The sequence below is a fragment of the Lithobates pipiens genome, unplaced genomic scaffold, assembly GCF_037356315.1.
Source record: "Lithobates pipiens isolate NorthernLeopardFrog02 unplaced genomic scaffold, aLitPip1_a1.2 Scaffold_16, whole genome shotgun sequence".
NCBI classification, from domain to species: Eukaryota; Metazoa; Chordata; class Amphibia; order Anura; family Ranidae; genus Lithobates; species Lithobates pipiens.
The window spans coordinates 40,754,932-40,899,110 of record NW_027507748.1 but is presented as its reverse complement, the minus strand read 5'-3'; the positions used below and the strand labels follow the sequence as shown (position 1 = coordinate 40,899,110).

Sequence of the window (144,179 nt, the reverse complement as noted above, 5' to 3'; positions counted from 1 at the left end):
ACTAGTCACTACAGTGCTGCTGAGACCTGTAGTCTCACGGAACAGTTCCTTCCAATTAGACTGTGTTCAATCAGGCCTCAAAGCCGGTACTTTACTAGGAACTGACTGATGGTCGGGGTACATTTAGAAGAAAAGGAAGGTATAAGTGCATTGCATAATCAAAGTTGCTCATATTCACTATTTTATGTTGCATTACCATCCGCAAACCCTATGGTATAAAAATACTTCAGTATAATGGCTAGCTGAAGAAAGAAGACAAGAGACTATACCATTCATTGTAAGGCCTTACAGTTTGGCTGCTACATACAAAGGATTGCATTTCATCAAAGGGGGAGCTCTTAAGTAATTACATTGTGTTACCTTGTTTGCTAGCGCTTTATAGTGTATTGCGGGTTCTAGAGAGTCTGCACAGCCATTGATGGAAGTGGGAGGGTGCTCAGTGTCAAGGCATTACCACCCTGAGCATTAGTCCCACTTGAAGATGCGTCTGCATATTTCAGTTGTTTAGAGTGTGTTTATATTAACCTTTGACAATATCTTCACTGTATTTATTTGTTGTATGACTAAATCAGAGAGGTGTTCCTCTAGACAACTAAATCTTTTCCAGTAAACTTATTACATTATTTAATTACAATAGAGTGTGATCTTTTTACTGGGGGAATGGAGCTAAGGGATAGCCAGTGGGAAATAGAACAACTCAGCAGCCTGGGGGTACCACTACATATATATATATATATATATATATATATATATATATATATATTTATATTTATATATATAGGGACACCCCTCCAAATCATTGGATTCAGGTGTTCCAATCACCTCCATGGCCACAGGTGTATAAAATCAATCACCTAGGCATGCAGACTGCTTCTACTAACGTTTGTGAAAGAATGGGTTGCTCTCAGGAGCTCAGTGAATTCAGGCTTGGTACTGTGATAGTTTGCCACCTCTGCGATAAGTCCATCTGTGAAATTTCCTTGCTACTAAATATACCACAGTCAGCTGTTAGTGGTATTATAACAAAGTCGCCAACTGTCTGCAGAGTTGATAGCTACAGACCTCCAATCTTCATGTGGCCTTCAGTTTAGCACAACAACAGTGCATAGAATGGGTTTCAATGGCCGGGCAGCTGCATCCAAGCCTTACATCACCAAGTGTAATGCAAAGCGTTGGATGCAGTGGTGGACTCTAGAGCAGTAGATACGTGTTCTCTGGAGTGGCGAATCACGCCTCTCTGTCTGGCAATCCGATGAACGCGTTTGGTGGTTGCCAGGAGAACGGTACTTGTCTTCCTTCATTGTGCCAAGTGTAAAGTTTGGTGGAGGGGGGATTATGGTGTGGGGTTGTTTTTCAGGGGTTGGGCTGGGCCCCTTAGTTCCAGTGAAGGGAACTCTTGCGGCATCAGCATACCAAAATGGATAATTGAATGCTCCCAACTTTGTGGGAACAGTTTGGAGATGGCCACTTCCTGTTCCAACATGACTGCAGACCAGTGCACAAAGCAAGGTCTATAAAAACATGGATGAGCAAGTTTGGGGTGGAGGAACTTGAGTTGCCTGTTCTCGACTGACCTCACAAATATGCTTCTGGAAGAATGGTCAAACATTCCCATGGATACACTCCTAAGCCTTGTGGCCAGCCTTTGCAGAAGGAGCTGTTATAGCGACAAAGGGTGTGCCAACTCAATATTGAACTCTATGGACTAACACTGGGAGACCATTAACCACTTCCCACCCACAGTACGTCATATGACGTCCTGGGCTTTGAGTGAGGATATCTGAATGATGTGAAAGGGAAATGTGTAGCACTAGTGATATGTTATACAAAGCGTCACAAATAAAACTTAGTATGTAAGTGATGCAATTAAAAAAGATATAGCATCAAGAGATATAGTGATTACATGTAATTTAAAGTATGAGCAAGGGCATGTAATACAAATGTGAAAGTGTATACTGGGACTCTGAAATATTAGTCCAAAGTGTATCCTTATAAATAGTGCCCCAAACAGCTATACAATCTCACTGCGGAATAACGATTAGCAGTAATTAAAACTGCACTGACATATATTGAAGACAATGAATGGGGTTCACATAGCATACAATAAAATCACTATGAAAAACAATTGCAATTATGTGAAATAAAGTGCAAAGTGCAGTGGTGAATGATAATTAAAATCAACAATAGCATACAGTGGTGTGAAAAAGTGTTTGCCCCCTTCCTCATTTCCTGTTCCTTTGCATGTTTATCACACTTAAGTGTTTCGGAACATCAAACCAATTTAAACGATAGTCAAGGACAACACAAGTAAACACAAAATGCAATTTGTAAATTAAGGTGTTTATTATTAAAGGTGAAAAAAAATCCAAACCATCATGGCCCTGTGTGAAAAAGTGATTGCCCCCTAAACCTAATAACTGGTTGGGCCACCCTTAGCAGCAACAACTGCAACCAAGCGTTTGCGATAACGTGCAATGAGGCTTTTACAGCATCCTGGAGGAATTTTGGCCCACTCATCTTTGCAGAATTGTCCTAATTCAGTTACATTAGAGGGTTTTCGAGCATGAACGGCCTTTTTAAGGTCATACCACAACATCTCAATAGGATTCAGGTCAGGACTTTGGCTAGGCCACTCCAAAGTCTTCATTTTGTTTTTCTTCAGCCATTCGGTGGTGGACTTGCTGGTGTGTTTAGGATCATTGTCCTGCTGCAGAACCCAAGTTCGTTTCAGCTTGAGTACACGAACAGATGGTCGGACATTCTCCTTCAGGATCTCTTGGTAGACAGCAGAATTCATAGTTCCTTTTATCACGGCAAGTCTTCCAGGTCCTGAAGCAGCAAAACAGCCCCAGACCATCACACTACCACCACCATATTTTACTGTTGGTATAATGTTCTTTTTATGAAATGCAGTGTTCCTTCTACGCCAGATATACTTGGACACACACCTTCCAAAGAGTTCCACTTTTGTCTCATCGGTCCACAGAATGTTGTCCCAAAAGTCTTGGGGATCATCAAGATGTGTTGTGGAGAAATTGAGACGAGCTTTGATGTTCTTTTTGCTCAGCAGTGGTTTTCTCCTTGGAACTCTGCCATGCAGGCCATTTTTGCCCAGTCTTTTCCTGATGGTGGAGGCATGAACGCTGACCTTAACTGAGGCAAGTGAGGCCTGCAGTTCCTTGGACGTTGTTGTGGGGTCTTTTGTGACCTCTTGGATGAGTCGTCGCTGCGCTCTTGGGGTAATTTTGGGCGGCCGGCCACTCCTGGGAAGGTTCACCACTGTTCCATGTCTTCGCCATTTGTGGATAATGGCTCTCACTGTGGTTCGCTGGATTCCCAAAGCTTTGGAAATGGCTTTATAACCCTTTCCAGACTGATAGATCTCAATTACTTTCTTTCTCAATTGTTCCTGAATTTCTTTGGGTCTCGGCATGATGTGTAGCTTTTAAGGATCTTCTGGTGGACCTTACTGTGTCAAGCAGCTCCTATTTAAGTGATGCCTTGATTGTGAACAGGTGTGGCAATAATCAGGCCTGGGTGTGGCTAGAGAAATTGAACTCAGGTGTGGACAACCACAGTTATAGTATGTTTTAACAAGGGGGGCAATCACTTTTTCACACAGGGCCATGATGGTTTGGATTTTTTTTCACCTTTAATAATAAACACCTTCATTTACAAATTGCATTTTGTGTTTACTTGTGTTGTCCTTGACTATTGTTTAAATTGGTTTGATGTTCCGAAACACTTAAGTGTGACAAACATGCAAAGGAACAGGAAATGAGGAAGGGGGCAAACACTTTTTCACACCACTGTATATCCAAATGTAACAAAAACTAAAATGCCAAACAAAGACAACAAGAGAAAAACTCTCTTATTAATGAGTAAAATCTATAGTTCTTAAAGTGCTGTAATCTGCCAACAAACAACAACCGGCCAATCTTTCCTGCTATCTTCTATGCACTGTGTGCACATCAATCCGTGTGTGATAACACACCTTCAGAAGGAAACGGGGATGGGGTACTCTTACCCTGTATGGTGGATCCACTTGCCAGCAGCGGTGGATCAGTCAGGCATAAACCGAAAATACGGTAAACGAGTTCCAGTGAAGGGGATGTCTTCTTATGTCCATCAGCTGTAAACCACAGACTTGGCTCATTCCAAAGATGTAGCAGACACAGCAGACAGGCTTCCCGTTTAGAGGTTGTAAAAAGCTAATTTCTCCTCTGATGGGTCAGATGGATAATCCACCATGCACATACCAGGACTATTACAAGGGTAGTTTTAAAATATAAAAAAAGAAATAGGGAGAGAAACTTCCACATAGTGTAAATCTGATGGTCTTGAAATTTATTTTAAAAAAATTCAAAATTTTAAAAATGGATACAAGTAGTGTAAAAAAAGGTTTGGTATGGACAGATATTAAAAAGTGCACAGTAACAAGTGGCTATTATTATCGTAATTATCGTAATAATTTTTGATTCCATTTTTTTCCCCCCCAAAAAAAAGCGTTTGAAAAATTGCTGCACAATTACCGTGTCACATAAAAAGTTGCAACAACTGCCATTTTATTCCCTAGGGCCTCTACTAAAAAAATATATATATTTTTTGGGGATTCTGAGTAATTTTCTAGCAAAAAAAAATTATGATTTTTACATGTAGGAGCGGAGTGTCAGAATTGGCCCGGATGGGAAGTGGTTAAAGGCCATGTGCGTGTAAAGGCAGGTGTCCCAATACTTTTGGTAATATAGTGTATATGTAAGATTTTAAACTCTTTAAAGAAAATAAACCAAAAACCACTACGCATTTAAACATGGGTGCAATTACACCCCAGGACCATTAGAAGATTGCCCTGTTTTTCTTCTAAAGGGTCTAGATGCTAAATTCAAATTCAAGTACTTGCCTTGGGTGTGATTCATTTGCCTTCTTCCACCAGAGTGGCAGGCATGTGAAGGCAACAAAAATAGGCCAGCAATGCAACCTACATATTTCTCCGTATAGGTTTCCTTTAAGTTGTGTTTTATCTTTGTTTGCTTGTCACGTAAAGTTTCCTGTGTGGCACGGCTGGGTAAAGTACGAGTTGTGGAGTACTGACTCATTCATTACAGTGGGATTCCCCAGCTGTAGGTTGTGAAGTTATTGCTTCATCACAGTATATTTGATCCCTATATTTGTCTTCCACCTGTGTTTAATGGTTGTTTTTTTAATTTTGCTTTTTGTTTTATGACAGACTCTACAGAAGACATATATTTGCATGTAGTACAGAAACACCATTGGCCCTCTTAGTGAAAAAAAACATCTGATAGCATTTTGTGCTGCCAGTGCCAACAAATTTATTAAGAATATTTTCACTTTTTGAGTGGCAGCCAGGATCTTGTTCACCAAACACCAAACACCCAGGGACATCTGTCAGGCCCATGTCATACATGCATTCTTGAAGCTAGTGACAAATTACAAGCATCAGAATCACTATGACACTTCCTGTGCGTATCTATGGAAAGTTCCCCACGCTGTGCTGGACAGTTAACTAAGACATCCACCATAAAAGTGCTATAATGGACAGACCACTGAAATACAACCTCACCAGAGTTGAGCAGGATGCAATTCTGGGATCAAAGCATTGTTATCCACCCTGCCAACAAAGGGGGTTCTATTGTCTTACAAAACTTATCTGATGACCATCAAGAATTACTTACGCAACTCTAGGTCAAACATACCTATTCTGTACACCCAAATGACCCAACTTGGCGATTCAAATCGCAAGTGACGAAACGCGTCAGTTACGTGATCGCCACGATAGCTGGAAGTGATGTTTGCGGGTCACCGACAGCTGGGAACACCAGTACGTATAACCTGTAAGGGGGTCTATTTGGCTTCAATAAAGTAAATCAAACGGGATTACGCTATGTGATTTTTTTTTTTATCTTCTCACATGATCCTGGTGTATTGGAGCTGCCCATACTTAATAGGAATATTAGCAGAGTCAGTGGATGTTCCAAAGAAGTAACAACAAAAAGATATACTTGTGATACTTTATTTTATCAGATTTCTGGTGAGTTTCACCCCAAATGGGTGAGTTTCTTCTTACGTGGTGACAACCCTGGGTGTGTGGTGTACGAATTTATGAACTTTCATCGCCTATAAAAAAATCAGATTCATTCATTTCTTTTACTTGTATGAGGAATTGTATAAGATTGTGTCATAAGTATATAGATTGACATGAGCGCTGCTATGGTGGTTTAAATTCGCATGATATTTTGGACTGTTTTAATTGCCATTTGTTTTAGATTCAAGCTTATAGTCGATGACAAGCTCAGTGAATGCTTCTTTCAAGGCTGGCTCTCTAATGACGCGTACACACGATCGGACTATCCGCCCATGTGTGGGCTCTGGCAGACTTAGAAAGTCTGGCGGATTTAGAAAGAAGTTTTGACTCAAAATTTTCCGGTCGTCTGTGTGCTAGTCTACCAGACTTTTGAAATGAATGGACTTGCTCACACGGAGAAGACTTAAAGGGGAAGCCCTATGCCAAAAAATGGCGTGGGGGTCCCCCCAAAGTCCATATAAGACCTTTATCCGAGCACACAGCCCGGCCGGTCAGGAAAGGGGGTGGGGACGAGCGAGCGCCGCCCCCTCCTGAGCCGTACCAGGCCACTTGCCCTCAACATGGGGCACGCGGCCCCCCCACCCCAAAGCACCTTGTCCCCATGTTGAAGAGGACAAGGGCCTCTTCCCGACAACCCTGGCCGTTGGCTGTCGGGGTCTGCGGGCGGGGGGCTTATCAGAATCCGGGAGCCCCCTTTAATAAGGGGGCCCCCAGATACCGGCGCCCAACCCTATGTGAATGAGTATTGGGGTACCATGTACCCCTACCCATTCACCTGGTGAAAAAAAGTGTAAAGAAAAAAACACAACACATGTTTTTAAAATAATTTATTGCACAGCTCCGGTGGTCGTCTTGGGGGGTCTTCTCGCCAGACTCCTCCGCTATCTTCTGCTAGCTCTTTTACTAGCGGAGGAGCCCGGCTTTCTTCTTCTTCGCCATCCGCGGTCTTCTTCCGACTTCGGGGGTCTTGTCCCCCACTTCGGTTCTTCTTTCCGGGCCTCCGCTATCGTCCTATAGCTCTTTTACTAGCGGTGGCCCGGTCTTCTGTCACCGTCGCTTTCTCTTCTTCTTCCTTGAGATGTTGACTCAATGCTCTCTCTGGCCGCAATGACAGGGATGCGTTGTGCGGCGACTTATATAGGGACAAGGGGTGGGGTCACCGGGTGATGTCACATGGTGACCCCGCCCCCTTATGATGTCACAGCCCCAGCATCATTCAGGACTGTGACATCATAAGGGGCGGGGATATCACCCGGTGACCCCGCCCCTTGTCCCTATATAAGTTGCCAGGATTCCCCTTTAAGTCCATAACAGGTGACGAGGCCAGCGAGGTGTCAATCTCGCCCATGGAGGCTGTGACATTGACCTCCTTCGCTAGTTCCGTCTACCTGGAGCCGTGTTCAAAATGAACAGACTTTCCACCATGTGTGGGCAAGTCTGTTCATTTCAAAAGTCCGGCGGACTCCTGCCATAGTCCGGTGGTTTGTCCGCCGGAAAAGTCTGGTCGTATGTGGGCAGGTCCGCTCATTCGGAAAGTCCGGCTGACCTCAGCTGCAAAGTCTGGTGGGTGTGGTGGGTGTTCCGCCGGACTAGGATCACCGTACTAAGTCCGCCAGATAGTCCGATCGTGTGTATGTGGCATAAGGGAACATTTACACTTGTTTCAAAATGTGGCATTGGACACGATTTTTTTTTAAAGCCCTTTGAATGCTAATCAAAGTGCCTGTCACTAAATAAAGTGTTTACCTTACAGTCCTGTTCATAAGTTATGTTTGCTTTGCCTCAAAAATGATACCCCATGTCGCTTTCTTGGTTCTTCAAAGTGTCTCCAAGGCCTCCTTAGAAGTCACACAGCACTTGCTTACATCACCTGAAACTTTTGAGAGGCTTTTATTCAACGTTAGCTTTGCTTTATTTTGGAGTTATTGCAGGTATGAGATATCCCACTGGGAAACCAACAAGTGAACCAGAAAAACATAATCAGCAGTCACTTCTGGTTCATGTTTATAGATTCTGGGAGTGTCTGGTGCAAACGTCACATCTGGTGTGCAGCATGGGGCCACAGGAAGGTGTGCAGGGTCCAGACTGGAGCAGAGCAACTAGCAGACAGCACACATGGTGTGCAGCATGAGAACACTAAATCAGAAGGTCCGCGGACCAGAGAGAGAGGGGACTGATTAGTAGAGTTGGGGTACCAGAGCAGGAGAAACTAGCAGATGTCACATAAGATGAGCAGTGTAGTAGCAATATAGTGAGAGGTGAGCAGGGACCAGAGAGAAAGGAGGATCAGTAAACCAGAGGATCAGTTGATCTGAGGGTTACTACTGAGTGGGGGATCAGCAGAGCTTAGGGTACTACTGAGCAGGGGATCTGCTGAACCAGAGTACTAATAAGCTGGTAATCTGCTGAATAAGAGTACTAATAATTTGGTGATCTGCTAAATGAGGGTACTAATAAACAGGGATCTTCTGAACAGGGTTACTAATGAGCTGGGGATCTGCTAAATAGGGGTACTTCTGAACTGGTGTCCTACTAGGCCTAGAAAATCAACACACACAGGACAGTTACCAAGCTTCAAAAAGCAGCACTGAAGCATCAAAAACACATAAAAAAACACACTGAAGAGGTAGGCGCTTTAATGTGTGTGTCAAAGCAAGTGTCAATTTTCCCTGATACCCCTTTATGTACACCTTACCAAAAATACACAAAGACCTAGCTCATCCAACTGAATGGGGGAAAGTGTGGGTGGGTGGGGATACAAAGATATTGAACTCTTTGCATAGAAATATGGAAAGGTCTTATATTTTATTTCCAAACTAATCTTCCCTAAGCAGTCCACTTGGTGAAATTTTAGACACGATTTGGAAAATTTCTGTGATAGCAGCTTCATTTTGTAGCAAAATCTGTTTTTCTGAAATATAATTTTTGTTTTACTCTTTCTAAAGCTAAAAAAATATAAAAAATTTGGAATATACATGCACTTTTTATTTTATTTTAATGTTGACATGAGAATGTAGTGAACAATAAATTGGCCACAACATTTGGCCAATATATTGATGGAACAATAACTGTATTCTCTCTGATAGTACAGTTTGAAATTGAGCTAGTGGTACTGACTTCAGTATTTGACACAAAGCCGCGAGTGTTGGGTGGATGGCGGTTGGTCTATTATCAAGTCATAGGAGGAAGGGGGGGGGGGGAGGAAAGCCTTGACTAATAGATCATAAAATATTGTTTAGGTGAGGGGTGGTAGATACGTTGAAGGGTTATTAGTTAATAGTATAGTGTGACACCATTGAGTATATTGGATGCATTGTACTATAGTTTTTTGTATATTAGTTGGCAAAGTTTGAATAAAGGATTTCCAGACATCAAAAAAGTTGTGAAACATTGTGTAGGGAGGCCTCCACCCATTCCATGTAAAAAACATAAGACATTTTATCTACAAACAATGATAGTAGGGGGATTTGGGGTAAAACCTTTCATTTTCAGCTGGAATGAGGCGAAAGGGAGTTCCACCACCTCTGGCGCATACCCTGTACATGATGCTCACTACTGCCATTCGTAAACTTAGAAGCCCGGCTTCTGTGTTTACATGTGACAATGCTCCCCTCCTGGTGGTAGCACAGAACCTATCCTGCCCTGCATGTTCTTATGAGAAGGAATAGCATATAATAAATGCATGGGTATGTTTTAAAATACTGTAAAATTGCCCATAAAAGAGATGCATGTAAAAAAAAAAAAGTATGAAAATTTAGCTGTCCTGTGCCTGTGCTACTGCATGCCATGCCAATCCAGAGAAATCTCTGGCTGAAGTCTTCTTCTGGGGAAGTGTTGATCTCCTGGATCTCCTCGTCCTTGGCTCATTATTTCATTCTACCTATCTCCCCTTCACTACTGGACATAAGGGAAGGGGGTTGTAGATGGACTCTCATCTTCGCCTTCAGTGCCAGTGCCTCCGTATTATCACATAAGCCTCTATAACATAAAATGTTTCAGGAATTCGCTCAGCTGTCACAAATAATATCTGTATTTTGACTAATACATTTATGTTCTATGATCGCCAGTTCCATCTAGTGGTCATGATGCAGTATTTTCCTGATTGAAATATTTCTGTAAAATACTGCATTATGGCCACTAGCTGGCCATCATAAAAAAATAAACTTATTAGACAAATACAAGATTATTCAAGACAGCTCAGTGAATTCTTCAGATGTTCACACAGAAATTTTTTTATGAGGGCCCTTTCACACCTAACGCAGTGGGATGCAGTTAGCTGCAGTTGGCTGCATTTCAGACTGCATTCCAACTGCATAGACAGTTCAAGATGATCCTAATGCCATGTACACACGATCGGACTATCCAGCGGACTTAGTCCACCGGATAGTTCGAAGAAAAGAAGGCGACGGCGGCAGCGACAGAAGACCGGGCCAACACTAGTAAAAGAGCTAGCAGAAGATAGCGGAGGCCCGGCAGAAGAACTGAAGAGAGGGACAAGACCCCCGAAGAGCGGGACAAGACCCTGAAGTCGGAAGAAGACCCCGGACGGCGGCAACGACAAAGAAGAATGCTGGGCTCCTCCGTTAGTAAAAGAGCTAGCAGAAGACGGAAGAAGAGAAGACCACCGGAGCTGTCCAATAAATTAATATAAAAACTTGTGTTGTGTTTTTTTATTTACACGTTTTTTTACCAGGTGAATGGTACATCGTACCCCATACTCATTCACATTGGGTGGGGGGCCGGTATCTGAATCGGAATCCAATAAGCCCCCCACCTGCAGACCCCGACAACCAACGGCCAGGGTTGTCGGGAAGAGGCCCTTGTCCTCATCAACATGGGGACAAGGTGCTTTGGGGTGGGGGGCCCCCTTCCCCAAAGCACCCCCCCATGTTGAGGGTACGTGGCCTGGTACGGCGCAGGAGGGGGGCGCTTGGAGAGGGGGCACGCGCTCGTCCCCATCCCCTTTCCTGACCGGCCGGGCTGCAAGCTCGGACAAGGGTCTGATATGGACCTTGGGGGGACCCCCATGCCATTTTTTCGGCGTAGGGATTCCCCTTTAAGTCCATACCATGTGACGGGGCCAGCGACTTGTCAATCTCGCCAATGAACTGACTTTTCTCCGTGTGTGGGCAAGTCCGTTCATTTCAAAAGTCCGTATGACTCCCGCCATAGTCCGGCGGATTGTCTGCCGGACCTAATCCGCCGGAAAAGTCCGGTCGTGTGTGGGCAGGTCCGCTCATTCGGAAAGTGCGGTGGACCTCCGCTGCAAAGTCTGGTGGTTTGTTCGCCAGACTAAGTCTGACGGATAGTCCACGGCATAATTGATACTGCTCTTTACTTTTCAATAAAATCGTTCTTATTAAAAAAAAAAAATCCTTTTTTTTTTATTTTTTTTTATTGATCTTATGTAATATTCAAATTTTCTGAGATACTTAATTTTGGGTTTTCACTAGCTGTAAGCCATATTCATCAAAATGAAAAGAAAGAAATGCTTAAAATATATCACTCTATGTGTAACACATCTATATAAAATATACGAGTTTCACTTTTTTTAATTGATTTATGGAAATAAATAAACTTTTTGATGATATTCAAATTTTATGAGATGCACCTGTATTCATTTTTGACTTTTGGGTTTGGATGCGTTTTATTACACTTTACACCCACTGTACTCCCACTTTTAGGCTGATTACATCATATCACGACTGTTGTCCTCCCACCACTTACAGTGTAAAAATCAAGTCATGTTTTGAACATACCAGCTAAACATGCATTGGTGATTTCCCGGGAACAAGCAGAAATCTCATTCTCATACAAAAACCCTCTTAAGGTGTTGTAATCTCGTAACAAAATATCAGTGCACCGATAGTGATGATAACAAATATATTTTCTGGTGATAAAGGAACAAAATCCTTTGCAGTGGGGCAAAAAAATATTCATTGGATCTTGAGGCTAGCTGTGTGAGTTTGGGGCCCTGCATTTGCACCCGTATGGATGTCAAATTGGGAGCAGCGTCTGTGGCTGTGCATCAGTCCTGTCCCAAGTGACTTGGATGGGACTGCTTGGATGGAACACCCGAGCATCCCTGTGTGGGTAAACGCGGTTTTTGCACTGGACTATGCTGTAGGATGTCCCATGTAAATGAGATCTAAGTCAAGCCTAAAACATTTCGTTTTGGATAGAACAGGAAAGGGTTACAACCCCTGGTAGGTTTCTGCTGCTATCTGTGGCTCCCTTATGCCGAGTACACACGATCGAATTGTCCGGCAGACTTAGTCCGGCATAAAATCCGCCGGACTTTCTAACGAACAAACTTGGCCACACACGGACACTCCAAAAGTCCGGCGATTTCTAATGCGATGACGTAGAGCATGTACGACGGGACTAAAAAAAGGAAATTCAATAGCCAGTAGCCAATAGCTTCCTTCTCGTACTTGCTTCTGAGCATGTGTCATTCTTAGTCCGCCGGACTAGCACACTGACGAACGGATTGTCCGCTGAAAGCCAAGTCCGGCGGACAAATTTTGAGTCAAAACTACTTTCTAATGCCGCGTACACACGATCGGAATTCCGGCCAGAAAAAGACAGATGAGAGCTTTTCATCGGAAAAAAATGCGACCGTGTGTATGCTCCATCGGAATTTAGCTGTCCGAATTTCCGCCAGCCAAAAATTTATAGCATGTTCTCAATTTTCCCGACAGAAAAACTTTCTATCGGTAATTCCGATAGAAAGATGGAAGACCCCCGGAGCTGTGCAATAAAATATTTTATCTCGTGTGTTGTGTTTTTTTTGGGTACTTTTATTTTACAGGTGAATGGGTAGGGGTACATTGTACCCCATACTCATTCACATAGGGTGGGGGGCCGGTATCCGGGGGCCCCCTTATTAAAGGGGGCTCCCGGATTCCGATAAGTCCCCCGCCCGCAGACCCCGACAACCAACGGCCAGGGTTGTCGGGAAGAGGCCCTTGTCCTCATCAACATGGGGACAAGGTGCTTTGGGGTGGGGGGGCCGCGCGGCCCCCCCTTTCTCAAGGCACCCCCCATGTTGAGGGCACGCGGCCTGGTACGGCTCGGGAGGGGGGGCGCGCTCGCTCGCCCCCCTTTCCTGGCCGGCCGGGTAGCGTGCTCGGACAAGGGTCTGTTGTGGACTTTGGGGGGACCCCCACGCCGATTTTTTTCGGCGTTGGGGTTTCCCTTTAAGTCCATACCAGGCGGTGGGGCCCGCAACGTCTCCTTCGCGGGCCCCGCCTACCTGGAGACGCGCTCGAAATGAGCAGACTTTCCTCCGAGCGGGAACAGTTTGCTCATTTCGAAAGTGGCCTACACACGGGCGGACTGTCCGCTCAAACCAAGTTTCAGCGAACAGTTTTTCGGAATTTCCGAAAAACTTTGTTCGTCAAACTGTCCGCTGAAACTGTCTGCTGAAGCCCCACACACGAGCGGACTGTCCGCTGAAACACTGTTCAGCGGACAAAGTTGAGCGAACAGTCCGCCCGTGTGTACGCGGCCTTACACAGACAGAATAAAATACATACCAAAAAAATAACGGTAACTTTTAAGATACACGAAATTCTATTACATAAAATAGGTAATTTAATATTTGAATTTGGTGGCACAGTGGGGTAGTGGTTAGCACTTTCGCCTAGCAGCACTAGGATAGTTGGTATGAATCGCAACCGCTACACTACCTGCCTGGAGTTTGCATGTTCCCTGTGGCTGTGTGGGTTTCCCTAGTGTACTCATGTTTCCTCCCACACTCCAAAGACATGCTGATAGGTTAATTGGCTCCTATCTAAATTGTCCCTAGTATGTAGATGAATGTGAGTTAGGGACCTTTGATTGTAAGCCCCTGGAGGGCAGGGACTGATATGAATGTACAATATGTATGTAAAGCTGCGTAAATTGACAGTGCTATATAAGTACCTGTAATAAATAAAAGTCATCCATATACAGTAAAACATAAATCCTATACACTAACTGCTTGCCGACTGCCTCGCGCCGATATACGTCAACAGAAGGGCTCTTACAGGCAAACTAACGTACCTGAACGTGGCCTTTTAAGAGGTGGCCAGTGGGCACGTGCACCACCGGCGGCACGCTCGCGCACCAACGGCAAGCTCTGTGAGTCGGGTCGCAGGTCCCACAGACTCGATCGCCACGGGGATACCCATGATCACCTCCTGGGGAGGAAGAACAGGGAGATGCTTGTTTACATTCTGCCTAGTGACAGTGTCACTGATATCTGCTCCCTGCGATCAGGAGCAGAGATCAGTGATGTGTCACACGTAGCCACGCCCTACCCACAGTTAGAAACACTCCCCCAGGGCACACTTAACCCTTACCCTGCCCCCTTCTGGTTAACCCCTTCACTGCCAGTGTCATTTGCACAGTGCATTTGTATAGCACTGATTGCTGTATAATTGACAATGGTCCCAAAAATGTGTCAAAAATGTCCGATGTGTCTGCCATAATGGTGCAGTCACGATAACAATCGATGATCGCTGCCATTACTAGTAATAAAAAAATTATAAAATGAATAAAAATGCCATAAAACTTATCTATCTATTTTTGTAAACGCTATAACTTTTGCACAAACCAATCAATAAACGCTTATTGCGATATGTAGAAGAATATGTATCGACCTAAACTGAGGAAAAAAAAAATTTTTTATATGTTTTTGGGGGATATTAATTATAGCAAAATGTCGCTCTTTTTTTGTTTATAGTACAAAAAATAAAAACCGCAAGGGGTGATCATATACCACCAAAAGAAAGCTCTATTTGTGTGGAAAAAAAATGACATCAATTTTGTTTGGGAGCCACGTTGCACAACCACGCAATTGTCAGTTAAAACAACACAGTGCTGAATTGCAAAAAGTGCTCTGGTCAGGAAGGGGGTAAATTCTTCCGGGGCTGAAGTGGTTAAAAGGCTGATATTATTTGTCACAAAGAGTGCACTACATACATTCTACCTACTACATACTGATAACATTGAATTTATTGCATCATTTTTTAATAGATTAAAAAGTGTAGCAACCCTCTACGTGTTTCACAGGCCTCTTCAGGAGAATATAAGTACACTTTCTTTTTCAGGAGAGTAAAAGGACATGGCGGGTATACAGACAACCAGCCACAGTGTTAAAAAAACAAACTAATATCCAAACATAACTCCACCCTCTCCTTCGTACATAACCCTTCCTTCTACCCAGCCTGGTCCTTCCCAAATTCTTTTTCAACATGGTCAAATGTAGGTTTGTTAAGTTCATAATTTTTTCAAATCCCAAAGTATCATACCTTTTCCAGACTTATGCAAAACATATTCTCTTCCATCCACAGAAACCTTTTGATATCTCCAAATGAAAACATTTTTGGAGCACAACAAACCCACTGACATACAAACCCCAGACTTCTCGGTCTTTCAAAATGTTTGAAAATCTGACCCCCCACAGATGTGGACTTATTTCTGCCATTTATGAACAAATACTCTCTAACGTAACCTCTTCTCCTCCAACCTACACAAATTGGAAACTGATCTTCATCTTCAACCAAACGTACTGGACTGGATTCAAATCTGGCAAGCAACTAAATCAGCCATACCAAATATAGTGCCTCTTAAAACTAATTATAAGGTACTAACCAGATGGTATCTGGTCCCATCCAGAATATGTAAATTTCCCCCCCAACATCCCTCTCACTGTCTTCGAGGCTATAGTACCCTGGGCTCACATCTACATACTGTATCTGGTGGGAATGTCTCATAGTACGCTCCTTTTGGTCAGAAATCTTCAAAATTCTTTCTACCAGGTTCCACATAACCTTAACACAGTAGCACTTCTGAACAGTAAACCACAAATCATAACACACCGTCAATTCAAATTACTACTTTTTATTACCAAGGCAGCTAAACAAACTATAGCAAAAGCGTGGAAATCATATTCACTGTGCATAGTGTCAGTCAAACAAACAGTATAGCCCCATACACACTATCAGATCTTCTGCTTATTTTTGTCTTCAGATTTACCAAAACCATGTAGTGTAAGGGCCTGCCTGATTGCATACACATTGAAACTCCTAAGGTTTGACCTCATATTATATGGTTTTGGTAAATCTAAAGGAAAAAAATCAGCAGAAAATTTGATAGTGTGTATGGGGCTTTACATAATCCATAACTCATGCAAAAACCGAAGCAATCCTCCTAGACAAAGTTTCTAAATTGGAATCCTTATGGAGACCTTGGGTTAAACATTATTTACCCCCTGGTCTTAACTGTTCCCTTATTCTTCTGAGAGTATATGGTACACAACCCACTACTATTATTACCTTCCCCTGATTCTCTAAACCATTGGTTCCCCTTGGCATTTCCTACCGTCTCCCTCCCATGCCCTATTCCCCCCCCCCCCCCCCCACTTGGTATATTCCATTTTATTTACCTGATCTACTAAGTGTGACCGAATATGTTTTGAATGGCTGGGATTCTTGACTTACACACAAGATAAAGCCAAACCAAAAGTAGGAACTTGGCCATAGTATAGCCTAATTTATTCCCCCAGCTATCCTATAAAACCTAAACTTTATATTTCTTTATAGGCTCACTCGCTTCTATTCTCTTCATTGATAACCTGATCATATTACCTCAATTAACTTAATTTCTCAATGTTAACTGTGGTCAAATAGCTGTCATGATGCTATGATTATGATACTTCATATTATATAATCTTATCCTACAACCCAATGTATTAACTATTTTCATTTACCTTTATAGGAGAAGCTTTCCTGAATGTGTATGCATATTTTCCTACTATATTATTGTACCTGCTCTGTTAATTGACTGTCTATTCCTATTATATTATTGTACATGCTCTGTTAATGAAACTTTCTTGTAAATGATAATATTCAATAAAACATCTGAAACAGAAAAAAACTAAGTGTAACCTGATACACAAACACCAACCCCCAATGATGGGTGGGTGACCCCGCCCCCTCTGATGTAACGGAAACCTGGTTACATCAGAGGGGGGTGGGGTCACCCACACGTCATTGGGGAAGCCAGGCTTCCCCACTTGCGTCAGAGGGGGCGGGGTCAGGTTACGGGTGGCCCCGCCTTCCTCATAAAAGAAAAGTCAGGCTGCCGAGATCCCTGCAGTGTCTCCGCCAATGGAGACAGAGGATGGATGTATTCACTGTGCTGGACGGAGAGATCACCCGTCGCTGGATCAGATCAGCCATCGCGGGATCCCGCAGGGTTGATCATCCGTCGATGGATAGCAAGAGTGGATTACCACCGCTGGAATCTTTTTTTAATAACATTTTTAATAAAGGTCTTCTTCAAAAGCGTGTTTGTCTTTTTTAACATTCTTTTACACTTTCTTTGTGAAATGGTAGGGGTACTTTTGTACCCCCTTACCATTTCAAACGGGGGGCGGGATCTAGGGGTCCCCTTGTTAAAGGGGGCTGCCAGATTCTGATAAGCCCCCTGCCCGCAGACCCCCACAACCACCGGCCAGCGTTGTGGGGATGAGGCCCTTGTCCTCATCAACATGGGGACAAGGTGCTTTGAGGGGTCACAGACCCCCAAAGCATCCTCCCAATGTTGAGGACATGTGGCCTGGTATGGTTCAGGAGGGGGGGCGCTCTCTCGTCCCCTCTCTTTTCCTGCAGCCTGCCAGGTTGCGTGCTCGGATAAAGGGTCTGGTATGGATTTTTAGGGGGAACTCCACGCCATTTTTTAAAAAATTTGGTGTGGAGTTGACCTTAAAATCCATACCAGACCCAGGTCTGGTATGGATATTTAGGGGGAACCCCACGTCATTTTTTTAAAAAAAATTTGAAGTGGCAGTGAAGTGAAGGGCCTGGTAATTGAATTTGGGGGAACCCCACTTTTGTTTTGTTTTGTTTTTTATCAATGACTTTCAATGAGTGTTCTCTGTATTACAGGAGCCGACAATTCATAATAGCCGTGAGTGACTTTAAATTACTTTTTTTTCCTGCAGAAATGACACTTTGTGCAGGGACAGTTCTAAGCACGGGAAACATGCGCCCCTTCACAGGCATACTATAGACACCCCCCAGGTACGAAATTTAAAGGAATATTACACTTGTATTGTTTCACTTTAAGCATTATTAAAATCACTTCTCCAGAAAAAGTGAGTTTTAGAAGGGCAGTTTTTGAGAAATGTTGTTGACAAAAACCAGATATATTAGTCTGTCCTAACCTCTATAACACCAGAAAATAGGCAAAAAGTAGATCTGCCAACATAATAAGCTAGTAAGGCTGTATTGCATTGCACAGTGCTGTCCTTCTAATATATTTCAAGCTTTGGGGCTGTAAAGAAACAGGTTAAGTAGACATACAGGAAAAAAAAAACAGAGAAGAACATACAGTACTCAGTCCTTTAGGCTGGCCAGGGTAGAGGAAGTGACTCAAAAAAATAAAAAATGTTAACTTTTTATATTGCCCAAACCTTTTTAGGTTTTGTAAAGTTTTGCTGTCTGTGTCGAGGGAAGTGGCATGTGGGCAGGGCAAGAAAAGAGAGGAAATCTCTCCAAAGTGAAAGGAATTCATGCCCTATGCAGCTGCTACTGAAATACTAGTCCCATTGAATAATTTCCCTCTGGAGAGAGCTCTAAACTTGGATTTTCACAGCAGTTCCTGTCTCTGTGACAATATACTGTATAGAGAATATATAAAAAAGGGTGACTCTACAAATAGAAAGAGTGACAGATGGCAATAAGCAAGGCTGTACAGCACCCACCAGGCCACATAGCAGCAAAGATCTCAAAGGGTCAACAACAGGTAAGTTTAACTCTTGGAAGGAAGCTGGACAGGGGTGGACTTATAAAGGATATTTCTACAAAAAGGTGGAGACATTTGAAAATGGGAAGGTGAAGGTGAAGGAAAATCAGTTGAATACTTATTTTCCTTCTAACTCAATGTTGATACGATCATGTCAAGAAAGAATGTTCTGATGAGATATGAGCTCAAGGGTGTTCGGACAAGAGTCCGGACCCCCCTGAGCTATCCTGATGGAAAGCTGTTGATGCCAACAGTTACGTAATCATAGGCTGTAAAGACATTCCCAACCATGCAATGGGTATGTATACATGCAGCTTCAGGACAGAGAATGCCTCTACTGCCAATGATTGACTGTCGGCTTTGCCAGCTTTATGACAGGACAGCTTAGACCAGTTCATACATGTGTCCAAACACACCTGATAGTCACAGATGCACATACAATATCTATCTACCAGGGATTTAAAGAGGAAGTAAACCCTGATGGGTTTACTTCTTCTTTGTCTCCCTGCAAAGGTAAAGCATAATGGACTACTATGCATCGCATTAAGCAGAGGTCCAATTTAGACAAATATACCCAAAACAAACTGCAGTTTAGGTAAAGTTTAACTTTGAAAAACGCTTAGCGCATGCTCTTCAGGAGCCCGCCGCTACATTAATATTATTTATGAGGCCTAAGGCCGCGTACACACGGGCGGACTGTTCGCCCAACCTTGTCCGCTGAACAGTGTTTGGGCGGACAGTCCGCTCGTGTGTGGGCTTTCAGCGGACAGTTTCAGCGGACAGTTGGACGGACAAAGTCTTTCGGAAATTCCGAAAAACTGTCCGCTGAAACTGTGTTTGAGCGAACAGTCCGCCCGTGTGTGGGCCTGTCCGCTGTACTTTCGAAATGAGCGGACTGTTCCCGCTCGGAAAGTCCGCCCATTTCGAGCGCGTGTACAGGTAGGCGGGGCCCGCGAAGGAGACGTCGCGGGCTCCGCCGCCTGGAATGGGCTTAAAGGGGAACCCCAACGCCGAAAAAATCGGCGTGGGGGTTCCCCCAAAGTCCACACCAGACCCTTGTCCGAGCACGCTACCCGGCCGGCCAGGAAAGGGGGGCGAGCGAGCGTGCCCCCCCTCCTGAGCCGTACCAGGCCGCGTGCCCTCAACATGGGGGGGTGCCTTGGGGAAGGGGGGGCCGCGCGGCCCCCCCACCCCAAAGCACCTTGTCCCCATGTTGATGAGGACAAGGGCCTCTTCCCGACAACCCTGGCCGTTGGTTGTTGGGGTCTGCGGGCAGGGGGCTTATCGGAATCCGGGAGCCCCCTTTAAGAAGGGGGCCCCCGGATACCGGCCCCCCACCCTATGTGAATGAGTATGGGGTACAATGTACCCCTACCCATTCACCTGTGAAATAAAGTACAAAAAAAAACACAACACAGGGAAAAAATATTTTATTGCACAGCTCCGGGGGTCTTCCGTCTTCGGGGGTCTTCTCGCCGGACTCCTCCGCTATCTGTGTGTAGCTCTTTTACTAGCGGAGGAGTCCGGCTTTCTTCCTCCCCGCCGCCGGCCTCTTCTCCCGACTTCGGGGGTCTTGTCCCCCTCTTCGGTTCTTCTGCCGGGCCACCGCGCCTTCTTGTAGCTCTTTTGCAGGCGGTGGCCCGGTCTTCTGTCGCCGCTGCCTTCCGTTCTGTCGCCGCCTTCGGTTCTTCTGCCGGGCCACCGCACCTTCTTGTAGCTCTTTTACAGGCGGTGGCCCGGTCTTCTGTCGCCGCCTTCCGTTCTTGTTCTTCTTCTTCTTCTCCTGGAGATGTTGACTCGACGAGCTCTCCGGCCGGAATGCCAGAGCCGCGCTGTGCGGTCACTTATATAGTGACAATGGGGCGGTGTCACATGGTATATGTCACATGGGTTGGTCACATGGTGACCCCGCCCCCTTACGATGTCATAGTCCCCATGTGACATCAACCCATGTGACCAACCCATGTGACATATACCATGTGACACCGCCCCATTGTCACTATATAAGTGACCGCACAGCGCGGCTCTGGCATTCCGGCCGGAGAGCTCGTCGAGTCAACATCTCCAGGAGAAGAAGAAGAAGAACAAGAAGAAGAACAAGAACGGAAGGCGGCGGCGGCGGCGGCGGCGACGACGACAGCGGCGACAGAAGACCGGGCCACCGCCTGTAAAAGAGCTACAAGAAGGCGCTGTGGCCCGGCAGAAGAACCGAAGAGGGGGACAAGACCCCCGAAGTCGGGAGAAGAGGCCGGCGGCGGGGGGGAAGAAAGCCGGACTCCTCCGCTAGTAAAAGAGCTACACACAGATAGCGGAGGAGTCCGGCGAGAAGACCCCCGAAGACGGAAGACCCCCGGAGCTGTGCAATAAAATATTTTTTCCCTGTGTTGTGTTTTTTTTTTGTACTTTATTTCACAGGTGAATGGGTAGGGGTACATTGTACCCCATACTCATTCACATAGGGTGGGGGGCCGGTATCCGGGGGCCCCCTTCTTAAAGGGGGCTCCCGGATTCCGATAAGCCCCCCGCCCGCAGACCCCGACAACCAACGGCCAGGGTTGTCGGGAAGAGGCCCTTGTCCTCATCAACATGGGGACAAGGTGCTTTGGGGTGGGGGGGCCGCGCGGCCCCCCCTTCCCCAAGGCACCCCCCCATGTTGAGGGCACGCGGCCTGGTACGGCTCAGGAGGGGGGGCGCGCTCGCTCGCCCCCCTTTCCTGGCCGGCCGGGTAGCGTGCTCGGACAAGGGTCTGGTGTGGACTTTGGGGGAACCCCCACGCCGATTTTTTCGGCGTTGGGGTTCCCCTTTAAGCCCATTCCAGGCGGCGGAGCCCGCGACGTCTCCTTCGCGGGCCCCGCCTACCTGTACACGCGCTCGAAATGGGCGGATTTGCCTCCTCCTTACGTGGGCGAGTCCGTTCATTTCAAAAGTTGAGCGAACTGTTTGGCAAACAGTTCGCTGAAACAGTCCGCTCGTGTGTGGGCAAGTCCGCTCATGCAAATTTTGAGCGGACTGTTTGCCGAAACTGTTTGACGAACAAGGTTGGGCAAACAGTCCGCGCGTGTGTACGCGGCCTAAGCTTAATTGCTACAATAAGGCTTGGTGATTATTTTTAGGAGAGCACTGTTTTCAGTGTTTTGGCCACTTTTCTCTGTGTTTGAAGATTCAAGCATTTTGTCATTTTTTCATGCATATAAATTGGGGACGCAAATACCTATTAAGATTTTTTTTTTTTTTAATTATCCAGCACAATCTGTTTAAAGTCATTTAGTCACTTGTACGAACTGTTATAACTGACATGGGAAACACATATATGGATACTTTTGGTGAATTTGTACGATATAGGCTTATAGCAATATTACTTTTTTGTACACTTTTTTTATGCTTTTGGATAATAGATTTTTTTTTATTATTATTATAGCGCTGCACTTTATATATTATATTTCTCATTTGGTATCAAAGTGTGTGCTTGCTGCTCTTGTTTGTACTGTACCTGAGCATGGTCATTTTTCACATATATCATATGGATTGCATTACTTTACAATCTAAAGACAAAAAAATTAATTCAATGAAAATAAATTACTTTTTTTCTAGTTTGAAGAGTGTTAATTTTAAAACAACTAACCTTACTGTAAATAAAAATTACAGATTTGTCACCTTTATATTGACACTAAAACTTACTCCCCGGTACAAAGCATAGAGAAGTTATTTACAAAAAATTTTTTTTTTTAATTTTGTGAATTTTTAAAATTGTAACTGAACAAGAAAAAAAACAAAAACTGGTAAAAGTTAATATGTAAATGATAACAAACAATCATCAAATAACAGAATAAAGGATTGTATTAGGGCTGGTCAAGAAGACTTACTTTTAAAAAGAAAAAAAAAAAAAAGTGATTTTTTTTTTGTTTAATTGACATTGGCTGCAGATCACAGGACAATCCTTTGATCTGCACATAAAAGAACTAATATGCTTTAACTATAATGTTGTATTTAATTATCAGAGAAGCCTGTAAAAATATACTGAGAACAAATCATGGTCATTTTTCTGCATAGAGCAGCAATGGAAAGGGAGAAAGCTTTGGACATGCCCAAAGTACTTACTGTAGATTAATGCCCTATAAGCATGATCAAAAATTCTGCCAGAAAAAGTCGGATGTAAGCCTCTGGAAATTCCGACCGTGTGTATGCTCCATCGGACTTTTGCTGGCAGAATTCCAGCCAGCAAAAGATTGAGAGCAGGTTCTCTACTTTTCGGTCGGAAAAAGTTCCAATCGGAAATTCCGATCATCTGTATAAATTCCGATTCACAAAATTCCGTAGTAATTCCATAGTAATTTTCGTAGTGTTGTACGTAACTGCATTGAAAGTTCAGAAAACTTTTGTGTGACCGTGTGTATGCAAGCCAAGCTTGAGCGGAAAAACCATTGGACGGAAAATCTGCTCGTGTGTACGGGGCATAAGTTATTTTGACTGTGCCTCATTCAATTTACTGGTTAAAAAAAAAAAAAACGATGTGGATGGAAAGAGGCACTGATAGTCTGCTTTTAAAAATATCACCTTTTGAGCTGTCACCTTCAATTCTTGCTTCGCCACCTAGTGTGTTGCCTTTTTTTTTTACAATGTCACCATTTAGTTAACCAAAATAGCAAAGCTGAAACACAACTTACAGTTTGGATTTATTTAAAAGTATCCTGCAGTAGGTCACATAAGGTGCCTTAATTGGATTCACATGGTAAATGTGGGATATTTAGGACATCTCCTTTTACGAGTTTGGTGTGGAGGAACTTCGGTGGCATGCACAGAGCCTTGACCTCAACCCTAATGAACTCTACTCTCTCTCTAGTCCAACATCAGTCCCCAACCTTACAAATGCTCTTTTGGTTGAATGAGCACAAATTCCAACAGACACACATTAGTATATATATTTTTTTCATTAAAAAGAAAAACACCAATGAAGGTAAACACAACAAGCAACAAGCAAATAAACACTGTATTCATGTACAATATATGGCAAAAGTTTTGGGCACCTGACCATCACAACTACTGTTTGTCACTCTTTAAAATGTAGGTTCACCTTTACAGAAAAATCTGTAAGGTGAACTTACACGGGACCCCTCCTGACCTGGACCGCAGCAGCAATCTCCCATTCTGAGTCCCAGTATATCCTCATCAAGGGCCCGGGGCTTAGAAATCCCATTGACATCCATGCGTCTTCTTGCCAGCGGACAGGACGGGCTATGCAGCTTCTGATTGGTTAGCGCTGCCCATGTGATGGCGCTGACCAATTAGAATGCTCTGTAATGCCCCTCCCGATCAGGTAAATTTTGGACATTCAGCTGAGGGGATTTCTAAGCCCGAAACTCCTGACGTGGATATACCGGGGCTCAGAATGGGAGATCATTGCAGTCCAAGTCAGCGGGACTGGGGGGGGGGGCGAGGAGGGGGTCCTGTGTGAGCCGCACAGATTTCTCAGGTGGCCTTCACAAAGCCTTGACCTAAGCTCTTCTGCACACCATCCATAAAGACATGGTTTGATGAGTTTGGTGTCAAGGAACTTGGGTGGCCTTCACAGAGCCCTGACCTCAACCATATTGAACTCTTTGAACTCTCATCGAACAACAGTACCTGACTTCACAAATGCTCTAATGGCTAAATGGGTAAAAAAAGTTCCATAAGCAAAAAATCTTGCATAAAGTTATTTCAGAAGGGTGGAGGATGCTGTAGCTTCAAAAGAGGAGGGGGAAAGGCTCCATATTAATGTCTATGGTTTTGGAACAACATGTCCAACAAGCACATATAGGTGTGATGGTGAGCTGTCCACATACTTTTTGCCATTTAGAGTTTGTGCTTTTTATCTACCATAAACGTTCCAGAAGTACTTTTTGCAACAGTTAAAAAAAAAAAGCTATGTGAATTAAAATATTAAGTCAAGCCCATCATTATAATGAATTACAGAACACAGCGTACAACATCTAGAAAAGACAGGTTAGATAAGGTTTTAAGAAGATACAAAAAGAAAAGAATAAAAATAAGATACAACTGGGAGGAAATAAAAAAGTAAAAGCATAACCAACCTTTTTTTTTTAAACCAAAACCTATGTTTTGCATTAGTGGCTGTAACAGATGCTTATATAGCTGTGGTCCAAGGGTCTCGTTGCAGAAAGTGAAAGCAGCTTACCTGATCTCACCTTGTGAAAGCCAACAGCAACGACGAGCAGGAACACAATTTGTATTTCTTGCAGAAATTTCATATTGAGTTTATCAGTTTTCATGTAGAAAGTTCTTCACTTTGAGAAGCTCCCAGCAAGTGTTGGTCATCGTGAACATCAACTCAACTCAAGTCTCATCAGAAATTGTCTACTTTCTGCTCCATATAGATAAGGATGTGATGTTGCCAGGGACTCTCTCTTTTTTAGGTCTTTTCACCACCAGACAATTTCCTGTGTCTTAACTTCAAATGACATAAAGGAAATAAACTGGGGGATAGACTTTATTTTCAGAAGCTTGTGACGTAGAGCGGTGGGATGATACGTTTTGACAGACTGTCAAACCCAAATGAGTATCATTTTCTATTATAGCAGTTAGGTTACAGTTTTTTACATATTTTTAGTGCGAAAAAAAGGTTTAACTGGAAATTCCCTCTGTAGGATTGATTCGTGTAGTAGTGTCGTTCTGCTCTACCAATAACATCTTTAGGGTTTCACAACGGAGCATTACATTTATAAATCTCCATGAATACATTTCCGACACAATACAATGTACAATACAAAAACTATATATATATATATATATATATATATATATATATATATATATATATATATATATATATATATATATATATTCTATTTATTTTTTAAACTGTAGCTCTATCATAAAAAGTAATCATAGGCCCTTAAAGTGGGAGTTGACTCCCATGGTTGATTTTTACCTATAGGAATACATATAATTAGGCTTACCTATAGGTACAGTAAATACCTCCCAAATGTGCACCATTATGACGATATTTACTTGTGAAGCCGCCGGTGACGTCACCGGTCCATGTGCTCTACAGAGCCCTGTGCTGTGAACAGTAGCTCCAGCATGCATGCGTGGGAGAGACATCATTTTAGCTTGTCCAATCAAAGACCATCCAACACGAAGGAAGATCGGGTAAAGATGGATGCCCTGTCAGTGGTGACTTTCACATAATGTGCTAGTATGCGATGCACACTCACGCTTCCTGATGACGTTAGATTACGAAACGTACATCGAGGTGCCTTCCAGTCACGTCACATCCGGGTCCCAGCTGCCGTTTGTCTCCCAGCATCAGTGGAGCACATGCGGACTATCCAGCGTGAGCTGAATGGTCGGGCTTCCACAAACGTTCATTGCTGGCTACTCCTAGTTCCGGGAAGGCACCATCTAATGTAAGCAGGCAATTGTTATTTATCTTTGGCTTTTTTAAATAAAAACAATATTATAATATTGGTCCTCCTCTTGTCTTCTATCCCCCATGGGCAACCGTGCTGGAGAGGAGAGCAAAACACAGAAGTTATCAGACCTATTGTCAGAGGATCAACAGACTTCAGCGTCAGTGCTTCCCTGTGCGCCTGCGGGGTAGATCAGCGCAGAGGCGCACACGGGTGCGCGATACGGCGGGTTTGCACATCACCTGATCACTCTGGCAGGCCTATAAAAGGCAACCATTTGCTCTGTGTCTTTGCTGGTTTGTCTCCTCAGCTCACCTGTGTTCCTCTGCTTCCTGTTCCTGTTTACCACTTCCTGTTGTGACCCGGATTGCCTGAAGACTACACTGATTCTCTCCTGACCTGACCCCTGGCTTGTTTAACGGACTTCCTGCTCTTAGCCTTGCTGGCTCCCAGACTGATACCTGTGTTTGACCCTCGGCCTGCCTCTGGAATATCCTCTGTCTTCCACACTTAGCCTTGCTGGCTCCTGGACTGATACCTGTGTTTGACCCTCGACCTACCTCTGGATTATCCTCTGTCCTCTGCCCTTAGCTTTGCTGGCTTCTGGACTGATACCTGTGTTTGACCCTCAGCCTGCCTCTAGATTATCTTGTGCACTCAGCCTTGCTGGCTCCTGGACTGATTACTTGTGTTGGACCCTTGGCCTGTTTCTGCACTTTTCTTACCTGTTTTACAGACTGGCTTGCTACTTACCTTCTGGTCCGTTCCACCCTGCATGAGCCCTCTTCCAGACCTTCACACAAGTCAGGTGTTAGAACCTCTGCCGGGCGTTCTCTTCAAGTATATCCCAAGACCGTCTGCACGGGCATCTCTTCCTTCAGAAGACTTCCTGCATACCAGTCACCTGCTGGCAACCCGTGCCCCTTCGTGCCCTGTACCCGCTGTTCCACCTCAGGGGTACTGTGCACCCAGTTGCAAGGGAAGCTGCTCTCAGCACTTCGGCCACTGGTGAGTACCTGACACCCATCTTCAGTCCACTTGTTCCAGTTACTCCTATCTTGCGATCCCAGACCTTCTTTTTAGGTAAAGAGGTCATGGAAATCTTTTGAGCAGGTTTTCCATTAGAGCACATTGGGTGATCAGCATTGTTACCAAGTGGTGAAGGATTGTCTGTACACTTCTGATGTGATTTGAATCTCCAAGTTGTTGTTCAATCTATGGACTTTTTTTTCACTTTTTTTCTTTGACACTTTTGCATACATTTTAATTTAGTCTATCTCCATTCTTTGTTGATTATTGGACTGATATTATGCAAATGTTTCACCAATGTTGCCACTTTATTTGATTCATTACTCATGCTATATGGATTGATATTGATGTTGGTAGCACATATTATGTAGTGGTGTATATAGCGCCCCCTACCTAAATATTTTACATTGCTTAGTAGTTTATCTACGTTGTTAGGGGAGCAGCTTTTTTAGTTTTAATTTTCATAGATTTGGCGCAAGGTTTATTCATATACTTATTCACATTTTAACTTTCCCTTGCAGATTTAGAAAGAAAAAAAATGTTGGTTTACTACCGCTTTAAATCCCAGTGAAGAGAGTGCGCCTAGGAATAAGAGAAACATCTTATGCATTAATTCCTCATTTAATCAGTTTGCTGCAGACAGGAGAAGCATTTCCTCAGTCTCCCCTTAGCCAATAATCACTCACTTAGACTGTTCATGGAAACTTTCTGGAAGCTTCAGGTTGGGAGGCAGCTGAACTCTGAAAGATAACATTTGTACACACAACTATTATGCAATTATTGGCATTTACAGTGTTGTGTTATCTTTTGGCAAGCATATTAGTCTACGTCTACGAAGTAGAGAGCTCCCTGATCAAAGATGGCTCCACCCATCTGGAGTGAAAAGCAGAAGATGGCATGGTTATGGAGAGTATTGTGATTTTTGCAAGAGGTAATACATATCTAGAAGTGTTATACATTACTCAGCATGCATCCTCATCCATCTTGAATACAGCTTTGGCACAGCCAACTCATACTAAAGTTTATTTTTGAAATTACATTCATTAAGACCCCTTTCACACTGAAGTGCTTTACAGGCACTATAGCGTTAAAAGTAGCGCCTGTAAAGCACCTCTCCTGTCACTTCAATGTGAAAGCCCTAGTGCTTTCACACTGGAGCGGTGTACTGGCAGAATGACAAAAAAAAGTCCTGCAAGAAGCTTTTTTGAGGCGCTTTAGTAGCAGTGTATAGCGCCCCTGCCCCCTAAGGCACTCCTGCCCATTGAAATCAATGGGCAGTGCCGCTGAAGCACCGGTAAAGCGCGTTTAACCGTTTTTGCGCCGCTAGCGGGAGGTTAAATGCGCCCGCTAGCATCCAAAATGTGCAGCTGAAATTACAGTAAAGCACCGCTAAAAATAGTGGCACTTTACCATCGATGCCCCCAATGCCCCAATGTGAAAGGTTTCTAAAGCTGTAGTAAACTGTGGCATTTAAAAAAAAACCCTGCAAGGCAATGGCCTACCATGCTAGTAAGACACATAATGTGTGGCTTGGTCCTGTCCCAGTTCCCTCCTCACTGGTTCACATTGCTGTGTCTCAGCCAATAAGGAGGGAGAGACCTGGGGTAGCCGATGCTCTTGTGCACATCACTAGATTGAGAGGGGGCTTGTGTAAGTATTAGGGTGGGCTGAGGGGAAAGCTGCACACTGAAAGTTTTTCACCTTCATGCATAGAATACATGAAGGTGAAAAACTTTCAGCCTTTAGAGCCACTTTCACCTTGTTATGTACAGTATTTCACAAAAGTTAGTACTCCCATTTTTGTAAATATTTTATTCTATCTTTTCATCGGACAACACTGAAGAAATCACACTTTGCTACAATGTAAAGTAGTGAGTGTACAGCTTGTATAACAGTGTAAATTTGCTGTCCCCTCAAAATAAGTCAACACACAACCAAATAGGTCAACACACAGCTATGTCTAAACCGCTGGCAACAAAAGTGAGCACACCCCTAAGTGAAAATGTCAAAATTGAGCCCAATTAACAATTTTTCCTACTGGTGTAATGTGACTAGTTAATGTTACAAGGTCTCAGGTGTGAATGGGGAGCAGGTGTGTTAAATTTGGTGTTATTGCTCTCACTCTGTCATACTGGTCACTGGAAGCTCAACATGGCACCTCATGGCAAAGAACCATGAATGCCAACATGTACTGTGACATACTGAAGCAGAGCATGATCCCCTCCCTTCGAAGACTATGGCACTATTCCCTATATACAGGGCAGTATTCCAACATGGTAACAACCTCAAACACACCTCCAAGACGACCACTGCCTTGCTAAAGAAGCTGAGGGTAAAGGTGATGGATTGGCTAAGCATGTCTCCAGACGTAAACCCTATTGAGCATCTGTGGGGCATCCTCAAATGGAAGATGGAAGAGTGCAAGGTCTGTAACATCCACCAGCTTTGTGATGTCATCATGGAGGAAAGGAAGAGGACTACAGGGGCAACCTGTGAAGCTCTGGTGAACTCCATGCCCAAGAGGTTTAAGGCAGTGCTGGAAAATAATGGTGGTCACACAAAATATTGACATGTTGGGCCCAATTTGGACATTTTCACTTAGGGGTGTACTCACTTTTGTTGCGTGTTGAGTTATTTTGAGGGGCATGTAAAGTAGTGAGTGTACAGCAAATTTACACTGTTATACAAGCTGTACACTCACTACTTTACATTGTAGCAAAGTGTAATTTCTTCAGTGTTGTCACATGAAAAGATAGACTAAAATATTTAGACAAATGTGAGGGGTGTACTCACTTTTGTGAGATACTGTACGTGGTAAGGGTGAGCATATGACCATGGCTGAGGGTGGCTTAGAGAGGGGGCTATGGGGGCACTGCTGGAGTGTAGAATAGGGATGAGTCGAACACCCCCCCCCCCCCCCCCCCCGGTTTGGTTCGCATCCAGAACATGCGAACAGACCAAAAGTTTGCGCAAACTGTTGAACACTGTTGAGGCTACTGCCCCAGGAGACATGTATCAATGCAAAATAAAGTTTTAAAAACGTCAGTTTTTTCAGGAGCAGTGATTTTAATGATGCTTAAAGTGAAAAAATAAAAGCGAAATATTCCTTTAAATATCATACCTGGGGGGTGTCTATAGTATGCTTGTAAAGTGGTGTGTGTTTCCCATGTTTAGAACAGTCCCTGCACAAAATAACATTTCTAAAGGAATAAAAGTAATTTAAACTGCTTGCGGCTGTAATGTAATGTCGGGTCCCGAATATGGATGAAAATTATTGAGAAAAATGGCATGGGTAACCCCCCAGCCCATTACAAGGCCCTTTGGGTCTTGTATGGATATTAAAGCGAACCCCACACCCAAATTAGAAAAAGAAAAGGTGTGGGGCCCCCAGGCCCTGTATACTCTGAACAGCAGTATACAGGCGGTCCCAAGAAAGACAGGGACTGTAGGTTTGTTCTTAAATTTAATCTGTTTTTAATTTGGAACAGGTACATTTTGTAAGTGTAGCTCAAGCCAAAAAATCTATTTTTAAGATTTTTGGAAAACATAGGGAAGGGTTATCACCCCTGTAACATTAGTTTTGCTGTCTGTGTCCCTATTCAGAAGATTTCACCTTACTTTCTGTCCCAATGACAATTGGATTTTGAAAATATGGGGTTTTTAGGGAAACAAGGATTGGTGATAAAGCATCAGTGGAGGAGACACCTTTTTCCCATATTAACTCTTACAGGAGAGAATTTCCCTTCCTAGGGGTAGATTTCCTCTCACTTCCTGTTATCTCCCTCCATTTGTAAGTAGGAGTCATTTTTAAGTCAGATGTTTGAAAGTAGGGTCCTGCCCTATATACTCTGCAGATATTTGGGCCTTAGGTGTTGGTGGTACCAGAAAACTGTAAGCCCTCACAGTTACTCTGGGTGGGCACTGGAATGGGCCTTGCTGTGAAATATTATATCAAGAATTGTAATTACATGCCTCGGTTGAATAGGGTCAGAAAAATTTGGTGGTGGTGTGGTGGTGTTGCCACAACAGTGTAAGCCCTCACAGTTACTCTTGGTGGGCGCAGGAACGGACCCTGCTGTGAAATATTAGCTCAAAAATTGTAATTACACACCCCTGTTAAACAGGGGCAGAAAAATTGGGCTTTATGCACTGGTGCTGGTGCCACAACACTGAAAATCCTCACAGCTACTCTAGTTGAGTGAACAAGCCCTGCTGCAAAATAATACAGCAAAAATTGTAATTACATGCCCCTGTTAAACAGGGCCAGAAAATTTGGGCCTTAGCCACTGGTGGTGGTGCCCAGAACCAAAAATGTTTTACAAGCAATCAACATGAACATTGAGGAGGAATAGAATAGTCACTCAGCATAACAGGATAGTCACTCAGCATCAGCATAGGCAGTGTTTATGGGACATCACATTCATAAAAAAATCATTTGGTTACGTCAGCATCAGTTGCTTGGTAGCTGGTGATCCAAGACTGAGTCATTTTTATGAAGATGAGCCGATCGACCGAGTTGGTGGACAGGCACACTCTGTGGTCGGTTACAAAGCCTCCAGCAGCACTGAATGTGCATTCTGAAAGAACGCTGGATACAGGAAGGCCAGTAGCTCAATTGCATACTGTGCAAGCTCTGGCCAGTGATCCATCCTCAAGACCCAGTAACCCAGAGGATTTTCGGTTGGAAAGGTCTCCAAGTCTGATCTTGCCCCTAGGTATAGCTGCACCATGTAAATCAGACCCTGGCGATGGTTGCTGGAACCAATCAGACCTTGGGGTTGCAGACTAAAAAATTGTCTGAACGCATCGGTAAGATGGCCACCTTTTCCACCGCTCCTTCTGTGACTGACCGAAGCCTCGGCAAAACGTTGTCCAGGACCAGGAACTTGAAACCTCCCAGGCTCTGGAAACGTGTTGCATAAACCTTTCTGCAAGGCCTCCCAAAGAAGTTTCATCCTCTTCTCCCTCTGCGATGGCTGGATAAGTTCTGAAACCTTACCCTTGTAACGTGGATCAAGGAGGGTTTCCAGCCAGTACTGATCCCTCTCCTTCATACCACAAATCCTTTTGCAGGTTTGCAGGATTAGGGAGGCTATGCAGCGTAGGTTTGCTGAGGCATCCGGAGTCCTCTGGGTCACTAAGGATGACCTGATCCGCAGCCACATCCTCCCATGTACAAGTCCATGGGTTTCTGGGGACTGTAAAAGATCCCTTGAAGACTGCTGCTGATGCTGAGTGCTAGGCTCCACCTCCATGCTGACACAATCCTCCTCCTCCTCTTCCTGTGTGATTGATGGGGCCCGCAGGAACACTGTCTGAATAAAGGGGGCCTTGAGAGGTAAGTCCTCCTCTTCCTCCTTCTGTTCTGCCTCAATGACCTGTCCATTATTCTCCAGTGTGCTCCAACAGGTAGACAAGAGGGACAGTATCACTGATGCATGCACTGTCACTGCTCACCATCCTCGTGGCTTCCTCAAATTGTGACAGGACAGTGTATGCATTATTGATCCTGAGCCACTGGCGTAGCGAAAAAAAGCCAAACTCCCCTGACCCTGTCCTGGTGTCATAGTCACACAGGTACTCATAGATGGCCCTGTGCTGCGTGTGCAGCCGCTGCAGCATGGCCAACGTTGAGTTCCATCTAGTGGGCATGTCACAGATCAGGCGGTTCTTGGGCAGGTTGTATTCCTTTTGGAGGTAAGCCAGCCGAGCACTGGCATTATATGACTGGCAGAAATGAACACAGACTTTCCTGGCCTGCCTCAGGAGATCCTGTAAGTCAGGGTACCTGCACAAGAACCGCTGCACCACCAAATAAAGGACGTGAGTCAAACAAGCAACATAGGTGAAGTGTCCCTGTCGGAGGGCGGAGAGGAGGTTGGTGCCATTGTTGCAAACCACCATTCCTGTCTGAAGCTGGCATGGCCTCAACCACCTCTGATCCTGCCCCTTCAGAGTTGACAGAATCTCTGCCCCAGTGTGGCTCCTATCCCCTAAGCACACCAGCTCAAGCACCGCATGGCGTCTTTTTGCCTGAGTGCTTGCGTAGCCCCTTGAACGCCTACGGAGCACCGCTCCGTAGGCGGACAAATCTATAGAGTGAGAGGAAGAGGAGGGGGTGGAGGAGAGAGGTGTGTCAGAATCACCACTAGTAGCATTTTGGAGGCGTGGTGGCGGAACAAGCTCCAACAATACTGCACCCTGTCCTGCATCCTTCCCAGCTGCCAGCAGGGTCACCCAGTGTGCCGTGAAAGATAGGTAACGTCCCTGTCCATGCCTGCTAGACCATGAGTCAGCGGTAATATGCACCTTACCACAGACCACTCTGTCCAGTGGCGAAACCAAGCCATTGCCTTCCACATGCTAGTAGAGAGCCCGAAATACCTCCAGTGAAAAAAAGTGGTGTTTGGAAACCTGCCACTGAGGTACCGCACATTCCACAAATTCACGAAAAGAGGCAGTCTACCAGCTGAAAAGGCAGCAGTTGGAGTGCTAGCAATTTAGCCAAGCTAGCATTCAGCCGCTGGGCATGTGGATGGCTGGGACCGAATTTCTTTCGCCGGTTTAGCAGCTGGGGCAGGGAAATTTGCCTGCTACAATCGGACGTAGGTGTAGCGATAGCAGATTGCCCACAAGTACTTGGCACACCTAATTCGACACCTTCATTCATCAGTGAGGGTTTCTGAGAGAACTGAAGGTATAGTGGGATTGGAGATTAAGCCTTTTAAGTACACTTGCCAATGGACTGCATGGGAGTTCGACATATGTCTGGTCAAGCATGTGGTGCCCAAGCGGCTGCTGTTTTACCCACGCTTCAGACATATGTTGCAAACAGCAACTGTGTGATCTGCTGCACACATCTCAAAAAGGCCCACACCAAAGAAGTTTTTTCGAAAAGTGGACGGAGTCAGCAGCGCCCTCCACATATGGTGCTCTGCGGTTTGATGCAGTCGGTTGGCTGCCCTTAAGCTGGCCCCCGGAGGGCATCCTGCCTCATTGGAGATGTGCCTCCTCCTCTCTCCTATCAGGCACCCACGTAGAGTCAGTGACCTCATCATCCCCTCCCTCCTCGTCACTGGAGCAAACCTGGCAGTATGCTGCAGCTGGGGGAAAATGACTGTCAGTTTTTTGTCCTTCTTGGGCACCCCCTCTCTCTGGGCTCACGTTACTGCCTTCCTCAATCTGGGTACCATCATCGGAGCCTTCAAAACGCTGTGCATCCTCCTGCAGTATGTTCCCAACACTGTGGAAGAACAGTTCGGGGGACTCCTCAGGGCATTATGGTGGGGCTAGGGAAGGAGTGACAGATGACATTGAGCCAATGGAAGAGGCCGCTTTGGCAACTGCATTGGCAGCCAAAGTGAGTCTGGGTGACAGAGGATGAGGAGGATGAGGACGGATTGGTCATCCACTCTACCAACTCTTCTGCATGCTGTGGCTCAACACAGCCAGCTGCCAAAAAAAGGACAGGCGTGCCCCACAGCCACGTGCTAAGGATGCACCGTGTCCACAACCAGCAATGTTGGCTGTAGACACAGAGCCTGCTTGCCCTCTTTTAGTGGCCTGTGAGCATCTGCCTCTCCTTGTAGTATATTATATTAGGAAGAGAACCACAGGAATGGTCTGCAGTGAGATCTAGCTTCACAGGATACAGTACTGAATATACTGCAGCTAACTGAATCAACTGCCTGCCTGTAGCATATTAGGAACAGAACAACAGGAATGCTCTGCAGTGAGATTTAGCTGCAAAGGATACTGTACTCAATATATACTGCATCTAACTGAATCAACTGTCTGCCTGTAGTACATTAGGAGGAGCACAACAGGAATGGTCTGCAGTGAGCTCTAGCTGCACAGGATACAGTACTGAATATACTGCAGCTAACTGAATCAACTGCCTGCCTGTAGTATATTAGGAACAGAACAGCAGGAATGTTCTGCAGTGAGATCTAGCTGCACAGGATACAGTACTCAATATATACTGCAGCTAACTGAATGAACTGCCTGCCTGTAGTAGATTAGGAAGAGAACAACAGGACCGGTCTGCAGTGAGATCTAGCTGCACAGGATACAGTACTCAATATATACTGCAGCTAACTGAATGAACTGCCTGCCTGTAATAGATTAGGAACAGAACAACAGGAACGGTCTGCAGTGAGATCTAGCTGCACAGGATAGAGTAATTTATATACTGCAGCTAACTGAATGAATTGACTGCCTGTAGTAGGGATGAGCTTCGAGTTTGAGTCAAACACATGTTCGACTGAAACATTGCCTGTTCACCTGTTCACCGAACAGCGAACAATTTGGGGTGTTCGTGGCAAATTCGAAAAGCCGCGGAACACCCTGTACAAGTCTATGGGAGAAGTCTAAAGTGCTAATTTTAAAGGCTTACATGAAAGTTATTGTCATAAAAAGTGTTTGGGGATCTGGGTCCTGCCCCAGGGGGCATGTATCAATGCAAAAAAAAGTTTTAAAAACTGAAGTATTTTCGGGAGCAGTGATTTTAATAATGCTTATAGTGAAACAATAAAAGTGTAATATTCCTTTAGATTTCGTGGGGGGTGTCTATAGCATGCCTGTGAAGGGACGCATGTTTCCCGTGCTTAGAACTGTCCCTGCACAAAGTGTCATTACTGCAGGAAAAAAGGTCATTTAAAATCACTCGTGGCTATAATGAATTGTCGGCTCCCCGTAACACAGAGAACAGTCATTGAATGTCATTGATAAAAAAAAAAAAGTGTGGGGTTCCCCCAAATTCAATTACCAGGCCCTTCAGGTCTGGTATGGATTTTAAGGGGAACTCCACGCCAAATTTAAAAAAAATGGCGTGGAGTTCTTCCTAAAAATCCATACCAGGCCCTTTTTCCGAGCACGCAACCTGGCAGGCCACAGAAAAAGAGGGGGGATGAGAGAGCACCCCCCCTCCTGAACCGTTCCAGGCCACATGCCCTCAACATTGGGAGGATGCTTTGGGGTCTCCCCCAAAGCACCTTGTCCCCATGTTGCTGAGGACAAGAGCCTCATCCCCACAACCCTGGCCGGTGGTTGTGGGGGTCTGCGGACAGGGGGCTTATCAGAATCTGGAAGCCCCCTTTAACAAGGAGACCCCCAGATCCCGTCCCCCTCTGTTTGAAATGGTAAGGGGTACAAAAGTACCCCTACCATTTCACAAAGTATGTGTAAAAAATTTGTTAAAAAGGCACACACACCGTTGCAAAAGTCCTTTATTAAAAATTAAAAAAATTAAAAAAAATATTCCAGCGATGGTAATCCACTCTTGCTATCCAGCGACGGATGATCATCTCTCCGGGGTCCAGCAATGGCTGATCTGATCCAGCGATGGGTAATCTCTCCCTCAAGTGCAGCGCATCCATCCTCTGTCTCCACCTGAGACACTGCGGGGATCCCGGCAGCCTGACACTTCTTATATGAGGAGGGCGGGGGCCACCCGTCACCTGACCCCGCCCTCCTCCGACGCAAGGGGAAAACCCGGCTTCCCCAATGACGTGCGAGTGACCCCGGCCTCTCTGTAACGCAGGTTTCCGTTACATCGGTGGAGGGGCGGGGTCACCCACACATCATTGGGCCGGATCAGATCAGCCCTCGCTGGATAGCAAGAGTGGATTACCACCGCTGGAATCTTTTTTTTTAGGAACGGTCTGCAGTGAGATCTAGCTGCACAGGATACAGTACTGAATATACTGCAGCTAACTGTATGAATTGCCTGCCTGTAGTATATTAGGAACAAAACAACAGGGACGCTCTGCAATGAGATCTAGCTAAACTGGATCAAATTCCTGTCTGAAGTAGATTAGAAATAGTACAGCAGGAATGGTCTGCAGTGAAATCGACCTAACTGAATAAACTACCTGCTCAAAGTAAATTAAATGACACACTCTCTCTCTCTCTTTCGCTCTCTCTCTCTCTCTCTCTCTCTCTCTCTCTCTATCTCTCTATAATGCCAGCAACACACTACACAGGGCAGACATGCAGGTGGCCTTATATAGTGTGGGGCGTATACTTAACCCCCCCTGAGCCATAATTGGCCAAAGGCACCCTGCCTTTGGCCAATTACGGCTCTGTTTGCTTACGGCGCTGTGATTGGCCAAAGTATGCGGGTCATAGTGCATGCTTGGCCAATCATCAAAAAACTGCGAAGAGGCAGTGCATTATGGGCTGTGACGCGCCCCTCGAATTTGGTGCTAACGGCCCATAATGTTTGATCGTCGCCGAACGATCGAACAGCCGATGTTCGAGTGGAACTTACCTTCGACTCGAACTCGAAGCTAATCCCTAGTGCAGAATAAGGTAAGTATTTCTCCTTATCCCTGCAACACCCTACACATAATGAAACATTTTGAACAGACACAAGCAACATTATCCTTAAAGCAGTAGTAAACCGCAGCATTTAAAAATAAAAATAAATCCCCTGCAAGGCAAGGAACTAATGTGCTAGTATGCATCTCATACTAGCACATTATGAAACACCTTAGAACAAAGCCATCCAGAGGCACACTGTCAATGCTGACAGGGCTTCCATCTTTCCCCGGTTTACCTTCCGGGTTCGAGGGCTTCAGCTATATGAGTTGTTGGTGCCACATCACTCCCACGCATGCGAGCCCTCAGCTGTGGCATGAATCTCTGAAGGTCCGGCAAGGTATGCCGAACCTACAGAGCACATGCGCAGGTGATGTCACCCGCTGCATACAGTGTGAATATCTCCTAAACTGTGCAAGTAAGCCTTATTATAGGTACAAGTTAAAAAAATCACTTTACTACCACTTTGAAGTCCAACTGCATTCAATATATTGGTTTTAAACTTTATAGAGAGTTAGAAATTCATAAAGTCAAAGGTTTTTTTTTTTTTTTTGCTGCCTGTGTCCTTACTGGGGATAATTCCTCTTATGCCGCTTACACACGAGTGGATTTTCCGTCAGAAAAATCTTGGATGGTTTTTCTCATGGAATTCTGCTCTAGCTTGGCTTGCATACACACGGTCACACAAAAGTTCACTGAACTTTTGACCGTCAAGGATGCGGTGATGTACAACCCTACGGCGAGCTGACAAAATTAAGTTCAATGCTTCCGAGCATGCGTCGAATTGTTTCCGAGCATGCGTAGGAATTTTGCACGTCGGAATTGCTACAGACGATCGGAATTTCCGATCAGAACTTTTTCCGACCGAAAAATTGAGAACCTGCTCTCAATCTTTTGCTGACTGGAATTCGGCAGCAAAAGTCAGATGGAGCATGCACACGGTCGAATTTTCCCACCAAAAGCTCTCATCACTCTTTTGCTGGCTGAATTTCTGATCATGTGTACCTGGCATTATTTATTGTTAGGACAGAAAGCAATGGGAAATTTCTTCAATTGGGACATAGACATAAACACCATAACATATTTAACTTCTGTGTTTTATTGCTGTAGGTGACTTCCTGCCCCGATGACAACCCTACCCCCCAATTTTTGTATGGGCATCACAGCAAAAAAAGTGGGGTTAAATGTCTACAATGGTTTCACCGACAGAAATAAAAAAAATATTTTTTTTAATCGAGTTTACTGGGTTAAAAAAAGGGTCTATTTCATCGCCCTCCTTCAAAATCCAGAAGGTTTGGTGCAGAGGAACAGACTGCCCAAATGAACCAGGCAAATTGTGGCTGATGCTGCCACACATGAAACCAAAAACATTCCTTCCATGATCTAAAAAGACAGTTAGATCGTTTACCTCTACCAAAAAAAAAATCATATAATCCCGTTTTTATGCCGTAACGATTGAGTTTGCCACCATGTCAAAGTATTAGAAGCCATCTTCCCTGTACACCATATGTGAGTGTATACGGAAGGGGATACGAAATGGGTTGTAGAGACGGTAGGATATCCTTAGCCCTCTGTGTTTTCAGGCTCTTTTCCTTGTAGGGAGTTGGATAGAATGGTCACCAGTTGGGAGATGGAGGGAAAATTGTGGGTCACCAGTTGGGTGTACAGGGATTTGGCAGTGGAGGATTATAAAAAGGGCAGAAGAAGTGGATACCGGGTAGAGATGGCCTTGCGGTTCGCCCGGGGGTCAGTTCGCGGCGAACTATGCTCATTCGCCAAAACGGCGGACTTATGGCGATGTACGCGGCGGACATATTTGTTTACATTGTGAAGAACTTTGACCCATGACACATCCATCATGGGGTACAGGACAGCCAATTGAGACATTTCAGCACATGAACATACCCCCACCTTATAAATAGACCTGATCTGGCGGCCATTTTACATTCTGTCTTTTGTCAGTGTAGGGAAAGGACGCTTTGTGGAGCAGGGACAGTCAGTCTAATCACTAGCTATTACTATTAGGTCCACAAAAGTCCTTTTAAGGACTGGTATAGGTGTACAGTATATAGAGTTCTAATACACTTATAATATACTTTCTTTGAAATATAGAAAGCATATTATAGTGCACTTCTGTGCTGCTGAGTGCTGACCGATTCTGCAGCTGTCTTTCCTCAGTGTAGGGAGGGACAGTTTGGTGTTTGGAGCAGGGACAGTCTGCAATTCACTAGCTACTAGGTCCACAAAGGTCCTTTTAAGGACTGCTATAGGTATACAGTATATAGGGTTGTAATACACGTATAATATACTTTCTTTCAAATATAGAAAGCATATTATAATGCACTGCAGGCAGTGCTGCTGACTGATTCTGCAGCTGTCGTTTCTCAGTGTAGGGACAGTTTGGTTTTTGGAGCAGGGACAGTCTGCAATTCACTAGCTACTAGGTCCACAAAGGTCCTTTTAAGGACTGGTATAGGTGTACAGTGTATAGGGTTGTAATACACGTATAATATACTTTCTTCCAAATATAGAAAGCATATTATAGTGCACTGCATGCAGTGCTGCTGACCAATTCTGCAGCTGTCGTTTCTCAGTGTAGGAACAGTTTGGTGTTTGGAGCAGGGACAGTCCGCAATTCACTAGCTACTAGCTAGCTACTATTAGGTCCACAAAGGTCCTTTTAAGGACTGGTATAGGTGTACTATTTGGTGTGCAGTATATAGGGGTGTAATACACGTATACAATACTTTCAAATATAGAAAGCATAGTATAGTGCATTTCCACTGTGCAGCATTGTGACTGCTGAGCGGTTCTGCAGCGATACTACAAAGAGTGACAAACGCAATTCGAAAAAGCATTATAACTGGTGTGATAGACCAGTGGCCCCCCAAAAACGACAGATTGAAGCGGGATGTTATATACCTTCTTCCACATATACTGCACTTCTCTAGAGACTTTTGTCACAGGGTCATTTAAAAATTGACAGGCAGAGGAAGAGGCAGGCTCTTCCGCAGGGGTAGTAGGGGTAGGGCAGGAGCAACAGGCTTGAGCCAAAGTGGCAAATTGCAGAAGGTGCGTTCGATTACGTCAAAGGACGCACCTGACTTGGTTGAGTGGCTCACTCAGCCTTACTCCTCATCCTCTCGATCTGCACCCTCTTCACTCTCTGATGTGTGCACCCCCAAAGACACTACCACCAACACCACCACCACCATATACCCTCCGCTTGAGTCACAGGAATTATTTTCTGATCCATCACAAGACATTGCCGATGTGCAGCCATTATTGGCATTGGATCAGGAAGAGGAGGTAGCAACAACCGCCACTCAACAGTCTGACGACAGTACCCAGATCAGCCCAAGGAGGTTGGTTCCCAGTGTTGCTGCCTACTCCGAGATCTCTAATTATAGCGGTGGGGAAGGTGACCTCGATGATGACGTGTCTAGGGATGTCACGTGGGTGCCCACAAGAGAGGAAGAGGAGGAGAGCTCAGAGGGAGATATGGACCAGCAGATAGGGAGGAGAAGCAGGCAAAACTTTCATTGCACAGGAGGGACAAACCAGACTGCTAATGTATCAGGATCGAGGCATCAACCATGTACGGTCACATCTAGGGCTCCCAGGACGCCGACATATGGCTCCGCAGTGTGGGCTTTTTTTAACGTGTCCGCTGCTGACAATAGTGTTGCCATCTGCAGCCTTTGCAGTCAATGCATAAGTCACGGTAAGCCCAACACTCACCTAGGGAAGACCACCTTAAGAAGGCACATGAGCTGCCATCACCGAACCCAGTGGGAGCAACGGAACCCACAAAGCCACACTCCAGGCTCTCACCGTCCAGCCTCTTCTACTTTTCCTTCTCCTCTCTCCTCAGAATTGTCCTCCACTCCACCTTCCATCATGCCAAATACCCTGGGGTCCAGGACATCTTGCGGCAGGCAAGGAAAATCTCGGCCCATTTCAGAAGATCTTACACGGCCAAGGCTCGCCTTGCTGACATTCAGTGGCGACACAATCTGCCGGTCAGACGTCTTATTTGCAATTACCCGACGAGATGGAACTCAACCTTCTATATGCTTGATAGGCTTCTCCAGCAGAAATGTGCAGTTAACTACTACCTGTACGAACTCTGCGGTAGAACAGGTTCTGGGAGCTTGGTTTTTTTTCAACCCGCAAGTGGCTGCTCATGCGCGACGCATGCAGACTTCTGCGCTCATTTGATGAGATTACCAAACTGGTCAGTCGCAAGCCATGACACCATCAGTGACATCGTACCTTATGCCTTCTTTATGGAGCGTGCATTGCGTTGTGTCATTGATCAAGCCATGGAGGAGCAGGAGCAGGAAGATGAGGAAGTCGCAATGCTGGATGAATTCCTGGGGGGCTACTCTATCTGAGACAAGTCAACAACAGGAGTCTGAAGAGGAGTCAGAGGAGGATGGTGCCGGGGCGGATAAGGAGGAGCAAGAAGAGCATGCTTTAAACCTTTCTGGGATCCCTGTTGTTGTCCGTGGATGGGGAGAGGAGAACGAGGAGGATGACATTATCCTGGATGATGAGCAGGAGCCAGGCCACCACACCGCTTCCAGTTTAGTGCAAATGGGGGGCCTTCATACTCCAGTGTTTTAACAGGGACCCCGTATAAAAAGCATAAAGGTCAAGGATCAGTACTGGGTATCAACGTACTTAGACCCCCGGTATAAAACACAAAATGGCAGAAATGTTACCACCATCACAGAGGGCTGTCAGAATGGAGCACTTACAGGCCTTGCTTAGAGAAATGCTGCATTCTGCTTTTGCGTGCACTGGCAGAGGAATTCCCACTCCCAGAGAAAGAGTTGCGGGTACCAATCCAACAGCGCCTGCAAGAAGAGGGCGGTTTTAAGATGTATTGGTCACTTCTGATATGAGATCATTCTTTCAACCGACCCATCGGCAGGTGTCATCCAGGTCCAGCATCAGGGAACGCCTAGACCGACAGGTTTCCGACAACATCGGGTTAACGGCCGATGTGGATGCTCTGAGATGTGATGAACCCCTGGACTACTGGGTGGGCAGGCTTGACCTCTGGCCAGAGCTTGCCCAATTTGCAATGGAACTGTTGGCTTGCCCCTCGTCCAGTGTCTTGTTCTGAAAGAACGTTCAGCGCAGCAGGGGGGATTGTGACCGATAAGCGCACTCGCCTAGCTCACGACAGCATGGATCTCGGAGGAATTTAACACATGTGACCAGTAGACCATGTATATGCATTACTCTATAAACGATTTATATAATCTAGCACACAGACCTTTTTTCTACCTTTGGCTCACTTCCTTGTACAAAAAAAAGCACACCGTACTATATGCCCGTACCCTCCTGTTTGAAGATGTTGAGTGGTGTCATATTTTTGGGTCCCGCAGCCAGTTGCTGGTATCAGTGCTGGTGTCAGTGCTCTCTATCTCGGTGCTGGTGTCAGTGCTCTCTATCTCAGTGCTGGTGTGGTGTCAGTGCTCTCTATCACGGTGCTGTTGTGGTGTCACTGCTCTCTATATCGGTGCTGGTGTCATTGCTCTCTATCATATTGCTGGTGTGGTGTCAGTGCTCTCTATCTTGGTGCTGGTGTGGTGTCAGTGCTCTTTATCTCGGTGCTGGTGTCAGTGCTCTCTATCACAGTGCTAGTGTGGTGTCAGTGCTCTCTATCATGGTGCTGGTGTGGTGTCAGTGCTTCTATCTCGGTGCTGGTGTCAGTGCTCTCTATCACGGTGCTGGTGTCAGTTCTCTCTCTCGATCTCAGTGCTGGGGTCAGTGCTCTCTCTCTATCTCTGTTCTGGTGTGGTGTCAGTGCTCTCTATCTTGGTGCTGGTGTGGTGTCACTGCTCTCTATGTCGGTGCTGGTGTCATTGCTTTCTATCACGTTGCTGGTGCTGGTGTCAGTGCTCTCTATCACGGTGCTGGTGTGGTGTCAGTGCTCTCTATCTCGGTGCTGGTGTCAGTGCTCTCTATCACTGTGCTGGTGTCAGTGCTCTCTCTCGATCTCGGTGCTGGTGTCAGTGCTCTCTCTCTATCTCGGTGCTGGTGTGGTGTCAGTGCTCTCTATCTCTGTGCTGGTGTAGTGTCAGTGCTCTCTATCACGGTGCTGGTGTCAGTGCTCTCTATCTTGGTGCTGGTGTCAGTGCTCTCTAGCACGGTGCTGGTGTCAGTACTCAGTCTCTATCACGGTGCTGGTTTCAGACAGTGAAGGAGATAGCAGCGGAGAAGCCAATCAGCAGGCAGTGGAAGCACCATGGCTGAGGATCAGCACTGGACTGGCACCTTCGGACCACCGCAGTGGAGCCCTGCATAGGTGGGGGTAAGGGCCGGGCAGAGGGAAGGGCTCAAGCAAAGGTTGGCACACTGGGACACTGGCACAGGACTGCGCTGCCCTGACTGTGGCACTGATCATCTCTTGCACCCCCTTCATAGCCTGGCCTGACCTTGCCTCTCCTCCAAGGCCTTCATGTGCTCCTGAATTGTCAGAATTTCACAGATAAAAAAAGAATGCTTTTTGTTGATCCCAGATTCACTTAATACTTTTGTTATGTCAGTGGCCATGTTGTGGGACTATGTGTGCACAGCTAGTAAGTATTTTGTGGCTGAAAATATGACCTGGAGGTTTTTAAGGTTCGCCTGCCATTAAAGTCAATGGGGTCCGCCTTTTGGCCACGTTCGTGGTTCGCGTTCGTGAAACGTCCCGTCGGAAGTTCGTCCATCACTAATACCGGGGGCTCCCGTTTCCATGAGAATACAAAAATAAGTTCTGCAATTCAGTGCTCTTCTTAGTAAGTCTATTTCAGTTTTGCAAGCTTATATTGCGTTCATGATTTTTGGCATATATAACTGATTGTTATGGACGTCATTACATTTATTTTGTTTTTTACCTGGAAGTTTCTGGTGTAAACATTTGGTAATAATTATCTTGGTGTATTTTAGTGAAAATATAATTTCAATATTTTCAGGGCGGGGCTTTCAAGTAGGCTTTATGGAGCCCTGTGATTTCCTAACAGCAGCCCTGTGCTGACCGGCCTTGCATTCTGCATACACCACCTGGGCTGGATGATGGGATAAATAACAGGCACCGGGTGGGCAATCCTAACAGAAACCTGGTATTCGGCTTCTGTAGTGTTGTGTTAGGCCTGCATGGCTGCACCCTTCCACCTTGCCTCATGGCACACTGAGCATGCCAATGCAGGGCTCTTACAGAAGCCTGGGGCTTCCGTAGCATTGGGTTTGCACAGCTGCGCCCTTTCACCTTAGGGTGCACACTGATACACGGCCCTAAGGCCCACCAAATTCATCAGCACTAGGCCCATGATGCTGTTAATCTGGCCCTGGGTTCCTGCTAAAGAGGAGAAAAAATTTCCCATCGGTGTCCCTTTGGCATGGATGGTTCACTCCGCGTCCGAGCAGAGGCCAACTCCATGCCCCACAGCATGCTCTCCTCCCTTGGCCCGCCCTGACTGAGCTGCCCTGGCTCCATCCCCTGCCTGGCAGTTGGAGAACCTGGAGTCAGTGCAACAGGTGCTGTCCACCCTGACCTGCCTGGTGGGCAGAGAGTACCTGGAGTGGAGATTCAGTCTGGGATGGGGTCAAGAGGTGGGAGAGCAGGAAGGGAGCCAAGTCACCACATCATGGGCCTCTGGGTTGTACTTGCCCCTGGGCCAAAAGTTGCCGGTCAGCGCCTGATCTATGGCCAACTGGAGGACAGGAAGCCATGGAAAGACAGGGTGGGGACAAACGCATAGTTGATCAGGGTTTCATGTAATGGTCTATGTGTTGTATTGTATTTTCCCTGTTGAAAGAAGAATAGATAGAAGTGATAGTTGACTCTGTTAAGTGATTTTATCTGCACCTTATTTTAAAACAATATAAAGCCTTTTAATCAGATTGGAATAATGTACAGGTGCAGACATTTTACTGAAGTCAGGCTTAGAGGAGCCTTCTTAGCCCTTGTACACACGGCCGGAGATTCCGATGTAATGTGTCCGATCGGACCGTTTTGTCGGATATTGCGACTGTGTGTGATCTCCATCGGACTGTTTCCATCGGAGTATCCAACGGACCAAGTTTTACAACTTGTTGGTAAAATTTTCAGACAAAATGCTCCGATCGGACATACTCCGATCATGTGTAGAGAATTCCGATCAGACAAAGTGCCACGCATGCTCAGATCAAATTCCTACATCAAAGCTATTGGCTACTAGCCTGAACGTAGTCCCGTCGTAACAAAATAATGTCATCACGTTCTGAAATATCGGATTGTCCGACAACTTTGCCCGACTGTGTGTATGCAACAGTTTTGGACAAAATCCGACGGACAAAATCCAACGGATTTGGTTGTCGGAATGTCCGACCGTGTATACAAGGGCTTAGAGTTGGCCTTTGTCCAGCCAAACTATTTTTATTTTTGATAGAGTGGAAAAGCATTAGAATCCCTGTTTTTAGCCCCAAGCCCCTTCCCATCCACTTACGCTAACATGCATTGTGCTAAGGCAGCCTGTTCATTCAGAATGTATTGACATTGCACAGCAATAGAAGAAAAACTAGACCTCAGCATTTTTCTGTAACTTGGCTCACCACAACACCGGTATGTTATACTTTTCAAGTTGAGTCTGCTGGTGCCTACTATGCTGTGTGCTGGGGATACATACTATTGTAATTATTATTATTATACAGGATTTATATAGCGCCAACAGTTAGCTTCACACCTTAAAAGGTGTCATGCTTTACCGTGCCGTGTGGTAAAAAGTGCTAAAGCATGCATATTAGTGCATGTGACTGCAATGCATGAGTGTGAAGGGAGCCATTTATTAGACGTGTGCAATTAGTTTTGTATGAATCGAAAATTCGTACGAATTTCCATAAATTCGTACATTCGGGAAGATCTGAAATATGAATTGCTATGCTTCTGAATTTTGTACGAAATTTCGTTTACGAATTTGGGATCCAAATTCCGTTACATTGGAAACGTGACTGGTGTTTTGTTGACCAGAGGTTTTTATCTGCTGCTGAGTGAGGGTTGGAAAAATTACCTTTTTTTAATATGGGAGTGGGAGACTGGTACTGGTAATCGATGGGAGATTCAGAATTGGACAAAATAAGAATTATCATTAATTATGATTATTCGTTATGATGAAGTTAAAAACCAAGGAAGTCAGCACAGCACAGGAAAAGTGGGAGCCCCTCATAATGAGCACAGCACAGGGATTGTGGGAGCCCCTCATAATGGTAAATTCATCATAACCAGTGATTCTCAACCAGCGTTCCGTGGAACCCTAGGGTTCCTCCAGAGATTGCTATGGGCTCCTTCAGCATTGGGCAATTTCTACCTCTCAGATAACTTCCCATTGACACCATTGATCTTTTTACCTATCTGTAAGGAGGTAATTCTTCCCAATGACCACAATTCTAAGGACCATTCTTCCCACTGACCGTCATACTAATGTATCATGAGTTGTAGATTTCAAATTTTTAGCAGGGGTTCCCTGAGACCGGTAAACTATTTCAAGGGTTCCTCTGTATTGAAAAGGTTGAGAAAGGCTGATCATAATGAACATTCGTAATTGTTATGAAAAGTTAACGAACCTAACAAAAATTCGTATTTCGTACGAATCCAAATTGCATTTTGGACACAAATTACGGAATACAAATTAACGGCTAATACGAAACGAAACAAAACAAAATTAATTTATTGACAGAGCACGTCTACCATTTATAGAAACAATATGACAAAGTGAGGGAAAATTTGTTTTTGTATGTAATGTGGTGAAAAGTTAGGACCCCCTTCAGAGTTACAGTAAATGAGAGGGGATGTCTTTAACTAAGCCATGGATAGCAGTAAAACCCCAACAGGGGTCCTGACGAAACTCACGTGATGTGAGTGAAATGCATTGACGTCATAGTGCCATGTGACCTGTCTCCTCTCTCATTCTAACGGCTTTCACCATCAGATATCAGCCATCCCATCTGACTAACATTCCACCCGCACAGCCTGCAATGAGGTTTGGAGGACTGCACAGGTGACGTGAGTGTTACTCATCTACTGACTTTATCATCCACCCCACAGCTACCTGGGAACTTCTGTGGAAATAGAGGAAGTTCATTGAGTAGCGGGTCTGCGACCATTGTGAATCACCTGTCGTGGAGGACAGAGCGTCAGCAGGAGATCGGGTGAGACTGTTCCTGGACAGCGTTCCCGATCCCTCATGCTATTACCCCTCTGATGTTACTACCGCTGTGTGGATGTTTCCAGATCCATGACTAATGCCGCATACACACCACCGGACTTTTCAATGGACTAGGTTTAACGGAATGAATCCGTCGGATATTACGATCGTGTGTGGGCTCCAGCAGACTTTTTTTCCCCAAAAGTCAGACGAACCTAGAAATAAAAGATGTTTCAAATCTTTCCAATGGACTCAAGTCCAGTCGAAAAATCCATTTGTCTGTATGCTAGTCTGATGGAAGAAAACCAATGCTAGGGCAGTTATTGGGCAGTTATTGGATACTGGCTATGAACTTCCTTATTCTAGTCCGGTCGTACGTCATCACGTTCAAATCCATCGGACTTTGGTGTGCTTGTGGCCAAGTCCGTTCATTCGGAAAGTCCGGCGAAACTCCGCCGAAAGTCTGCTAGAAAGACCGTCGGACCTAGTCCGTCGAAAAGTCCGGTCATGTGTATGCGGCATAACAGGCCACAGTGACTAAACTAATACTCCCTCTTTCCACCTCCTTGGCTGTCACTTTTGTATGGCGATTGAAATATAACTGCTACCTCCAGCTTGTGCCTCTGTACTTTACAACACAACTTTAAGTCCTCAGCATATTGCTGTTTGTGGCCCATCTACATGGACTGTCCCTTTAGTGGCTCAATAAGGCTTAATAAGGTCTCCTGACAGTTTTCCATTGAGTGGGTATGTATGTGAATGAGAGCCCAGGTCCTTTATTTTAATTTTCTGACAATGTTGTCACAAATGGTTTTTATTATTGTGTGGTGAAGGTTTTCGTTTTTTTGTTTGATGAATTTTTGTACAAATAAACGTTATCAATTTGATAGTTACACCGCTGTGTGCTTCCCTTTGGAGTCCCTTCACTTTGATATACTTTAGTCATTTTCTCTCATTCTAACCCTTTCCCCAAAAAAGCGTTTGGCTTTACTGTACTTTAACTTATGGAAACAAAACACGCTTTAAAACAATAGTGGAATATTTTAATAATATCTCTAATATTTACAATTCTGCTTAATTCATCCACACAGTCCGTTCTCATTGTTTCATATTTCTAATTTAACTGTGTCACCTGTCCCCCAATACAAAACGTTCTCCTTCTGGGTATAGATGGCATAAGGCTCAAATTCTTGTGTTTCCTGCAAAGACAGAGGCAAATATTTACACAATGGTTTTATTTTCAGGATCTCCTGCAAGGTAAAGGCATAATGTGCTAGTATGCATTGCATACTAGCGTATTATGAAATACCTTAGAACAAAGCCCCCGCAGCGGCACCTAGTCAGGGCTGACATGTCCCCCCAAGCGTTTCTTCTGGGTTCGCCGGCTCCGGTGCTGTGAGTGGCCGGAGCCATGATGTCACTCTTACGCACGGGAGCCCCCAGTTCCGGCAAGATGCTCTGATGTTCAGGCACAATATGCCGGACCTTCAGAGTGCATGCGCGGATGATGTCAGTGGCTGCATGCAAGATGATTTTATAAATGGTGTATGCTTAGGAGATATTTCATTTTACCCACAGGTAAGCCTTATTATAGGCTTACCTGTAGGTAAAGATAACAAAGCAGGCTTTACTACCACTTTAAAGCACCTACCACACTGTAATAAAACACACGCTAGGCACACAGTTAACCCTTTGATCGCTCCAGATGTTTAACCCTGTCCTCATGAGTACAGTGACAGTGCATTTTTTAAATCACTGTTTACTGTATTATGCCGTGTACACACGACCGGACTTTTCAACCGCAAAGGTCCGACGGAACGAATCCGCCAGACAATTTGATCGTGTGCGGGCTTCATCGGACCTTTGCTGTCGAAAAATCAGACGGAGTTTAGATTTAGAACATGTTTCAAATCTTTCCGACTGACTCGAGTCCAGTCGAAAAATTTGTTTGTCTGTATTCTAGTTCAACGGACGAAAACCAATGCTAGGGCAGCTATTGGCTACTAGCTATAAACTTCCTTATCCTAGTCCGGTCGTACATCATCACGTTTGAATCCGTAGGACTTTGATGTGATTGTGTGTTGGACCTAGTCTGCCGGAAAGTCCGGTCGTGTGTACGTGACATTAGTGTCACTGATCCCCAAAAAGTGTCAATTAGTGTCCACCGCAATGTTGCAGTCCTGCTATAAGTCGCTGATCGCCGCCATTACTAGTAAAATAAATAAATAAATAAAAATATCAAATAGTTTGTAGAAGTGATAACTTTTGCGCGAACACATTTTCTTTTTTTACCATAAATATGTAGCAGAATAGACATTGGCCTAAATTTATGAAGAAATTAAAATTTTTAGGGCGTTACTGATTAAAATTTTTATGTTAGATTAATCAATTTTTTTTAAAATCAATTAATCGACTCATTTCGATTAATTATAACGCACATACAGATCAAACTACTTTTGGCTGATCTCCTTGCATTGCAGCTCTGCATTAGTCAGTGGTAAATGTGGTATACACTATATACAATCAACTGGCACTAGTTAGTTTCCACAATCCATGACTTAACTTCACAGTTCACACAAATACATTTTACATTCAAACTATAGCACTGATGTAGGTCATTTTTTTTATTAAACTTTAAAGTGGTTGTAAACCCTTACAAACCACTTTGACCTACAGGTAAGCCTAGATTAAGGCTTACCTGTAGGTCCAAGAAATATCTCCTAAACCTATATGGTTTAGGAGATATTTGCCCAAAAACAGGCACCGCTGTCTACGGCGCATGCACCATAGACAGCGGTGCGCAGGCGCACTGAGCACGGCATTCTCAGCGATGGAGCTGCCGCGCGTGTTGGCTCCCATGCGTCATCGCGGCTTCGCCGAATGACAGCGGTGGAGCTGCGAGACCCCACCAACAAGATGGATGCGGCGGACTACAGGGGACAGCGGCGACTTCGCTGGCTCCTGTGTCAGGTAAGTGACACATAATGGACTACATAGTAGTCCATTATGCTTTTTCCTTTGCAGGGAATGAAAAAGGAAGTAAACTCATCAGGGTTTACTTCCTCTTTAAGTTAGTTTAACTTTAATTATAAAAACGTAATAACTTAAAAACTTTTAATTATAAAAACTTGTCTAGTATATTGACTGTCAGTCACTTTATAGTAGGCAAGTAGGCATCACTTTAGCCAGTCATGCAGACATACCAGAGTGTTTACATTTTGTTTTGTTTTTTACAATGTTAAAAACTGAGGTTATTAAATTTGCCTACACTTAACTCACTGAAAGAGAAGCACGGATTAAGAATGAAATGATATAAGGAGTGCTGGACATGACAGTGTGGATGAGGGACACAGAGGGTTAAGCTTTATGGGTGGAGTTGAGAAAAAGGTTTGCAGGAAACAAGTTCAGTGTAGGGGAGGGGGTCACATAAAAGGGAGGGGTGTGGCTTTAAGGGATCATTCGGAGCCCAGTGTGACACAGAGGAGGCAGTTTTTCGCTGCTCCTCTGCTATGGCTGACCTTGAGGGACTCTTCGCGACGGGCGGCGGAGGTGCACGGAGCAGACTGGCTGCGGGACCGCGTGGGTGACCTGGCGGACGGCGATGAGGACGGCGGCGGGACAGGTGAGGTACAGCTGCGCGCGCAGAGGTCTCGGCCTCCGGCGCGTTTTTCTCCTGGGCCTACACCTCGGCCGCCTCGTGACTCCCGGAGCCCGGGGGAGGACCGTTCGGTCCCCCCGGCAAAACGGCCGGTTCTCGGCTCTCCCCGGTCCGGGCGGTCGTTGCGCCGCCGACCGGAGGGGGGCGGGGCTTCGCGGCCGCATGGCAATGGCGCCGGGCCTGCAAGGGGCCCGGTGGAGGAGGGGGGGGTGCGGATGGCTCTGGGTTTGGGTGTCAGGGGGGGTGCGCATGGCGGGGGATCGGCGGCCTGCTGGCTCAGGAGCAGTGATCCGCGCCGCGGGGGGGCGCCTCGGGGGGGCCGCATGCTGGTGGGGGGGAGGGCGGGTCGCAGAAGGCCGCCAAGGTGCCTGGCAGGGCCGGTTTCAGACGCCGGCATGCCGGGGGCGGCGGGGGGAGGAGGACATTGCCTGCAGTCCCGGATCGCATGGACCAGAAGGACCGCTCGGAGCACAGGGGGATGGCGGCGTCCCCGGTGCGCGCTGGTGAGGTCGGTTCGGAGAGCGAGCTGTCCCAGGAGGAGGAGGTGTCCTTTTCTGCGCCCGGGCCGGTTCAGGTCGCCGGGGCCCAGGGGGGCCGGGTAAGTTGCGCGAGTCTACATTGCTGGCCTTGGCCACGCTCCTGGGCGGTTGCGGGGTTGTTGGGCAATTTGGTTTTGCTAGAATTATTCCCGATAGTGTTGGCATTGGAGCTGTGGTGGGCGGAGTTTCGTAATTTGCAGTTGCGCATCAATTGCGACAACATGGGGGTGGTTCAGGTCCTCAATCGGATGACTGCTTCCTCGCCCCCGGTCATCCGGCTGCTGCGACAGCTGGTTTTTCGCTGTTTGCGGCTCAATGTTTACGTTTATGCTGTGCACATACCTGGGGTGGAGAATTCTTTGGCTGACTCGCTCTCTCGTTTTCAGTGGGACAAGTTCCGGCAGCTGGCGCCGGGAGCGGAGGAGTCGGGGGCGCCCTGCCTCGGGTGGATGTGGGAGCTGCCCTTGGAATCGCCGCAGGTTGGTTGAAAAGGTCGTTGAGTGAGGCTACATGGTCCGCTTATTCTAGGGTGTGGGCGGAATGGTGGGCGTTCCTGCGGGAGGTTGGTGTAGCTGGTCGGGGCTCCGACCGGCGCTGGGTGGTATTGTACTGGATGGCCCAGAACATTGAGACGGGTCTGTCACCCGCGTCTATTGAGCGGAAGCTGGCTGGGTTGGCCTTTTTGTTTAAGCTGTGGGGGGAGCCGGACGGGACGAAGGATTTTTGGGTGCGGCAAACGTTGAAGGGGTACAGGAGGGATTGGAAGGGTCGGGATGCGCGCCGGCCGGTGTCGTTTGACAATTTGGTGGCAATTTGTTCTCGGCTGGTGGACGTTTGCTCGTCGGCTTACGAGACCGTTCTGTTTACGGCAGCTTTTTCGTTGGCGTTTTATGAGGCGTTTAGGATAGGGGAGTTGGTGTGTCGCTCGAAACGGGTGGCTGGGGGTCTGTTGGATAAGGATGTGCAGGTGGTTGCGGATCGGGTGAGTATACGGTTGCGTAGGTCCAAGACTGATCAACGGGGCACGGGAGTGGCGATTACGCTGCTCGCCCTTCCGGGCTCGGCAGTGTGCCCTGTGGCGGCGGTACGGGCTTTCCGGGCGGTGCGGCCTGGGGGGGCGGGTCCCTTTTTGGTGCATGCGGAGGGCTCTTTTCTATCTCGGTTTCAGTTTGTGTCGGTCTTTCGGCAATGCCTGAGAGAGGTGGGTTTGGATGAGCGGGAATACGCGTCCCACTCTTTCCGGATTGGGGCGGCAACGGAAGCGGCACGATGTGGGCTGGAGGAGGCGGTTGTTCGCCGGATTGGTAGGTGGGAGTCCCGGAGGTTCCGGTCCTATGTCCGGCCGCAGTTGATACTGGGGTAAGGTGGGTGCGGCTGGGGGTGTTGTTTGCTGTTGGGATTTCTGGGGGGGAGTACTGTACTTGTAACATTCCGTTGGTTGTTGTGTTATTTCTCTTGTTTTCATTCCAGATGGAGGTTCTCCACGCCTCGTTTGGATCCTGGGGCATTCGTACGTGTGCTGGGGGGCCAGGAGAGGTGATTCTCTACCAGCAGGCAGGCAATTGGGTATCCCCAGGCGGGTGGCTAGGGTGATGTGGTTGGGTTTCCCGGGCATGAGGTGGGAGCGTGTCATGAGGGAGGTGGAGCGCTTCGCTTTGAGAGACAGGCCCCCGGATGTGCTGGTTGTTCATGCGGGGGGCAATGACCTGGGCGTTCGGAAGGTGAAGGACATTTTGGCGGATATTAAGGCTGATGTGTTGCGCCTGCGAGTCCTTTTCCCGGGCACCATTTTGGTGTGGTCGGACATTGTGGCCAGAACGGTGTGGCGGTGGGCTAGGTCTTTAGCCAGCATTGAAAAAACTAGGATAAGGGTGAATAAGGTGGTTGGGCGGTTTGTGGTGCAGAACGGGGGCATTGTGGTTCGACATCGGGAGTTGGAGGTGAATGTGGGGCTTTATCTTCGGCAGGATGGCGTTCACCTATCGGATGTGGGGATTGACCTCTGGTCCTTGGGCTTACAGGAGGGGATACAGAAAGCTCTTCGGGTGTGGGGTGGCCCTCAAGGTTGAGGGGGTCACCCTTTCGGGCTGTGGCGGTGTGTTTTCTGGTGGTTTCTGACGGTAGACAGGTACTCAGAAGGGACCTGAGGGTGTGGGGGGCTCATCTAACGATCGGCCCCTCTGGGTATTCCTGAACGTTGGAGGGAATACGGTTATGTTCACTGGCGGAAGTTGTCTCCGACCGGTCACAGGTGGAGGCCTTTGGGAAGTTGGTCAGGTGTACCGCAGTGATTTGGTATTGGCTTAAGTGGGGTCACCGTCAGAGATCACCAGAATGGGCAGTTAATGTTATTTTGAGTTATGTTTAATAAAGGCTGTTGTGGCCAGTTTACTCCAACCTATGGTGTGGTCTCGTTTCTAATAGGTAAGGAATAGTATAAGGGGAACATTCAGACTACACTAGTCAAGAGAAGCACGGATTAAGAATGAAATGATATAAGGAGTGCTGGACATGACAGTGTGGATGAGGGACACAGAGGGTTAAGCTTTATGGGTGGAGTTGAGAAAAAGGTTTGCAGGAAACAAGTTCAGTGTAGGGGAGGGGTCACATAAAAGGGAGGGGTGTGGCTTTAAGGGATCATTCGGAGCCCAGTGTGACACAGAGGAGGCAGTTTTTCCCGCCCTCCCGCCCTAATGTTATGTGTTTGTTTTGTTGTGTCTTTTGTTGCTGGTCTTTTCTTATTTTGCAGGTTTCATCGGTTGTCACGGCAGCTGAAAGTTTTTCGTGTTGGCGGTGTGTTTTCTGGTGGTTTCTGACGGTAGACAGGTACTCAGAAGGGATCTGAGGGTGTGGGGGGCTCATCTAACGATCGGCCCCTCTGGGTATTCCTGAACGTTGGAGGGAATACGGTTATGTTCACTGGCGGAAGTTGTCTCCGACCGGTCACAGGTGGAGGCCTTTGGGAAGTTGGTCAGGTGTACCGCAGTGATTTGGTATTGGCTTAAGTGGGGTCACCGTCAGAGATCACCAGAATGGGCAGTTAATGTTATTTAATGTGGTTTAATGTTAATAAAGTTATTTATATTTATATATTTATATATATTTATATATTTTCATATTTACAAGTTATTGGAGTGAATTTTGAGTTATGTTTAATAAAGGCTGTTGTGGCCAGTTTACTCCAACCTATGGTGTGGTCTCGTTTCTAATAGGTAAGGAATAGTATAAGGGGAACATTCAGACTACACTAGTCATGATCCCAGTTAACCACATCCATATTTACCTGTCTGGTGACGTCCCAGACATCGATGTCACCGGACTCCTCCCCCCTTCCCTTCGTTAGCAGACAGAGGCACTTGGGGAAGGGGGGAGGAGTCCATTAACGTCGATTTCTGTGATGTCACCGGATCTCCGACAGAACTCCCTGAAGACCTGGAAGCCAGCGGAGAGGTGAGTACCGATCAAAAGAATTTTAATTGTTTTTTTTTTTTGTTTTTTAGCAGGAAGTAAAAAAAAAAATTGTCATAAATTTTGTTTATAGCCCAATAAATAAAACCTGCAGAGGTGATCAAATACCACCAAAAGAAAGCTCTATTTGTGGGGAAAAAAAGGACATCAACTTTATTTGGGTAAAGCGTCTCACGACCAACAATTGTCAGTTAAAGTAACGCAGTGCCGTATTGCAAAAAATGGCCTGGTCATGACGGGTAAATCTTCCAGAGGTCAAGTGGTTAAATAACATAAATTTAATGATGTAAAAAAAAAAAAAAAAAAAAAAGGAAAAAGCTTCATGTTTTGTATCTGCCTAGGCTTTAAGTAGCATGCAGATCTAATTGTAAGCTAAATAATGAATTTATGATGATAGCAAGAGTTAGTTTCCTCTCAAAAAATTGACTTTATTTCCAAGATTCCCATAAAATACACGGTACAAAGTTTCTGGTAAATCACTTTTACCTTAATCAGGCTTATAAAATATGTAACATATGGAAATTATTTGCAAACCAGCTTGAGATTTCACTTTCACAACTAGCAACGTAGTTTACCACATACCTCTGCAAAACCATCCACTTGTTGCGGGGGTGATGTGTTAAGTGACTTTTTGGAGCACGTTCTGCAAATAAAGGTCAGAAAAAAATAAAAAATATATATTAATTTCAAGAGAACCAGTCATGATTAGTTTTATGCAGCCCAAATGCAGTCAGATTATTTATTAGGCTAGGTTCACACTATTGCGATGCGGGAACGCCGCGAATCCGCGGCGTTTTCCCGCATCGCATACCTCCCGCCGGCAGTTCACACTGCCCTATGCGGACGGCTGGGGGTGTCAATGTTATGTTAATGACACCCCCAGATCCGTCGGCATATCGCAGTGCGATCTGCCGACTCGCACAGGAATCGGATCGCATGGTGTGAACCCCCATGCAATCCGATTCCGTTGCGGACCCAAAAAAGGGTCCTGTGCGAGTTTGCTGCGGGACAGCTGCGAGTTCAGCCATACTATCTGTATGGCTGAACTCGCAGTGCTACGGAGATCGGATGTGATTTGCTGTGCGAATCACATCCGGATCTCCCCCCGCAGCAGTGTGAACCCAGCCTTAAGTCTAATGCCGCGTACACACGACCGGACTTAGGTCCGACAGACTTTCGACGGAGTTCTGACGGAGTTCTGACAGAGTTCTGACGGACTTTCCGAATGAACGGACTTGGCCACACACAATCACACCAAAGTCCGACGGATTCGAACGTAATGACGTACGACCGGACTAGAATAAGGAAGTTCATAGCCAGTAGCCAATAGCTGCCCTAGTGTCAGTTTTTGTCCGTTGGACTAGCATACACACGAGCAGATTTCTCAGTAGGAACTGGGTCTGGCAGAGTTCTGGCGGAAAAATTTGAAACATGTTCCATTTCTAAAGTCTGTCAGACTTTTGCAAATCAAAGCCCACACACGATCGAATAGTCTGCCGGAATTGTTCCGTCGGACCTTTGATGTTGAAAAGTCTGGTCGTGTGTACGCGGCATTAGATAGGGTAGGGTTGGAACCCTTGTTGACTTTCTGTTGTCTTCCATTGTGAGAGTTGTTTTCTATTTCTATTTGATGGGTGACAGATAGGAAAGGCAAAGTAAACCTCCCCAGTGGAATTACAGTTTGTAACAAATACTATCTAGTCGAGTATGGAAGAGTTAGAACCATCCTGCTGTTTGTAAACCCATTGGGGAGATTTCCCTGCATTTCCTATTTATGATGGGTATCAAGAAATGAGATAGGGTGTCAGTACATCAGGAATGTCCAGTTTTCATATACAGTTAAACCTTGGTTAACGAGGGTTTTGAAAGACGAGCAACTTTTTTAAAAAAAAATCCTGACTTGGTTTGCGAGGCTTGCAAAATGAACAGAATTTAACAGAATTTTACTGCATTTGGCCAGAGGTGCAGGGGCGCCGGTGACACTCTGTACCTTTCGGAGTCGTTTGGAAATAATCGGAATCACTTGCAAATACTCTGTTCCCAAGTGTTTCCGGCATTTCCTAGGGTTTCCGAGTTCAGTCAAGCTGTCCCCCAGTATTTCTGAGGCTCTCTGGCGTCCTCCACCACCTCTTGTCACATGCGGTATTGCATGCAATAGAAGTCAATGTGGAACAAATTATCTTTGTTTCCGTTGACTTTTATGGGGAAACTCGCTTTGATAAGCGAGTGCTTTGGATTACAAGCATTCTCCTGGAACGGATTATATTCGTAATCCAAGGATCCACTGTATATATATAATTTATAGACATGTGCAGAGTAAATTATTTCGTTTCGGAATTTCGTTTTCGTCCGAAAAATTAATTTATTTAGTTACTCCCAAAATTCGTTTTTATTTATTTAGTTTTTCGTTCAAAAATTGCATTCGTCTGAAAATCCACATGAATTACAGTCAAATCTGTCTTTGAAGGCTTATGGTGTCTGTCGAATGTATAAAGAAGATTCGATGGAGCTAGTATAAAGCATACTTCGTGTGAACTTTAGAACCCTATTAAAGTCTATGGGACTCCAACGTTCAAAATCTAAAGTGCTCATTTTAAAGGCTAATATGCAAGTTACTGTCCTAAAAAGTGTTTGGGGACCCGGGTCCTGCCCCAGGGGACATGTATCAATGCAAAAAAAAGTTTTAAAAACTGCCATTTTTTCGGGAGCAGTGATTTTAATAATGATTAAAGTGAAACAATAAAAGTGTAATATTCCTTTAACTTTCGTACCTGGGGGGTGTCTACAGTATGCCTGTGATGGGGCGCATGTTTCTGGTGCTTAGAACTGTCCCTGCACAAAGTGTCATTTATGCAGGAAAAAAGTCCTTTAAAATCACTCGTGGCTATAATGAATTGTCGGCTCCGTAATACAGAGAACACTGTCATTGATAAAAATAAAAATAAATAAATAAAAAAGCGTGGGGGTCCCCCAAATTCAATTACCAGGCCCCTCTGGTCTGGTATGGATATTAAGGGGAACCCCCCGTCAAATAAAAAAAAAAATCGTACCAGGCCACATGCCCTCAACATTGGGAGGATGCTTTGGGGTCTGTGACCCCTCAAAGCACCTTGTCCCCATGTTGATGTGGAGAAGGGCCTCATCTCCACAACCCTGGCCGGTGGTTGTGGGGGTCTGCAGGCGGGGGGCTTATCAGAATCTGGAAGCCCCCTTTAACAAGGGGACCCCCAGATCCCGTCCCCCCTGTTTAAAATGGTAAGGGGGTACAAAAGTACCCCTACCATTTCACAAAGAAAGTGTAAAAAATAGTTAAATAAGACAAACACACTTTTGAAAAATTCCTTTATTAAAAATAAGAAAAAGATTCCAGCTGTGGTAATCCACTCTTGCTATCCAGCGACGGACGATCATCTCTCCGGGGTCCAGTGATGGCTGATCTGATCCAGCGCAGCGAATCCATCCATCTTCTGTCTCCACAGAGGAGATACTGCGGGGATCCCGGCGGCCTGAAGTTTTTTATATGCGGAGGGTGGAGCCACCCGTCACCTGACCCCGCCCCCCTCTGACGCAAGGGGAAACCCGGGCTTCGCCGTGACGTATGGGTGACCCCGCCCCCTCTGATGTAACGTAAACCTGCCTGTGTTACATCAGAGGGGGGTGGGGTCACCCATACGTCCTGGGGAAGCCCGGGTTTCCCCTTGCGTCAGAGGGGGCGGGGTCAGGTGACGGTGGCCCCAGCCCTCCGCATATAACAAACGTCAGGCCGCCGGGATCCCTGCAGCGTGTCCTCCGTGAAGACAGAATATGAATGGATTTGCTGCGCTGATTCAGATCAGCCATCGCTGGACCCCAGAGAGATGATCTTCCGTCACTGGATAGCAAGAGTGGATTACCACCGCTGGAATCTTTTTTTTATTTTTTTTTATTTTTAACCACTTCAGATCCGCGCTATTGCCAAATGACGGCATTAGCGCGGACCTACATTTTCAGGACTACGTCTATTGACGTCGTCCTGGTTACGAGCGGCCTGCGCGCCCCCTGAGGGGCGCGCGCGACGCGCTCTGTGATCGGCGAGTCCGTGAGACTCGCCTGATCACCGATCCGTGTAAGGGGTCGATCCCGACCCCTTATCACGTGATCAGCTGTCAGCCAATGACAGCTGATCATGTGATAGAACGGAGCCGGTAATCGGCTATTATTCCTCCTCGCGCTGACAGCGCGAGGAGAGAAAAAAAAAGCCGATCACCGGCGGCCGTGATCGGGACATCAGTCCCGATCACGGCCATCAATACAAGGGACCACCTGCCACCTGCCTGTGCCCACCTGCCTCCCGCAGTGCCATCCTGAAGTAAAATAAAAGAAAAAGTAAGTGCCCCCCGTCAGTGCCCCCTGTCAGTGCCCATAGTGCCCACAGTGCCACCCACAGTGCCACCCACAGTGCCACCCACAGTGCCACCCCACAGTGCCACCCACAGTGCCACCCAATCTGCCTCAAAGGTGCTGCACCCCAGTGCCGCCCATCAGTGCCCAGCAGTGCCGCCCATCAGTGCCCAGCAGTGCCGCCCATCAGTGCCCAGCAGTGCCACCTATCAGAGCCACCTATCAGTGCCACCTATCAGTGCCCATCAGTCCCATCTATCTGTGGTACCTATCAGTGCCCATCCGTGCCACCCATCCGTGCCACTTATCCGTGCCACCCATCCGTGCCATCTTATCTGTGCCCATCTTTGCCCATCAGTGCCGCCTTATCTGTGCCCATCGGTGCCGCCTTATCTGTGCCTATTAGTGCCGCCTTAACTATGCCTATCAGTGCCCACCAGTGCAGCCCATCAGTGCCCACCAATGCAGCCCATCAGTGCCCACCAATGCAGCCCATCAGTGCCCACCAATGCAGCCTATCAGTGCCGCCTAATCAGCGCACTTCAATGAAGGAGAAAAATGACCCGTTTGCAAAATTTTATAACAAACTATTAAAACATGATTTTTTTTTTTGCATCTTTTTTTGTTTGTTTAGCAAAAAATAAAACTCCGAGCTGTAACTAAATACCACCAAAAGAAAGCTCTATTTGTGGGAAAAAAATGATAAAAATTTCATTTGGGTACAGTGTTGTATGCCCGCGCAATTGTCACTCAAAGTGCATCAGCGCTGAAAGCTGAAAATTGGTCTGGGACTGAGGGGGGTTTAAGTGCCCAGTAAGCAAGTGGTTAATAAAGGAATTTTTCAAAAGTGTGTTTGTCTTATTTAACTATTTTTTACACTTTCTTTGTGAAATGGTAGGGATACTTTTGTACCATTTACCATTTCAAACAGGGGGGGGGGGGCGGGATCTGGGGATCCTCTTGTTAAAGGGGGCTTCCAGATTCTGATAAGACCTCGCCCGCAGACCCCCACAACCACCGGCCAGGGTTGTGGGGATGAGGCCCTTCTCCATATCAACATGGGGACAAGGTGTTGAGGGCATGTGGCCTGGTACAGTTCAGGAGGGAGGGGGCCGCTCTCTCGCCCCCCCCTCTTTTCCTGCGGCCTGCCAGGTTGCGTGCTCGGATAAAGGGTCTGGTATGGATATTTAGGGGGAACCCCACGTCAATTTTTTTTAAATTTGACGCAGGGTTCCCCTTAATATCCATACCAGACCTGAAGGGCCTGGTAATTGAATTTGGGGGACCCCCATGCTTTTTTTTTATTTATTTATTTTTATCAATGACTTTCAATGAGTGTTCTCTGTATTACGGAGCCGACAATTCATAATAGCTGCGAGTGATTTTAAAGGACTTTTTTTCCTGCATAAATGACACTATGTGCAGGGACCGTTCTAAGCACCGGAAACATGCGCCCCTTCACAGGCATACTATAGACACCCCCCAGGTACGAAATTTAAAGGAATATTACACTTTTATTGTTTCACGTTAATCATTATTAAAATCACTGCTCCCGAAAAAACTGCCATTTTTAAAACTTTTTTTTGCATTGATACATGTCCCCTGGGGCAGAACCCGGGTCCCCAAACACTTTTTAGGACAGTAACTTGCAGAATCTTTTCTCTCTGTCGAATATTTTTTCTCTGTCGAATATTTTCTCTATATAATCTTGGACTAATAGAGGTAAGGTTAGGAACATTCGACCACAGGTTCTATAGACACAGATTGTTATTGTCAGAGTCACATCGAATCTCCTATTCTATATCGAACTGTTGTAACAACGAAAACGAAAATAAAGCATTTATTTATGTCGGATCTTTCGTTTTTCGGATTCTGTGCTTTCGTTATCGTTTGTCAAAACGAAAACGAAACTACCTGAAATTCGGACAAAAATGCATTCGGACGAAAACGAATGCACATGTCTAATCATTTATACAGTGGTCTCTATAACGTTTCTTCAGACTAAATAATATACACCGATTTGGGGTATTTTCACCAAGAAATGTTGCAGAATAAACTTTGGCCTACATTCATGAAAAAAGATTATTTAGGGTCTATGAGTCATAAGAAGGCCAATGAGAGCTGCAGACCTGGAGGTGTATCTGTGTAAATCCAGGAAGTGAACAGGCAGCAGCTTCAGCTGCCCACAGTTAAAATGGCTGCAGTCAGACTCAGTGGAGGGAGATTTCTTCAGCATTTTTCGCAAGTACAGAATCACAGAATATATAAAATAATATGCAAAGTGGTTGGAGGGAAGCTTCAGAATGGCAAAGCCACTAGTAACCTCTGGAGGAACTGTTTGAATATGGCTGCATTGGTTGATTTTTGAACAAACATCCCTACGAACATTCATTTGAACACATTCATATGAAAAATCATATCATGACTTGGCCAATTCAAACTCAAAATTGAATTTGCCTTTTATGTTTAATTTTGGAATGAATGTAATTTCCTGAATGAAAACCACATTCACTGTTAGACATTTTTTTAAGAAAAAATGTCCATCCTGTTTTTTTCTCACCAAACTGGTAGAAAATATACATCTATTTGGCCTCACTAATAGCTAGAAAAGTGAATGAACATTTTTAAAATTAAAAATTTACAACAAATTTTTACTAGTCCACAGCACTCGCCACTGCATTGACCAGGCTGTGCCATGCTTACTACAGCCACTCACACACAGCCAATTCTACAGCTGTTCTCCCTCTTGCTTGTTTCGTCAGATTAGACGACCTGTCAGATTTGGTAACTGAAGTTACATTCAGTCGCCGCCATCTTCCTACTTATAAGGATACAGTGAGAAGGTGGCAAGCGGACATCTTGTTACACCCACCAGAGTCTGGCATTTCACACTTATTTTTACCAGTAAAATCAGCTTATATAGTGAAATTCAGTATTTTTAAAACCGTAAGACTGTTTTTTTTTTTTTTCAAATATATATTTTATTAGTTTTCAACAATGGGGCAAGGGCCCGTTTAACATACAGCGGTAGCATAAAAATGGAGGTCGCAGCCTCCAAGTCACACATCTTGACAGGATACCAAATACAGCATGTATTGCAACAGCACAAGAAAGAAAATATAACCCGGGTCTATATACTCCCGAGGCTCAGTTCGTTGGTATATCCAAGGTCTAAACAATATAGGCCGACATAACGCTACCAGAAAAGAATGAAAGAAGAGAGAAAGGTGAGATGCAGGGGAAAAGGGGGAGGATCGGAAGAGAAGGGGGGGGGCGGAGGGACAGGGGGAGGCGTGTGACGAAGGTACATGTCCATGGGGACGGCACCTCCGTATACTGCCTAGCGTCTGTATAATCACAACAGCTCAAGGCGTAAGCAGGGACTTTCCTTCATCTGAAAGAATGAACATATTCCAGAGAGACCAGGTTTTCCTATAGGTGTCCTGTCTGTGTTGTGCTGTCAGCACCAAGTCCTCCATTTTTTTCATGTCTTCTACCCTCTTCAACCACATAGCTACGGTTGGAGGACAGTCCTGCTTCCAAAGTAGGGGGATACAGGACTTGGCAGCGTTAGTCAAATGTCTCAGTATAGATCTCCTATATTTTCTGGGGGACAGGGTGGATACATGGAGTAGAAAGAACGCGGGGTCATTGGGAATCAGCAGGTCCGTAAATTTTTGAGACACCGTGCGTGCCGCAGTCCAGAAAGGCGTCAACTTAGGGCAGGACCAAAACATATGTAGCATGGACCCCCTTTCCTCATGGCACCGCCAGCAATGTGCCGACGTGTCTGGGAAGATGGCGTGCAGGCGACTCGGTGTAAGATACCACCGTGTGATGATTTTATAATTGGTCTCTTGAATTTTAGTGCACATCGACATTTTAAGAGAGTGGTCAATTATATTTTGTTTCTGGACTGCAGTAAAGGTGCATTGAAGCTCTGCCTCCCACTTGTCCAAGCACGCTAGGCTCGGCGGGTGGGCTGGTGTATTCAGTGTCGAGTACATTGTAGAGAGGACCCGAGAAATTGGTTCCGTGCCCGTGAGGAATTCCTCGTATGAGGTCAGCGGTCGTGTGTAAGATCAGGGGATCTGGGATGCTTTGAAGGAAATGGTATATCTGTACTGCGTCCCAGAAGGAGAGCTGGAATGAGCCCGCGGGGTCGGTTAGTTCCGTTAACAAAGGCCACCTACCTTGCCGCACAAATCGTGCAGCCGTAACACAGTCTGAATCCCTCAGCGTCCTAAAGCGTGTAAGTGAGTTCCCAGGGGGGAACCGGTGGTTACCCAGAATCGAGGTCAATGGAGATGTTTTGGTAGTCAGGGAGTTCGGAAGTGTCGCCTGAAGACATTGCATCAGAGTGTTCCCTATCAAAGGATGCGATTTTATCGTAAGACTGTTTTGATGTTGATTTTTCAAAGCAGCAGTGTTCTGTCATATTAGCAAACCTGTGAGATTAGCAGGCTCACCGCTGCTTTTAAAATTTAACATCTAAACAGTTAGACAGATTTTTTTATTTCAATATGTAAGCCGAGTTTACTGTTAAAAATAAGTGTGAAATGCCAGACTCCGGTGGGTGTAACAAGATGTCCGCTTGTCCCCTTCTCACTGTATCCTTACTGTGGACGAGTGCAGGGTGTAGCAAGATGGCCATGACGGAATGTCACTTCAGTCACAAAATCCCACAGGTCGCCTAACCTGCCAGTGAGTTAAGGAGAAAGAAAGAGAAGACAGAACAGACAGAGGAAAGCCCTGTCCACCACCTAGAAAAAAAAAGGAAAGCAGTAATGCTATTGCTGTGCAGCCTGGGAAAAGACAGAGCCTGCTGGGAGAAGCAAGGACTTGTGGGAGATGTAGTTCCCAGCGAGACTAGACTTGGGCTGCAGATTGGCTCTGGGTGTAAAAATCTTAGCAAGACAAGAGCTCTGCAGAGGAGGAAAAGGAAGGACTGTGTCTGGGTTTGAGGGAGTAGTTGGGAGGACATTGTAGACACAGTTCAGGAGGCTATTGATGGAGGATTTGCTGCAGCGTTGGGGACACAGAGAGGTTGAGTCGCTGGTATCTCCTTCATTGTGGGAACACCGCTGTCAAGCCTGGAGTCGCTGCCTTGTTGTTGGGAAGACATCATTACGGCTGGTATCATTGAGCCCAGAACAGAGAGTGGGAGGAGACAAATTATCATCCTGTGTGTTAATGAAAGGCCACTGTCCATTCCCTACACACCCTATTTGAAAGAACAAATGCAACTAGAAAATGCATTACCTGGAGAAAATGCGTGGGAATGCTGAATAGCATCAAAACTGCCCCATCCTATTTCTCTATTATAAATCAGTACATGGCGTGTCTGTGCTCTCCCCCGGGCTCTGTAACTGAGATGCTCCAGCTGCCTCCCCCACTGCCCATCACTGTGTAGAAGAAGTTTTGTTAACCATGGAAACAACAAAAGCCTGGATGCCCTAAATTTAATGACATTTTCTGAAATGATCACTAAACTTAAACAGCTTTTTCACAAAAACTGTAAAAGATATCAAACTGAAAAGATATAGCCAGATAGCTGAATGTTTTGTGAACGCTTTAAAGTTTGCTTGGTGTCAGTAGGTGAAAGTATGAAGGAGCTGAAACTTTTGGTAGCAGAAGAAGATTTTAAGGATTTTAAGCATGCTCTCATTGACTTCAATGTTAAAAAAAGTGTTAAAAAGCTTAATATTTAAAAAATATAAATAGTAGAAAAAAGTTGAAGAAGTCCCATCATCAGCTGAAGGAGCTGAACATTTTAAAAGTTGAATGGTTTTAATAGCTGAAAGTATGCAGAAGTTACGCAGAGCCAAAAAACGTATGGAATAATAATAAAAAGATGATTAATAAATAAAAAAACAAATAACAATAGTGGGACTGTTAAAGCATTCCCACTAATAATCCTCACACACAAGTTCCTGAAAAGGGCTGCAGTAATGCTGGGTGCTGTAATGACCACAGGCTGGAAACCGTAGACAATCAGAGTGAAGAAATGTCATCAGAACACCCAAGAATTCCTCAAAGGAGAGGAGTGCGGAATGTATGGTGATGGCTATTATGTGCAGTAGAGGAGTGCTTAGTGTATGATGGTGGGTGGTATGTACAGGGGAGGAGTATAGAGTGTATGGCGGTGGGTAGTATGTGCAGGAGAGGAGTGTGGAGTGTATGGTGGTGGGTATTATGTGCAGGAGAGGAGTGCGGAGTGTATGGTGGGGGGTAGTATGTGCAGGAAAGGAGTGCAGCATGTATGGAGGTGGGTAGTATGTACAGGAGAGGAGTGTGGAGTGTATGGAGGTGAGTATTATGTGCAGGAGAGGAGTGCAGCATGTATGGAGGTGGGTAGTATGTACAGGAGAGGAGTGCTTATTGTATGGAGGTGGGTAGTATGTGCAGGAGAGGAGTGTGGAGTGTATGGTGGTGGGTATTATGTGCAGGAGAGGAGTGTGGAGTATATGGTGGTGGGTATTATGTGCAGGAGAGGAGTACAGAGTGTATGTTGGGGGGTAGTATGTGCAGGAGAGGAGTGCAGCATGTATGGAGGTTGGTAGTATGTACAGGAGAGGAGTGCGGAGTATATTGAGGTGGGTAGTATGTGCAGGAGAGGAGTGCAGAGTGTATGGAGGTGGGTATTATGTGCAGGAAAGGAGTGCGGAGTGCATGGAGGTGGGTAGTATGTGCAGGAGAGGAGTGTTGAATGTATGATGGTGGGTAATATGTACAGGGGAGGAGTATGGAGTGTATGGCAGTCGGTATTATGTGCAGGAGAGGAGTGCGGAGTGTATGCAGGGCTGGTGCAAGGATTTTTGACACCCTAGGCCAGTGATGGTGAACCTTGGCACCCCAGATGTTTTGGAACTACATTTCCCATGATGCTCAACTACACTGCAGAGTGCATGAACATCATGGGAAATGTAGTTCCGAAACATCTGGGATGCCAAGGTTCGCCATCACTGCCCTAGGCGAAACCCCATTTTGCCGCCCCCTTGGCTCCACCCCTGACTCCACCCCCTTTGCTCTGCCCATGTAATCCCCACCTTTTTAATGACCGCTACTATTTTGCATGCAACACTTTGCTAGACCAGCTAAATTTTACAGTTTTGCCCCCAAACCAGGTTTTGGATCAAATAATTCAAAACAAATTTTTGCGCCCATCAAATACAGACTCACCAACGCCCATCAATGCCACTTTACGAGCATCCATCAAATACAGACTCACCAGCGCCCATCAAAGCCGCTTCACCAGCGCCCACCAAATACAGACGGATCAGCGCCCATCAATGCCACTTCACCAGCACACATCAAATACAGACTCACCAGCGCCCATCAATGCCACTTCACCAGCACCCGTCAAATACCATGTCACCAGCACCCATCAAATACAGACTCACCAGCGCCCACCAAATACAGACGGATCAGCGCCCATCAATGCCGCTTCACCAGCGCCCGTCAAATACTATGTCACCAGCGCCCATGATCCAATAGAGACTCAGCAGTGCCCATAAAATACAGACTCAGGGGGGACATTTTAGCAGATCAGTCAATAAATAATACATATACACTCACACACATTTTAAAATGACATTTCATATACAATCTCATTAAGAGAGAAAGCAACAGTTTTTACTTATTCCACCAGTGACACCTGTTTCTCACTGGCATCCACTTTGCTGTGTTGTCTGTGTACGGTGTACCTGCTGCTTCTGTTCTGTGTCCTGTGGTGCCTCTTCCTGTTACAGCCAGCCCAGGCTGCACCTGTCCCAAAGCCCGGAGAGCTGCCGCCAGGCGCCACGCAGCCATGCATCCCATGATGCTTGCATCCTCCATCCATCCATGATCCATACTCCGTTCAAGGAGCGCGAGGGGGGGCGGGGCCGGGGGAACTGTGCTGCTGGAGTCTGGAGAGTGGCCTCGGAGAGATATGAGTCATAACATCACGTGACAGACTGAGACTGACAGAGCAGAGAGCGGAGAGCGGAGGGGGAGGTGGGGTGGAGGGCGCTACTGCTGCCTGACACAGTGACACTGACACACACAGAGAGCGTCCAGGGGTTTACTGGCTAGCTCGCTGCAGAGCAGAGAGGGGGGATGTCTGTGTGGAATGTAATGTGTGTTTACATCAGCGGAACGGAGGGGGGGCAGGGGGGGTTGGTGGCGGCGCTGCTTGACATGGCAGGATAATTACAAGGACAGTGCACTGTACAGGAGTAGAATAACCAGCGGCTGGGCGTCCTAGGCCTGCAGTGCGCCCTAGGCGGTTGCCTAGTCCGCCTAGTGGTAGCACTGGCCCTGAGTGTATGGTGATGGGTAGTATGTACAGGAGAGGAATGCAGAGTGTATGGAGGTGGGTATTATGTGCAGGAGAGGAGTGTGGATGTATATGGAGGTGGGTAGCATGTGCAGGATGGTGTCAATAGGGCAGTGGATGTTGTCATTAGTTCTTTTTTTTTTTTTTTCCCGCAGCCGGCGGGAGAGAAGAGGGAAGCCAGCTGCGGGGGGACGAGGGGGGCAGAGGAGAACAGAGAGAGGGGCTGGAGGAGGAGGACATGGGGGACAGTCCAGATGATCAGTGTGGCGGTGGGGAAAGTTGCAAGCACCGATCTCCCTGTATGGCTTTTCAGTTGACAGCCACTGTCAGCTGCTTCAATGAAGGCTATACAGAAATTGTTCCTTGCAACTTTCCCCACCGCCACACCGATGATCCGGACTGTCAACCTGGGGATCATCCCAGCATCATCCCAGGGATCACAGTGGGTCCCACTCTGCACCCATGGAAGATACTCCACTGCTTGATTTGCTGATGGGATTTCTTCACTCTCTTTAAGGCTGTGTTCACACTGCCATACGGAGTGGCTCACAGCAGGGGTACAGCGCGGCCCTGTTCACCGTTACAGCTCCGATTTTGGTCCAAATATTTGGCTGAATCCAGACTATAAAAGGGACCAGAAGATGCACAGGACTCCTGTGCCATTCGCTCCGGGAACCATTGAGAGCCGGTCACAATCTCCTGACATGCAAATTGGATACAATTTGCAATATTGTGAACCCAGCTTAAAGCAGTTATATTGCTTACTTGGTGATTTTTACCTACGGTTTAGAAGATATTGACCCTGCATGCAGCCACTGTCAGCGGCGCATGGGCTCTGCAGGTGCGGCGGTCCGTGCCGCAAGCGCGGGAGTGATGTCATTGCGGCTCCGGCCACTCACAGCGGCTATCCAGGAAGAAACGCAGAGAGAACATGTCAGCTCCCTCAGCAGTGAATGGGTGAGCTTCGGGAGCTTTGTTCTAAGGTAAGTATTCCGAGGCATATTAGCACTTTATGCTATTGTCTTGCAGGTTTTTTTTTTTGTGGTTTACTACCACTTTAAAGGAACTATATTGCTTGGCTTGGACACTATCTAGGCATTTATACCCGGGTTCAGAGGGATTTACGTTTGAGAACTCCAACAGAAGATTTGGGCCCCGATTCATAAAGCAGTGGGAGGAAGTTTGCCTGAGACTATTTTTGCATTGTAAACACAGACATAAAATGTAGCGCTACAAGGGTAATAAATAAATCTGTGAAAAAGGAAATGCCAAATCCTAAATAGTGTTAGGAGAAACAAGTAAGACAGTGACACAAGTATCAATGTCCACTAATATCTGTCCACTTTACCAAGAATGTTGGACACATCTACCATACGGCATTGCGTCATACGAGCTTGAAAGGCTGCGATAGCCAGGGATGGTAAATATCCAGCTGGATGATTTCTTCCGCAATAGGGTTAAATCCACATCTACTACAGTCAAGATCCAGGATTCCAACCTGGCAGCTCAAAGAAGGGTGGACCACCAAAAGTCGATCTCTTAAAGCTGGGATATGCAATTAGCGGACCTCCAGCTTTTGCAAAACTACAAGTCCCATCATGCCTCTGCCTCTGGGTGTCATGCTTGTGGCTGTCAGAGTCTTGCTATGCCTCATGGGACTTGTAGTTCTGCAACATCTGGAGGTCCGCTAATTGCATATCCCTGTTGTAAAGATTCCTCCAAGGTGACTCATCAGAGGCCAAACATAGGGGCAGTAGAAGACTTTGCGGTCGAAATGTGTAGGGCCAGCATTTTCTGCCTCCCGTATTGCTTTTATTTTATCACCTGATTTTTTATGTTATATCATCATTTTGTATGGTGTTTTTAAACTTTTTTCAATAAAATGTCATTGGTTGACCTATACTATGTGGAGCGCCTCCATATCATTTTCTCCCCTATGTTTGGCCTCTGATAAGTAACCTTGGAGGAATCTTTACAAGATCGACTTTTGGTGGTCCACCCATCTTTGAGCTGCCAGTTTGGAATCCTGGATCTTAATCGTAGTAGATGTGGATTTAACCCTATTGCGGAAGAAATCATCCAGCTGGATATTCACCATCCCTGGCTATCACAGCCTTTCAAGCTCGTATGACGCAATGCCGTATGGTAGCTGTGTCCAACATTCTTGGTAAGAGTACCTATCCTCTTGTCTGCATGCTGTAGCAGTTTGATGCAAGATCCATTGTGTGTGAAAACTGGTGCTTGAAGATATGGCTCACTGAAAGTGGACAGATATTAGTGGACATTGATTTTTGTGTCACTGTCGTCACTTGTTTCTCCTAACACTATTTAGGATTTGGCATTTCCTTTTTCACAGATTTATTTATTACCCTTGTAGCACTACATTTTATGTCTGTGTTTACTTTTGAACTTGTTTTTTTTGTATGTTAGCAGCTATATTGTGTAAACTTACACATCGGGTGCACATATTTCACATATGTTTAGTACTGTTTGTTTTTGGTTTAGCGCAGTGTTTTCCCTTTACCTACACATTATTTTTGCATTGCCCCTTAGTATAGGGATTAGAGGTAAAGTGATTACTCCACTTGTTACTTACTGGGTCACATATTATTTTCTAACTGTTTCCGTATACTTGGTAAAGTGTTTATTATTGTTTTTCCTTCTTTTGACTGTTGATTTATTGTGTATTGTTACAATATATATTTACCTTTCAGTCTTGGTGTTTCATAGGGAGTGTCATTCACATCTGGAGTCGGGGGATGCAAACATCAGTAGCTCCTTCGGGGGTAAGTGCTACACTAGTATAAGGAAAGCTTTAGATACTACAGGGACCAACTTCAAAGCCCAAATATTGCTTTGCCACACAAAGCTCACTTTAAGAATTATTTAATCTCTTTTGGTAGCCCAAAGCTCTTTCCATACATTGCAAACTAGTTAATAGAAGCAATTCTCGGGACAATTATTTTTGATAACTGGTTAGCATTATGCCGCGTACACATGATCAAACAAGCGGGTGGAAAAGTCCAACAAACTGAAGTCCGCCGGACAATCCCCCCGTGTGTAGTCTCCGGCATACTTTTTTGACCCGAAAGTATGGCGGACTTAGAAAGTAGTTTTGCACTCCAATCTTCCCGTCGGACTCGCATTTCGGCGGACAATCCGGCCGTGCGTATGCCAGTCCGCCGTACTTTTGAAATTAACAGACTTTTCCCGCCCGGAGAAAAGTCCGCTCATTTCGAGCGGGTCTCCAGGTAGGCGGGGCCCGCGAAGGAGACACCGCTGGCCCCGCCACCTGGTATGGACTTAAAGGGAAACCCCAAAGCCGGAAAAAAACGGCGCGGGGGTTCCCCCCTAGGTCCACATCAGACCCTTGTCGGAGCACGCTACCCGGCCGGTCAGGAAAGGAGGGGCGGGCGAGCGAGCGCCCCCCCCCCCTCCTGAGCCGTAACGGGCCACGTGCCCTCAACATGGGGGGGCCTTGGGGAAGGGGGGGCCGAGTGGCCCCCCCCACCCCAAAGCACCTTGTCCCCATGTTGATGAGGACAAGGGCCTCTTCCCCACAACCCTGGCCGTTGGTTGTCGGGGTCTGCGGACGGGGGGCTTATTGGAATCCAGGAGCCCCTTTTAATAAGGGGGCCCCCGGATACCGGCCCCCCACCCTATGTGAATGAGTATGGGGTACAATGTACCCCTACCCATTCACCTGCAACATAAAGTACAAAAAAAAAACAACACACAAGATAAAATAGTTTATTGCACAGCTCCGGGGGTCTTCCGTCTTCGGGGGTCTTCTCGCCGGACTCCTCCGCTATCTTCTTCTAGCTCTTTTGCTAGCGGAGGAGCCCGGCATTCTTCTTCGTCGCCGCGGCCTCTTCTTCTGACTTCGGGGGTCTTGGCCCCCTCTTCGGTTCTTCTGCCGGGCCACCGCGCCTTCTTATAGCTCTTTTACAGGCGGTGGCCCGGTCTTCTGTCGCCTCCGCCTTCCGTTCTTCTTCTTCTTCTCCTTCTTCTCCTGGAGATGTTGACTCGACGTTCTCTCCGGCCGCAATGCCAGGGACGCGCTGCACGGTGACTTATATAGGGACAAGGGGCGGGGTCATCGGTTGATGTCACATGGGTTGATGTCACATGGTGACCCCGCCCCCTTACGATGTCACAGGCCGGAGGATGCTGGGACTGTCGCCATGTGACATCAACTCATGTGACATCAACCGATGACCCCGCCCCTTGTCCCTATATAAGTCACCGCGCAGCGCGTCCCTGGCATTGCGGCCGGAGAAAGCTTCGAGTCAACATCTCCAGAAGAAGAAGGAGAAGAATAAGAAGAACGAAAGGCGACGGCGGCGACAGAAGACCCGAAGAGGGGGACAAGACCCCCGAAGTCAGAAGAAGAGGCCGCGGCGAAAAAGAAGAATGCCGGGCTCCTCCGCTAGCAAAAGAGCTAGAAGAAGATAGCGGAGGAGTCCGGCCAGAAGACCCCCGAAGACGGAAGACCCCCGGAGCTGTGCAATAAACTATTTTATCTTGTGTGTTGTTTTTTTTTTGTACTTTATGTTACAGGTGAATGGGTAGGGGTACATTGTACCCCATACTCATTCACATAGGGTGGGGGGCCGGTATCCAGGGGCCCCCTTATTAAAAGGGGCTCCTGGATTCCAATAAGCCCCCGCCCGCAGACCCCGACAACCAACGGCCAGGGTTGTCGGGAAGAGGCCCTTGTCCTCATCAACATGGGGACAAGGTGCTTTGGGGTGGGGGGGCCTGGTACGGCTCAGGAGGGGGGCGCTCGCTCGTCCCCCCCTTTCCTGGCCGGCCGGGTAGCGTGCTCGGACAAGGGTCTGTTGTGGACCTGGGGGGACCCCCACGCCGATTTTTTTCAGCGTTGGGGTTCCCCTTTAAGTCCATACCAGGTGGCGGGGCCAGTGGCGTCTCCTTCACGGGTCCCGTCTACCTGGAGACCCGCTCGAAATGAGCGGACTTTCCTCCGCGTGTGTGGGCGAGTCCGTTCATTTTAAAAGTAGGGCGGATAGTACGGCGGACTTAGTACACCATATAAGTCCACTGAAAAAGTGCCGTGTGTGGGCAAGTAGCCCGTTTGGAAAGTCCGACGGACAGTCTGGCGGGAAGTCCGCCAGTCTAAGTCCGTCGGATAGTCGGCTATGTGTATACGCGGCATAAGACAGTACAGTTTAGAGGTAAAACTTACAAAACTAATTTTGTATTTTAAGACATACCTGATTTTCTTTTGGTTCCAGTAGACAATACACAGGGCAGTGATAAGAAGGATGGTGAAGCCTACAAGGATCCAGATCAACTTCCATTTTTTATCTGTAAAGAAACAAAATTGTACATTGATTAACATATGATAATGGATAAAGTCAAAGTTGGGAAACTCAAGACTCAAGTGCCACTGGACCCAGCATTAATGTGCAACCATGTATCTATCATCCACTCACTATACTGCTACTGGATGTCTTCATCAAACTTCCTACCATAAGCATCTGTGGAAAGAGCTGGAGACTAAGCCAGTGCCCTCAGCAGTAATAAATGGCAGGAGGCAGAAAATAATCACTATTTAGTCTGGTGGGGGGGGGGGGGGTTGATTTACTAAGAATAAGGTGAAGCAATAGACATTAGACTCTGAATTGCACCCAGTTAAAACAATGAATTCAACCTTGCCATGGGGAATGGAGAAGCGCCATCAAATAAGTGACTGCGTATTAGTAAATGTAGAATCAGCATAATTGCGTTGTCATAGTAGACAATACTAAAAATGGTCCCTAGAGGGTACAGGTGTGCACAATTAAGCCAAGATCCCATTTGTTTGTGTGTTTGGCAGTTTTGATGCTAATAATATTAATTATCTTTCCTGTTTTGTAATGTTTTTACGTACATGGTGTGGCGGGGATTTGGGACACTTACCGGGGACAGTATGTTAAAAATGGGGTGAAAAAATAGAGCTCCTTACCATCACCCCCTAGCTCAAGCGATTTCTATGAGCCACATATTTAAATTTAAAAATAATTGTAGTAGAGTCCCAGGCTCCCAGAGGCCTAATGGTGACCCCCAGAGTTAGGGAGAGCTGACATCCTTTTTTGTAAAGTAGGTTACCAGGCATGGTGGGTGTGATGCACGATGAAATGATGGGTGCCAGTTTCTCCATAGAAGTCAATGGAAACAAAGATAATTTGTTCCGCATTGACTTCTATTACATGCAATACCGCATGTGGCCAGAGGTGGGAGGGGGGCACCGGAGAGCCTTGAAAATACTCGGGGACAGCTCGGCTGAACTCAACTCAGAAAGCCTCCGAAAGGCTCGGAAAGGCTTGGAAAGGCTCGGAAACACTTGGGAACTGGGTATTTCCAAGTGTTTATGAGTATTTCCGAGTGCTTCCGAATATTTCCAAACAGCTCCAAACCACCCTGAGTGTTCTCGTACCTCTGGCCAAATGCAGTACTGCACATTGCATTAGCTTGAATTCTGCTCGTTTTACGAGAAAACACTCACAAACTGAGTCAGAATAAAAAAAAAAAAATGTGTTCGTCTTTCAAAACGCTTGTTAACCGCATTACTCGTAAACCAAGGTTCCACTGTACTTACCGATTTCACCTTTTATTGGAAAGGGCAAATCATCTAACACTTTGGTCTTCAAATGTGAAGGAAGAAGGTTGCCTAGGGGAATCTAAAATACTTCACATACACTCACCGATTTTACCTGGTGATACAATAGACTGGCTCCAGACATTCACAAATGTGGGATGAGACACAAGACATGTCACATTGTCTCCATCAGACTTGTATGTGCTGATCATTGTCCAAGTATCATCCAAATCTTTAATTTTGGTTATGTTTATATCATCTGAATGTGGGATCCAGGAGATCTCTGCAGCCGGGAATCCACCAATGGCTCTACACTCCGGAGATCCATCACTGTTTATATTCAGAGACACAGAGGGCTGAGCTACATGAAAAAAATATGAATAAATATTTATTGATTACACTATTGGTGCTGATAACAATGATGTATATACAGAAAAGTTCTGGCGCAAATAATGGACTGGACTCTTACTGCCACCAAAGGGGCTGAACTGCCCTTACTGGGCCCCCCACCCTTCCTCGGGTTAGAAGTGTTTCAGTCAATTTAAAGCAGGACTAACCCCATCAATTTAACAGTTTTCAAATCAGTCACAATCAAGGGGAGAATGCCGAGAATGGCAACTGTCACAACTACAGAACAAACAGAGGCTAAGATAGCAGCTTCCTTGGCTGTAAAGGATAGGGGGCTTCAGTTCCACTTTAAAGGGGTCCTTACCATTCGCAGCCATCATGAATAACCCTTATATTACATCTAATATGTTTATTTCTTATGATTGCCAGCTCCATCTAGTGCTCATAAAGGGGCATTTTCCTAAATTCAGCTTGATCCAAGCACTATATAACTCAAGTACTCTCGTAATACAGACACCTCTGATAAACAATAACCAAAATAATATCTAAATTGAAATAAAGTGTATATCAAATATTTCTTTTATCAGCTATCCAGCACCGACATCTGTTCTCACATCAAAGAATCAAGAATCTCACTGAATAAAGTGCAGCGCTGCTGTAATCATACATTAATTAGTCACGTGTGGTTCATTAATTTCCCATATCGAAATGCTGACAATTTTTTTTTACAATAGTAACGAATTTAAATGAATCCAAATGAAAGCAACAACATTTTGGAAGAAATTCAAATTGGTTTCATATCCAAAATATAAGGGATAGAATGGAAAATAAAAGACTAGAATAGAAAATAAAGGAACAGAATAGAATAGAATAAAAAAAAAAGAATAGAATAGAAAAAAAACCTGAAAGAATATAACCATCTTCTGAAATTTGAATTTCAAATAGAATAAATTTAAATTAGAAAATGGGAAAGTTCCCCCAAAGAGGGTTTTTGGCAGCAAGGTAAATGATTAGATGAAATTATATATATATATATATATATATATATATATATTTCTATTGTATTATAAAAAGAACAATGATATGATAGTTAAAATATGAGCTCTAGTAGGAGAATAAAAACCTTGATATAAAATCGAGATACAAAGTTGGAAACAAAAAGTTATACAAGGACATTACATATCAAAAATGTCAGTGGTATAAGAAACTGCCACGTTTCAACCCATACACTTATACATTTGAATTAGAATAGAACAGAAAAGAAAATAATAGAATAGAATAGAAAAACAAGAGAATAAAATATAACGAATATAACCTTCTTCAGAAATTCAAATTTAAAATAGAATACATTTGAATTAGAATAGAAAAGAAAAGAAAATAATAGAACAGAATAGAAAAAAGAGAATAAAATAGAAAGAATATAACCTTCTTCAGAAATTTAAATAGAATAAATTCAAATTTGAATAGAATAGACGAGAATAGAAAATAAAAGAATAGAATAGCATTTAAAAAAAAACAATAGAATATAATAGAATAGAAATAATTTAACCATTTCCCAAAAATAGAATAAAATAAACTACATTTCAAATTTGAAAAGAATATATTTGAATAGAAAAGAAAAGCATCAAATAGAAAAGAATAGAATAGGAGTAGAAAAAAATAGAATAGAATAAAACCATCTTCTGAAATTAGAATTTAAAACAGAATCATTTTTAATGTGAATAGAAAAGAATAGGATACAATAGAAAATAATAGAATAGACAGAATTACAACAATATGACAACTTTAATGTCTAAAATTAATAGAAATATGTATACAAAAAAATGACCTAGTGTTCTGGAAAATAAGTGTAAATTGTTTTATTACTGTGTTTCAAAGAAAATGTCCTAATATCCCCCTTTATATAAAATGGAGATGTGTTGTGCTCCCACTTATTAATGAAATAACAAACTATAGTTCATTTAGTGTTGAATATTCCAGTCCCTATATAAATAGATCAGTCCAACTCCAGTGCTCATAAAGAAATAGGTGTTCAGAGAAGAGATATATAACACATTTCATCCAAGTGTTTAACCCCTCAGTGCTCATTTTGCTCTCACCTCTGTGGTTGACTGATAAACATTTATAGGTCAAATTTAACCTCTTTAAGGAATTATATCCTCACTCTCCCCTCTTCAACCTTCAGTACTCCTTTTCCTTCAATTCCACTTTCCACCTAATATCACATACAGATATTGGCAACTAGTGACGTAACACATAAAGGCAGAGTCGGTGACATCATCACGAAATTATAGGAAGTAGACAGGCACCAAGCTGAGCGGGGCTGTTCACAAAGTATAGATCTCTTGAGGGGACATTTGCATGCGAATTCTGCAGCACACTAGATTAGTGCATGGATACATGTGAGTGTGTTTTTACTATTCTTAATAAAGAAAAGGGAATAAAGGGAAAGAGTTGGCAATTTGTGATATAAGGTGGAAAGTTTGAAGGAGTCCTGAAGGTGGCAGGTGGAAGATAGAGTCCTGAAGGTGGAAGGTAGGGTCCTGAAGGTGGAAGGTAGGGTCCTGAACGTAGAAAGTGGAAGGTAGAGTCCTGAAGGTGGAAGGTAGGGTCCTGAAGGTGGAAGGTAGGGTCCTGAAGGTGGATGGTAGGGTCCTGAAGGTGGAAGGCAGAGTCCTGAAGGTAGAAGGCAGAGTCCTGAAGGTAGAAGGTGGAAGGCAGAGCCCTGAAGGTGGAAGGCAGTGTCCTGAAGGTGGAAGGTAGAGTCCTGAACGTGGAAGTTAGAGTCCTGAAGGTAGAAGGTGGAAGGCAGAGTCCTGAAGGTGGAAGGTGGAAGGCAGTGTCCTGAAGGTGGAAGGTAGAGTCCTGAAGGTGGAAGGCAGAGTCCTGAAGGTGGAAGGTGGAAGGCAGAGTCCTGAAGGTAGAAGGCAGAGTCCTGAAGGTGGAAGGTATAGTCCTGAAGGTAGAAGGTGGAAGGCAGAGTCCTGAAGGTGGAAGGCAGTGTTCTGAAGGTGGAAGGCAGAGTCCTGAAGGTGGAAGGCAGAGTCCAGAAGGTGGAAGGCAGAGTCCTGAAGGTGGAAGGTAGAGTCCTGAAGGTAGAAGGTGGAAGGCAGAGTCCTGAAGGTGGAAGGCAGAGTCCAGAAGGTGGAAGGTGGAAGGCAGTGTCCTGAAGGTGGAAGGCAGTCCTGAAGGTGGACGGTGGAAGGCAGAGTCCTGAAGGTGGAAGGTGGAAGGCAGTGTCCTGAAGGTGGAAGACAGTCCTGAAGGTGGACGGTGGAAGGCAGAGTCCTGAAGGTGGAAGGTGGAAGGCAGTGTCCTGAAGGTGGAAGACAGTCCTGAAGGTGGACGGTGGAAGGCAGAGTCCTGAAGGTGGAAGGTAGAGTCCTGAAGGTGGAAGGTGGAAGGTAGAGTCCTGAAGGTGGAAGGTGGAAGGTAGGGTCCTGAAGGTGGAAGGTGGAAGGTAGGGTCCTGAAGGTGGAAGGCAGAGTCCTGAAGGTGGAAGGTAGAGTCCTGAAGGTGGTAGAGAGGAGAGTAAGGCTATGACCCCTTAAAGGGAAAAGTGGATATTTGACCTATACATGTTTATCAATCAACAGCAGAATATTGTAATATGAAATTTTTGGTTTACTATTCTAAATGAATTATAGATTTTTATTTTAATAATAAGTGTGAGCACAGCATATGTCCATTCGTATAAAGGTCTGTTATATGAAAGTTTTATTGAAATGCAGTAACAGCACAATTTACACTTATTTTCCAGCATGCTGGACAATTTTATGTTTAACATTTTTTAAATTTATATATTGAAGTATGTTTACAGCAGCTCTACACTTTATTCGGTGAGATTAGCTCTAAGCAGTGCCTCAGGGGTGGAAGTCACGTGCTCCTCCATATCCAAAAGCATTGGGTATTGTCCCTGGCTGTAGAAAAGGAAGGAGCAGCGAGGGAGCACAGGCACAGTGATTATTAGGGAGTCGGAGGTCACTTTGCACAGACACTGTCACATTAACCTGCATGGACAAGAAGACAGTAGTGATCACTGTTCAGGCTGTTCACTTTTTAAGTGGATTTTCCCTTAGCTTGGTGAATGTGGTGGAAATTCACTTTGTAAAGAATACCCAATCATGTGCAAGGAATATAAAGATTTTTTATTTTTTTTTGCTTGCACTGATTGAATGCTGGAAGTCAGCAGAGCTTCACCTCATTCATTATAATAAGGGAACATTCCATTGCAAAGTGAAAATGCCCTTGTGAATGAACAGCTTATTTGCCTTTGGTAAATAAACCCTATTGTCTTTATTTGCATTATACATTTTGTTAAAGGTGAAGTTAATGTTCTAATTGGGTAGTTTTGCTTGAGTATTTGAAGAAGCAAACATTTTTTTATATTATAAAAGAAAAATGAATAGGTTACAACATACCTAATACTTGTAAAATAGTTGTAGTGATGAAGGTCCCTTCAGTATGTGACATCTCACAGGTATAATTTCCTTCATCAGATATCTGGGTGTTCTGGATGGTCAGTGTTAGATTGGTACGTGTCATTTTTGTACTGCAGCTGCTGTTTGTCTGGGGTTCTCTTTTGGCAAGGTTAGCATATGAGGATAAACACGAAGAATTATTAATGTGATGGATCTTCCATATAACTCCCGTTATATTATCTCCAGGATCACCTCCACATTGTAGAACTGTAGAATTGCCTCTTCTTCCCACCACAACTGTAACATTTGGGATCCCCAAAAAATATATAATTGCAATTATTGTGTTGAAATAAGCAGTCAAGTGTTATCACAGGTTCTATATTCTGAGATGTAGCTATTGATATATATACACACACACACACACACACACATATTCACTGCCCTCCTATTATTTGCCACCAGGGCTACATGCCTTGGTCTGGTCTGGTTGTTTTTTTTTTGTTTCAGTTTTTTTTTTATGCGCATTGGCCTTTTCACATGTACAGAAAATAAATATACTGCGCTAAGTGCCAAAATATGTTAAATTAATATCACATTTGAAACCGATGCGACTTTGAAAAAAATCACTAAAAAAGTCCCATGCAGAATATTTGTTCCATGCAAACATCAATAACCTTGAAGCAATAAAAGTTCCAAATCCCAAGTAAAGTGCTCGTGCTCTACAAAGTGAATACGAATCCGTGCTTGATAAGTGCTTGATATGTGCTCACAAGACGGTGCCCCCGATGTGAACTCAGCCCTTCAAATGGACCAACTATTTCTAGTTTGGTCAAACACACATGTGGGGCGGTCCCTGTGGATTTTATGTGGGCTGATGTGGTTTAAGATAGTTGTTTCCTCATAGGAATAGACATAATATGGAGTGCCTCATTCCTCTATGTACTAACATTGTTTAGGACAGATGTTCCTCATAAAAATTACAAAAAAAGGCCTCAACGTTTAAAACATTTATTCCAGATAAAAAAAAACATGGTAATAGACTCACATGTAAGGGTGCCTAAAAGCCTGGCACCCGGTGAACAGCAGGTAAGTTCCCAGGAAATCTGCCCATAAGCAGTGGTAAGCCACCTCCGCGGTATACTGGTTGATTTCCGGTACCGGAAGTGTGTCTCAATGACGTGATAAGGCGGACCAACCTCTACATGTTTCAGCCAATCAGATGGGCCGTGAGAGGAATAGTGAGAGGAACTTACCTGCTGTTCACACCGGGTGCCAGGCTTTTAGCCACCCTTACATGTGAGTCTATTACCATGTTTTTTTTATCTGGAATAACTGTTTTAAATTTTGCTACACAATGAGGCTCCTAATTAGGGATGAGCCGAACACCCCCCGGTTCGGTTCGCACCAGAACTTGCGAACGACCCCCGCGTTCGGTACGAACGTTAGAACCCCATTGAAGTCTATGGGACTCGAACGTTTGAATTGGAAAATGCTAATTTTAACGGCTAATATGCAAGATACTGTCCTAAAAAGGGTTTGGCGACCTGCCTCCTGCCTCAGGGGACATGGGTCAATGCAAAAAAAAGTTTTAAAAACTACCGTTTTGGCGGGAGCACTGATTTTAATGACGATTAAAGTAAAAAAAAAAAGTGAAATATTCCTTTAAATATGGTGCCTGGGGGGTGTCTGTAGTATGCCTGTGAAGTGCCACGTGTTTCCCGTGTTTAGAACAGTCCCTGCAAAAAATGACATTAAACGGAAATAACACCATTTAAAACTGCTTGCGGTTTTAATGTTATATCTGGTTCCTGCAATATGGTTGAAAATCCTTGAGAAACATGGCATGGGTAGCCCTCCCTGCCCATTACCAGCCTATTTGGGTCTTGTACACATATTAAGGGGAACCCCGTACCCATATTAAAAAAAAGGAAATGCGTGTGGCCCCCAGGCCCTATATACTCAGAACAGCAGTATACAGGCGGTGCAAACAAGACAGGGACTGTGTAGGTTTGTTGTGTTAAGTTGAATCTGTTTGTCATTTTCAACCGGTACATTTTTAAAGTGTAGCTCCAGTCAAAAAAAATATCTTTAAGCTTTTTGGAAAACATAGGGAAGGGTTATCACCCCTGTATAATTTGTTTTGTCGTCCATCTTTTTTCATCTCACTTGCTGCTGTCTCCTGCCCTATATTATAGCGGTATGTACTGGGTACAGAGCACGCAGACAGCACACACTATCTCCTAACACTACTGACTGCAAGCTCTATTATTAACCACTTGTTAGCCCAATGTTTGCATAAAGTGAAAGATGAAGTTACGCTGCGTAAATAGATATCAAACATGTCACTCTTCAAAATTGCACATGCCCGTGGAATGGCGCCAAACGTCGCTACTTAAAAAATCCCCATAGGCGACGCTTTAAATATTTTTTTACTGGTTACATGTTTTGAGTTGCAGAGGAGGTCTAGGACTAGAATTATTGCTCTCGCTCTAACATTCTCGGCGATACCTCACATGTGTGGCACATGCGAGCACATGGGGACATGGGCGCTTTAATTTTTATTTTATTTTTTATTGTTCATTTTACTTTATTTATTTTAGTTTGACATTTTTTTTCCCCCAAAATATATTTTTGATCACTTTTATTCCTATTACAAGAAATGTAAACATCCCTTGTAATAGGAATATGGGGTGACAGGTCCTCTTTACAGTGAAATCTGGGGGGGTCAATATGACCCCACATCTCACCTCTAGGCTGGGAAGCCTGAAATAAAAAATAAAAAAAAGATTCTGGCTTTGATCGTACTGGCGAGTTGGTAGAAGCACCAGAGGGCGGTGAGGGGTGGGGGGCGTCTATGGCTGGGTATTTCAGGGTATCACCGAGTATGGCCGGGTATCTCTGAGTATGGCTGGGTATGGCAATTTATGGCAGGGTATTACAGAGTATTGGCGGGGTACTACAGAGTAATAGCAGGGTACTGCAGAGTATTGGGGGTACTGCAGAGTAATGGCGGGTACTGCAGAGTAATGGCGGGTACTGCAGAGTATTGGGGGGTACTGCAGAGTAATGGGGGTTACTGCAGAGTAATGGGGGGTACTGCAGAGTAATGGCGGGGTACTGCAGAGTAATGGCAGGGTACTGCAGAGTAATGGCAGGGTACTGCACTGCAGAGTAATGGCAGGGCACTGCACTGCAGAGTAATGGCGGGGTACTGCAGAGTAATGGCAGGGTACTGCAGAGTAATGGCAGGGTACTGCACTGCAGAGTAATGGCAGGGTACTGCACTGCAGAGTAATGGCGGGGTACTGCAGAGTAATGGCAGGGTACTGCAGAGTAATGGCAGGGTACTGCACTGCAGAGTAATGGCGGGGTACTGCAGAGTAATGGCGGGGTACTGCAGAGTAATGGCAGGGTACTGCTGAGTATGCACTGGTATTGCAGAGTATTGGCAGGGAATTGAGGGGTTAAATTCGGTGAGCAGCGATGTGGGCACTGCAGATGCAGCCCACATCGCTGCTGACACCGATCTCTTTCCCCTCCGCTGTACCGATCGGTACAGAAAGGGGAGGGAGGAACAGGCGTCATAACATGACGCCGGTTTGTTTCCAAGTGATCACTCCGTCATTTGACGGAGCAATCACGTGGTAAACGGCCGCTATGAGCGGCCGTTTACCGTGATGCGCCGGGTCCTGCGGACCCGGCGGTCACGGATGCTCTCGAGTGCGCACACCTCGGGGCACGCGAGAGCAGAATTCTGGGAGGCCGTTAATTAACGGCCTCTCAGAGTTAAACAACCGCCCTGAAGCCGTTAATCGGCAATGGGCAGTTGTTAAGTGGTGAAAGCTAGATCACTAGCTATATAGGTGAGGTGAATATAGTGGTGTATACTGCAGTCAGGGCACAGACAACAACCACTACACAGCAGCAAGATAGGAAATCAGCCAAAAACGATTGGTGTGTACTGTGTTGAAGGTACACAGAACACCCACTGCTTCAGATGCAAAGTAACACACTACAGGAGGCCGCCTTAAAGGCGGCTTTATATAGTGTGGGGCGTGCACTACACAGCCTGAGCTATGATTGGCCACAGGCATCCTGCCTGTGGCCAATCATAGCTCTCCCCGCTGCCGGCGCTGCGATTGGCCAAACATGCGGGGTCACAGTGCATGCTTGGCCAATCATCGGGCAGCAATGCACTGCGCCAACGCAGTGCATTGTGGTCCGCGCGCGTCACTCGAATTTTGACGCGAACGGCCAAAACGTTCGGAATTCGCCGAACGCACGAACAGCCAATGTTCGAGTCGAACGTACGTTCGACTCGAACACGAAGCTCATCCCTACTCCTAATGTAGTTTTTATGAGGAACATCTGTCCCAAACAACGCTAGTACATAGAGGAATGAGGCACATTCATATGAGGAAACAACTTAAACCACCATCTTAAACCACATCAGCTCACATAAAATCCACGAGGACCGCCCCACAAGCGTGTTTGACCAAACTAGAAATAGTTGGTCCATTTGGAGGAGTGAGTTCACATCTACGTGGAGGCACCGTCTTGTGAGCACATATCAAGCACTTGTCAAGCATGGATTCGGATCCACTTTGTAGGTGCACTTTACTTGCGATTTGGAACTTTTATTGCTTCAAGGTGTAATGGAAATTTGTAAGTTCTGTATATAATTGTATTCTATTTTGTATGTATTGCACAATGCCCTCACTGTGCACACGGCACTAATAATGTTTTCAGTACATGTTTTGCATTCTTTCGAGTCCTGATTAGAATTAGCCTGCCTATGTAACGCCCCTTGTAACCATAAACGTACAATTGTAATATTAATGTGATACCTACGTAATCATGTGTATAAAAAACCTTCAAATGCATCATATTAAAGGAGAACAGTTATTTGGAAAGATGCTGAGCGTATCTTTTGTGTCTGTTCCCTACTGCAGTAGTTATTATTAATTTGGAACCACTAATCAACACGAGGATAGGAGTTGCCCTGTACACAGTTATCTCTGTGTTCTCCCAGTCAGTCCATCCCCCACACAGTAAGCAAGCACCTCCTAGGGACACATTCAACCCTTTGATCACCCCTGGTGTTAACACCTTCTCTGCTAGTGTCATTATTACAGTAACAGTGCATATTGTTAGCACTGATCACTGCAATAATGTCACCGATTCCAAAAAAAAGTGTCAAAAGTGTCAGTTAGGTGTGCGATTTGTTCGCTGCAATGTTGCAGTCCTGCTAAAAATTACTGATCACCACCATTAATAGTAAAGAAAATAAATAAAAATACCATAAAAATATCTCATTTTTTGTAGACATGATAACTTTTGCGCGAACAAATCAATATGTACGCTTATTGGAATTTTTGTTACCAGAAATATGTAGCAGAATACATATTGGCCTAAATTGATGAAGTTATTCAATTTTTTTATTTTTTTAATGGATATGTGTTATAGAAAAAATTAAAAAATATATTTTTTTCAAAATTGTCGGTCTTTTTTGATTTATAGCGCTAAAAATTAAAACCGCAGAGGTAATTAAATACCACTAAAAGAAAGCTCTATTTGTGGGAAAAAAGAATGCAATTTTATTTGGGTACAGAGTTGCACGACCGCGCAATTGTCAGTTAAAGTAACGCAGTGCCGTATCGCAAAAAATGGCCTGGTCATGAAGGGGGTAAAACCATCCGGAGCTGAAGTGTTTAAAGCGCCCCTGTTCTCACATGTAAAGGCAAACACATGCATCAGTCCTACACCAGTATGTAAACAGCAATCGCACCACACATGTGAGGTATCACCACGAGCGCCAGATTGAGAGAAATAATTCTAGCACCAGACCTCCTGTGTAAATCTAAAGTGGTAGGTTGTAAAGGTTTTTAAACTACGGATAATATAATTTGCATAGTTTGTCGCCATTCCACAGGTGTGCTCAATTTTAAGGTGTGACATGTTTGGTATCTATTTACTTGGGATAACATCATCTTTTATATTTTACCAAACAATTGAGTTACGGTATCTCACAAAAGTGAGTACACCCCTCACATTTTTGTAAATATTTTATAATATCTTTTCAACACTGAAGAAATGACACTTTGATACAATGTAAAGTAGTGAGTGTACAGCTTGTATAACAGTGTAAATTTGCTGTCCCCTCAAAATAACTCAACACACAGCCATTAATGTCTAAACCACTGGCAACAAAAAGTGAGTACACCCCTAAGTGAAAATGTCCAAATTGGGGCCCAAAGTGTCAATATTTTGTGTGGCCACCATAATTTTCCAGCACTGCCTTAACCCTCTTGGGCATGGAGTTCACCAGAGCTTCACAGGTTGCCACTGAAGTCCTCTTCCTCTCCTCCATGATGACATCACAGAGCTGGTGAATGTTAGAGACCTTAGGATGCCCCACAGATGCTCAATAGGGTTTAGGTCTGGAGACATGCTTGGCCAGTCCATCACTTTTACCCTCAGCTTCTTTAGCAAGGCAGTGGTCATCTTGGAGGTGTGTTTGGGGTCGTTATCATGTTGGAATACTGCCCTGCAGCCCAGTCTCCGAAGGGAGGGGATCATGCTCTGCTTCAGTATGTCACAGTACATGTTGGCATTCATGGTTCCCTCAATGAACTGTAGCTTCCCAGTGCCAGCAGCACTCATGCAGCCCCAGACCATGACACTCCCACCACCATGCTTGACTGTAGGCAAGACAGACTTGTCTTTGTACTCCTTACCTGGTTGCCGCCACACACATTTGACACCATCTAAACCAAACAAGTTTATCTTGGTCTCATCAGACCACAGGACATGGTTCCAGTAATCCATGTCCTTAGTCTGCTTGTCTTCAGCAAACTGTTTGAGGACATTCTTGTACATCGTCTTTAGAAGAGGCTTCCTTCTGGGATGACAGCCATGCAGACCAATTTGATGCAGCGTGCGGTGTATGGTCTGAGCACTGACAGGCTAACCCCCGACCCCTTCAACCTTTGCAGCTATGCTGGCAGCACTCATACGTCTATTTGCCAAAGACAACCTCTTGATATGACTCTAAACGCATGCACTCAACTTCTTTAGTCAACCATGGGGAGGCCTGTTCTGAGTGGAACCTGTCCTGTTAAACTGCTGTATGGTCTTGGCCACCATGCTGCAGCTCAGTTTCAGGGTCTTGACAACCTTCTTATAGCCTAGGCCAGGGATATGCAATTAGCGGACCTCCAGCTGTTGCAAAACTACAAGTCCCATGATGCTTTTGTCTCTGGGTGCCATGCTTTTGGCTGTCAGAGTCTCGCTATGCATCATGGGACTTGTAGTTCTGCAACAGCTGGAGGTCCGTTAATTGCATATCCTTGGCCTAGGCCATCTTTATGTAGAGCAACAATTCTTTTTTTCAGATCCTCAGAGAGTTCTTTGCCATGAAGTGCCATATTGAACTTCCAGCGACCAGTAGGAGAGAGTGAGAGCGATAACACCAAATTTAACACACCTGCTCCCCATTCACACCTGAGACCTTGTAACACTAACAAGTCACATGACACCGGGGAGGGAAAATGGCTAATTGGGCCCAATTTGGACATTTTCACTTGAGGGTGTACTCACTTTTGTTGCCAGTGGTTTAGACATTAATGACTGTGTGTTGAGTTATTTTGAGGGAACAGCAAATGTACACTGTTATACAAGCTGTACACTCACTACTTTACATTGTAGCAAAGTGTAATTTCTTCAGTGTTGTCACATGAAAAGATAGAATAAAATATTTACAAAAATGTGAGGGGTGTACTCACTTTTGTGAGATACTGTATACTGTCATTCTGTACTTGCCAAATATGCTGCAGAAATCTCCCTCTACTGAGTCTGGCTGCATCCATTTTAACTGTGGGCAGCTGGAGCTACTGCCTGTTCCCTTCCTGGATTTACACAGAGGCACGCCTCCAGCCCTGCAGCTCTCATTGGCCCTCTTATGACTCATCCCCCCTCCCTTCCTCTCAAACTCTCACGCGAGTGAGAGAGAGTGCTGTGCATGATGTCATATGTTTAGGCCTTTTTACCAGACAAGAAACAGGAAGTGGGCTGTATAAGGTATTTACTGGCAAAAAAAAAAATGTTTTACTATCCAAAGTTAAAAAGGAAGTAAACCCTGATGGGTTTTACTTCCTCTTTGTTTCCCTGCAAAGGTAAAGCATAATGGGCTACTATGCATTGCACAGTACTATGCATTGCACAATGCATTAACTGACACAGGAGCCTGTGATGTCACCGCTGTCCCCTCTTCAACAAAGCATCCATCTTCCTTCTGGGAATTGCGGCTCCAGCGCTGTGATTGGCCGGAGCCGCGATGCGTGCGGGAGCCGTCACTAACGACATGAACACTCAGTGCGCCTTTGAGCTGTTGTCTACAGCACATCATTGTAGGTATCGGTGCCTGTCTTTTGCAAATATCTCCTAAATCGTGTAGGTTTAGGAGATATTTCTTGCACCTACAGGTAAGCCTTAATCTAGGCTTACCTGTAAGTAAAAGTGGTCTGTAATGCCGCGTACACGCGACCAGACTCTTCAACGGACTTGGTACGGCGGACAATCCGACAGACTCTGCAGCTGAGCTCCACCAGACTTTCAAAACGAACAGACTTGGTGACACACGATCACTCCAAAAGTCCGGTGGATTCGAACACGATGACGTAGAATAAGGAAGTTCATAGCCAGTAGCTGCCCTAGCGTCGGTTGTAGATAGTCGGACTAGCATACAGATGAACGGACTGTCCAATAAAAGCCGAGTCTGGCAGACAAATTTGAATCCAGTCTTATTTCTAGGTCCACTGGACTTTTGAGAAGAGAAAGTCCGCTGGAGCCCACACACGATCGAATTGTCCAACGGACTCTGGTCCGCCAGAAAATCCGATCGTGTGTACGTGGCATAAGGGTTTACAACCACTTTAAAACAACAAGGGCAGAAGATTTAATAGCTGGAAAGATGAAAAAATAAATGTAAACCCTTACAACACACTTTGACCTACAGGTAAGCCTAGATTAAGGCTTACCTGTAGGTCCAAGAAATATCTCCTAAACCTACATGGTTTAGGAGATATTTGCCAAAAGACAGGTACCGCTGTCTACAGCGCATGCGCCGTAGACAGTGGCGCGCAGGCGCACTGAGCACGGCACCCGTCAACGGCGATATGCAGTGCGTGGCGGCTCCTGTACGGATGCACGGGAGTGACGTCATCGCGGCTTCGCCGAATGACAGCGGCGGAGCGGCGAGACCCACCGAGAAGATGGATGCGCCGGACTACAGGGGACAGCAGTGACTTCGCTGGCTCCTGTGTCAGGTAAGTGACACATAATGGACTACTATGCGATGCATAGTAGTCCATTATGCTTTACCTTTGCAGGGAATGGAAGAGGATCAGGGTTTACTTCCTCTTTAAACAGTAGTTAGATTTACTGAAAAAAGTAGGGTTTGTTAATGATTATTATATAGTATACGGTATGTTTGGTATTTATTCTCCTGTTATATTTATACAACATTTTTTGACAAAGAGCCATATATATTCAGCCATATAGTCTTTCTATGTAGGGGATTGAGGTTCTACAGTTAAAGCCCAACCTCATCTGGAGGCAGGGTCGGACTGACCATTGGGCCATTCGGGCACTGCCTGAGGGCCCCCGAGCTACTAAGGGGCCCCATCAGGGTTGCCATCCTCAGTAAAACCAGGGACAGTATGTAAAAATCTGTTTTTTTTTTACATTTGTCTCTGAAATGTCCCTTACCGACATCCTTTTGGTCTAAAAATCCTGAGATTATAGCTGCCCCACCTCTACAGAACCTTCTCAGCCAATAGAAACTTGTCTGTGTATACTGTGTGTACATGTATGTGTATACTGTGTGGCCCCATAATCTTGGCTTGCCTGGGGGCCCCATAATCTCCTATTGCCCGGGGGCCCCATGAGTTGTCAGGCCACCCCTGTCTGGAGGTTATAGGCGTTCAGCTACAATTTCTGTGCGTGTGTTATTCTGCAATAAAACCCGGGACTGTCCCTGACACTCAGGAAATGCTTGTAGCTCTTGCAAGATGCATCTGATAAGAGAAAATGTATTGCTCTGTCATCTAGATTCTAGAAAACAGAGGAGTCCCCTTTGTACTGTTGCCTACAGAATGAACGTTTTTCAAAAAACACTTGTCTGCACCTTCATATTATATGAACTGTAAAGTCAGGAATTAAAATGATGTGTAAATGCTTGTCATGTTTTCTACTGACTCAGAACACTTTTTCATGTTTCCTACCTGTGACTTCTGCTTTCTGTTTCAGTAACCATTTACACACATCAGGGAAGGAATAATCAGGCTTTCACTTAAAGTGATACCAAAGTTTTTTTTTTTGTTTTTTTTAAAATAACAAACATGTTATACTTACCTCTTCTGTGCAGTGGTTTTACACAGAGCAGCCAGGATCCTCCTCTTCTCGGGTCCCCCCACCTGTCAAGTGCCCCCCACAGCAAGCAACTCTCTATGGGGGGCACTGGAGCCGAGTCATAGCTCTGTGTGTCCATTCAGACACGGAGCCGCGGTTCTGCCCCACACCCTCTCTCTCCTCATTGGCTGAGTGACTTTGATTGAGATCAGCGGAAGCCAATGGCACCACAGCTGTGTCTCAGCCAATCAAGAGGGAGAGTCCCGGATGGCAGAGACCCTCGTGTACATCGCTGGATTGAGATGGAGCTCAGGTAAGTATTAGGGAGAGAAGGTTTTTTTTTTTTATCTTAATGCATAGAATTAAGTATTAAGATAAAAAACCTTCTCACTTTACAATCACTTTAACTACCTGACATCTGTGCTATGGCTGAATGACGGCCACATCGTGGATGTGAATCCTCGGGAGGCCGTCATATGACGGCCAGGGGCGTAACTAGAAATCACAGGGCCCCATAGCAAAATGTTGTATGGGGCCCTCCTACAAACAGCCCCCCCCCCCCACACAAAAAAAATTAGCAAATTCCATTGAAAAACAGATTACCATACTCACGTGGCACAGTACCCAGGCCGGTAAATTAATTAGACCGTAACCAGTAAATTCATTCATTAGTGACCAGTAAACTCATTCATTAGTGACCGTGACCAGTAAAATCATTTGACCGTGACCAGTAAATTCATTCATCAGTGACAGTGACCAGTAAATTCATTTATCAGTGACAGTGACCAGTAAATTCATTTATCAGTGACAGTGACCAGTAAATTCATTCATCAGTGACCAGTAAATTCATTCATCAATGACCGTGACCAGTAAATTCATTCATCAGTGACCAGTAAATTCATTCATCAATGACCGTGACCAGTAAATTCATTCATCAGTGACCAGTAAATTCATTCATCAGTGACCGTGACCAGTAAATTCATTTATCAGTGACAGTGACCAGTAAATTTATTCATCAATGACAGTGACCAGTAAATTCATTCATCAGTGACTGACCAGTAAATTCATTTATCAGTGACCGTGACCAGTAAATTCATTCATTAGTGACTGACCAGTAAATTCATTCATCAGTGACCAGTAAATTCATCTATCAGTGACCGTGACCAGTAAAATGATTCGACCGTGACCAGTAAATTCATTCATCAGTGACTGACCAGTAAATTCATTTATCAGTGACCGTGACCAGTAAATTCATTCATCAGTGACTGACCAGTAAATTCATTTATCAGTGACCGTGACCAGTAAATTCATTCATTAGTGACTGACCAGTAAATTCATTCATCAGTGACCAGTAAATTCATTCATCAATGACCGTAAATTCATTCATCAGTGACAGTGACCAGTAAATTCATTCATCAATGACCGTAAATTCATTTATCAGTGACAGTGACCAGTAAATTCATTCATCAATGACCGTGACCAGTAAATTCATTCATCAGTGACCAGTAAATTCATTTATCAGTGACCGTGACTAGTAAATTAATTTGACCGTGACCAGTGAATTCATTCATCAGTGACCATGACCAGTAAATTCATTCATCAGTGACCGTGACCAGTAAATTCATTCATCAGTGACCATGACTAGTAAATTCATTCATCAGTGACCGTGACCAGGAAATTCATTAATCAGTGACCGTGACCAGTAAATTCATTCATCAGTGACCGTGACCAGTAAATTCATTCATCAGTGACCGTGACCAGTAAATTCATTCATCAGTGACCGTGACCAGTAAATTCATTCATCAGTGACCGTGACCAGGAAATTCATTCATCAGTGACCGTGACCAGGAAATTCATTCATCAGTGACCGTGACCAGGAAATTCATTCATCAGTGACCGTGACCAGGAAATTCATTCATCAATGACAGTGACCAGTAAATTCATTTATCAGTGACCAGTAAATTCATTTATCAATGACAGTGACCAGTGCAGGACATTAATGCAAAAATTACTGTGACCAGTGCAGGACATTTACTCCCTCCCCCCCCCCCCCCCCGCCATGCTGCATATTAGAAAAATCAGTCAAACTCACAGACAGTTCAGAATGCAGTCTGGCCCCATCACTGCATCAGCTTAATTTAGCCTGTACTGTACCTCTAGAATTGTTCCTCCTCGGCAGTGCTGCCTGGCTCCTCTTGTATGCAGGCTGCAGTAGCTCAGCAGTAGCTCAGCCTAGCATGGCTCAGTAGCTCCGCCCATCGAGCCTCCGGCCGAGTGACGTCACGACGCTGGGACGGGGCTGACGCCGGTGTTCTAGGCAGGACAGAAGCTTGCCAATGCCGAGCCCCGGTCGGACTACTCGGCAGCGGGCCCCGGCTGAGGGCCCCATTCGGCAGCGGTCCCCACTAGGCTGCGGGCCCCATAGTGACTGCGGGCCCCATAGCGACCGCGTGGGTTGCTATGGCGGTAGTTCCGCCACTGATGACGGCCTACCCTGTGCGCGCCCTGCAGGGGCACGGAGCACACCATGATCACCAAGTCACTGAGACTCAGGTAATCACCGATCTGAGTAAGGGTCTGGTCCCGTCCCCTTACCATGTGATCAGCTGTCATCCAATGACAGCTGATAACATGATCAAAACAAAAGCTCGGTGATCGCTTTTTTCTTCTCCTCACACTGACAGCAGAGGAGGAAAAAAAAAGCCGATCACTGGCTCACCTTAAAGGGACATCGGTCCCGAAACTGAAGAGGCAATTATGCCTCATAATTGCAGCCTGAAAGTGCCCACAAGTGCCACCTATCAATGCCCACAAGTGCCACCTATCAATGCCCACAAGTGCCACCTATCAATGCCCACCAGTGGTGCCAATCAGTGCCTAGTAGAAGTGCTGCCTATCAGTGTAACGATCAGTGCCCATCACTGCCACTCATCAGTGCCCATCACTGCCACTTACCCGTTTTAAAATTTTATAACAAAATACATTTTTTTTAACAAAAAATAAAAATCGCACAGGTGATCAAATACCACCAAAAGAAAGCTCTATTTGGGGGAAAAAACTATAAAAATGTCATTTGGGTACAGTGTTGTATGACCGCGCAATTGTCATTCAAAGTGAGACAGCGCTGAAAGCTGAAAATTGGTCTGGATAGGAGGGGGGTTTAAATATTCCCGGTCTTAAAGTGGTTAAAATAGAAATGAAATCAAAATATTTGTGTACAGATATAAAAACATTATAAATTAATTTTTTTCCCCTTTTTTATAAGTGATTACCTTTCCTCTGTTCTCAGCTGCATAAGGATCTTAGAGCGCTGGAGAAGGAGAAACAGCAGCATACTGATCTTTCCAGTGAATGGCTGTGCTGGAAGCAGGGTCAGACACTGGGTAGTGCACACAACAGTGACAGCAGGCAGTGTGAAGGAGAGGATGCAGGTGGGACTTGGGGTGATTTATGCTTCCAAGCAATGCCTATGTAAAAATAATTGGTGGCAATGAGGGGAGCATATAGGGAATTGATATGTCTGGAACTGGACAAAACAAAAGGCAGCGCCTTGTCCTAACACTGCTAAATATTTCTATCCACAGAATTTGTCAAACCCAATTTAGAGTTTGGGTTCAGGTTTGACTTACTAAAAGCAAATAGGTGGCTCACCTTGCAGGGAAAGTTCCACTTTGGAAAAAAAATAAAATCTGAGAGTTTAGAGAAAGAGGTGAAGCTCTACTGACTTCCATCATCCAATCATGTTCTGTTTCAATGTATTTATTGGTTTTATGACACAACATAAGAAATCCGAAGCAAGCATATAGGTCGCCCAGAATGATCAGGTATTATAGAGGAATCCAAAAAGAATATGAACAGAACAATCGCAGTTAAAAACCTGACCTGAAAGGATGGCATCTGTAAGAACGAGAAAAAAAAAGAACCAGAAAGAAAGCAGTAGTAGGGAATGTCAGAGTCTAGAAAAGGACAAAAAGGTAAAAAAAAAAACTCAGACTCAGATACACAGTCGAAAGCAGTCAGAGAAGGCCCGAATAAGCCGGTTGAAGTGAGAGAAGCGCATTGGAAATTTAGTATGTGAGTTGTTCAAGATACTAGACATCTGCTCATGGAGCATCAAGGCAGTCATACGTGACTTGACCTTGAAAGGCAACACGTGGGGTACTCTAGGCCTGGGCTATGGTCCGTTTAGTGGAAATAAAAAGATAAGCCAACTTTGCATCCCTATGGACCATTATATGGGAGAGGGTCTGGAGCAGGACGAAAATCCCGGACCACAACCCCACCAGTCTCGGGCAGGACCACCAGTTATACAGGACATCTCCCCTTTCTCCACAAGTACAAAAGCATCTGTCACTACTCACCGGGAAAGCATGGGCGACCCGAGCAGGGACCCAGTACCATCTGAAAAGAACCTTATACGTGGCTTTATGCGTATTTGTATTTAAAGAACAGTTTGCAACTGTTTTACAACCGTACTCCAGTCCTCTAGATGTATTGGGGATTGGAGGTCCTGTAGGACATGTAAGACATGTAGGAGAAAGATGCTGATGATGGGCGTTCGTTCAAAGAAGCATAGATGGCTGAGGTGAGGCTAGGAGCCCCCAGGGCATGCTGGCTCGCATGTTAAAAGAACGTTTTTCGATATGGGTAGGTGGATGTGCGGTGCAGGGCAGCAATTCAATGTTTAAGTTGATGAAAGCAAAAGTGCTCCCTGGCTGGGACCTCGTGCGTCTCTCAAATGGCCTCCTAGGACGGAAAGGATCAGGAGGAAAGAAAATCTTGGACCCGAGTGAAGCCCCGGGAGAGCCACCAGGAGAACACCCAGAGTTCCTTCAAACCTGGGGGAAAGAGGGGGTTATGTATGATAGGCAGCAGCGGCAGAAAGGAAGACATTAAATTGCCCAAGTAGCGGACCAAATCCCATACACTTAGACTATGCAACATCATGAGGCCTAAGGGGGGGGCGGAAATGATTGGGAAGCCGAAGCAAGGCCTGTATTGAATATGGATTACAGTTGGGTAGTTCGAGCAACACACAAAAAGGGACATCCGAGACTATGAAGCATAGCCAGCAGGGAAATCTGCACCGCCGCATAGTACCTAGAAACGTTAGACATCCCCTGGTTGCCTTGTAGCTTATGAACATAGGGGGTGGATCTAGGAACTCTGGGGTGTTTCTTGGCCCAAATAAATGGGGGAAACCAATTCTGAAGGAGGCAAAGAAAAAAGGGGGGAACTCGCACTGGTAACGTGCAAAAATAGTATAAGGACTTAGCTAGGATCATCATTTTGACAGCAGAGATCCTCCCAATCCAGGAGAGAAAAGGACATTGCCAGGAATGCATAAGGGAGGTCAGAGTGTGCAACAGAGGGCAATAGTTAGCGGAGAACAGGGAAGAGTAGGAAGATGTCAATTTAATTCCTAGATAATCGATCAAATGGGGAGCCCAGCTGTATGGGATGTGTTCTTGAAGCTGTTCCACAACGTTGGTGGAGAGAGTTACATTCATTGCCATTGTCTTAGAAAAGTTGATCCGGAGACCCAAGAAGTAGAGATGGCCTTGCGGTTCGCCCGGCGGTCGGTTCGCGGCGAACTTTGCTCGTTCATGATTCGCCAAAACTTCTGGAGCTGTTCGCAGTGGCCATATTCGTTTACATTGTGAAGAACTGTGACCCATGACACATCCATCATGGGGTACAGGACAGCCAATTGAGACATTTCAACACATGGACATACCCCCTAGCTTATAAATAGACCTGATCTGGCGGCCATTTTACATTCTGTCTTTTGTCAGTGTAGGGAAAGGACGCTGTGTGGAGCAGGGACAATCAGTCTAATCACTAGCTAGCTAATTAGCTATTACTATTAGGTCCACAAAAGTCCTTTTAAGGACTGCAGCTGTCTTTTATCAGTGTAGGGACTGAGGGACAGTTTGGTGTTTGGAGCAGGGACAGTCAGCAATTCACTAGCTACTAGGTCCACAAAGGTCCTTTTAAGGACTGGTATCTGCGTACAGTATGTAGGGTTGTACACGTATAATATACTTTCTTTCAAATATAGAAAGCATATTATACTTCACTGTTGTCTGCTGAGCTGAGTGCTGACCAATTCTGCAGCTGTCGTTTCTCAGTGTGGGGGGACAGTTTGTTTTTTGGAGCAGGGACAGTCTGTAATTCACTAGCTACTAGATAGCTACTACTAGGTCCACAAAGGTCCTTTTAAGGACTGGTATAGGTGTACAGTATATAGGGTTGTAATACACGTATAATATACTTTCGTTCAAATATAGAATGCATATTATAGTGCACTGCATGCAGTGCTGCTGACCGATTCTGCAGCTGTCGTTTCTGAGTCTAGGGAGGGACAGTTTGGAGCAGGGACAGTCTGCAATTCACTAGCTACTAGCTAGCTACTACTAGGTCCACAAAGGTCCTTTTAAGGACTGGTATAGGGGTACAGTATATAGGGTTGTAATACATGTATAATATACTTTCTTTAAAATATAGAAAGCATATTATAGTGCACTGCATGCAGTGCTGCTGACCGATTCTGCAGCTGTCGTTTCTCAGTGTAGGGAGGGACAGTTTGGTGTTTGGAGCAGGTACAGTCTGCAATTGACTAGCTATTAGCTAGCTTCTACTAGGTCCACAAAGGTCCTTTTAAGGACTGGTATAGGTGTACAGTATATAGGGTTGTAATACACATATATTATACTTTCTTTCAAATATAGAAAGCATATTATAGTGCACTGCATGCAGTGCTGCTGACCGATTCTGCAGCTGTCGTTTCTCAGTGTAGGGAGGGACAGTTTGGTTTTTGGAGTAGGGACAGTCTGCAATTCACTAGCTAATAGGTAGCTACTATTAGGTCCACAAAGGTCGTTTTAAGGACTGGTATAGGTGTACTATTTGGTGTGCAGTGAATAGGGGTTTAATACACGTATAAATTACTTGCACATATAGAAAGCATAGTATAGTGCATTTTCACTGTGCAGCATTGTGACTGCTGAGCGGTTCTGCAGCGATATTACAAAGAGTGACAAACGCAAATAGAAAAAAGTATTATAAGTGGTGTGATAGACCAGTGGCCCCCCAAAACAACAGATTGAAGCGGGGTGTTATATACCTTCTTCCACATACACTGCACTTCTCTAAAGACTTTTGTCACAGGGTCATTTAAAAAAATGACAGGCAGAGGAAGAGGCAGGCCCTTCCGCAGGGGTGGTAGGGGTAGGGCAGGAGCAACAGACTTGAGCCAAAGTGGCAAATTGCAGTTGGTGCGTGCGATTACTTCAAAGGGCGCACCAGACTTGGTTGAGTGGCTCACTCAGCCTTACTCTTCTGCACCCTCCTCATCCTCTCGATCTGCACCCTCTTAACTCTGCTGTGTGCACCCCCAAAGACACTACCACCAATACCACCATATACCTTCCGCTTGAGTCACAGGAATTATTTTCCGATCCATCACAAGACATTGCCAATGCGCAGCCACTCTTGGCATTGGATCAGGAAGAGGAGGTAGCAACAACCAGCACTCAGCAGTCTGACGACAGTATCCAGATCAGCCCAAGGAGGAGGTTGGTCCCCAGTGTTGCTGCCTCTCTAATTATAGCAGTGGGGAAGGTGACGTTGATGATGACGTATCTAGTGATGTCATGTGGGTGCCCACAAGAGAGGAATAGGAGGAGAGTTCAGAGGGAGATATGGACCAGCAGATAGGGAGGAGAAGCAGGCAGAACTTAGATTGCACAGGAGGGACAAACCAGACTGCTAATGTATCAGGAGCGAGGCATCAACCATGTACGGTCACATCTGGCACTTCTAGGATGCCAGCACATGGCTCTGCAGTGTGGTCTTTTTTTAACGTGTCCACTGCTGACAATAGTGTTGCCATCTGCAGCCTTTGCAGTCAACGCATAAGTCGCGGTAAGCCCAACACTCACCTAGGGACGACCGCCTTAAGAAGGCACATGAGCTGCCATCACCGAGCCCAGTCGGAGCAATGGAACCCACAAAGCCACACTCCAGGCTCTCACCGTCCAGCCTCGTCTTCTACTTCTCCTTCTCCTCTCTCCTCACAATTACCCTCCACTCCACCTTCCATCATGCCGTCCTCACATTTTTCTGGAAAAAGGCAGGCTTCCATGGGCCAAATGTTCGAGTGTAAAAAAATGATGACGCCGGATAACCCTCTTGCCCAACGGTTGACCGCTGGCTTGTCAGAACTGATAGCCTGCCAACTACTGCCATATAAACTGGTGGACTCGGAGGCCTTTCGAAAAATTTGTGGCCATTGGAACACCACAATGGAAGGTCCCAGGAAGGAAGTATTTCTCACAGAAGGGCATCCCAGAGCTACATGGCCATGTTCAGTGGCAAGTGAATGCATCTATGGCACACAGTGTCGGTGCCGAGATACATCTGACCACAGACACGTGGTCTAGCAAACATGGGCAGAGAAGGTATATAACTTTTACTGCCCACTGGGTGAACCTTCTGACGGCCGTCAAGCATGTAACCCGTGGCATCCGTGTAGATTTGGTTTTACTTCCACGGATTGCATGCAGGCCTGGCTCTTCTTCTCCTCCTCCTACTCCATCCTCCCTCTCCTCCTCGGCTAACTCCTTTTCCGCTGCTAGCGTCTCTTCCGCTGCGCCGCCCAAGATGACCAGAACCTATTTGACTTGCCAGGTGAGACGTTGCCATGCTGTGCTGTGTCTGTTGTGCCTGAAAGTCAAGAGCCACACTGGCCCTGCACTCCTTTCAGCTTTGCGTTCACAGGCAGATCAGTGGCTAACACCGCTCAATGTGACAGTTGGTAAAGTGGTGTGTGAAACCAGTGCCAATCTGCTTAGCGCATTGAAACAAGGCAAAATTACACATGTGCCATGCATGGCACACGTCTTAAACCTGGCCGTGCAGTGATTTGTTGTCAATTATCCTGGGGTCCAGGACATCTTGCGGCAGGCAAGGAAAATCTCGGCCCATTTCAGAAGATCTTACATGGCCATGGCTCGCCTTGCTGACATTCAGCGGCGACACAATCTGCCAGTCAGACGTTTTATTTGCGATTGCCCGACGCGATGGAACTCAACCTTCTATATGCTTGATAGGCTGCTCCAGCAGAAACGTGCAGTTAACGACTACCTGTACGAACTCTGTGGCAGAACAGATTCTGGGGAGCTTGGTTTTTATTCACCGCGCTAGTGGCTGCTCATGCACAACAAGTGGCCGCGCTAGTGGCTGCTCATGCTCATGAGATCACCAAACTGGTCAGTCGGAGCCATGGCACCATCAGTGACATGGTACCTTATGCCTTCTTTATGGAGCGTGCATTGCGTCGTGTCATTGATCAAGCCGTGGAGGAGCAGGAAGATGAGGAAGTCGCAATGCTGGATGAATTCCCAGGGGAGCTACTCTATTTAAGACAAGTCAACAACAAGAGTCTGAAGAGGAGTCAGAGGAGGATGGTGCCAGGGAGGATGAGGAGGAGCAAGAAGAGCATGCTTTAAACCTTTCTGGGATCCCTGTTGTTGTCCGTGGATGGGGAGAGGAGAACGAGGAGGACGACATTATCCTGGATGATGAGTAGGAGCCAGGCCACCACACCGCTTCCAGTTTAGTGCAGATGGGGGCCTTCATGCTCCAGTGTTTTAACAGGGACCCCCGTATAAAAAGCATAAAGGTCAAGGACCAGTGCTGGGTGGAAATGTACTTAGACCACGGTACTAACACAAAATGGCGGAAATGTTACCACCATCACAGAGGGCTGTCAGAATGGAGCACTTACAGGCCGTGCTTCGAGAAATGCTGCATTCTGCTTTTGCGTGCACTGGCAGAGGAGGAATTCCCACTCCCAGAGAAAGAGTTGCGGGTACCAATCCAACAGTGCCTGCAAGAAGAGGTTTGAAGATGTGTTGGTGACTTCTGATATGAGATCATTCTTTCAGCCGACCCATCGACAGGTCTCATCCGGATCCAGCATCAGGGAACGCCTAGACCGACAGGTGTCCGAATACATCGGGTTAACAGCCGATGTGGACGCTCTGAGGAGTAATGAACCCCTGGACTACTGGGTGGGCAGGCTTGACCTCTGGCCAGAGCTTGCCCAATTTGCAATGGAACTGTTGGCTTTCCCCTCATCCAGTGTCCTGTCCGAAAGGACGTTCAACGCAGCAGGGGGGATCATGACCGATAAGCGCACTCACCTAGCTCACGACAGTGTTGACTACCTCACATTTATAAAAATGAATGAGGCATGGATCTCGGAGGAATTCAACACATGTGACCAGTAGACCATGTATATGCATAACTCTATAAACGATTTATTTAATCTAGCACACGGACCTTTTTTCTACATTTGGCTCACTTCATTGTACAAAAAAAGCACACAGTACTATATGCCCGTACCCTCCTGTATTAAGAGGTTGAGCAGTGTCATATTTTTGGGTCCCGCAGTGAGTTGCTGGTATCAGTGCTGGTGTCAGTGCTCTCTATCTCAGTGCTGGTGTGGTGTCAGTGCTCTCTATCACGGTGTTGGTGTCAGTGATCTCTATCACGGTGCTGGTGTCAGTGCTCTCTATCACGGTGCTGGTGTCAGTGCTCTCTATCTCGGTGCTGGTGTCGGTGCTCTCTATCTCGGTGCTGGTGTCAGTGCTCTCTATCTCGGTGCTGGTGTCAGTGCTCTCTATCTCAGTGCTGGTGTCAGTGCTCTTTATCTTGGTGCTGGTGTGGTGTCAGTGCTCTCTATCATGGTGCTGGTGTCAGTGCTCTCACGGTGCTGGTGTCAGTGCTCTTTATCACGGTGCTGGTGTCAGTGCTCTCTATCACGGTGCTGGTGTCAGTGGTCTCAGTCTCTATCACAGTGCTGGTGTCAGTGCTCTCTATCACGGTGCTGGTGTCAGTACCCTCCTGTTTGAAGAGGTTGAGCGGTGTCATATTTTTGGGTCCCGCAGCAAGTTGCTGGTATCAGTGCTGGTGTCAGTGCTCTCTATCTTGGTGCTGGTGTGGTGTCAGTGCTCTCTATCACGGTGCTGGTGTCAGTGCTCTATATCACGGTGTGTGTGTCAATGCTCTCTATCACGGTGTTGGTGTCAGTGCTCTCTATCACGGTGCTGGTGTCAGTGCTCTCACGGTGCTGGTGTCAGTGCTCTCTATCATGGTGCTGGTGTCAGTGCTCTCTATCTCGGTGCTGGTGTCAGTGCTCTCTATCTTGGTGTTGGTGGCAGTGCTCTTTATCCACCACTACCAAGAAGGCATCCAAATATGTTCAAGCAAAAATGCTGTTTTTTATTTATTTTTTTCATTATATGTGATTGGATATTCTTGCAACAGTGCAAAAGTGGTCATACAGACTCAGTCATTCATAATATCTCTGTGGGCCAATTCTTTAAATCTTATATTGTAACTGTACACAATTGAACACTTTCTAAAGAGAGGCAGATTTACTCAATCTGTGATTGCAACAGAGATGGTATAAAAGACAAGCATCTAACAGAAACTTACAAAAGGGTGAGTCATGTATGCATGGATTGGTCTCAGGAAAACAACTGCTAAATAAACCTATTGAAGATAAAACAACTAAGCTGAACCCAGGCACCTTCCTGACCTATAGCAACTAAACTATTTGCCCATACTATGAAATATTCAACAAGATCTCCAAAATTCTCACAAAGGCTTATTTTCTTGGTTTGGTCGGGCTGCTATAATAAAAATGACTATTATGCCCCTGTATCCTGTACATCCTTCAAATGATACCTATCCATCTCCCCAAAGCTTTTTTCACATCCTTTAGAAGGGCTTGTACACTTTTTGTCTGGGGACATAAATGTCCCAGACTCAGATACGAACTGATCTCACTACCTAAACTAAAAGGGGGTATAGGATTACCAGACGTTCACAAATACTATATAGCTTGCCACCTTACAAGAATTGCCATCTGGAACCTACATGCATAAACTAAAGCCTGGGTTCAGATGGAAAATGCAGGAGCTCAAACCCCCTTACAACCAATTGCCTGGTTACCAGCCACACAATTAAGCCTCACATAGACCATTCAGCCATTAGTCTGTCCATTCAATGCTTACATCTCATCAACAAAAAATTCAATCTGACCTCTTACCCAGGCCCATTAGCCCCCATTCAGCATAACCCTGATTTCACGCCAGGCCTTTCCTCCCAGTTCCTTAGTGAAGGGTGGCCATATGAACAAATTTGAGCCAAAGGTTTCTTTCAGAAGGACTCCCTAATCCATTATGAAATGCTCCAAGCTAAAATGCTTGAATCCAACTTCCCCTTCTGGACACACGTCCAGTTAAGAAACTTCTTTAAATGTCCAAACACACCCCCAGATTGGTATAGGGAACACACACCTTTTGAATCTTATATCTATCTATAATCTTAATAAATTCTCCCCACAACGCCATATAGGGGGTTATTTACTAAAGGAAAATCCACTTTGCACTGCAAGTGCACTTGGAAGTAAAGTCGCTGTAGATCCGAGGGGGACATACAAGAAAAATAAAAAACAGAATTTTATTTTGCACATGATTAGATGATAAAATCAGCAGAGTTTCCACTCATTTCCGGTCTACCCCTCAGATTTACAGCGACTGCACTTCCAAGTGCACTTGCAGTGCAAAGTGGATTTGCCTTTTGTAAATAACCCCCATAGTGTCTTTCTTGTACTCCCTAATTCATTCAAACCATGAGGTAAAGTTCAGTGAACCTTGTCAAAGATGGCAAAAAAATCTTGACCTCTCCTTCACGGAAAAGGAATAGAACGATATTCTTCACAACATCCAGAAAGGCACAGTAAACGTTACAAGTCAAGAATCTGGCTACAAACTACTGGCAAATTAGTACCTAACACCTATACCTATACCTAAACTAAGTCAATTTTCCCTTGCATCACCATCACCACTCTGCTGGAGATGTGGATTCGAATGTGGGTCCCCAATGCACATCTGGTGGTCCTGTGACATGAAAGTATAAATTACCACACTTGTGGAAAGTGGGGTCCCCTAGGGTTCTGTCTTGGGACCAATCCTATTTAGTTTATTCATAAACGATCTGGAGGATGGGATAAACAGCTCAATCTCACTATTTGCGGACAATACAAAGCTAAGCAGGGCAATAACATCTACTCAGGATGTGGAAACCTTGCAAGAAGATCTAAACAAATGAATGGGGTGGGCAACTACAAATTAAAATGAGGTTTAATGTTAAAAAATGTAAAATAATGCATTTGGGTGCCAAAAATATGAATGCAAGCTATATACTAAGGGGAGAACCTCTGGGGGAATCCATGATGGAAAAGGACCTGGGGGTCCTAGTAGATGATAGGCTCAGCAATGACATGCAATGCCAAGCTGCTGCAAACAAAGCCAACAGAATATTGGCATGCATTATAAAGGGGATTCACTCACTCTACAAGACTCTGGTCCAGCCGAATCTGGAGCATGCCATCCAGTTCTGGGAACCAGTCCTTAGAAAGGATGAGCTGGAACTGGACAGAGTACAGAGAAGGGCAACAAAGCTAATAAAGGGACTGGGGGACCTCAGCTATGGGGAAAGACTACAATCATTACATGTATTCTCTCTGGAGAAGAGATGCTTGAGAAGGGATGTGATTTATATGTACAAATACCATACTGGTGACCCCACAATGGGGAAAAAACTCAGTGAAAGGGAATTTAAAAACGTCACTAAAATTAGAAGAGAAGCAGTTTAACCTCAAACTGCATAGAGGATTCTTTACCTTTAGGTAAGGAAGTGGAATTCTCTTCCACAAGCAGTGGTTTCAGCACTGAGCATCGATAATTTCAAAAAACAATTAATAGGCACCTTAATGACCACAAATACAGAGGTATACAATGTACTATTGACATATAAGCACACATACAGTTTGGACTTGGTGGACTTGTGTCTTTTTTCAACCTCACCAACTATGTAACTATATAACTTACTCTAGACTTTACATAATACCTTCTGCACCACTCATCTCTTCCACACTCCACACATCACAAATCCTTGACCCTACACCTTGTGAACACAGAATAGACATGTGCAGAGTGAAATCTTTAGTTTTTAGGAATTTCGTTTTCGTCCGAAAAATAAATTTATTTAGTTATTCCTGTAATTCATTTTTATTTATTTAGTTTTTCGTTCAAAAATTGCATTCATCCGAAAATCCACATGAATTACGGTCAAATCTGTCTTTGAAGGCTTATGGTGTCTGTCGAATGTATAAAGAAGATTCAACGGAGCTACTAAACTCTATATAGCATACTTCGTGTGAACTTTAGAACCCCTTTTAAAGTCTATGGGACTCCAACGTTCAAAATCGAAAGTGCTAATTTAAAAAGGCTAATATGCAAGTTACTGTCTTAAAAAATGTTTGGGGACCCGGGTCCTGCCCCAGGGGACATCAATGCAAAAAAAAAAGTTTTAAAAACTGCAATTTTTTCGGGAGCAGTGATTTTAATAATGATTAAAGTGAAACAATAAAAGTGTAATATTCCTTTAAATTTCCTACCTGGGGGGTGTCTATAGTATGCCTGTGAAGGGGCTCATGTTTCTGGTGCTTAGAACTGTCCCTGCACAAAGTGTCATTTCTACAGGAAAAAAAAGTCTTTTAAAATCACTCGCGGCTATAATGAATTGTCGGCTCCCGTAATAAAGAGACCACTCATTGAAAGTCATTGATAAAAATAAATAAATAAATAAAAAAAGCGTGGGGTTCCCCCAAATTCAATTACCAGGCCCTTCAGGTCTGGTATGGATATTAAGGGGAACCCTGCGTCAAATATAAAAAAAATTGACGTGGGGTTCCCCCTAAATATCCATACCAGACCCTTTATCCGAGCACGCAACCTGGCAGGCCGCAGAAAAAAGAGGGGGGGGGGAGAAAGCGCTCCCCCTCCTGAACCGTACCAGGCCACATGCCTTCGACATTGGGAGGATGCTTTGGGGGTCTGTGACTCCTCAAAGCACCATGTCCTCATGTTGATGGGGACAAGGGCCTCATCCCCGCAACCCTGGCCAGTGGTTGTGGGGGTCTGCGGGCGGGGTGTTAATCAGAATCTGGAAGCCGCCTTTAACAAGGGGACCCCCAGATCCCGGCCCCCCCTGTTTGAAATGGTAAGGGGGTATAAAAGTACCCCTACCATTTCACAAAGAAAGTGTAAAAAATAATCCTTTATTAAAAATAAAAATAAATAAAAAAAGATTCCAGCGGTGGTAATCCACTGTTGCTATCCAGCGACGGATGATCTTCTCTCCAGCAATGGCTGATCTGATCCAGCGCAGCGAATCCATCCATCTTCTGTCTCCACGGAGGAGACACTGCGGAATCCCGGCGGCCTGACATTTGTTATACGCGGAGGGTGGGGCCACCCGTCACCTGACCCCGCCCCCCTCTGATGCGAATGGGGAAGGTGGGCTTCCCCAATGACGTATGGGTGACCCTGCCCCCTCTGATGTAACGCAGGTTTACGTTACATCAGGGGGGGCGGGGTCACCCGCACATCACAGGGGAAGCCCGGGTTTCCCCTTGCATTAGAGGGGGTGGGGTCAGGTGACGGGTAGCCCGCCCTCCGCATATAACAAACGTCAGGCCGCCGGGATTCCGCAGTGTCTCCTCCGTGGAGACAGAAGATGGATGGATTCCCTGCGCTGGATCAGATCAGTCATTGCTGGAGAGATGATCATCCATCGCTGGATAGCAAGAGTGGATTACCACCGCTGGAATCTTTTTTTATTTTTTATTTACTTTTTCAAAAGTGTGTTTGTCTTATTTAAATATTTTTTACACTTTCTTTGTGAAATGGTAGGGGTACTTTTGACGCTTTATTTATTTATTTATTTATTTATTTTTATCAATGACTTTCAATGAGTGTTTTCTGTATTACGGAAGCTGACAATTCATTATATCCGCGAGTGATTTTAAAGGACTTTTTTTCCTGCAGAAATTACACTTTGTGCAGGGACAGTTCTAAGCACGGGAAAACATGCGCCCCTTCACATGCATATTATAGACACCCCCCAGGTACGAAATTTAAAGGAATATTACACTTTTATTGTTTCACTTTAATCATTATTAAAATCACTGCTCCCAAAAAAACGGCCATTTTTAAAACTTTTTTTTGCATCGATACATGTCCCCTGGGACAGGAGCCAGGTCCCCAAACACTTTTTAGGACAGTAACTTGCATATTAGCCTTTAAAATTAGCACTTTAGAATCTTTTCTCTCTGTCAAATCTTTTCTCTCTGTCAAATCTTTTCTCTCTGTCAAATATTTTCTCTATATAATCTTGGACTAATAGAGGTAAGGTTAGGCACATTCGACCACGGGTTCAATAGACACAGATTGTTATTGTCAGAGTCACGTCGAATATCCTATTCTATATCGAACTGTTGTAACAACGAAAACGAAAATAAAGCATTTATTTATGTTGGATCTTTCGTTTTTCGTATTCTGCACTTTCGTTATTGTTTGTCAAAACGAAAACGAAAATACCTGAAATTCGGACGATAAAGCATTCGGACGAAAATTAATGCTCATGTCTAACACAGAACATCCAGCTGAAATGGGGCTCATCTACCCCACCAGCACTAGTATATTGGACCCACTATGTACATCAAAAGGTAGAAATGGAAGAGCTGATACACATAGAGAGGGACAATCCTACAAAATGTATTAATATCTGGGCATGTTGGATTCACTATTCAGACTCCCCTTAACATGAATCCCCTTTTAGCTGATAACATAAAACATGTCAGTTGTTTAACTTCCCCTTTAACTCTACTTTAACTCTGTCAAATTACGAAACAAGCTTCAAGAAGTAATATGTTAAAATTTGAAAATTCAATTATATTTCTCGAAAATAAGGAAGAATTATACCTATGAGTGGTGATATTTATTTATATATTTTAAGTATCAATTTGCGCAGCGCTTTACATATACAGTGCCCATTCAGTCACTGTCCTCCTGATTCAGCTTTCACCTTTCAAAGTGCTCCATCATTGAGCTCTATAAATTGTCTTGATGTCCTATGAAAGGCAATTATCTTGTAAAATAAATAATTTGCTCATTTGCTCATATATATATATATATATATATATATATATATATATATATATATAAAGAGAGAGAGAGAGAGAGAGAGAGAGAGAGAGAGAGAGAGGTCTACACACCCCTGATAAAATAACAGGTTTCTGTGATGTAAAAAATTTAATAATTTCGGAATTTATTCTACATTTAATGTGTCCTATAAACTGTACAACTCAATTGAAAAACAAGCGGTTGCATAAGTGTCCAAAATGGCGCCGAGGCTCCGCCCCGCTGCGGGCTGAAGGTAGCAGCTGCTTCTCCCCACAATGAAGAGCACGCCTCCGCACATAACACCGCACTGGTAAGTGCTATCACAGGAGAAAGCTCTTATACATCGCCCTCAGGAACGCCGCTGAGATCCCGGGGAAGTCTAAGATGCGGTTAGATAATAATTTATATTATAAATACTGTTCTTTATGCCTGGAAACTGGAGATTGTCCATTACAACCAAAAAATGTCTGTTTACATCAAAAGTGGTTATAGACCAGCTAGAAAACAGCGATAATAAATTAGAATCACTCGCAGAATTGAGCGATAGTAATTTGCGGGGAAATTCGTCATCAAACACTAAAAGTAATGACAGCGACAATTCTGCAACTCAGCACATTTCAGTGTTTTTGATTTGATTACATTATTGAATAATTTTTATTATTATTATTACTATTATATTATTATTTGTTATAATTATTTATAGTTATTTATTTTATTATATATGTATATATATATATATATATATATATACATATACACATACATACACACACACACATATACACATACACATATATATATATATATATATATATATATATATATATATATATATATATATATATATATATATATATATATATATATATATATATATTATAATTTATGATTTCATATTTCAAATTTTATCATACCCGGGATGTCTATTAGACTTTTGTTTGGACAGATTTAAGTGAATTATTTCTAAGAATTACAGGCCTACAATATAAAATGCAAAATTTCCATGCAAATAATGGTACCGCTTTCAGCACCTAAAATCTGAACTAATCATACCGCCAGGGAGGTTAAAGGAGCTACAGGAATATCTGGCAAGTACTGGCTGTGTGGTACATGTTACAACAATCTCCCGTATTCTTCATATGTCTGGGTTATGGGGTAGAGTGGCAAGACGGAAGCCTTTTCTTACCAAGAAAAACATCCAAGCCCGGCTAAATTCAGCAAAGCACATCTGAAGTCTCCCAAAAGCATGTGCGAAAATGTGTTATGGTCTGATGAAACCAAGGTTGAACTTTTTGGTCATAATTCTAAAAGATATGTTTGGCACAAAAACATTACACATCACCAAAATAACACCATACCCACTGTGAAGCATGGTGGTGGCAGAATCATGCTTTGGGGCTGTTTTTCTTCAGCTGGAACAGGGGCCTTTTTCAAGGTAGATGGAATTATGAACCGTTCCAAATACCAGTCAATATTGGCACAAAACCTTCAGGCTTCTGCTAGTAAGCTGAACATGAAGAGGAACTTCATCTTTTAGCATAACAACAACCCAAAGCATACATCTAAATCAACAAAGAAATTGCTTCACCAGAAGAAGATTAAAGTTTTGGAATGGCCCAGCCAGAGCCCAGGCCTGAATCTGACTGAAAATCTGTGGGGTGATCGGAAGAGGGCTGTGCACAGGTGATGCCCTCGCAATCTGACAAATTTGGAGTGTTTTTGCAAAGAAGAGTGGGCAAATATTGCCAAGTCTTGATGTGCCATGCTGATAGACTCATACCCAAAAAGACTGAGTGTTGGAATAAAATTAAAGGGTGCTTCAACAAAGTATTATGCTGCGTACACATGGTCGGAATTTCCGACAGAAAAAGTCAGATGGGAGCTTTTGGTCGAATATTCCGACTGTGTGTATGTCCCATCAGACTTTTTCTGTCGGCATTTCCGACGGACTTAAGACCCATACACACTATCAGTTTTTCTGCTGAGTTTTCCCTTGAGGTTTGCCAAAACCATGTACTAGAAGGGCCTGCCTGATTGCATACAAATTGAAACTCCTAAGGTTTGACCTCATATTATATGGTTTTGGTAAATCTGAAGGAAAGCTCAGCAGAAAAACTGATAGTGTGTATGGGGCTTTAGATGTAGAACATGTTCTAAATTTTTCCGTCTGAAATGCCGATGGAGGTTATCCCATTGGCAAGTCCAACTGTGTGTATGCGGTATCAGTTTAACGGTGTGCACACTTATGGAACCATATTATTTTATTTTTTTCTATTTTTACCTTCCTCCATCTAAAATATTTCAGTTTGTTGTTCAACTAATGCCATGTACAGACTTTTCAATGGACTAGGTCCGACGGTCTTCCCGATGGACTTTCAGCGGATGTCTGACAGACTTTCCGAATGAACGGACTTGGCCACACATGGACACGAAACCCAAAAGTCCATTTGGTTTGAGCGTGATGACGTAAGGTGGGACTAAACAAGGAAGTTCAATAGCCAGTAGTCAATAGCTGTCCTTGTGTCGTATTTGGTCTGTCGGACCAGCATACAGACGAATGGATTCTTTCGACCGGACTCGAGTCCGTCGGAAAGATTTGAAACATGTTTTATTTCTAGGTCCGTCTGATTTTTTTCCCCGAAAAAAAATCGGACTAGCTCACACACGATAGTCTATATATATATATACTTTTTAATTTTTTTCATGCATTGATGCATGACTTTTTTAATGTTGCATAATAAAGACTCAAAGTTGAACAAAATATCAATTCATTTTTAGGATTTTTAATTCCAAATTTTACTGCTATCCAGGGTTTCTTCAGAAAGATTTCTCCTCGACGAGAAATATCTGTCCTGGATAGCAGTTAAAACCTGATGTGTTCTAATCCTTCCCCACCATTCTATCCAAAATTAAAAAAAAAAAGATTTGGTTTAAGAATTAAATCTCGTTGAGAAATTAAAAAAAAGCATGCATTATTAGACCCATCAGCAGACACTGCAAACATAACTTATAAATGGAACAACCATTCAAGCCCCTCTTCACACTCATACACCACTTGGTGTGGGGATTTCTCACATTATATACAGACTAAGTGAGATTACCTGTTGAGAGTGTATATCCACAAATACACAATATCAGGAGAGGAACAATCATGTTGCTTGTAGATAATGTATTCCAGGCTTAATGTTGAGGATTAAAGTAAAAATATCGTTCTTTGTTTTCCATGATCAACCCAACTCAGCGTCCGAGTGTTCAAATGCTCAACTTTACACTTTCTCTGCTGTAGAAGTTCCTTTAACACTGTTCACTGACACTTCCTGTTATCTATCTATTGACGTTTTAAAGCAGAAAATGCTATTAAAAGATCATCAGATAACAAAAGAAAATAACAAAAATTGCACTTGGCTTGTCGTGTATAAAAAAAATCTCTAATAATACATTTAGGCCCCTTTCACACTGGGGCGGTGCGGCCGTCGGCGGTAAAGCGCCGATATTTTTAGCTGCAGTCTGCGGGCGCTAACGGGTGGTTTTAACCCCCGCTAGCGGGCGAAAAAGAGTTAAAACCGCAGCGGCGCTTTGTCGGTGGTATTGCCACGCTGTCCCATTGATTTCAATGGGTAGGAGCGGTTTAGGAGCGGCGAATACACCGCTCCTTCACCCTTCCAAAGATGTGGCTAGCAGGACTTTTTTTAAAGCCCTCCGGCTTTCACACAGGAGTGAAAGGGGCCGTTTTTTTCAGGCGCTACACAGGCGTTATTTTTAGCGCTGTAACGCCTAAGTAATGATGTCATTTTGATGGCTGTTCTGTGACTTGCATTTCATTGTATTTATTTATAGGATTACTGGAGATGAAGCATCTGAATATATATAATATACACTCACCGACCCCTTTATTAGGTACACCTGTTCAATTTCTTGGTAACACAAATTGATTGCTAATCAGCCAATCACATGGCAGCAACTCAATGCCTTTAGGCATCTCGACATGGTGAAGGTGACTTGCTGAAGTTCAAACCAAGCATCAGAATGGGGAAGAAAGGCGATTTAACCACTTGCCTACCGGGCACTTAAACCCCCCTCCTGCCCGAACCAATTTTCAGCTTTCAGCGCTCTCACGCTGTGAATGACAATTACTCAGTCATGCAACACTGTACCCATATGCATTTTTTTGTCCTTTTTTTAATACAAATAGAGCTTTCTTTTGGTGGTATTACTATTTAACCACTTGCTTACAGGGCACTTAAACACCTTCCTGCCCAGACCAATTTTCAGCTTTCGGTGCTCTCACAATTTGAATGACAATTACTCAGTCATGCAACACTGTACCCAAATGAATTTTGTGTCCTTTTTTTCCCACAAATAGAGCTTTCTTTTGGTGGTATTTGATCACCTCTGGGGTTTTTATTTTTTGCGCTATAAATGAAAAAAGACCGAAAATTTTGAAAAAAAACGCATATTTCTTTGTTTCTGTGACAGAATTATGCAAATTATTAATTTTTCTTCATAAATTTTGGTCACAATTTATACTGCTACATATCTTTGGTAAAAATAACCCAAATTAGTGGATATTATTTGGTCTTTGTGAAAGTTAGAGAGTCTACAAGCTGTGGTGCGAATCGCACAAAATTGATCACATCTGATGTACTGGTGGCCTATCTCGCTTCTTGTGACCCGAACAAGCCAGGAAAGTACAAATACCCCCCAAATGACCCCTTTTTGGAAAGTAGACATTCCAAGGTATTTAGTAAGAGGTATAGTGAGCTTTTTGATGTTGTCATTTTTTTCCCACAATTCTTTGCAAAATTAAGATTTTTCATATTTTTTTTTTTCTCCACAAAATTGTCATTGTAATAGGTTATTTCTCTCACGTGGCATGTGTATACCACAAATGACACCCCCCAAAAAATTCTGCTACTCCTCCTGAGTATTACAATACCACATGTGTGGGACTTTTTCACAGCCTGGCCACATAGAGAGGCCCAACATGCAGGTAGCGCCATCATGTGTTCTAGGAACATAAGTTACACATCTAACTTGTTGACTATTTATTACACTTTTGAAGCACCAGGACAATGACACGTGACACTGATGACAGATGGCACTGATACGTGGCAATGATGACAGGTGGCACTGATGACAGATGGCACTAATATGTGGCACTGATGACAGATGGCACTAATATGTGGCACTGATGACGCGTGGCACTTATACGTGGCACTGATGACACGTGGCACTAATACGTGGCACTGATGACACGTGGCACTGAAACGTGGCACCGATGACAGATGGCACTAATACGTGGCACTAATATGTGCCACCGATGACAGATGGCACTAATACATGGCACCGATGACGCGTGACACTGATGACAGATGGCACTGATAAGTGGCATTGATGACACGTGACACTGACAACAGATGGCACGTGACACTGACAGGTGGCACTGATGACAAATGGCACTGATACGTGGCACTGATGACAGATGGCACTATGTGGCACTGATGACACGTGGCACTGACGGCAGGTGGCACTGACGGCAGGTGGCACTGGGGGCAGGTGGCACTGGGGGCAGGTGGCACTGATGGCAGGTGGCACTGGGGTGGATGGCACTGGGGGCAGGTAGCACTGGGGTGGATGGCACTGGGGGCAGGTAGCACTGGGGTGGATGGCACTAGGGGCAGGAAGCACTGGGGTGGATGGCACTGGGGGCAGGTAGCACTGGGGTGGATGGCACTGGGGGCAGGTAGCACTGGGGTGGATGGCACTGGGGGCAGGTAGCACTGGGGTGGATGGCACTGGGGCAGATGGCACTGCTGGGGGCGGATGGCACTGGGGCAGATGGCACTGCTGGGGGCGGATGGCACTGCTGGGGGCGGATGGCACTTTTTATTTCATTTTTTTAATTAATTTTTTTTCCACAATCAGAACGGCTGCCGCTGCAGCCGTTCATCTCTCCCCTCTCGCACTGTCTGTGCGAGGAAGGAGAGCGGCGCTGCGAGATGATCTAATATGTTTACATATGAGATCATCTCCCATTGGACACGCCGATCACGCTGTAAACGGCCGCTGTGATTGGCCGTTTACAGCGATCTGTGTTTGCCTGTCCCCGGGGGACACGGCGAGCACAGAACTTCCGCGATGCGCGCCCGCGGCGGCGCGCATTGCGGAAGTAAACATCAGGCCGTCCAGGGACGACCGCCCGAACGAACGCGCCTGCTCTACGGCCGTCATTCGGCTATAGGGCGGGCGCGAGGAGGTTAATTAGATAAAAGTGTGATGCGCTAAATTTCAAAACATTCAAATAGCCACAATAAAGCTAATGGTGTGCAATAGTAAAAAGTGCAGACGTGCATACATAAATCAAAAAATGACTCTGTGCATATATACCAATGAACTAAAGTGGAACTACAATAGATCATATAGTGATTACCTAGTGTAAAAACCATAAAATCACTCTAAGTGCAAAAAATTAATTACCATTGGGCTTTTACATTTTTTGCGCTATAAATGGAAAAAATACTGGAAATTTTGAAAAAGTAAACGCATTTTTCTTTGTTTATGTTATAAAATTTTGCAAATGAGTAATTTTTCTTCATAAATTTGGGCCAAAATGTATACTGCTAAATTGCTTTAGTAAAAATAACCCAAATTAGTGGATATTATTTGGTCTATGTGAAAGTTATAGAGCAGTGATGGCAAACCTTGGCACCCCAGATGTTTTGGAACTACATTTTCCATGATGCTCATGCACTCTGCAGTGTAGTTGAGCATCATAGGAAATGTAGTTCCAAAACATCTGGGGTGCCAAGGTTCGCCATCACTGTTATAGAGTCTACAAGCTACGGTGCTCATCATTGAAAACTGATCATACCCGATGAACTGACGGCCTATCTAATTTCTTGAGACCCTGAAATGTCAGGACAGTAAACCCCCCCTCAAATGACCCCCTGTTGAAAAGTAGATATTCCAAGCTATTTAGTAAGAGGCATGGAGAGTTTTTTTTGAAGTTGTAATTTTTTCCCACAGTTCTTTGCAAATTTTTTTTGTTTTCACAAAATTGTCATATTAACAGGTTTTTTCACATGGTATATGCATACCACAAATTACATCCCAAAATACATTCTTCTACTTCTCCTGAGTATGGCGACACCACATATGTGGGACTTTTTCACAGCCTGGCCACATAGAGAGGCCCAACATGCAGGGATCACCATCAGGTGTTCTAGGAGCATACATTGAACATCTAACTTGTTGACTACCTATTACAATTTTGAAGTCCCTGGAGAACCAGGACAATAGAAACCCCCACTGTATAATCTATGAGGCATAATGAGTCTTTTGAACTTGTAATTTTTTTCCACAAGTTTTTGGAAAATGTGGAAAGAAAATGAAAAAAACATTTCTTTTACACAAAGTTGTCCATTTATAAGATATTTCCAACATGTACATAGCAAAAATGACACCCCAAAATGCATTCTGCTACTCCTTCTGAGTATGACGATACCACATGTGTGAGATTTTTACACGGCCTGGCCACATACAGAGGTCCAACATTGAAGTAGCACCTTCTGGCGTTCTAGGAGCATAGATTACACATATCATTTTTCAACCACCTCTTACACTTTTGAAGGCCCTGGTGCACCAGGACAATGGAAACGCCCACAAACTGACCCCATTTTGGAAAGCTAACACCGCAGTGTATATTCTATGAGGCATATTGAGTCTTCTGAAAATTTTATTTTTTCCACAAGTTTTTGGAATTCATGAAGAAAAAAACGTATGACACTGTGGTACTGATGACACTGATGGGCACTGTGACACTAATGGGCACTGATGGCACTGTAGGCATTCTGACACTGATAGGCACTGTGACACTGATGGGCACTGTCAGACTGATGGGCACTGTTAGCACTGATGGCACTGATGGGCAGTGATGACACGGTGACACTGACGGCACTGGTGACATGGAGAAACTGATAGCACTGGTGAAACGGTGGCACTGATGGACACTGTAACACTGATGGGCAGTGTTGGCACTGATGGCACTGTGGGCACTGATGGGCATGTGACACTGATAGGCACTGTTACACTGATAGGCATGGTGACACTGGACACCGTGTGCACTGTGACACTGATGGGCACTGTTGGCACTGAGGTCACTGATAGCACTGGGGGCACTCTGACACTGATGGGCACTGACGCTGATTGGCACTGTGACACTAATGGGCACTATATCTATGTAGTGCTACCCCCACAGGAGCCACTTAAGTGTATTTGGTTCCGTACTCTGGCTCTCAACCCTAATAACAGCCTCAGCCCCCTCTGGCACACCTAGCAATAGTGTAAGTGAAAGGACCAATGAAAAACACATGTTATGATAAAACACAGAAATTGTCTTTACTGCAATATTTCTGAGGGAAAGTAACAAACAGTAACAATATATATATATATATATATATATATATATATATATATATATATATATATATATATATATTCAAGCAATCAACTGGAGAGAAATAACTGAAATTAAGAGCAATATATCTCATTACTATATTTGGGCTGCTTTGAGGGGGTTCCAAACCTGAGAATGCCCCCAAGAAGAGAGGCACACTTAAAGAGGAATTGCAGTCTGCTCACATAATTTGTAATAAAAACATCTGTGCCATTATAAAGCTTCCCTCCCACCACTTTGCATATTATTTTATATATACTGTGATTCTGTATTTGCCAAATATGCTTCAGAAATCTCCCTCCACTGAGTCTGGCTGCAATCATTTTAACTGTGGGCAGCTGAAGCTGCTGCCTGTTCACTTCCTGGATTTACACAGACCCACAGAGGCACAACTCTAGCTCTGCAGCTCTCATTGGCCCTCTTATGACCCACCCCCTTACTTCCTGGAAAATTCTCACGAGAGAGAGAGAGAGAGAGAGAGAGCTGTGCATGATGTCATAAGCCTAGGCATTTTGCAAACAAGAAACAGGAAGTGGGCTGTATGAGGTATTTACTAGCAGAAAAAAAAATGTTTTTCTATCCAAAGTTAAAAAAACAAGGGCAGACGATTTAATAAATTGCAATACTAAAACATGACTGAAGTACCACTTTAGATGGCAAATAAATCACAATATTACACTTTATATCAGATTGGTTACCTCTACTCAAATTTGGCTCTATGCTTCCAGGCAGGAGGAGAGCAGAAGACCCTCTTTATGATAGACCTCTCTCTTCTCTCTCCTGACACCACAGGCCCAACAACAAACACTGTATTCAAATCAATATTTCATGACTTAGCTTCCCAAATAACCTGTCCCACACACCCACTACATATATAGAGCCCTGACCATGTGTGTGCGAGCCCATATGGCACTAGTAGCTTCAGTCCCTTTGAAGAAAGATGAGTCTTTGTATCTTCAGCTAGCCACTCTCGTTGGTGCACTTAAACTCTTGAATAACAGGGCCAAACAACACAATTGGCCTGGATTATAAATGAACAAATGTAGGCAATTCCTCAGCAAGGTGAAAGGAAAATGGCGTCTGTATACAGTGTCTCCGTATCTGAATGGCCTTGCGTCCTGTGGCACTACAGGTGTCAGCAAGGTGACTGAGAGCAATGATGTCTGTATACAGTGTCCATACAACTCGATCTGTGTGCAGTGTCCTTTTTTACTGCAAATGGGCAAAAGCCCTCTCACCCAATCCTGCAGTCAAGTCCCAAACAAATGTCCTGTAACAGGCAGGCTTTTCTAGTAACCTGACTGATCACCTCACACTGAAACGCTTAACACCGTTGGTGCAGGTGCGTCTGGATATGCACCTGGGATCCCCCCTCGCAGGCTGGATGTCCCGACTGGCTGGGGATGCCTAAAATCACTCAGTGGACTGACCTGGGAGGCAGATGTATGTATGTTTACATTTGAGATCATCTCTCATTGAATAAGCCGATCACGTGGTAAATGGCCACTGTGATTGGCCATTTACCAGAATCTGTGAATGGCTGTGTCCAAGGAACATGGCCATCGCAAATTTTCCCCGATGTGCTCCCACGCAGACGTGCGGGGAGCGTGTTTCCAGGAGGACGTACGTGGCTGACCTCCTGGCAATTAAGGCCCATGCAGTAGCGCAGGCGCAAGGTGGTTAAGTGACTTTGAACATTGCATGGTTGTTGGTGCCAGATGGGCTGGTATGAGTGTTTCATAAACTGGTGATCCACTGGGAATTTCACACACAATCATCTCTCGGGTTTACAGAGAATGGCCTGAAAAAAAGAAAATATCCAGTGAGCGAGAGTTGTGTGGACAAAAATTACTTGTTGATGTCAGAGGAGAATGGGCAGACTGGTTGAAGATGATAGAAAGACAACAGTACCTCAAATAACCACTTGTTACAACCAAGGTATGCAGAATACCATCAATGAAATGCACAACACATCCAACCTTCAAGCAAATGGGCTACAGCAGCTGAAGACCACTCCAGGTGCCACTCCTATTAGGTAAGAACAGGAAGCTGAGGCTAAAATTCGCACAGGCTCACCAAAATCGAACAATAGAAGATTGGAAATATGTAGCCTGCTCTGATGAGTCTCCATTTCAGCTGCGACATTCAGATGGTCGGGTCAGAATTTGGAGTAAACAACATGAAAGCATGGATCCATCCTGCCTTGTATCAGCGGTTCAGGCTGGTGGTGGTGTAATGGTGTGGGGGATATTTTCTTGGAACACTTTGGGACCCTTAGTACCAATTGAGCATCGTTTAAATTCCACGGCCTACCTGAGTATTGTTGCTGACCATGTCCATCCCTTTATGACTACAGTGTACCCATCTTCTGATGGCTACTTCCAGCAGGATAATGCACCATGTTACAAAGCTCCAATCATCTCACCACTGATTTCTTGAACACGACAATGAGGTCACTGTACTCCAATGGCCTCCACAGTCACCAGATCTTAATCCAATAGAGCACCTTTGGGATGTGGAGGTAGAGGAGATTAACATCATGGATGGGCAGCCAACAAATCTACAGCAACTGTGTGATGCTATCATGTCAATATGGACAAAAATATGGAATGTTTCCAACACCTTCTTGAATCGATGGTGCAAAGACTTAAGGCAGTTCTGAGGGCAAAAGGTCCAACCTGGTACTAGCAAGGTGTACCTAATAAAGTGGATGGTAAGTGTAGATTAACCACTTGCCATCCACAGGCTGAATATAACCATCCTGGAACATAAGTGGATAAATCAGCCAGCTTCCAATAAAGGTTATCAGAGTGGCTTTAGAGCCACCTAATAACTTTTATAGTAGTATGGAAGTGTCACCTCCCCCTGCTATACCACCCTGTCATGGGTCCTAGGCTCTCTTGATTTCCCAAGGAGCCTGGGACCATAGTAATTGATGTCAGGATAGCAAGCAGAAGCAGAATGGGGAACAACCATTCCCTGATCTCCTCTGTGATCAATGAACCTGGAAGTGCCCAGGTCTGAGCACTTCCAGGTTCAGAGCTGTCAGCATCCCAGATGAAATGCTGTGATCAGCTAGAGGAGGAGGGCAGGGCAGAGATTAGGAGTCTAATAGACTTCCCATAAAGAAGATTAAATAAAGAAAGAATAAGGGAGCAATTAGATAAGTGGAATTTGTGTTCCACACAATGTGAGTAGTCTCATGTAGCCATAAAACCTGGGGCAAAAAAAATATCTTGGTGGGTAAACAAGAGTGTCTACCACCTATAACAGAGGCTACCTGCCGAGGTCATAACAGAATAAACCACTATTTATAAATACTACATTTAAAAATAGTAAACTTTATTAACAAATTTGTCTAAAAACGTAAATAAGTGTAAATAACATAGTGAAAAGCAGCCTCCATCACCGGTATAAAGACAACATTGTCTTCCGACAAACAAATATCCCCCACCCCCCCTCCAAATACATTAAATAGTAACCACACCAAGCAAGTAAATGGGTCAAGGACATAGTAACCTATTTAACCATTGTCTCATCCACACCGCATCCTGTGTATCACCTCACAGAATGGCAAAACAATGCAATACGAGGTAGCCCAAAAAGCTCAGAAGAGTAAAACAAAATATATTGAAGACTCCGTAGCGTCACTTATGTAATAGTTTGTATAGCTCGGCATGGTTTTTCCTCGATGCCTGCCTGCAGCTATCTGCTGCCATAATCCATGGTATATAACGTCAAATTAATAAGCTATATACTATATAAAGAGGGTGGTCCGGAGGTGGAGATGTAAATTATAATTAGATAAAAATCACAGCAACAAAAAAAAAAAAATTTATAAAAGCAACCCTGTGGAAGCAGACGTGCAAATACGTTTAGGACACACAAGTATATAAACTGCAATCACTGCTAAGAATCAAAAAAAAAAAGAGCAAAAAATTCTAGGGCAATCATTTACTGGTCTCTTTAACCACTTGCTTACTGGGCACTTAAACCCCCCTCAGTCCCAGACCAATTTTCAGCTTTCAGCGCTGATGCACTTTGAATGACAATTGCGCGAGCATACAACACTGTACACAAATGAAATTTTTATCATTTTTTTTTCCCACAAATAGAGCTTTCTTTTGGTGGTATTTAGTTACAGCTCGGAGTTTTATTTTTTGCTAAACAAACAAAAAAAATGCAAAAAAAAATCATGTTTTAATAGTTTGTTATAAAATTTTGCAAACGGGTCATTTTTCTCCTTCATTGAAGTGCGCTGATTAGGCGGCACTGATAGGCTGCATTGGTGGGCACTGATGGGCTGCATTGGTGGGCACTGATAGGCTGCATTGGTGAGCACTGATAGGCTGCACTGGTGGGCACTGACTGGCATAGTTAAGGCGGCACTAATAGGCACAGATAAGGCGGCACTGATGGGCACAGATAAGGCGGCACTGATGGGCAAAGATGGGCACAGATAAGATGGCACGGATGGGTGGCACGGATAAGTGGCACGGATGGGTGGCACGGATGGGCACTGATAGGTACCACTGATAGATGGGACTGATGGGCACTGATAGGTGGCACTGATAGGCGGCTCTGATAGGTGGCACTGCTGGGCGGCACTGCTGGGCACTGATGGGCGGCACTGCTGGGCACTGATGGGCGGCACTGGGGTGCAGCACCTTTGAGGCAGATTGTGGGCACTGTGGGTGGCACTGTGGGTGGCACTGTGGGCACTATGGGCACTGCTGGGTGGCACTGACGGGGGCACTTACTTTTATTCAGGATGGCACTTCAGCGGGCAGGTGGGCACTGGCAGGGGGCAGGTGGTGGCTTGTATTGCTGGCCGTGATCGGGACTGATGTCCCGATCACGGCCGCCAGTGATCGGCTTTTTTTTTTTCTCCTCGCGCTCCGTTCTATCACATGATCAGCTGTCATTGGCTGACAGCTGATCACCTGATAAGGGGTCGGGATCGACCCCTTGCACGGATCGGTGATCAGGCGAGTCTCATGGACTCGCCGATCACAGAGCGCGCCGCGCGCGCCCCTCAGGGGGCGCGCAGGCCGCTCGTGCACGGGACGACGTCAATAGACGTAGTCCCGGAAAAGTAGGTCCGCGCTAATGCCGTCATTTGGCAATAGCGCGGATCCCAAGTGGTTAAAATGCTAACATATAAAGGCATTTAATGTGTTGCCTATGGACAATTAATACTGCGTACAAACGACCGGACTTTGCGGCAGACTAGGTCCGACAGGATCAGTCCGTCGGACAATCTGATCGTGTGTGGGCTAGTCCGACCATTTTTTATAATAAAAATCCGACGGACCTTGAAATAGAACATGTTTCAAATCTATCCGACGGACTCAAGTCTGACAGACTAAAAATCGGGAAAACCGTTCGTCTTTATGCTGGTCCGACGGACCAAATACGACTCAAGGGCAGCTATTGGCTACTGGCTATTGAACTTCCTTGTTTAGTCCCGTCTTACGTCATCACGTTCAAACCAAACGGACTTTTGAACGGATTTAGTCCGTTCATGTGCGGCCAAGTCCGTTCATTCAGAAAGTCCGTCGGACCTAGTCCGTTGAAAAGTCCGGTCGTGTGTACGCAGCGTTAGAGTATCGTAAAATCAAAAAATCTGCGCTATAAAATTAATGTGTTGAAGTCCATAATCTCATAAAGTCCCAGAAAAAAACATTGCTCAAATGTTCACAGGGGAAAAAGAAGGATTACTGAAGCCACTATATACTACTTGCAGGAAATCAATTTATCCCAGACTGTACTCCCTCTGGAATAATTTCAGTCCTTACAATACCCAATATCCCAACTGCTGGCAGGACCTCTATGTCCCTTAGTGCAATTGGTGAAATCCCAACTTTTTGCAGGAGCTCTAGGTCCCTTTTCCTAAAATACCAGCCCTCTTGGCTGCCTTGAAAAGTAAAAACCGGGCTGTAGATAATTTTTTTCTACATTACTCATGAACTCCAAAAAGTGCCCAATCACCATAGGTGTAAGTTATGCTTACCAGATGGCAAGCAATAAAGGCAATTGGCTAAACCCAGCCCAGGGCCTTTATGCTTGCAGATGTCCACACCAGGTATAGTTACACACTACATCCGTCCAGATGTCCATATGTTTTCACATATTACTCAGGAAAAAGAGAATGACTGCCATAGTGTAGTATATTAAAAAGTAGCAATTCAATTTATTTAAAGGTTGCACTTACAATTTTATAAAAACAGAATGCGTGTAAAAAACAATGCCGACCGGCATGTACAAACGGAGCCTGTCCTCCTAAAAAAACGGCGCGATGACGTCACTGCATGCCGAGTGGCTCACCATGCAGAAGCGAACCTCTCCGCACCTGCACAGTATAGCGCAGGATCTCTTTGCTGCTAACTGCTGAGACAGAGGGGCAGAGACGAGCCTCTACGAGGCTGCACAGAGAACCACAGGATCTGGTGGAGGACTTCAGTCCTCCTCTCTGCTGCTGACTGCTGAGACAGGGGGGCAGAGATGAGCCTCTATGTGGCTGCACAGAGAACCACAGGATCTGGTGGGGGTGCTTCAGTCCTTCTCTCCGCTGCTGGCTGCTGAGACAGGGGGGCAGGAATGAGCTTCTACGAGGCTGCACAGAGAACCACAGGTTTTGGCAGAGGGCTTCAGTCCTTCTCTCTGCTGCTGACTGCTGAGACTGGGGGGCAGAGACGAGCCTCTATGAGGCTGCACAGAGAACCAGAGGATCTGGTGGAGGACTTCATTCCTTCTCTCTGCTGCTGATTGCTGAGACATGGAGACAGAGATGAGCCCCTCTGCGCCTGTACAAATATTCACAGGATCTGGTGGGGGAAGGGTGGGGGGCTTCAGTCCTTCTCTCTGCTGCTGACTGCTGAGACGGGGGGCAGAGACGAGCTTCTACGAGGCTGCATAGATAACCACAGGATCTGGTGGAGGACTTCATTTCTTCTCTCTGCTGCTGATTGCTGAGACAGGGGGGCAGAGATGAGCCCCTCCACGCCTGCACAAAGATTCACAGGATCTGGCGGAGGAGCTTGATCCTCCTCTCTACTGCTGAGACAAGGTGGGGGCAGAGACGACGGGGTTGCCACAGCTGTAGGAGAGGTGAGAGGGCCACAAGAGATGTTCTCTGGGGCCAGATTCGGCCTGCAGGCCTTGTGTTTGACACATGTGCTATAGAGTGTCACTTGACAGCTCTGAGTCTGTTGCCATCACCTCCAAGATGGCCGCATGCAGCAGCAGTGTCAGAGCTTTTGCATATCTAGAGAGGCTTTTACGTTTAAATAATGTGCCTAAATAATGGTAAATGCACATATACAGTAAGATTTTTGGTAGAATGATTGGTCCGCTGACCGGGTTAATGTAAATGTCTGATAACAAAAAGAAGCTGCTGTGCAGCAAAGTTGTAAAAAGTTACAAACCTTCTTACAAATCTTGATAACTTAGTTGTAGCGAGGTCGCTTTTCAAAGCACTTGAAACGGTTTCACAAAAAGTAACTTAATACATGATTTTTTTTTAAAAGACTAGAGAGGGGGAAATGAAAGCAGAACCAGAAAGCAGAATGAAGGCAGTAAATGTGTTTTACAGTTGAAAAAATAAATGTTACGTTGTTTTGCTAGACTTATGTTCCCACAGATCAGCATTATCAGGGGTGTTGTTGGGGCTTGCATGAGATCATGCGGGAACTATTGGGAACCATAATAAGCTCAATCACATGACCAGTCGGGGCCACACCCCCCCAAAAGTCATCATTTCCTTGTGATGGGTATGAATGGCTGATTGCAATTAGCCACAGACAGCAGCCTGTACAAATCTATGACAAGCTGATTTGCATGCGATTAGGGAAAGATGAGCAGCACTGGATTTAAAAAGTTTGTGTAGTAAGGCCTCTTCACACGAATGATCCGTTCAGGTCGGCGGATGCTCCATAGACCTCAATGGAGCGTCAGATGTCGGTGGTGACATGTCCACTGATATCCGACCTGACCCGCTCCGCTCCGAAAAAGTGTGGCGGAGGAAAAACCTACTTTTCCATCCGTCTGCGTATCGGATCGGGCAGCGACGGACTCTGCGGTTCGTCGTCATCCGATATCCCATAGAGGAGAGCAGCGCTCTGAAAGGTCCGTCCCTGCACAGTGTGCAGAGATGGACCTGTCATCTTCCTGCTCAGCGGAGATCGACGGTGCAATCCCCACTGAGCAAGCGGATGTCCACAGGGCGGATCATCACGGATCAGTCTGGTGTGAAAGAGGCCTAACTTTTACAAAAAAATAAAAACAATTGCAAAATCGCCCAAAGTGGCTGTGAATGAGCCCCATGTGAAGTGCACCATGCATCAAAAAGGTGCACTTCACATGGGGCTCAACCACTTGCCCTCCGGAAGATTTACCCCCTTCATGACCAGGCCCTTTTTTTGCGATACAGCACTGCCTTACTTTAACTGACAATTGCACGGTCTTGCGACGCTGTACCCATACAAAAGTTATGTCCTTTTTTTACCACAAATATAGCTTTCTTGTGGTGGTAATTTATCACCTCTGCAGTTTTTATTTTTTGCGCTATAAACAAAAAAGGCTGACAATTTTGAAAAAGAAACAATATTTCTTACTTTCTGCTATAAAACACATCCAATAAAAAAAGGTTAAAAAATCGAATTTCTTCATCAATTTGAACCAATATATATTCTGCTACATATTTTGGTAAAAAAATCCCAATAAGCATATATTGATTGGTTTGCACAAAAATGATTTGAGCGTCTACAGACTATGGGATAAGTTTATGAATTGCTTTTATTTTTTTTTACAAGTAATTCCGGTGATCAGCGACTTATAGCAGGATTTCAACATTGCGGCAGACAAATTGGACACTAGGTGATGCTTTTTGGGGACTAGTGACACTAATACTGTACTAATGTCACTGGCTGGGAAGGGGTTAACATCAGGGTTGGATCGAGACCAGGCTCAGGTAATTATAAGGGGAGCTGCATGTTGAAAGTTTTTCACTTTAATGCAAAGAATGATTTAAGGTAAGGTGCCTTTAATAACACTTTATGCCCTGTACACATGGTCAGAAATTCAGACGGAAAAGGTCCGATCGGATTATATTGTCGGAAAATCCAATCATGTGTGGACTCTATCAGACTTCTTCCGTCAGCAGGCTCTAAAATTTTCCGACAAAAAAATCGGATCAGACTTTTTCCGATCGTTTGTAGAGAATTCCGATGGACAAAGTGCCACGCATGCTCAGATCAAATTACGAGACCAAAGCTATTGGCTAATAGCCTCTACGTAATCCTGTCGTACGCAACAAACGTCATCACGTTCCGAACGATCGGATTTTACGACAACTTTGTCCGACCGTGTGTATGCAACACCAGTTTTCGGACAAAATCTGTGGTTGGAATTTCCGACCATGTGTACAGGGTATTACACACACACATATATATATATATATATATATATATATATATATATATATATATATATATATATATATATATATAAAGAAAAACACACACAAGCAATTATGTAGATTAAAGCATAATAAATGTATCATAAGTCAGCTCAACTGGCTGGCTATACTGTCCGGCAGGGCTGTAGGAATCTCCTAACTGGATAGGCAGAAATGCAAATCCTTTGGCTGGTAAAGCAGCATCACTTTGAATATTTTAATGGTGTATGTAACTTTTGTGAACCGTTTTTGGGTGTCGTTAACTTAACGTTGACACTTCCTGCAATTTCAATGCGGTGATTTCCCGCATTGCATATATATCAACCGAGCCAATATGTCTTTCCCAATATGCACTAACTCTTCACCACTGATATATGTCTACTGCAAAGATTCTGTACATCTAAATTAAAATATGTACACATATTTTTATATATATATATATATATATATATATATATATATATATATATATATATATATATATATATATATACACATGCTGTGGCTATTTGGTGAACTCATTATTAGCTCCTTGTAGGTGTTGAACACATCCTGTGTAAACCTAATGAGGTGAGGCCACAGGATGAGCTGCTCAATCTATCACCAGGATAAATGTCTCTTTAGCTGTACTGACATGTACAGTGAGAAATGGCACATATAGCTCCTTGAACCCAGGGCCGTCTTTAACCCATTCCCAGTCGAGCATACACAGATGTGTGTACTCGGATTTTGGGGGTTATACCGGGAGGATGCCGCAGCTGCAGGCATCATCCCGGTACTGTTGTTTAGAGCAGGCAATCGGCTTTCCAGGTATAACAATTTCCGGCGGCTAGTGACAGACTGGAACAAAGCTCCAGTCTCCTGGATGTAAATACAGACGTGACGTCACTTCCGGTTTACTCGGCTGCCAATGGTGCCAGATTTTAAAAAAATATACAGTATTCAGACCGTATTCACACTGTTTTTGGTGATCTGAATACTTTAAAGTGCATAGGAGAGATTTGGGATCTTTTAGACCCCCGATCCCTCCATAAAGAGTACCCGTCACCACCTATTACATTCCTTGTGACAGCAATAAAAGTGATCAAATTTTTTTTTCAAAAACACAATTTAATAATATAAAAATAAATAAAATAAATAAGAAAAAAAAACATTTTTAAAGTGCTCCCGTCACCACGAGCTTTGGTTGTACCATGACAAAATGTGGAAAATTGTAAGGGGTATGAATACTTTTTCAAGGCACTGTATATAGAGTGCATGGTGTCTATAGAGCATATATTGATTGTATATAGCATATAGAGCTGTATATTGTATATAGAGATGTATATAGTATACAGAGGTATATAAAGACTGTATATAGTATATTATTATTATTATTCAGGATTTATATAGTGCCAACAGTTTGCGCAGCGCTTTACAATATGAGGGCAGACAATACACTTACGATACAAATCAATACAGGAGGGATCAGAGAGCCCTGCTCGTTAGAGCTTACAATCTAGAGGTGTATAGGCGGAGCACAGATCACACAATTACAGAATCTATAGTATGGATATATGATTGTTATAGAGACAGAGGGATCATTAAGTGATGGGATGTGGATGATCTGTGTGCACACATTGCTTCATCTAAGGAGATATATCTGCTCCTCCCTCCCCACCATCTGGACTATTATCATCCTCCCCACACAGGACACACAGAGCTCACCTCTCCTCCGCCTCCATCCCCGCACACTGCACATAGCTTGAGCTCCGCCCACCCACCACACATACACAAACACACACACACTTGGGAGGAGTCTCGCTACACTCATCACAGGTAAGGCGGCACTGATTGGATTAATGTGTGACTCCACCCTCCAGAATCAGGTCCTAACATTGTATGGGCACACGCTCGCCCTCAGCTTATTTCCACTCACCAAATGCGAGCAGACGAGTGGAAATTTTGAGGGCTGTTCTAAGTAATTATTTAGCAAAAAAAAAGAGATGATTTTTACCTGTAGGAGAGAAACATCAGAATTGGACGAGGAGGGAAGAAGCTAAAAATTAAACGTTACATACAGTATGTAAAGCACTGCATAAATTGCAGGTGCTATATATATATATACCTGCAACAAATAAATAAATATGTTAATGATATACTTCTTGTAGAACCACGCCCATTTTAAATGAATGCCACACCCCCAATTAAAGTACAAAGTCCACCTACAATGACTTGCTGGACACAGAGCAAAAAGTGGGGACCCTGGAAACGTTTTTGAAATGTTGACAAGTCTGTTAAATACCTGGCAGAGACCATTCCTGCCTATGCGCTGTTTATGCACCTCTGAGTAGACATGTGCGATTAGTTTTGTACGAATCGAAAATTCGTATGGATTTCCAGAAATTCGTACATTCGTACGAATCCGAAATACAAACTTTTATGCATGCGAACTCTGTGCGAAATACAAAATTTCGTTTACGAATTTTGGATCCAAATTCATAACGAAAATTCGTAATTGTTGCAAAAAGTTAACAAACCTAAAAGTTAAAACCCCAGGAACTCAGCACAGGGATGGTGGAAACCCCTCATAATGGACACACAGCATGTGTACAGACCTGGGAACTCAGCACAGGACTAGTGGGAACCCTATGGGAATTTCTATGCTTCCAAATTTTGTATGAAATTTCGTTAACGAATTTCGGAAATTTGGATCCAAATTCCATTACAACGGAAACGTGGCTGATATTTTTTTCATCAATCAGAGGAAGTCAGCAGTCAGCACAGCACAGTGATGGTGGGAACCCCTCATAATGGACACAGCAGGTGTACAGACCTGGGAACTCAGCACAGGGATGGTGGGAACCCCTCATAATGATAAATTCATCATAACGAACATTTGTAATTGTTACAAAAAGTTAACGAAACTAAAGGTTAAAAACCCAGGAAGTCAGCACAGCACAGCACAGGGATGGTGGGAGCCCCTCATAATGGACACAGCAGGTGTACAGACCCGGGAACTCAGCACAGGGATGGTGGGAGCCCCTCATAATGATAAATTAATGATAACGAACTTTCGTTATTTTAAGGAAAAGTTTACAAACCTAACGAAAATTCGTATTTCGTACGAATCCGAATTTAATTTCGGACACGAATTATGAAATACAATTTTTTTTTTAATACGAAACGGAACGAAAAGAAATTTTTTGACGGTGCCCATGTCTACCTCTGAGTAAAACACTGCTTCCTGAAATGTGTAACGTGGACATCATAGGAGGTAGCAGGGGTCTTACTCCATTCTCATCTAGACAGGGAAGCAAGAAGTGTTGGTCTACAGATCAAGAAAAGGTGCAAAAAGTTTTAAAAAATTTTCAAAAAAATGAGGAAACGTACTCCAATGGTGTAAGAGGAAAGTGGAAGTAAACAGAAGAGAAAAAGATTTGTTTAATGGGTGAAGGTTCACGTGGAATTTGATAGGTTGCATAGAACCGACTGACCAGATTTACTCTGGCAGGTGTTAGCCCTTGTACGCACGGTCGGAAATTTTGACGGAAAATGTCTGATCAGACCGTGTTGTCGGATAATCCGACTGTGTGTGGGCTCCATCGGACTGTTTCCGTCTGAATATCCGACCAACAAAGTTTGAGAGCTGGATATAAAATTTTCTGACTACATGATCCGATGCACGTCAGTTCCGATCGTGTGTAGCCTAGAGCCTAGTCCGACAGGCAAAGTGCCACGCATGCTCAGAATAAATTCTGAGACAGAAGCGCTCAGTCAGGTAAAACTACAATTTGTAATCGATATATAGCACATTCGTCACGCTGCAATGTTAAAAATTCTTTAATGCAGCGCATTCTCTTTTTCTTTATAATGCTACAAGAATGAAGTTGTTTTGCTGCTCATATTCACACACACTTCTCCCAAACTTATTTCTTCATTCTTTTTACTCATTTCATGAATACAATATTTTAATTCGTCACATCTCCCCAATCTTTTTATTTTTTTTTCTTTTGTTTAAATTTTGTGGTTGTTTTTTTTAATAAAGATCTCCTTTTTCGACATTTTGCTCATCTTCGGAATTTTTTTAGTGTGTTTTGTGTGTCAACTTACCACAACACCATTATCTTTTTATTTTATTGTTTTCTTTTTTAATCTAGAGGAGGTTGTTTGGTGTTGGTGCCCCTTGTTATTAATTTGACTTTGTATTTTTGAAATGTACCTGCCTACTCACAAATAAACTGTCCTTTTTGAAGTAAAACACATAGGCAAGTATTTCTTGAACCAAAAAAACCCTTTATTTAGTTGTCGAACAAATAAACAGGAAGGCAACGCTGGAGAAACTGGTCAATTTGGCGAAGCCTTTGTTTTTTAAATGCAAAATTGGTGGCCTAAGGAGTACATATCTAAAGGGAGAACAGTCTGGTCCAGAAGTCCAAGAGATCAGGAAGAGCAGATGACATCTATGTCCCCAGGCTGTGGTCATACAAGAGCTTGCATCTTCTGTCAGACCAGACTGAACCCAGGCCATCACTCTGTGGTCTTCCTTAGGCACTTCCCTCCAGGCTTCCTTCCAGGCTGTGGCTCTGCTCTTGTAGTTGTGGCAGGAGGAGGAGGAGGGCGATGGTCGACCTCCCGGATGCCACTTGCCACAGCCTTCTCCCGGCTGAGGTCTTCCTGTGTATGAAAATAGGACATAGTTTTAGTTTTTTGGTCATCAATCACACAATTTTGTGCTCATGACTGTTACAAATTGAATGTTACCAAATAGAACAGACTATCATTCTGAGCCCAGCATTTTTCATTCTTGTCCCAATCATTTTTGGTCACTACTATCTGTTGATATGTAAACCACTTTGTTAAATACCAACTTACTGATCAATAATAACATCTAGTTAACATCATTAAATGTATGACAAGAAATATGTTGAACAATGCTATACCTGTCTCAAGCTGGGCCCCTCCACATGTTGCTGCCTAGAAGGCCCAGGTTGGACATTGGAAGCCTCAGCTGGGGGTGAAGGAAGCCTTGAAGGAAGAAGGTAGAGTGGTGGCCTGGGTTCCCCCTGGTCTACCAGAAAATGCAGCCTTTCATAGTACAACATCCTGGGGACATAAATGTCATCTGGATCTCCTGATCTCAGGAAATCCTGGAACTTCTTGCGCTCCCTCAGATATGTACTCCTCAGGGCACCAATTTTGCCCATCACATAGGTCATGTCTGCCGTGGGGAGCGTGATCTTCACTAAACCAAGCAGTTTCTCCAGCGCTGCCTTCCTGTTTCTTATTAGGTCCTTAGAAAGGGGGTTGTTCGTCTGCCACAGGCAGGGCAGCTCCCTGAGCATATCAATAATTAGCTCCAGAAAATGTGGTTCCTTGAAGGGATCCATCTTCTCTGCAAGACACAACACAAGACAAACCCTAATAATGTCAGGCTAAACTCTCCTAATCTTGTCCCAATATAGGCTTCAATCTAGAAGCAGTATAGGCTAGTGATGTACCAAGTTAAAATTGTACCTTCGTTTGAACGATTGGCTCCTCACTCTGCTCACAGATCGTACGTACAACACACGCGTGTTGCTTTTTATATACAGTGCGCATGCGTGAAACTCCGCCTGCCCCTGACGTTCTTTCTAGTCTATTCCCCGCCGCTTCTCTTTTGGCACAGTGGGGAGAGCACATGGCGGAGACAGAGCAGGGGCATGATAAGAATTCCACTAACGAGGAGGAGGACGAGGACGAGGAAAGCCCGTAGCCAGAAACGTGCCGATCCCGGAGGAGAAGATTTAAGGCCTCAAATATGTATTTTGGAGAGATGTTGGAGATGGTGGACATATTGAAGAGGAACGACTATGATGGGAAGTATGGACCTTACCCAAACCCAAATGTCAGAAAGGCCAAGATCATGACTAAAGTTGTGAAAAGTCTTTAGAAGAATTTTGGGGTACGATGATCCAAGGATCAACTGAGGAAACGCTGGTCAGACCTGAAACTGAACGAGCACAATCAGTACAGAAGGATCAAGCGAGTTCTTCAAAAAAGTAAGTAGTTGTCATGTGTTCATATTATTATCATTGCTTGCATACTGCTCCATGTGCTTTGACTTAATGTTGTACAGTTTAAAATGGCCACTTTCATATTCATGGGTTGAATCGTTCGTAATAAACATCGTTCGTTAGCCCACTCCAAAAATGATGTTTTGCCAAGTTGCACTTGACATTTGTTCACACAACAGGTAAGTATTTCAGCTTTAGAAAGTGTCAAAAATAATGTTTTCACCTTTTAACCAAAAAACACAATTGTACGACACTTCCAAGCAATGTTTCATATTCCTATTTCTGCCCTCAAATATCTGTGTGCTAAAAGTATTCCTTTTTTACATTCTCATAGGGGAGAGAAGACTCGGGACGTCTGAGGACACCAGGGACCCCACACCTCCCAAAGTAGGGGAAATACCAACACCAGAAGCAGAGGAGGAGGAGGAAGGAGAGATTGTAGAGATTGGCGAAATTGGCACCACAACAGGTGAGTGTCTGAGACCACAGCTTCTGGTAAGCTAATCAATGTATGCCTGCATATTTTTAATACACAGTGTTTTTTTTGTTTTTTTTAGGTGATGTGGATGTTGTGGAAGAAGAATCGCATTTTACCAGTGAAAGTGCCCAGATCCTCATTGGGGAGATAATGGGGTGCAATCGCGATTTAGAGAATATTCAGAAAAACATCAATGATGTTCAGCAAAAAATGAAGAGCATCATTAATGTTTTAGGGAGAGTCTGAAACACCCAAAAATAGCTATCATCCATTTTAATTTTTCAAAAACACTTTTATATTTTTAGAAAAGCCAAATTTTGAAGATGCACACAGTGTTTCAACATGTACTATCTCCCATCATGGGGGATCAATGTACGCATTTTGTGGGTGCAACCCCTTCCTTGCTACTAAAGTGGCTGAGATGAAGGGGTTGCACCCCCAAAACATGTACGTTGATACCCCATGATGGGAGATAGCAGATGTTGATATTAGGCATGGGATCAGGAGGAAACTGGCCACTTTTTGATTCACAGTTTGTGTGCATCTTTCAAATTTGGCTTTTCCATGGGTGACACCCCATGTTATGAAGGCAATATCAGCACAGTTTGTACATACTCATGTCTGATATTGTCTTCACTTTTCAAAGTTGAACTTTGTAAGTTCCTGTGTTCTGTATGTTATTCATTGATACATGCCTGTTTACACAAAAAAGCCAAGTTAGATAAATGTTACCAAAAATAATGTGTTATATACACCAAATATGTTGATTTGTTGTAAAACCCTTTTCTAAATGCACATGTGAATGTGCTTTGAGTAAAAAGTTAAATTATCAACAATGTGTGGCTTCCTTTTTCAATGCGCAAAAGCAGTATTTGTAGTAAAGTTGTTGTTTTCTGTGGCAATGGGTGTTATTTACTAAAGGAAAATCCACTTTGCACTCCAAATACAGTTTCAGGTACACTTTTGCAGTGCACTTGTAGTGCATAGTGGATTTGCCTTTAGTAAATAACACCCACGGTGATGTTTAAATTTCCCCAATCACAACATTTTCATTACCCCACATATTTCTGCCATGGTGCTAAAAAATTAGCAATATTTTTGTCAGTAATGCACTACATACATTAACAACAAAAACAAGGTGTGTGTGTAGCAGACCCACAACATAATAAGATTATTTGAAGAAGAGACTGTCATCTCATCTCACTCTGAAATTGGGTTTGCACTGTTGTAGAAAAAGGCCCAACAAAAAGCCCAAATAAAACCTAGGAGACACCTAAAACAAAGCCAAGCAGTAAATGAAAACAAAGATTATTGGAGTTTCAAAGAAAAATTTATTAAAAAAATGCCTCTCAGACATTGTCCGGCATATCAATGGCCCCCCTACCCACAAAGTACTCCATGTATTGGGTTCTGACCTTGCAGGCGCTTTGGGGGGGCAAACCAGGATGACCAGCTTCAAGGGCCATCAGGTTGGCATTTTCTGGTAAGTCTGCATCAGGCCCAACTGAGGGCACATAGTTTGGTGAGTGTTTTTTCAAAAAATTGTGCAGAATGCAGCACGAAAGCACAATATGATTGAGTTTATATTCCGCCATGTGGATTGGAGTCAAAAACAGGCGGGACCGGCCAGCCATTATCCCGAAAGTGTTCTCCACTACTCTTCTGGCTCTGGCCAGCCGTAAATTAAAGATCCTCTGGTCCGGGGTGAGGGTCCTCATCGGGAAAGGCAACATCAGATGGTTTGCCAGAGCAAATGCCTCATCTACGATGAAAACGAAGGGGAGTCCTTCCACATTCTCGTCTGGAGGTGGCAAGCCCAGACTGCCACTCTGGAGACGCCAGTAGAACTCTGTCCGTGCGAACACTCCACCATCCGACATACGCACATTTTTCCCCACGTCCACATACAGGAAAGTCATATGTCGCTGAAACCACCGCCAACATCACAATACTATTATACCCCTTGTAATTATAATAGTAGGACCCCGAGTTGGGGGGTGGGAAGATGCGGACATGTTTCCCATCAATTGCACCTCCACAATTAGGAAAAGTCCCAAAGTGGGAGGCCACAGTCTGCCATTCCTGTGGTGTTGAAGGAAACTGTGGAGTAAAACAAGAAAAAAAATTAGTCATTTTGCACATCAACATTGCAAGCAGATTAGACACAAACATTTTTGGCCAAGATCAGTATAACATTTTTGGAAATGAGTATTTAAAGCCAAAAGTATAAGGTCCCCTTATCAGATTCCTCACCCCCCCGCCCCCCATCTGATGGCCCATTGCAAAAAATTAGGGGGTGGATGTTTTGGACAGGTAACCCTCTCCACTTCATAGAGAGCTGAATGCAAAAATAATGTGTGATACTTTGGCCAGCCCCTCCTTACTTACACTATTGGCAGCCCATCGGACAGAAGTGTCATAATACAAAAAAAAAGGAACAAATGGAAGCACATTTTGACATTCTGCTATTACCTATCAAGATAATAATAGGAGAAAACAAACTTTAAACTGTAGCATTTGAAAGTATTGAGGCAGGCCCTTGCACTAAATGCTTTGGTTAATTCATCTATAAATCTGAGCACAAAAGAGGTAGGTATAGTGTGTATTGGGTTTGGCAAAGTCAGCAGATAGAAGATTGCTATCAGCTGACTTAGCAGTTGGGGGGAGGGGGGTTCCTAATGAGTTTGGCCCACCAAAAAAAAAAAACTCTGGCACTCTGCATGAATTTAAGCACACACATAACATTTGTACACATTTTAGGGGGTGTTTAAGGGAAAGCAATACTATGGAGCTGACAAAATACATTGCTAAGTGACTAGGCTATAGGTTTATGGGCCCAGAAGAGCATGCTGCGGAAGTTAGTGAAGGCAAATATGCATGAAGGACAAAAAAGGAACTTTAAAAGCTTCCAGCATGCATGAGGACAAAGGGGCACAGCATATCAATTACAGCATATTGCAATCATGGTAATTAGGGAATGAGGAAAGAAATCCAATACATTAGCAAACATTAAATACATAGAATGTGATGTTAAAGGAGAAGACTTACCTTAATATAGTCCTTCTGCAGGACCTGTATGATGGCAGAACAGGTCTCTGGAATAATGATTCCCAGAGCCTGGGGGGAGATGCCTGTCGAGAACTTGAGGTCCTGAAGACTTCTCCCTGTCGCCAAGTACCGAAACGTGTCGATGAGCCTCTGCTCCGGAGTGATGGCTTGCCGCATGCAGGTATCCTGCCTGCTGATATAAGGGGACAGCAAAGCCAGCAGACGGCAGAAAACGGGGTCTGTCATCCGGAGATAATTCCTGAAATCATCAGGATTATTCTCCCGGATCTCACGCAGCAAAGGCATGTGTGAGAATTGGTCACGCTGGAGCAACCAATTCTTGCTCCACAAACTCCTCCTTGCCCTGTTCATGGACTGGGCTTGTGTCAAAGCTAAAAGCCCAACACCAAGCCCCTGCACAGCACGAACTCTACGACGAGTACGTACACGAAACATGGCTTCAAAATGGTTGGCTGGTCAGAACGGACTAACAGAAAGCACCGATAAACAGCAAGGCCTGAAAGAACGAACTGAAAACCAGAAACGAGCGGACAATAAGCACTGCAAATCAAAGTGTACTTTATACCAAGATACAGTCCGCAATGACCAACAAATGCGAACAGACTACACGCACTGATAAGCAGATACGCACCGACAAGCACAAACTGAAGAGCGGTAACGATCTGAAGCACAAATCTGAAAAGCGTGAATAGTCTCTAACCAAACTTCTACTAACATGCAATAAACACGAGATCAGCAGAAGGAGCCCAAAAGTGCCGCACGTGGTGCTGAACTTCCCTTGTCCCATCGTACTTGTTTTATGTCACCGTGTTCTTGTCGACCGGAAATTCCGACAACTTTGTCCAACCGTGTGTATGCAACACCACTTCCAGACTAAATCCGTCTGAATTTATCCGATGGATATTGTGGTCAGAATGTCCGACTGTGTGTACAAGGGCTTACTCTGTTGAAAGGTACAACAGTTAAGCCCCGTACACACTACTAGATTTTCTGCTGATTTTTGTCTTCAGATTTACCAAAACCATATAATATGAGGTCAAACCTTAGGAGTTTCAATTTGTATGCAATCAGGCAGGCCCTTGCACTAAATGGTTTTGGTAAATCTGAAGACAAAAATCAGCAGAAAATCTGATAGTGTGTATGGGACTTAAATATGTGAAATTCCAATGTGTATCTACTATCTAGCGGTTTGTCTGGAGTTTTACAAAATAGCAGAAGAAACCAAAGTAATGTTTTTCCACTGCTCATTACTCATTAACTGAATAGAGAAATCATTGTTCCATTCTTCTCTACAACTCTGTAAACTTGCTTCACCTGCGACAAAATTGCTAAAAAAAATAATAGCATCTTCATGAACTAGCATTGTGATGGATCAGTTAAGAGCATCCTGTGCTTAGCTTATTATAAAGTGTTGTGTGTTAGCTGTATTAGATAATACTACAGGAATAATAGTTGCCGGCCGCAGTTTTTTTATCTGTAACCACAGATGAAATACGGTCAGAGCCGAGATGTACAGCCTGCCCGCACTTGTAGCTTTTAGAAGCAGAACAGGATATGTGACTCCTGAAGTGAGAAACCAACAGTTTACTGACATGTAAAAAACACTTATATATGGGAAATGCAACAAAACCTTCTTATATATGACAGACAAAGGAGAGAATATTAACTTTTTCTCTGCCAAAGGCGTTTTTGCATTTTTTGCACACATTTTAGGTCTGAAGATTACTTAACATCCCCCAAAAACATTACATTATACATTTCCTGAAAGCAAGACCCTGGAGGATAACATAGTGGTTGTTCTAAATTTTTGGGTGGCATTTAGAGCAACGGTTTGTCAAGCTCAAAATTTCAGAAATAAATACACTAAAGTTAATTTTCAGGACAAACAAAAATATATTACTCCATTCCTTGGTAAAATAAAAAAGATGAGCATCTGCTGAGTAAATCAATACCCAACATGCCAAGCTTTAAAATTGTGTGTGGTCCCCTAAATTTTCACAGACAGTGCTTTAACTGGTTCCTTACCGGCCTATTGTCAAATGACCGAGCAGGAACTCTCCCATCCTGGGTGGGCGTCATATGATATCCTCCCAGTCATGCTTTTCATTTGCGCCCTAGTGGCATGATCTGTCCACCAGACACAGGGAATACCAGATCCAGCATTGGTACCATGTGATCAATGTGACCAATCAAAGAGATCACATGACAATTGTATGCAATGAATGGTTTTCATTCATAGCCATTCATTATGTACTATTGTGTTTATCTCTGTGGTGGTCACATGGTACAGACAGGGCCAATCACATTGCATATGTACCATGTGGTAGCTGTGGCCAATTGCAGCTTCACAATAGTACACAATAAATAGATGCCATTCATAAAAAATATTGCTTATAACAGTAATCATCGCTGTTATAAGCAATCATAGTGTGTAAGAACAATCACTTCCTCAAAGTATTACAGTGTCATTTTTGGTAACACTGTACTGCTCTAGTCACAGTATGTAAAATAAAAATGTTTTTTTTTAAAAAAAATATGTTTAATGAAGTAATGAATAATATTTTTATTTTATTTATTTATACATTTTCCAAAAAATTGTGAGAAAAAAATTACAAATTCAAAAAACCCACCATGTCTCTTATTAAATACTTTGGACCGTCTACTTCCTCTTCAGTCTGGTATGGATTTCAAGTGACCCCCCCCCCCCCCCCACGCCAAAAAAAAAAAAAAACATGCCCCCCCCAATCCATACCAGTTCCTTATCCGAGCACGCAGCCCAGGAGGTCAGGAAAGGAAGGGGACGAGTGAGTACCCCCCCTCTCCTGGACCATACCACCCCACCCCAAAGCACCTTGTCCTCATTTTGATGGGGAGGTCTCCTCACAACAACCCTGGGCGGTGGTTGTGGAGGTCTGCGGGCAGGGGGCCTATTGGAATCTGGAAACCCCCTTTAACAAGGAGGCCCCCAGATGCCACCCACCCCCCCCCCCCCATGTTGCATTCACCTCAAAAAAGTGTCAAAAGTAAATAAAAACAGTCCACATGTTTTTGACAAAGTCCTTTATTGAAAATAAAGAATGTCCTCCGGCGTAGCTCCAAGGGGTAGTCTTTCTCCAGTGATGTCTTCGCCCTTCGGTTCTTCTCCCTCTGCTGATGTTGTCTCCTTCTGGTTTTTCCTCTGGTTCTTCTCCCTCTGATGATGTCTTCTTCCGACGCTAGCTCCTGCTGTTGTGTCTGCTCCCGCTGTCTGCCATTTCTTATATAGCCATGGGGCGTGGCCATCTCATGACATCATCCAGGGACCCCGCCTCTTGAGACGTGACCGCCCAGGGCATGATGAGGCAGTGACATCACAATGAGCGGGGTCCCCAGATAACATCACCAAATGGCCACACCCCATGTCTTTAAAAGAACCGGCAGAGAGCGGAGCTTGCACAACTACGAGAGCTAGCATCAGGAGAATATTGGAGGAAGGACCAACAGAAGAAGAGAGCACAGACAGAAGAACCGACAGTGTAAAAAGACGTTAGTGCAGCGAGTAGAACCAGCAGCGGAAGAAGACATTGGCGTAGCGAGAAGAACCGGAGGATGAAGACATCACGGGGGGAATCGGAGAGAGAAGAGACACTGGAGCTGTTTTAATAAAGCACTTGTTAAAGGGGGCTTCCAGATTTTGATAAGCTCTTCGCCCGCAGACCCTGGCAACCACTGCCAGGGTTGTCAGGAAGAGGCCCAGACGGGGGGTCTGGTATGGTCTTGGGGGAGACCTCCTGCATTTTTGTTTTTTTTATTGGTGTGGGGTTTCCCCTTAAGATCCATACCAGACTCTAAGGGCCCAAAGTCGGAGCACATGTCGTACCAGTGTGAACCCAGCCTAAAAGAGAAGTATGAAATAGGTGGATGCCACATTGATCCAATGTAGCTGGTTCTACATGGAGAACTGAGCAATCAAAGACCACTGATCACTCAGTTCTCCCCTCCGCTCTGAGAAGAGAGCCATGACTGTCAGGCACCAGCACTCTGCTCTGCCCCATCCAGTGCTCAATGGAGTGCTGGGGTGTGGAGGGGACAGGAGCGGCTGGCTGAGGCTCTCAGTGGCTTTCTGAGAGGCTGAACCAGGTGCCAGTCCAGGCTTCTGGGTGGATCCTGACTTTACGTCATGATCTTTCCCCAGCCTGGACAGGCTAAGTGGTGTCAGCCAGCAGTGGGCTTTAGCCTGCTGTCGGCTTAAAAAGTGTCACAGGAGTGCACAACGATCTGCACTCCTGTTATCTCCAGGAAGACTATACTTCTTTTACTTCAATAACACAAAACAAAAGTTCACTTGTCTTCAGCACAAATGAAACAAAATACATGCAAAGTTCATAGTATTCCAAAATTAGGAAAGTCCAGATTCAGTGGTTTGGCAGCTTTCAACAGGCATGCAGCACTCAGACAGGTCTCCTCTCCCAAACTCCCACTACTCCACACCCTGCACTAGGAGCTTCCTGTCCAGGGGCGGACTGACTGACAACTTATGGGACCCCCGGGCAATAGGAGATTATGGGGCCCCCGGGCAATCAGACATTATGGGGCCACACAGTATACACAAACACACAAACACAGTATACAATCACACAGTATCACAGACATGTTTCTATTGGCTGAGAAGGTACTGGAGAGGTGAGGTAGCTATAATCTAAGGATTTTTAGACCAAAAAGGATGTCGGTAAGGGACATTTCAGAGACAGATGTAAAAAAAACACAGATTTTTAAATACTTTCCCTGGTTTTACTGAGCCTGGCAACCCTGATGGGGCCCCCTAGTGGCACGGGGCCCTCGGGCAGTGCCTGAGTGGCCCAATGGTCAGTCCACCCCTGTTCCTGTCTTAACCTCAAGGTTTTATTTATCTTAATGCAGCGATGTGCACAGGAGCAGTGGCTCACGCCGCTGTCTCCCTCCTCATTTGGCAGAATGATAGTGGTGGCAGCCATTGGGTCCCACTATTATCAATCAAATGATGTGACAAGGGAGAGGGGGCAGGGCTGAGTCACCAGGTCGGTGTCAATAGACACCAACTGAGCAGCTCGGGAGCGAGCATGCCTGAGTGGCTTTCCCTTGGGGCACTTGCTGAGGAGAGGGGCCTGGAGCGCTGGTGAGGGACCACAGAAAAGGAGGATCAGGGCTGCTCTGTGCAAAACCATTGCACAGAGCAGGTAAGTATAACATGTTTGTTATTTCAGTTTAAAAGAAAAAACAAGGTTTACCCGCTTCCCGACTGCTTCACGTAGAGATACTGGGGCAGAAGGGCACATACAGGCAGAATCAAGTACCTGTACGTTGACCTTTAAGAGGTGGTCAGCTAGCGCACGCGCCCGCTGGGAGCTTCGTGAGCGTGATCAAGGGTCCAGTGGACTCGATGTCCGCGGGGATACCTGCCATCGTCTGACGGAGAGGAAGAACGGGGAAATACTGATGTAAACAACATTTCCTGTTCTGCCTAGTGACAGGGCACTGATCACAGCTCCCTGTTATTGGCAGCGGTGATCAGTGACATGTCACACACAGCCCCTCCCATCACAGTTAGAACCACTTCCTAGGACACACTTAACCCCTACAGCACCACCTAGTGGTTAACCCCTTCACTGCCAGTAACATTTACACAGTAATCAGTGCATTTTTAATTGCATTGATCGCTGTATAAATGTGAATGGTCCCAAAATTTCAGCAAAATTGTCCGTTGTGTCTGCCATAATGTCGCAGTCACAATAAAATTTGCTGATTGACACCATTACTAATAAAAAAAATTATTAATAAAAATGCCATAAAACGATCCCCTATTTTGTAAACGCTATAACTTTTGCGCAAACCAATCAATAAACACTTATTACGATTTTTGTTTACCAAGAATTCGTATCGGCCTAAACTGAGGAAAAAAGATTTATTTTAAATTTTTTTGGGGGATATTTATTATAGTGTGTGAATTTTTTCAAAATTTTTGCTACTTTTTTGTTTATAGCGCAAAAAGTAAAAACAGCAGAGATGGTCAAATGGCACCACAAGAAAGCTCTATTTGTGGGGAAAAAAGGACATCAATTTTGTTTGGGAGCCATACCGCACAACCGCGCAATTGTCAGTTAAAGAGACGTAGTGCCGAATCGCAAAAAAAGGTTCTGGTCTTTGGCCAGCCAAATGGTCCGGGGCTTAAGTGGTTAATATTAGTTTAAGTGCTGCTACCTGGAGGCTTCTTAACCCCGTTGGGACCAGAGTCCCCATAATCAGGGTTGGAGATTCTTTTCCAAAAAATAAATAAAGGGAGGTTACCCCATTTAATAGAAAAAAAAAGCATAGTGTGTTGACAATTGAAGAGCTAACTATCAAAAGTTGTTGAGAACAATTAGTCCTTAAAAATTATTTTTTTGGTGTACAGATCTGAGCATGCAGGCAAGGCGAAAATATTTACCCCAGCTCTGCAACTCAAAGAACTCAAGCATAATTTGTTATGGTAGATTTAAACTCGACCACTAAAATTTAACAAAAGTATGATATATAGATCTATATCTATCTATCTATCTATCTATCTATCTATCTATCTATCTATCTATCTATCAGGGGCGGATCCAGGGGGGGGGCAACGGGTCAATTGCCCCCTCCGAGAATACCGCCAGCTGATGACAGCACGGCCAGTTCCGCGGGTACCAGCGCGGCCGGTTCCGCCGGTGGCAGCGCGGCCGGTTCCGCGGGTGGCATCGCGGCCGGTTCCGCGGGTGGCAGCGCGGCCGGTTCCGTGGGTGGCAGCGTGGCCGGTTCCGTGGGTGCCAGCGCGGCCGGTTCCGCGGGTGCCAGCACGGCCGGTTCCGCGGGTACCCGCTCTGAGAGGACGAGTGAGGGGGGCAAGCTGGGCGGCTTAGGAGGGCTGCTGGCCAATCAAAAAGCCAGCGGGCAGGGGAGCAGGGAGATGACATCATCTCTCACTGCCCTGCATCCCTCCAGTTCCGCTCTCACTGTGCGGGAAGCTGTGTGCAGCAGAGAGAATACATCATCTCTCTGCTGCCTATCTTCACTCTGGACTCAACAAAAGACCACCTTAGCAGAAAAGTGACACAGTAGGTGACAATACACAATGTGTGGCAGGCTACGTGGCAAGTGGCAATCCGCAATGTGTGGCAGACTACGTGGCAAGTGGCAATCCGCAATGTGTGGCAGACTACGTGGCAAGTGGCAATCCGCAATGTGTGGCAGACTACGTGGCAAGTGGCAATCCGCAATGTGTGGCAGACTACGTGGCAAGTGGCAATCCACAATGTGTGGCAGACTACGTGGCAAGTGGCAATCCGCAATGTGTGGCAGACTACGTGGCAAGTGGCAATCCGCAATGTGTGGTAGACTACGTGGCAAGTGGCAATCCGCAATGTGTGGCAGGTGACGTGGCAAGTGACAATCCGCAATGTGTGGCAGGCTATGTGGCAAGTGGCAATCCGCAATGTGTGGCAGGCAACATGGAAAGTGACAATCCGCAATGTGTGGCAGGTGACGTGGCAAGTGGCAATCTGCAATGTGTGGCAGGCAACGTGGCAAGTGGCAATCCACAATGTGTGGCAGGTGACGTGGCAAGTGGCAATCCACAATGTGTGGCAGGCTACATGGCAATCTGCATCTGGTGGCAGGCGACGTGGCAAGTGACAATCCGCAATGTGTGGCAGGTGACGTGGCAAGTGACAATCTGTAATGTGTGGCAGGCTATGTTGCAAGTGGCAATCCGCAATGTGTGGCAGGCAACATGGCAAGTGACAATCCGCAATGTGTGGCAGGCTACGTGGCAAGTGACAATCCGCAATGTGTGGCAGGCTACGTTGCAAGTGGCAATCCGCAATGTGTGGCAGACTACGTGGCAAGTGGCAATCCGCAATGTGTGGTAGACTACGTGGCAAGTGGCAATCCGCAATGTGTGGCAGGTGACGTGTCAAGTGACAATCCGCAATGTGTGGCAGGCTACGTGGCAAGTGGCAATCCGCAATGTGTGGCAGGCAACATGGCAAGTGACAATCCGCAATGTGTGGCAGGTGACGTGGCAAGTGACAATCCCCAATGTGTGGCAGGTGACGTGGCAAGTGGCAATCCGCAATGTGTGGCAGGCAACGTGGCAAGTGGCAATCCACAATGTGTGGCAGGTGACGTGGCAAGTGGCAATCCACAATGTGTGGCAGGCTACGTGGCAATCCGCATCTGGTGGCAGGCGACGTGGCAAGTGACAATCCGCAATGTGTGGCAGGTGACGTGGCAAGTGACAATCCGCAATGTGTGGCAGGCTACATTGCAAGTGGCAATCCGCAATGTGTGGCAGGCAACGTGGCAAGTGACAATCCGCAATGTGTGGCAGGCGACGTGGCAAGTGACAATCCGCAATGTGTGGCAGGCTACGTTGCAAGTGGCAATCCGCAATGTGTGGCAGGCAACGTGGCAAGTGACAATCCGCAATGTGTGGCAGGCTACGTGGCAAGTGACAATCCGCAATGTGTGGCAGGTGACGTGGCAAGTAACAATCCGCATTTGGTGACAAGTGACGTGGCAAGTGACAATCCGCATTTGGTGGCAGGCGACATGGCAAATGACACCCTCAGGGCTCCCACTGATTCTGCATTATGGTGAGTTGAACCATTTAACAATGTATTACAATGTATTAATAGAAATAATGCGCTTCAATCATCCTGACACCATAACAACTATGGTGCCGTAATGATTGAAGCGCCAATACCAGCCAAATTTTCCCATATAAATTGCCCCCAAAAAAACATATTTTATAGCAGTGCCCCTCCCGAGACTAGACTCTAGATCCGCCCCTGTTATCTATCTATCTATATATATATATCTATATATATATATAGATATATATATATATATTAAAAATGCTATATTTCTTAAAAAATAGCTGGTAATGCGGTCATAATGGTACTTACAGTACTTGGGCACTTTGTGATATCGGGTGACAATGTAATGAAGAGTGATTGCTATGGGTTACTGCACTTTGTAGATTAGTGTGGCGTACACTGCCTGCAGAACAAGCAAAGATGCCTTCTGTGTGTATTGTATATGTTATACCGCCACCTTGTGGATGATATTCATATTAGCTAGGACACCGGCAAAATATGAAACAGATTACACCCTTTGACATTTAACGCGGTAGTAAACCCGCTAATGTTTTTTTTTTTTTACCACCTGCAAAGCAAAAGGCATAATGAGCTAGTATGCACTGCATACTAGCTCATTATGAAATACTTACCTTAGAACGAGGCCCCGACATCTGGCCTGATCCACGCCGAGGGAGCTGACATGCTCCCTCTGCGTTTCTTCCAGGTATCGCAATTCCGGCGATGTGAGTGGCCGGAACCGCAATATCGTCACTCCCGCGCATGCGCGCGGGAGATTTCATCCCGGTCGGTCAGCCACTGCCGGATTTTCAGCCGAGAATCCCCTTGTGCGCATGCGCTGCTGCAGTCAGAGGCGCACACCAAGGGGAATATCTCCTAAACCGTACAGGTTTAGGAGATATTTTTTTTACCTACAGGTAAGCCTTATTATAGACTTTCCTGTAGGTAAAAGTAAAAAAAAAAGAGTATAA

General features: G+C 44.8%; 2 protein-coding genes across 4 annotated transcripts in view; both read right to left on the bottom strand.

Moving 5' to 3' along the window:
* The window catches only part of LOC143981722 (cell surface glycoprotein CD200 receptor 1-like), a 55,567-nt gene extending 30,171 nt beyond the window's left edge, over positions 1-25,396 (bottom strand). Inside the window, exon 1 of one of the 2 annotated variants that reach the window (XM_077479766.1) lies at positions 25,074-25,396. In XM_077479766.1, the coding sequence (XP_077335892.1) occupies positions 25,074-25,167 (94 nt within the window). In that variant the 5' untranslated portion in view covers positions 25,168-25,396. The remainder of the gene's footprint in view (positions 1-25,073) is intronic. The other variant, XM_077479767.1, reaches the window with a different exon arrangement.
* Positions 25,397-48,858: 23,462 nt separating this feature from the next.
* Positions 48,859-110,386, bottom strand: LOC143981721 (cell surface glycoprotein CD200 receptor 1-A-like). Of its 2 annotated transcripts, none has more exons than XM_077479765.1 (6): positions 110,189-110,386; positions 79,573-79,869; positions 74,919-75,164; positions 73,437-73,530; positions 56,085-56,145; positions 48,859-49,036 (listed from the first exon to the last, which is right to left on the bottom strand). In XM_077479765.1, the coding sequence occupies exons 1-6, from the start codon at positions 110,238-110,240 to the stop codon at positions 48,944-48,946; spliced, it is 843 nt and encodes a 280-aa protein (XP_077335891.1). In that variant the 5' UTR covers positions 110,241-110,386; the 3' UTR covers positions 48,859-48,943. The 2 variants fall into 2 exon arrangements, with proteins under 2 accessions (XP_077335891.1, XP_077335890.1); XM_077479764.1 differs by having other exon boundaries at positions 74,910-75,164; positions 110,189-110,385.
* Between the last annotated feature and the right edge of the window lie 33,793 nt (positions 110,387-144,179).

Bases quoted from the DNA above. Each gene is read 5' to 3' on its own strand.
- LOC143981721 (XM_077479764.1), bottom strand. From the start codon at position 110,240: ATGATTGTTCCTCTCCTGATATTGTGTATTTGTGGATATACACTCTCA. The intron at 56,146-73,436 runs GTATGTCTTAAA...CTTTATTTGCAG, and splicing joins TGGAACCAAAAGAAAATCAG to AACGTGCTCCAAAAAGTCAC. The intron at 49,037-56,084 runs GTATGTGGTAAA...CTGTCTTTGCAG, and splicing joins AAGTGGATGGTTTTGCAGAG to GAAACACAAGAATTTGAGCC.